Source organism: Mus musculus, chromosome 9 (assembly GCF_000001635.26).
Source record: "Mus musculus strain C57BL/6J chromosome 9, GRCm38.p6 C57BL/6J".
NCBI classification, from domain to species: domain Eukaryota; kingdom Metazoa; phylum Chordata; class Mammalia; order Rodentia; family Muridae; genus Mus; species Mus musculus.
Window position 1 is genome coordinate 8,064,422 of NC_000075.6, and position 141,432 is coordinate 8,205,853.

At 39.5% G+C, this 141,432-nt stretch overlaps 1 protein-coding gene and 2 pseudogenes across 9 annotated transcripts; 1 reads left to right on the forward strand and 2 right to left on the reverse strand.

The window, feature by feature from the left end:
- Nucleotides 1-12,038: 12,038 nt before the first annotated feature.
- Cep126 (centrosomal protein 126) lies at nt 12,039-70,058 on the reverse strand. 9 transcript variants are annotated; one of them, XM_030244275.1, is made up of 12 exons: nt 69,677-70,058; nt 65,775-65,894; nt 56,221-56,366; nt 47,659-47,770; nt 40,232-41,367; nt 38,897-39,095; nt 35,311-37,420; nt 30,793-30,905; nt 27,823-27,895; nt 22,807-23,004; nt 15,074-15,138; nt 12,039-13,613 (listed from the first exon to the last, which is right to left on the reverse strand). In XM_030244275.1, the coding sequence occupies exons 6-12, from the start codon at nt 39,002-39,004 to the stop codon at nt 13,491-13,493; spliced, it is 2,790 nt and encodes a 929-aa protein (XP_030100135.1). In that variant the 5' UTR covers nt 39,005-39,095; nt 40,232-41,367; nt 47,659-47,770; nt 56,221-56,366; nt 65,775-65,894; nt 69,677-70,058; the 3' UTR covers nt 12,039-13,490. The 9 variants fall into 9 exon arrangements, with proteins under 9 accessions (XP_030100135.1, XP_030100136.1, XP_006509925.1 ...); XM_030244276.1 differs by adding an exon at nt 59,060-59,443 and having other exon boundaries at nt 40,232-47,770; XM_030244278.1 differs by lacking the exon at nt 40,232-41,367 and adding an exon at nt 59,060-59,443 and having other exon boundaries at nt 12,046-12,525.
- On the forward strand, nt 78,120-116,691 carry Gm19324 (predicted gene, 19324; annotated as a pseudogene).
- On the reverse strand, nt 89,278-89,765 carry Gm7495 (annotated as a pseudogene).

Genomic DNA, 141,432 nt, shown 5'->3' on the forward strand with positions numbered 1-141,432 from the left:
GGCTAGAAGTCATGTAGGCTTTGGCCCAAGATTCTGGCCTTCAGACTAAACTCCTCCCCAGTTACCTAGCAACAGTGAAGACCATAAAAAGGGCTGTTCAGCCCCACCTCACTCTCTTTTGCTCTTACTTCTCACTCTCTTACTTGTCTCCCTCTTACCCCCAACTCTCACCCTCTCTCTCCTCTGTCTTCTCTCCTCTTTTCCTCTTACTCTTTCTCTTTAGCGCTCTCTCTCTCTCTCTCTCTCTCTCTCCCTCTCCTACCTTCTCTCTTTCCCCCTGCCTTTCTTTAATAAAGCTCTAAAACCATAGAGAGTCTCTGCTCATCAAGATCCACTGCACTCACTCAGGTCAGTGTTGGGAACCTCTTCCCTCATCCCTCTCTCCTATAACCCTGGTGGCTTTAGCAAAGTAGCTCCAAGGTTTCCAGGTAGGGCTGCCCCTTGGCCACCCCCTGAAGAGTGGGCCAGAGGCTTGAATGCCCACCCAGGGATGAGTGGAAAGTATATGGCAGCTCTCCCATGCCTGACAGACCAGAGAATAGGTGAAACTCTCACGGTGTGTGGGTCTTTCCTCGCCTCACTTCCCCAGGGCCCCCCTTTTAGTTCCCAACTTGTGAAGCAATCTACTAATTGAATGTATCTGATAGTTTATGCCAAGTTGACATAAGCGAGTCATCAGAGAGGAGGGAGCCTCAATAGAGAAAATACCTACATAAGATCAAGGTGTACCGGGGCCTAGCAAATACAGAAGTGGATGATCACAGTCAGCTATTGGATGGGTCACACAGCCCCCAATGCAGGAGCTAGAGATATTACCCAAGGAGCTAAAGGGAACTGCAACCCTATAGGTGGAACAACAATATGAACTAACCAGTACCCCGGAGCTCTTGTCTCTAGCTGCATATGCATCAAAAGATGGCCTAGTCGGCCATCACTGCAAAGAGAGGCCCATTGGACTTGCCAACTTTAGATGCCCCAGTACAGGGGAACGCCAGGGCCAAAAAGGGAGAGTGGGTGGGTAGGGGATTGGGGGGGTGGATATGGGGGACCTTTGGGATAGCATTGAAAATGTAAACGAGGAAAATACCTAATTAAAAAAATTAAAAACAAAAAACAAAAAACCAGAAACACTGAAAATTATAGAGGAGAAAGTGGGGAAAAGCCTTGAAGATATGGGCACAGGGGGAAAATTCCTGAATAGAACAGCAATGGCTTGTGCTGTAAGATCCAGAATTGACAAATGGGACCTCATAAAATTGCAAAGCTTCTGTAAGGCAAAAGACACTGTCAATAAGACAAAAAGGCCACCAACAGATTGGGAAAAGATCTTTACCTACCCTAAATCAGATAGGGGACTAATATCCAAAATATATAAAGAACTCAAGAAGGTGGACTCCAGAAAATCAAATAACCCCATTAAAAAATGGGGCTCAGAGCTAAACAAAGAATTCTCACCTGAGGAATACCGAATGGCTGAGAAGCACCTGAAAAAATGCTCAGCATCCTTAATCATCAGAGAAATGCAAATAAAAACAACCCTGAGATTCCATCTCACACCAGTCAGAATGGCTAAGATCAAAAATTCAGGTGACAGCAGATGCTGGCAAGGATGTGGAGAAAGAGGAACACTCCTCCATTGTTGGTGGGATTGCAGGCTTGTACAACCACTCTGGAAATCAGTCTGGCGGTTCCTCAGAAAATTGAACATAGTACTAGCGGAGGATCCCGCAATACCTCTCCTGGGCATATATCCAGAAGATGTCCCAACAGGTAAGAAGGACACATGCTTCACTATGTTCATAGCAGCCTTATTTATAATAGCCAGAAGATGGAAAGAACCCAGATGCCCCTCACCAGAGGAATGGATATAAAAAATGTGGTACATTTACACAATGGAGTACTACTCAGCTATTAAAAAGAATGAATTTATGAAATTCCTAGGCAAATGGATGGACCTGGAGGGCATCATCCTGAGTGAGGTAACACAATCACAAAAGAACTCAAATGATATGTACTCACTGATAAGTGGATATTAGCCCAGAAACTTAGTATACCCGAGATATAAGATACAATTTGCAAAACACATGAAACTGAAGAAGAACGAAGACAAAAGTGTGGACACTTTGCCCCTTCTTAGAATTGGAAACAATCACCCATGGAAGGAGTTACAGAGACAAAGTTTGGAGCTGAGACAAAAGGATGGACCACCTAGAGACTGCCATATCCAGGGATCCATCCCATAATTAGCCTCCAAACGATGACACCATTGCATACACTAGCAAGCGTTGGCTGAAAGGACCCTGATATAGCTGTCTCTTGTGAGACTATGCCGGGGCCTAGCAAACACAGAAGTGGATGCTCACAGTCAGCTATTGGATGGATCACAGGGCCCCCAATGGAGGAGCTAGAGAAAGTATCCAAGAGCTAAAGAGATCTGCAACCCTGTAGGTGCAACAACATTATGAACTAACCAGTACCCCGTAGCTCTTGACTCTAGCTGCATATGTATCAAAAGATGGCCTAGTCGGCCATCACTGGAAAGAGAGGCCCATTGACTTGCAAACTTTATATGCCCCAGTACAGGGGAATGCCAGGGCCAAAAAAATGGGAATGGGTGGGTAGGGAAGTTGGGGGGAGGGTATGGGGGACTTTTGGGATAGCATTCTAAATGTAATTGAGGAAAATACGTAATAATAAAAAATATTAAAAAAAAAAGATCAAGGTGTAGACAAGCTTGTGGGGGTATTTCCTTAGTGATTCATTAGGGGGTGCCCAGACCATTTTGGATGGGATCATTTCTGGGCTGATAGTCCTCAGTTTTATATATATAAACAAAACAGGCTGAGCAAGCCATGAACAGCAAGCCAGTAAGCAGCACCCTTCCATGGCTTCTATATCAGGTCCTGCCTCAGGTCCCTGCTCTGTTTGGATTCCTGTCTTGACTTCATTTGCTGATGAACAACTATATGGAAGTATAAGCCAAATAAACCCTTTCCTCCCTGAGTTGTTTGATCGTGGTGTTTCATCATAGTGATAGTAACCCTAATAAGACACTGAGCCATCTCCCCTGCTCTCCCAGAGGACTTGTTATTTAAGCTCTATCCCATTCAACATTTTCATCAATGACTTGTATGAAGTTGAAGAAGGTATACTTATGGAACCAAATAGAAAGCAGTTTGCTCTTGTTTGGATATAGAATGTTCCTCAGGGGTCTATATGCTAAAGGTTTATTCACTAGGCTGGTTGCTAACAGTACATGGTGGGAGTCCTTCCAATTACTGAGGGCATATTCTCAAAGGAAACAGTGGGATCCCAGCTCCCCTCTTCCTCCCCTTCACACTCTGGCCATCAGGTGTACTGCTTTGTTGTATAATGTTCCTGCTGTGCTCTGCTGTGCTGCTAACCTGCCACCAGAGGCCTAATACAATGTGTGTCTGCAGTCATGGCCTGACACCTCAAAACTGTGAGCCATGATAAGCTTCAAACTAACACATACCTTAGTATCCTCAAATACAAGGAAATGGTGAACCCCAAGAAGTTCAGGAATAAGTACTTTGAAAAATTATTTTTAGAAAGGATCTCATGTTGCATAAGTTGGCTTCAAACTCATTATGTAGCTAAAGGTGATCTTGAACTTATGATCCTCCTGCCTCCTCCTCAGTCCTGGGATTCTAGGCACGTGCCATCATATCCAATTTTGTTTGGTGCTGGGGATTGAGCATAAGACCTTGTGCTTACTAGGCAAGCATTTCACTAACCAAGACCCAGGCCAGGAATATACAACTTTGAATGATGAATGAGGTGGCTGGAGAGCGGTTTCTGTGATTGTCTACTTGCTGCTCTTGCAGAGGACCCAGATTCAGTTCCCGGCAGCCACATGGTGGCTCACAATTAACTGCTTGCCACTCCAGTTCTAGTGGACCCAACACCCTTTTGGGGGGGATTTTGGGGGTAGTAGGTTATTGTTAGAATTTCCAAACCCAATAAGCCCATATAAAATATATAATCCAGTTATTATAAACTATAAGCCTAGATTGGGCAGATATAACACTATACCAACTTATTCCCCAGCTATAAGAACCCCTGCTGCTTGCAGTTTCTCCTGGCCATGTGGTTTTGGTCCATCATGGTTTCCTCTTCCTCTATCCTCTCTCCTTCCCCTCTTGTCCTCTTCTCTTTCTCTACCTGCTCCCACTCTCAAACCTCCAGTTCCACCTTTCCCCTCCACTGCCTAATCATGGGCTCTAGCCTTTACTGACCAATTAAAATGGAGAGAAGGTTCACATGAGATCATTCTGAATTCACAATGGACTGCTTGGCAGAGCCAACCCCTCTTGAGGAAACAAAATTAACATCAAAATACAAACAATGTCAAAACAACCCACAACAGTAGGCATCCATGTGATATATATGTATGTATACACACACACACACACACACACACACACACACACACACACACACATACACACACACATATACATTGCCCTCAGGCAAAACACTCATACATGTTTAAAAAATTTGTATATTGATTGTTTTCCACAGTAATTCATTCTGGTGAGTCCTAGAGTGCCTAAGTAGACTCTTGAAGGAGTCAACACATTGAAGATTTCATTTTCCTTATAACTCAACAGAAAAATTAAATAAAAGTGCTTCAATTTAAACATCTAACCTCCCAAGCTAACTCACCTCTCTCCTTGTGGTTTGCTCCTCAGGCACCAGCTCCCTGCCCACCACCTCCAGTTACTGAAGGGTCGGTTTTCTAATCAGACCACAGGAACACCAAAGTCAAAAGAGCAGGACCTGATTTTCAGGAAGCCAGTGTGAACGCCAAATGAAAGGGTCCAGAAACAGATATTATCATTATCACTAGAAAGTGCAACTAGTGCAAAAAACCAGAAACTTTTCTGCTTTCCAAGCCTCCCTTCCCTTTCCAGGTCTTTTGCTCTGTGTTCCTGCTGTATGCACATGGTTTCTTACCTCTAACACCTTTCTTCAACTGATGACTCTGCTGATTTTTTCTGAGGATGGTATCAATGTGGGATGTCACTTCAGGATTTCTTCTGAGGATCACTGACTCACCATGACTCTGCTTCACTCACATGACAAGCTCCAGAGATATAGAGACCATTGGCAAATGGCTGTTTTATGCTCTGGATCATTGCTATCAGTTGTCTTATTGTCTTTAAATAGACCCTTCTCTGAGGTATTGTGTGTACTGCCTCTCCATCATTTTCAAGTAGTTAAGACCTAAGAGGAGCTAGGGTGAGCTCTGAGAGGGGGTATGAGAGGCTAGACTCCCTGGAAGACAAACATAAGTGGCCATAGTTAGTTAATAAAGATGAAGAATTTTCAAACAAATAACAAAAAACCAAAACCCAGAGAGACAAAGGAAATGATCTCTGATGACAAAGACCTGTTGGAATCTGGATTTATCTTATATTTTGCTTGAATAAAATGCCTGATCACTGGTTAAGAGCACTGGCTGTTCTTCCAGAGAGCCAGAGTTCAATTCCCAGTAACCACACAACCTTCTATAATGGAGATGGAGTCTGATGTCCTCTTCTGTCATCTAGACATATAGGAAGACAGAATATTCATACACATAAATAAATAAATAAACCTTTAAAAAGTACATAGTTGAACAGACACTATTCTTTCTAGAGACAAGAAAAATCAGTCTTTTCCTGGTTTATCCAATGGGAAATTATAAGTTCCAGGCAGTTCTTTTTTTTTTTTTTTTGGTTTTTCAAGACAGGGTTTCTCTGTGTAGCCCTGGCTGTCCTGGAACTCACTTTGTAGACCAGGCTAGCCTCGAACTCAGAAATCCAACTGTCTCTGCCTCCCAAGTGCTGGGATTAAAGGCGTGTGCCACCAGCACCCAGCCAGGCAGTTCTTGAAGGGATTGGATACACATGATTGCTTTCAAGTCCAGGTACCTTTCCAAATTCATTAAGTACTTGAACTGATGTTGGTATCCCAGAGAAGCTAGTGTTTCTCTGCTTGGCATTCCATTATTCATCTGAGATAAACAAAGCTAGACATGAATGTGGGGTTTAAGGTATATTTTCAGCTCCCCAAAATGAACTAAAGAGAACAGCATGGGTGAGACAGAGCAGTTTATAGTGGGAACATCCTAGAGCAAGGGATTTCCACAGAGGCAACCCTCTTGACCCAAAGAGATGGCTCAGCAGGTGAAATGTTTGCACACACACACACACACACACACACACACACACACACACACACACACACGAGAGAGAGAGAGAGAGAGAGAGAGAGAGGGGGGGGGGAGGGGGAGACAGAGAAAAGCTCAGTATCTGGTTGATACTTCCTTTGCAGCTGTTGTATTTTTCATGTAGGATGCAAGATGAATGCTGTCTCCCAGAACAGTACCTTAGGCTTTGTATCTACAAAAGTATTTTTTAGAGAATTGAATGAAAAAGCTCGAGAAATGTTTAGAGTACTAAACTAGTTTATGCTTAAAAACGCGAACTATTATTATACTGCCATCATTGTCATTAGTGTTGCCTGGCTCCATCATTCCGTCATTCTTTGTGTGCAAGCAGTACCTCTTCCATGGCAGGTCCAGGCCAGCGACTGGGGTGGAGGCATGGTGACAGCATGGCCTGTGTAACGGGAGTGTTTCTGTCCAGGTCCGGGATAAAAACAATGCTAGCTCTACAGAGGACATGAACATCCTCTTTAGTTTTTTAAATCAAAGATTAAAAAAACATCATTTATGTGAATCTGTGTGTATAAATGCTTGGGTGTATATCTGTGGAGGTCAGGAGAGGGCACAGATCTCCTGGAGCTGGAGGTACAGGCAGTTGTGAGCTACGCTGCATGGGGTTGAGACCTAGCCAGAAACTCAACTGTGCTCCATCCCTGGAGCATGCACTATGGACGGAGAGAACTGACTCCCGTGAGTTGTTCTCTGTCAGCGTATGTGCTGTGGAAAGCTCTGTCTTTTTCTCCCTCCTTCCTTCCTGCCCCCTACCATAAAAGTGAAAATATGTAATAAGTTTCATTTCAAACTACCTCATGTTTCATCTTCTAATTGCCCTTTCTAGACAAATAAATTAAATTAAATAAGATTAAGAAAGAGTTAACATGCTTCCCTTAGGCCTGTACTTCAAGAGGCCTTTCTGTTGGATCACAATATATACGAGCAAATAATGACCTCGGGTGTTCATTTAACTCCTGTGCCAGTAATAGTGCACAAAGAGAACCGTCGAGTGTCTGAGAAAATCTCTACAAGCCTAGAACTATATAAGGATGAAGAAATTGGCTTATGAATATGGATAGAGACCTTGGGCTTCAGCTCTGTTTCCAAATGACCAATTTGCAGCACCTCTTTCCTCTCCTAGAAAGACTAAGAAAGCAATGCATGTTAAACAAGTTTGTCTAGGATTCAAGGCCAAAGTTCTATCTGCAGGGAATGTAGATAATGCTGTTAGCAGAATTCAGTGGTAGAAGGGTCATTGAGAAGGCTCTATGGGTAAAGCACCTGAAAGCAAAGGCCTGACAACCTGAGTTTAATTCCTGCATGCAGGTGTGAATCCAGATGCAGTAGGTGTGTGCATCTGTGATCTCAGACTTCCTATAGGGAGTTTCTTAGTTAGAGTTTCCATTGCAGGGAAAGAGATACCATGACCAAGGACAACATTTAATTGGAACTGGCTTACAGGTTCAGAGGTTCAGGCATCAAGGCAGGAAGCATGGCGGTGTCTAGGGAGTCATGATGTGAGAGGAGCCAAGAGTTCTACATTTTGATTGGAAGGCAGCCAGGAGAAGAAGGGCTCCCATGTGGCTAGGAGGAGGGTTTCTAAGTCCACCCCCACAGTGACACACTTCCTCTAAGGTCACACCTACTCCAACAAGGCCATACCTCCTAATAGTACCACTCCCTGGGCTCAAACCATCACAGGGAGACAGATGGGACAACCAGTGGAAGCCTGTGTGCAAGTTAGTCTGTTGGGAAGTAGGAGAGGCAACAGGACAGATTCTGTCTCAATAGGCAGGAGGTGAAGACCAGCTCTTGAACTGATCCTTTGACTTTGATGTGAACATCATCAGCTTTGCATAATTGCATTCTCTCTCTCCCTTCCACTCTCATCTCTGCCTCTCACACAGAGAAATAAGAATTTTAAAAATCTACTGGGAAAAAAAGAATTTCTTAGTAAAAAGAAATATAGGGTACAGGAGCAAGTAGTCAGGGGAATACACGAACTTCCTCCCTTTCTTCCCTCTCTCCCTCTTTCTTTTTATTGATTCTCTGTGAATTTCACATCATGAAGCCCAATCCTATGCATCTCCCATTTCCTCATATCTGCCCTCTGCCCCAAAATAACAAAAACAACAAAAGCCATCTCGTCATGGAAGCTGCAGTGTGCCACAAGTGCGTCCCACAGTACACACTTTGCCCAAACAGCTTTACTGACAAATGTTCGTTGCAATGAGTCTTTGGTTTGAAGCCTCTGGGTTCTGCTACACTATCAATACTTCATTCTCACTGAGCTCTTTTGTCTCTATCCGAGTCCATAAGTCAATTTCTTCATCCCATTTTTCCCGTGTCATGGGGATCCTGCAGCTTTGGATTTGCAGGACCAGCCCCTTCACCTGCTTCAGTAGTTCATAGTTGGGGTGGTACACCTCAGAGCCCTGGATCTGGGCCTGGGTGGAAGCTGAGTTGGTCTGCTTGCCAAGTCTCTCACTTTGCCCAGGCAAGGGCAAAGTGGGTGTGTGCATCTCAGGAGAGGCCAGCTGTCCTGAGTATGGTGGCCATCAATGGGCAGGGCCACCTCAGCACAGGGCTCAGGCAGCATCCCAGACCAGGGACATCCACATGGCCTCTGGTGGTAACATGGGTCTTGGATATCACCACAGACCCTGTTTGTGATAGAGCTATGGACATGGCCCTCAGTGGCAGCCCAGGCCAGGATGTTATCATGGCTTCAGGAGGCAGTACAGGCTACCCAGACCAGTCTGTGTTATCGTGTGTCCCCACTCCATCCCTGTAGAGTCAGCATGGCCTCCAGGGAGCAACCTGGTCTCTGGCAGCAGCCCAGACCACTGATATCCAGATGGCCTTTGATGGCAACCTGGGCCACAGACATCAGCACAGACCCCAGCTGTAGTATGGCCATGGACCCAGACATGGCCCTTCGTGGCTGCCCAGCCTGGACATCTCCACAGCCTCAGGTGGTTGCGTTCCATTAGCCACATCACCATGAGACAGCTAATAGGAAAATCAAAATGTCAGATCTGTTTTTGCTTTTTTAATCCCTACCTTCTGGCTCTCACATACTCCATCTCAGGACTTCAACCATTCACACAGCTAACCTGACCACAGACACCCATGGATCATCCTTCATTTCTTCTCTCCATCCTATATCTTATGACCAATTGATTAGAAAAGAATTAAAAAATATCTTCATTACTGCTGGCTTATTACCACTGTTTTTATTAATTACATTCTAACCCTGGACTCACTGATTCTAGAGAGCTTTTATTGGGCCCTGCTTAGACTCATACTCCTTTCTCTCTTCTGTAACACATGGGGGGGGGGGCAGCTCTGAAAGGCCCCAGCTTGCTCCTGTGTCTGGTCCTTCCATGTCACCTCCTCTATTCTCTCACCACCACTAAGCTGGCTGGCTATCTTTCATTCAGATCTCTGTTCAATCTGTATGTCTACCCCTCTAGACTAAAAAAAAAAAGAATGTTCTGTGTTTTTATTTGACCCAAATCTATAACTTTTACTAGGTCTCAAAGGCATTAGTCTACTATGTTGTCTTAGAGACACCTGTTAATTACTTTTTCTAAAATATAGATTTCAGTACAATGGGACTACTACTGTACATTCTTCTGAAAACTTAAATTCACATAAGCTTCAGGGAATCAAAAAGTTGTAGGATTTGGATCCACCTGCCACAAATCAAATGGATTCCAGGTAAATATATCTGCCTGTTCTTAAAAATGGGATTTTTTTCCCCCCCTTGGTCTTGGGATGCCTTACTTTCCTCAATTGCTAGACAATTTTAACTTCTGTTCCTAGTCTATATTTGACTTAGCAGATTTTCACCTGGCTGACAGACTCCATCTAGGGATCACCTTTGGAACTGCTGAAATGCTCCATTGCCCAGCATTTTCAGCCTGTCTGGTCCCCTATGACAATATCCTAATACTGTCTGCCTAACAGGCTGAAATGCTAAGTCAAAAAGGAAACCTAGACCCATGCTGAAAAGGAATCTATTTTGTGATCTTGACAACCCCAATGGCTATGAAAGTAGATGGGATCCAATCCTGGATTCATCACTCTCATCTGAAGCACCCCCACAAGCCCCAAACATCAGGATCTGGACCATCAACGGGTCATCACACAACATCTGCAGGACCAGAGGCTGGAGACTAGTTTTCTCTTTTGTGTTGCCCCAGGCTGCTGAGGAACATGCTCCAGTACAACACATATGAACTTTGATTAGAACTACAGATGGGAGCCTAATTATCAGTGTTTCTGCCTATGGTCCCCCCACTCTCACCTTTGGCTTATGTAAATTGTTTGGGCCAATATGGAATAGGCACCCAAAGACTGTAAACATGTATGTTCCCTCATTCTCTAGGTCTTTTGAATATGGGATCCAGAGTATGGAAAACAGTTTGGTTGCCCTTCAGGTATATGCTTGTCACTCAGATGAAGACTGAGTATGGAAAACAGTGTGGCAACCCTTCCTTGTCCCTCAGATGAAGACCCCAACTGTAGGGGACAAGATGTGCACTTTTGTGCTTCACAGGGCTGTGAAACTTTAGCTCCCTGGGCCACTGATAAGGATAATCATATTCAGTTACAGAGGATGGAGAGTCAGTCTAAAAAAAAAAAAACCCTAAATAACCCAACCCCATTCAAACTAAGATAAAAAATGGTGTAACTAATGTACATGAAAGACTTGGAGACTCTGTCTTTGTGCATCTGGTAGTGTGATCCTGGGATGATGGTCCAGGCCACCAATAACAGAGCCTTAGACATCACTGGTTCCAACAAAGTGTGAAACCATCTCTCTGACTCAGGAAAGACAGCCCCTAGGCAAGAGCAAACCACCCGGCAATCTTTCTGCTATTGCCTGGCCAATAGGCCTCTCTCCAACCTTGGCCACTTTTCCCTCTACCCCATGAGTTCTCCCTTTCCCCTTAGGAACAGAGGAAACTGGGGTACCTAGACTCTTTAGGTCATTATTGTACTTGTACATCTCTCTAAGTATGCTATTATTACGGTGAGGGTGGCTGGGAACACCTAGGACTTCTACACTGATACCACATGACCAGGGCAGCTCCAGTACTAGTTTCTTCCCTAATACACACGGGCACAGCAGGGTCTTCCAATATGGGAGCAGCAGCATTTATTAAGGAAGATCAAATTTTTAAATACTTAAGTTTACAAATTGATCAAGACTCCTGGACCCTGACAGACAAGGTCTTACTATGTAGCTTTCATTGCCTAGAACTTCCTATGTAGACCAGGCTAGCCTCAAATTCACAAAGACACACACCTGCCTCTGCCTCCAAAGTGCTGGATTAAAGCACCTGGTCCTGTCATACATAATTTTATAAACCCTTCTGAAAGAATATGTAAGTTTTGCCTTTGCTTCAACTATCTATCTATCTATCTATCTATCTATCTATCTATCTATCTATCCATCCATCTATCTATCTAACTATCTATGGGTTATCTATGAGTTTTTTCTTTTTTTTGGTTTTTCGAGGCAGGGTTTCTCTGTGTAGCCCTGGCTGTCCTGGAACTCACTTTGTAGACCAGGCTGGCCTCGAACTCAGAGATCCACCTGCCTCTGCCTCCCAAATGCTGGGATTAAAGGTGTGTGTCACCACGCCCAGCTTCAGCAAGAACTCTTAAATGTCAAAAGGCATCTCTCTAGCCCTTACTTTGAATTTTTATGTCAGTTTTTTTGGGAGACTAATAACCCTTGAATAAAATGAATATGCAATCTAGTAAGATTATGGTAACATAAAAAGCAGAGATCCTGTAAAATCTTAAACAAATAGCTTTATTATTTATGGGGATGTTATTAATAATAAGTTTCTTATATACTTGTACAAAATTTATTGGAACTTCAGAAAACAAAGATTCACTATCATCCCTAATACATAATTTGAATAATAAAATAGTCTCTTATTTTTAAATAGAGAAAATTTATATCCAGTAGCATGCTTATTGAAAACAATGAAATATTTCATTCATTAAAAATGTATCAAGAAAATACATAATAAAGTATAATTTGTAGCATAAATATAAGCTAGTAAATTCATTTTCATTAAGTACATTATGATTTACTTTTATAAACATAAAAGTCTAGTATTTTAAATCATTAATAAATGCAGAATTACAGAACTTATTTACAGGAATTCTCAAAAATAATGATTCCACTAAGTAGTGACTATCACAGCTCATCAGTATTTTCTTTGCACTGTGGATCCAACATCAGGAGACAGACTTGCCCTTGGCTGGCTGCTCTGTAAGAGAGTTCAGAGGGTTCTCTTAACTGTCACATCTGCAGATGTTCACAGGTCATTCTCTTTTCAGATCATGACTTTTAAGAAGACTAAAACTCAAATCAAAATAGTACATGCATCAATTTCAACGATGCTGTATCCTGCTCTTTGTAGGGCATCCTATGGACAGTAATAATTCACACTTTTCATATTTTACTATTGGTAATATGTGCTTTGGAGGAATTTCCTTTGACTGTGTGAGTGCTGTGGTTCTGAGTGGGCAGATGTGCTCGTCTGCATGTGCACGTGCAGGCTCCAACTTAATTATTATTCTTCTTTTGAGACAGGGTCTTTTCACTGAAACCGAAGATCACCATTTTGGCTGACTGGCCAGTGGAGCCCTGAGGTCTGACTGTTTCTGAGCCTAAGGGATGATCCAGAGACCTTTTTTATGTGGGTGCGAGGGATCTGAACTCAGGTCCTCATGCTGCACAGCAGGACTTCACCACTGAGCCACCTCTCCAGATCCTTAGGAGTAGCTTTCTGAAGCCAGGTGTGCTGTGCACCCTATAATCTCAGCTCTTGCGAAGTGAGAGGCAGGAGGACCAAGTGTTCATGACTAGCGATATGATGTCCTGTCTCAAAAAACACAATACAATGCAGAGGAATGCTTTTGTCATCTGTTCTTTCCTTCCTTGTTTGTTTATTTACAGAAACACTCGAAAGTCATATAAGATTCTGGGGTTGTTTAACATATATTTTAGGCCGAAGAAATAACTTGCTTCTTAAAAATTCATTAAATTAATTTTATTTTAAAACTAAATAAGATACTCTAAAATGAAAATTCTAAGATTTGTAGGGTTGTTTTACTTTGATAATTTACACCTGCGCAACTGTAGGGCCTTGGTGGTCTCCTGGCGACTCCGTTATATTGCACGGTTCACCTGCTGCCTCAGGAGCTCCCTTCTTTTTCTAGCTCTGCCCTATCAGAGTGCCAGATGCACAGACGAGCCAGAGTTGGGAAGACTGTAGAGGGGCCAACATGGAGAAAGCTTGGGCTGAAATAGCCCTCCCAGATGGAAGCTTGCAGTCATGTCCTGAAGAATAACCTGGAAAAAGGCAGGTAAGGTGGCAAGAGCAATGGAGACCCCAAAGAGTGCCAGGTTAGAGGACAAGTTCCCAGGGAGCAACAGGGTGAAGCTGCAGGGACCAGAATGCCTCTTTCCAGCGTTAAAGCAAAGTTACAACTTTGCCTGCTCTTGGGATGCTTCCTCTTATTAGGCTGCCTTGCCCAGCACTGGTGTGAGGGCCTTTGCCTTGTCCTACTGTATCTTCTGTCCTGTTTGGTTGTTGTCTCTTGGAAGCCTCATCTTTTCTGAAGGGAGACGGTTGGGGAATGGATCTGAGGGAGAGAGGAGGTGGGAGGGGAGGAGCTGGGAGAAGTGGAGGGAGGGAAACTGTGGTCAGGATGTATGGTAGGAGAAAATCATCTATTCTAAATAAAAAACTATCACATTAGTCACGTGGTGGTTGCTCATGCCTTTAGTCCCAGCATTTTTGATTCAGAGGCAGGTAGATCTCTGAGTTCGAGGCCACCCTGGTCTACAGATCAAGTTTTAGGACAACCAGGGCTACACAGTGTAACCCTGTCTTGAAAAACAAAACAAAAAGACACTAAAACAACATTTGGACCTAATGTAGCCAGAGGGTTACCCATTGTTAGTGGATTGGACCCATCTTGATAGGACTATTGTTCACAGATCACTGCAGTTAAGCATGGGTAAATGCTAAAAACGTAAGCATTTGTGTTACAGATTTGATCATTAGGTCATTAACAGACATTTCTCTATGGAGCCAGATCCTTTGAGAAAAAAAAATGTATTTAAAATGTGACATATACAAAGTCTCATAATGAAGGAGCCAAAGTAAAGATACTTAGAATTTTAAAATTTTGGATCCATTAAATTTTTATTAGGAAGGAAAAAATATCACTGGAAATATCAAATTAGGCAATTAAAAAAACTTAGGGAAAACACAAGCAAGTAGGGAACAATCGAATGTCAACAAGGCTGTTCCAGAGCTGTGCCTAGGTGGTGGTGGTGGTGGGGCAGCGGCAGCTTCCTCTCCTCACTGCTGCTCACTGTAGGCCTGGCTCAGAACGAGCACAGGCGCATTTTACACAAGAGGCAGTATTGAGAAATGTAGACTTTGTACAACTTTATTCCTTTCTATCAAGATTTCAGAACCGAGGGCACTCAATGTTATCTTTCAATGGTTCTTACATGTGAAAAAGATTTATTTTTTGTATTCTATGTGACTGAGTGTTTTGCCTGCACACATGTATGTGCACTCATGTTCCTGTGAGGTCAGAAGAGGGCATCTGATCCCCAGGAACTAGAGTTACTGATGATTGTGAACCATCATGTAGGTGCTAGGAGTCAAACTTTGGTCCTTTGCAAAAAGAAGTGTCCCTGACTGCTGAGCTATGTTTCCAGCCTGACTCTGAAGGTTCTTATTTCTATTAATATTCACATAAACCAACCAAAGAAAGAATTTAGGAAATACTTACCAGAAGTGGTATTAATTGTAAAGTATTTTTGATGGAAGGGTTTTTGCGAATTGCTTCTTGTACATCTGAAAAAATCATACCATGACACAAAAAACAATTATGCACAGAGAATCACTGATGAATTAGTAATGAAATTCTGATGAGTCAAAATATTGAAAATTGAATATAGGACTCTTTCCCTATTGAACCCAGAAATAGTCCTTTACGTATACTAGGTCCAAAATTAAGAGCAATTTGATTGGGAACAATTATATAAAACTGAAGGTGAGTTCAATTCCCAGAAACCACATGGTGGATATCACAACCATGTAATGAGATCTGGAGCCCTCTTTTTGTATATCTGAAGACAGCAACACTGTACGCATATACATAAAATAAATAATTCTTAAAAAACCACAAATAATTTGTTCATATATTTCTTTTTCTTTCTCCCCCACCTCTCTCTCCTCTCTCTCCCTCTCTCTTTCTCTCTCTCTCTTTCTCTCTCTCCTCCCCCTAGAGATAGGGTTTCTTGGTGTACCCCTGGTTGTCCTGGAACTAACTCTGTTACCCTTGAATTCAGAGATCCACACCTGTCTCTGCTTCCTGGAATTAAAGGCTTCTACCACCATGTCTGGGTTATATTCATATACTTCTCAAATACAGTAAAGTACAGAAATTGGTATCATAAATGATATGGTGATCTTGTATCTCCAGTCTCTCAGAGACCAGTCCACACAGGAGAGTGCACTGGCCATAGAAGCAACAGAGCCTCTTGGACAGGGTCCCTTCCAGCTTTCATCTTCAGCCAGGAGGCAGAGCTGAGACCCAGTCCTCTGTGCACCTTCCCCGCCAGAGGAGAAACAGCCTCCAAAGAGAGCTCTGACCCCGGGAATCAGGCAAGATTGCCATCTTGTATCCTGGGTCTGTCAGAGACTAGTCCATGCAGGAGAGCATGCGGGCTGCAGAAGCAACAGAGCTTCTTGTACAGGGTCCCTTCGGGCCTTTATCTTCAGCCAGGAGTCAGATCTGAGCTCCAGACATCTGCCCACCTTTCCCGCCAGAAGAGAGCTTGCCTGAAAGCACTGGGACACTAGTGACCACTGGGACACTAGAGAGAGTTGGACTCCCAGGAGTGCTGACAGAGGGTAACAGAATCACAGGAGGAAAAAGCTCCAGTCAGAGACAGCTAGAACATCTAACACCAGAGATTACCAGATGGGGAAAGGCATCTGTTTCTGTTAGTAAGAATCTTACCAAGAGAAACCAAGACTACTCGGCATCATCAGAACCCAGCACTCCCACCACAGCGAGTCCTGGATACCCCAACACACCCAAAAAGCAAGATTTAGATTTAAAATATCTCATGATGCTGGTAGAGGATTTTAAGAAGGGCATTAATAACTCACTTAGAGAAATATAGGAGAACACTGCTAAACAGGTAGAAGCCCTTAATGAGGAAGCACAAAAATCCCTTAAAGAATTACAGGAAAATACTGCTAAACAGGTAGAAATCCTTAAAGAGGAACACAAAAATCCCTTAAAGAATTACAGGAAAACACTGCTAAATAGGTAGAAGTCCTTAAAGAGGAACACAAAGAATTACAGAATTAAAGAATTACAGGAAAACATAACCAAACAGGTGATAGAATTGAATAAAATCATCCAAGACCTAAAAATAGGAAGTGGAAACAATAAAGAAAACCCAAGGGAGACAACCCTGGAGATAGAAACCCTAGGAAAGAAATCAGGAACCATAGATGCGAGCATCAGCAACAGAATACAAGAGATGGAAGAGAGAATTCTTTTTTTTTTCTATCTTTTATTAGGTATTTAGCTCATTTACATTTCCAATGCTATACCAAAAGTCCCCATACCCCCCCCCCCACTCCCCTACCCACCCACTCCCCCTTTTTGACCCTGGCATTCCCCTGTACTGGGGCATATAAAGTTTGCAAGTCCAATGGGCCTCTCTTTGCAGTGATGGCTGACTAGGCCATCTTTTGATACATATGCAGCTAGAGACAAGAGCTCCGGGGTACTGCTTAGTTCATATTGTTGTTCCACCTATAGGGTTGCAGTTCCCTTTAGTTCCTTGGGTGCTTTCTCTAGTTCCTCCATTGGGAGCCCTGTGATCCATTCAATAGCTGACTGTGAGCATCCACTTCTGTGTTTGCTAGGCCCTGGCATAGTCTCACAAGAGACAGCTATATCTGGGTCCTTTCAGCAAAATCTTGCTAGTGTATGCAATGGTGTCAGCGTTTGGGAGCTGATCATGGGATGGATCTCTGGATATGGCAATCACTAGATGGTCCATCCTTTCGTCACACTTCCAAATTTTGTCTCTGTAACTCGGAAGAGAGAATTCTAAGTTGCAGAAGATTCCATAGAGAACATGGACACAACATTAAAAAAAATGCAAAATGGAAAGATCCTAACTCAAAACATCCAGGAAATCCAGGAAATCCAGGACACAATGAGAAGGCCAAACCTAAGGATACCTAATAGGTATAGATGAGAATGAAGATTTTCAAATTAAAGGGCCAGTAAATATCTTCAACAAAATCATAGAAGAAAACTTGCCTAACCTAAAGAAAGAAATGCTCAAGAAGCCTACAGAACTCCAAATAGACTGGACTAGAAAAGAAATTCCTCCCGACACATAATAATCAGAACAACAAATGCACTAAATAAAGATAGAATATTAAAAGCAGTAAGGGAAAGAGGCCAAGTAACATGAATCCAGCCCTTCAAATCATAATAAAGGGAAAACTCTATCACAGGCAGGGAAATGACACCATAGAAAAAGCAAGAAGGTAATTCTTCAACAAACCTAAAAGAAGATAGCCGCAAGAACAGAATCGCAACTCTAACAACAAAAATAACAGGAAGCAACAATTACTTTTCCTTAATATCTCTTAATATCAATGGGCTCAATTCCCCAATAAAAAGACATAGACTAACAGACTGGCTACATAAATAGGACCCAACATTTTGCTGTATACAGATAACCCACCTCAGGGACAAAGACAGACACTACCTCAGAGTGAAAGGCTGGAAAAAAATTTTCCAAGCAAATGGTCTGAAGAAACAAGCTGGAGTAGCCATTCTAATATGGAATAAAATTGACTTTAAACCCAAAGTTATCAAAACAGACAAGAAGGGGCAGTTCATACCCATCAAAGGTAAAAATTTCCAAGATGAACTCTCAATTCTGAATATCTATGCTACAAATGCCAGGGCATCCACATTCATTAAAGAAACTATAGTAAAGCTCAAAGCATACACTGTACCTCACATAATAATAGTGGGAGACTTCAACATCTCACTCTCATTAATGGACAGATCCTGGAAACAGAAACTAAACAGAGACACAGTGAAACTAACAGAAGTTATGAAACAAATGGATTTAACAGATATCTACAGATATCTCTTTATCCTAAAACAAAAGGATATACTTTCTTCTCAGCACCTCATGGTACTTTCTCCAAAATTGACCAAATATTTGGTCACAAAACAGGCCTCTACAGGTACAAATATATTGAAATTATCCCATGCATCCTATCAGATCACCATGGACTAAGGCTGATCTTCAATAACAACATAAATAATAGAAAGCCAAGCCGGGTGTGGTGGCGCACGCTTTTAATCCCAGAGGCAGGTAGATTTCTGAGTTGGAGGCTAGCCTGGTCTACAAAGTGAATTCCAGGACAGCCAGGGCTATATAGAGAAACCCTGTCTGAAAAAACAAAAAAACAAAAAACAAAAACCAAAAAACAACAACAAAAAAAGAAAGCCAATATTCACATGGAAGCTGAATAACACTCAATGATAACTTGGTCAAGGAAGAAATAAAGAAATTAAAGACTTTTTAGAGTTTAGTGAAAATGAAGCCACAACATACCCAAACTTATGGGACACAATGAAAGCAATCCTAAGAGGAAAACTCATAGGCCTGAGTGCCTCCAAAAGAACCTGGAGAGAGCATACACTAGCAGTTTGACAGCACACATAAAAGCTCTAGAACAAAAGGAAGCAAATTCACCTAAGAGGAGTGGATAGCAGGAAGTAATCAAACTCAGGGCTGAAATCAACCAAGTGGAAACAAAAAGAACTATACAAAGAATCAACCAAACCAGGAGCTGGTTCTTTGAGAAAATCAACAGGATAGATAAACCCTTAGCCAGACTAACTAGAGGGCACAGGGACAGTATCCTAATTAACAAAATAAGAAATGAAAAAGGAAACAACAACAGAACCTGAGGAAATCCAAAACATCATGAGATACTACTACAAAAGGCTATAGTTAACAAAACTGGAAAACCTTGATGAAATGGACAATTTTCTAGACAGATACCAGGTACAAAAGTTAAATCAGGATCAGATTAATGATCTAAACAGTCCCATAACTCCTAAAGAGATAGAAGCAGTCATTAATAGTCTCCCAACCAAAAAAAGCCCAGTACCAGATAGGTTTAGTCCAGAGTTCTATCAGACCTTCAAAGAAGACCTAATTCCAATTCTCCTCAAACTATTCCACAAAACAGAAACAGAAGGTACTCTACCCAATTCATTCTATGAAGCCACAATTACTCTGATACCTAAACCTCATAAAGACCCAACAAAGAAAGAGAATGTCAGACCAATTTCCCTTATGAATATCGATGCAAAAATACTCAACATTCTTGCAAACCGAATCCAAGAACATATTAAAAAAAAATCACCCATCATGATCAAGTAGGCTTCATCCCAGGGATGCAGGGATGGTTTAGTATACAGAAATCCATCAACATAATCTACTACATAAACAAACTCAAAGACAAAAACCACATGATCATGTCATTAGATGATGAGAAAGCATTTGACAAAATCCAACACCCATTCATGATAAAAGTCTTGGAAAGATCAGGAATTCAAAGCCCATCCTTAAACATAATAAAACCAATATACAGCAAACCAGTATCCAACATCAAACTAAATGGAGAGAAACTTGAAGTAATCCACTAAAATCAGGGACTAGACAAGGCTGCCCACTTTCTCCCTACCTCTTCAATATAGTACTTGAAGTCCTAGCCAGAGCAATTAGACAACAAAAGGGGATACAAATTGGAAAGGAAGAAGTCAAAATATCACTACTATTTGCAGATGATATGATAGTATATATATGTGATCCTAAAAATTCCACCAGAGAACTCCTAAACCTGATAAACAGCTTCAGTGAAGTAGCTGGATATAAAATTAACTCAAACAAATCAGAGGCCTTTGTCTACACAAAGGATAAATAGGCTGAGAAAGAAATTAGGGAAACAACACCCTTCACAATAGTCACAAATAATATAAAATACCTTGGTGTGACTCTAACTAAGGAAGTGAAAGAGCTGTATGACAAGAACTCCAAGTCTCTGAAGAAAGAAATTGAAGAAGACTTCTGAAGATGGAAAGATCTGCTATGCTCATGGATTAGCAGGATTAATATAGTAAAAATGGCTATCTTGCCGAAAGCAATCTACAGATTCAATGTAATAACCATCAACACTCTAACTCAATTCTTCACAGAGTTAGAAAGGGCAATTTGCAAATTCATCTGGAATAAAAAATGCAGAATACCAAAACTATTCTCAACAATAAAAGAACCTTTGGTGGAATCACCAATGCCTGGTCTCAAGCTGTACTACAGATAATTGTGATAGAGACTGCATGGTGCTGGTACAGTGACAGACAGGTAGATCAATAGAATTGAAGACCAGAAATGAACCCACACACCTATGATCATTTGATCTTTGACAAAGGAGCTAAAGCCATCCAGTGAGAAAAAGACAGCATTTTCAACAAATGGTGCTGGTTCAACTGGCGGTTATAATGTAGAAGAATGTGAACTGATCCATTCTTATGTCCTTGTACAAAGCTGAAGTCTAAGTGGATCAAGGAAGTACAAATAAAACCAGAGACACTGAAACTTATAAAGGAGAAAGTGGGAAAAAGACTCGAAGATAAGGGTACAGGGGAAAAATTCTGAATAGAATAGCAATGGCTTGTGCTGTTAGATCGAGAATCTTCAAATGGGACCTCATAAAATTGCAAAGATTTTGTAAGGCAAAAGACAGTGTCAATAAGACAAAAAAGGCCACCAACAGATTAGGAAAGGATCTTACTAATCCTAAATCTGATAGGGGGATAATATCCAATATATACAAAGAACTCAAGAAGCTGGAGTCCAGAAAATCAAATAATCCTATTAAAAAATGGGGTACAGAGATAAACAAAGAATTCTCAACTGAGGAATACCAAAGGGCTGAGAAGCACCTGAAAAAATATTCAACATCCTTAATCATCAGGGAAATGGAAATCAAAACAACCCTATAACACCTCACACCAGTTAGAATGGCTAAGATCAAAAATTCAGGCTACAGTAGATGCTGGCGAGGATGTTGAGAAAGAGGAACACTCCTCTAGTGCTGGTGGAATTGCAATCTGATACAACCAATCTGGAAATCAGTCTGGCGGCTCCTTAGAAAATTGGGACATAGTACTATCACAAGATCCAGCAATTCCTCTCTTGGGCATTTACCCAGAAGATGCTCCAACTTGTAACAAGGACTCATGCTCCACTATGTTCACAGCAACCTTATTTATAATAGCCAGAAGCTGGAAAGAACCCAGATGTCCCTCAACAGAGGAATGGATACAGAAAATGTGGTACATTTACACAATGGAGTACTACTCAGCAATTAAATACAATGAATTTATGAAATTCTTAGGCAATGTATGGATGTGGAGGATATCAAGGCTATCATCCTGAGTGAAGTAACCCAATCACAAAAGCACACACATGATATGCACTCAATGATAAGTGGATATTAGCCCAGAAACTGAGAATACCCCAGATACAATTTGCAAAACACATGAAACTCAAGAAGAAGGAAGACCAAAGTGTGGATACTTCTTTCCTTAGAATGGGGAAGAAAAATACTCATGGAAGGAGTTGCAGAGACAAAGTTTAGAGATGAGACAGAAGGAAGGACCATCCAGAGACTGCCCCACCTGGGGATTGATTCCATAAACAACCACCAAACCCAGACACCATTGCATATACCAGCAAGATTTTACTGACAGGACCCTGATATAGTTGTCTCTTGTGAGGCTATGCCAGTGCCTGGCAAACACAGAAGTGGATGCTCACAGTCAGCTATTGGATGGAACACAGGGTCCCCAATGAAGGAGTAGAGAAAGTACCCAAGGAGCTGAAGGGGTCTGCAACCCTATAAGAGGAACAACAATATGATCTAACCAGTACCCCCCAGAGCTCGTGTCTCTAGTTGCATATGTAACAGAGGATGTCCTAGTCAGCCATCAATGGGAGGACAGGCCCTTGTTCTTGGGAAGATTATATGCCCCAGTACAGGGGAATGCAAGGGCCTGGAAGTAGGAGTAGGTGAGTTGGGGAGCAGGGCGGGCTGAGGATATAGGGTACTTTCAGAGAGGAAACTAGGAAAGGGGATAGCATTTGAAATGTAAATGAAGAAAATATCTAATAAAAAAATAAATGATATGGTGTATCTGCAATCATCTGAAATATTAGCAATACTCTCACTTTTAGATGATTTATTAAGGTGGTAATTTAGATACATTTGTATTTTTACTTCAAGGTTTTAAAGACTTAATAGTAAAATATTATAAATAGAAATATAATAATAATAGATATATGCTAAGAATGAAGTACTATTTTCTTATAGGAGCTGCCCTTCTACACTTACAGTATAGCCTTTCATCGAGGTGATGGAGTGACTTCAGGATCTTCTGCTCTTCAGCTGACAGGGCACAGACATTGGTTGGTTGGGACAGATTTGGTTTCTGTAGATGCTTGCTGTTTATGGCAGTCAGAATTTCATCTTCAGGCACTGAAGAATTCATGAGGTTTTCTGCCACCAAAAACTCAGAAGTACTATCTGAAACTATAGAAAGCAGTGGTTATTCTTCGACTGCTGTTTATCTTTGGGACCAGTCCTAATACTGACTTACTGGAATTACATCTATATGTATAATGCCACAAACAGAAGCCAGCAAATATTCTGTTACTGCTATTTAAGTATTTATTACCTTTTTTCTAGGATTTATACTTATTTTACTTTTTTAAATTACTTTTTTCTTTTCTTTCTTTTTTTGTTAAGATTTATTTTATGTATATGAGTACACTGAAGCTGTCTTCAGACACACCAGAAGAGGGCATAAGATATCTCATTACAGATGGTTGTGAGCCACCATGTGTTTGCTGGAAATTGAACTGAGGTCCTCTGGAAGAGCAGTCAGTGCTCTTAGCCACTGAGCAATCTCTCCAGCCCTTATTTTACTTTTAAATTAAAATAAAATTATATCATTTTCCTCCTTCACTTTCTTTCCTCCAATCCCTCCCATGTAGTGCCCCTATTTATGGCCTCTCTCTCTCTCTCTCTCTCTCTCTCTCTCTCTCTCTCTCACACACACACACACACACACACACACACATTAATATAACCCTGTGAATCCACTTAAGTGTTGCTTTTCAGGGCTGACCACTTGGTATTGTAAAATCAATTATGGACTCATGTTGAGGAAGACAAAACTTTCCCTCTCAGCATTTATTTGCTCCTTCTTTGTTTAGGGGTAGGGTGCTGTGAGATTTTCAGCCTTCCATGTTATCCTGTGTTTATTGGTGGTGCCCCTGTCCAAGTCTTAGGCAGCCATACTGTTGGCATAATATTTATTTTTTATGTATGTGATGGTTTGTATATTCTCGGACCAGGGAGTGGCACCATCTGGGGGTGTGGCCTGGTTGGAATAGGTGTGTCACTGTGGGCGTGGGCTTAAGACTCTCATCCTAAGGTGCTTGGAAGTCAGTTTTCTACTAGCAGCTTTTGGATGAAGATGTAGAAATCTCCTCAGCTTTGCCTGCACCAATCCTGCCTGGATACTGCCATGCTTCCACCTTGACGATAATGGACTGAACCTCTGAACCTGTAAGCCAGCCCCAATTAAATGTTGTTTTTATAAGACTTTCCTTGGTCATGGTGTCTATTCACAGCAGTAAAACCCTAACTAAGACAATGTGTATGAGCATTTTGCCTGTATGTATATCTGTATACCACATTCATGCAGTGCTTGATGAGGCCAGAAGAGGGTGTTACATCCGACAGTGAGTGTCCATTTAGGTGAGAGAATTGAACCTGGATCCTCTGAAAGGGCAGCCAGAATTTCTAATCACTGAGCCATTTCTCTGGCCCAGTGCACATTTTAATTTTCAGGATTCTCTATATTTGGAATTTTCCACTCCAAGTGAAGAAAATATTGGCACATACTTTCAATTCCAGCACTTGGGAGGCAGAGGTAGGCAGATCTCTATGAGTTTGAGGCCTTCTTGGTCTACATTTTAAGTTCCAGATGTCACTGCCACTGCTGCCACCACCACCACACCACCACTACCAAAATAACAGGAGTCAACAAACACTGCTATCTCTCAACATTAATGGTCTCAATTCTCCAATAAAAAGACACAGACTAACAAAGTGGGTCCAAAAGCAGGATCCATCCATAGCATCCAAGAAACACACCTTAACATCAAAGACAAACATCAACTCAGGATAATGGATTGGAAAAAGATATAACAAGCAAATGGGCCTAAGAAACAAGCTGTGTAGCCATTTTAACATCTAACAAAATAAGACTTCAAACCAAAACTAATCAGAAGAGATACAGAAAGATAGAACATACTTATCAATGGAAAACTCCAAGAGGACACTGAAACTCTTAACATTTATGCCCCAAATAAAAGGGTACCCAAGTTCATAAAAGAAAGACCATTATAGCTTATAGCACATATTGACCCCCATACACTGATAGTGGAAGACTTCAATACCCAACTATTGCCAATGGACAGGTCATCCAGACAAAAACCAAATAGAGAAATGATAGCGCTAACAGATGTTATAAGCCAAGTATGCCTAATATATTTATAGAACATTTCACTCAAAGACAAGAGAATATACCTTCTTAGTAGTAGAATACCATAGAACTTTTTCTAAAGTTGACCATATACTTGGACACAAAGCAAGTCTCAACAAATACATGAAAACTGAAATAACATCCTATGTTCTACGTGACCACCATGGATTAAAACGGAATATCAAGAACAGAAACAATAGAAAGCTTATAATTCATGGCAACTGAACAACTCACTATTAAATGATCCATGGCAGAAATCAAGAAAAAAAAAAGAAAAACTCTTTAGAGTTAACATCAAAGACAAACATCAACTCAGGATAAAGGGTTGGAAAAAGATATTATAAGCAAATGGGTCTAAGAAACAAGCTGTGTTTCTTAGTCAAACTTATGAGACATAAAAAAGGTGGTTCTAAGAGGCAAGTACACAGCACTAAGTGCCGACATAAAAATTTATGCAAATCTCACATTGGTAAGTTAATAGCACACCTGAAAGCTGTAGTACAAAAAGGAGACATCATACCCAAAGGGAGTAGATTGCAAAAAGTAGTCAAACTCATGGCTGAAATCAATAAAATAGAAAAAGAAAACAAACAATGCAAAGTATCAATGGGATGAGGTAGTTCTTTGAGAAAAATCATTAAGACTGACAAACCCTTATCCAATTAACTAAAAGGTGGAGAAAGAATATTCAAGTGAACAAAACTAGAAGTGGAAAGGGGGGCTTAACAACAGAAAAAGGAGAAATGCAGAGAATCCAAAGGACAGACTTTAAAAACCTGTATTACACCAAATTGGAAAATCTAAAAGAAAGGGATGACTTGTCTTAATACTTACCACTTAGCAATGCTAAGTCACGATCAGAGAAGCAATTTTAATTGTCCTATATCATCTAACAAAATTAGAGTCAGTAATTAGCAAAAAAAGCCTAGGACCATGGTTTTTGTGCAGCATTTTGTCAGACTTTCTTTTCTTCTTTTTTTTTTCTTAAGATTTATTTATTTTATGTATATGAGTACATTGTCACTGTCTTCAGACACACCAGAAGAGGGCACCAGATCCCATTACAGATGGTTGTGAGCCTCCAAGTGGTGGCTGGGAATTGAACTCAGGACCTTTGGAAGAACAGTCAGTGTTCTTAATCTCTGAGCCACCTCTCCAGCCCCTGTCAGACTTTCAAAAGAGAGTTAATGCCAATAGTTCTCAAATTATTCTACAATATAGAAACAGAAAGAACATTGCACAATTTGTTTAACAAGGCCAGAATTACTCTGATAGCCAGCATAAAGACCCAACAAAGGAAATTACAGACTAATTTCCTTATGAACATAGATGCTAAAATTCTCAGTAAAATACATGGGAACAGAATCCAAGATCACATCAAAAAGGATCAATTCACCATGGTCAGGTAAGCCTCATCCCAGAGATGGTTCAACATATGAAAATCAGTAAATGTGATCCATTGAATAAACAGAGTGAAAGATAGAAATTACATGATCACATTAGGTGTGGGTAAGGCTTCAGATACGTCTGACCCTTTATGATACAAGTCCTGGAGAGATTCAGGATACAAAGTGCACACCGCAGGATCATGAAGACAGTTTAGAGCAAGCCCACAGCCAACACACATAAAATATCTTGCAGTAACTCTAGCTAAGTAAGTGAGAGTTGTGTGATAAAAATTTTATGATATTGAAGAAAAAAATTAAAGAAGACATCAGAAGATGGATTGGTAAGATTAAAATAGCCATTCTGTATGTATGTATGTATGTATGTATGTATGTATGTATGTATGTATGTATGTATGTGTCTTAGTCAGGGTTTCTATTCCTGCACAAAATATCATGACCAAGAAGCAAGTTGGGGAGAAAAAGGTTTATTCAGCTTACACTTCCACATTGCTGTTTTTCACCAAAGGAAGTCAGGACTGGAACTTCAAGCAGGTCAGGAAGCAGGAGCTGATGCAGAGGCCATGGAGGGATGTTCTTTACTGGCTTGCTTTCCCTGGCTTGCTCAGCTTGCTTTCTTATAGAACCCAAGACTACCAGCTCAGGGATGGCTCCACCCACAATAGGCCCTCCCACCCTTGATCCCTAATTGAGAAAATGCCTTACAGCTGGATCTCACGGAGGCATTTCCTCAAAGGAAGTTCCTTTCTCTGTGATAACTCCAGCTGTGTCAAGTTGACACAAAACCAGCCAGTACAGTATGTATGTATGTATGTATGTATGTATGTATGTATGTATGTATCCACCCACCCACCCACCCACCCACCCATCTAGACCAGGCTGGCCTTGAACTCATAGATCTGCCTGCCATTGTCTCCCAAGTGCTGGGATTAATGTCGCCACCTCCTGGCAGACTTTTCCTTTTTCAAAAAATTTATCATATTGCTTATATTTTATTTATATATTTTGTTTTCTTTTTAACCTATAGGTCATTGAGTATATATTTTGGTTTCTAGTGTTTTTTTGATTCTTGAGTTTATACATGAGAGGGTCTCTGTTCCTTGCACCTTTTCTTAGGCTTTTCTTTGTTTGTTTTGTCCTATTCCAATGTGTTAGTTTTTGTTTTATCTTATTATTTTGTATTTTGTTACATTGTATTTTATTATTATCCCTTTGAAGTCTGTTTGTTTCCTAATGTGACACAGAAAGGGGGTAGGTTCAGATGGGAGAGTAAGTTGAGAGGAACTGGGTGAAGTAGAGAGAGGGGACTGTAATCAGAAAATATTATGCGAGACAAAAATCTATAATAAAAGGTGTGGGGGGGAAGGAAATACATACAGTAAAACATACCTTCTTCAGTCTTGACACCTCTTGGAGCTTGTATTTGTTCAGTTGTACTTGGTGGGACATTTTGTCCAAAATGCTATAAAAATAGTTTAAATAAAAATATAATTCCACATTTAAAATTCATTATATGTTCATGGTCTTTAAAGACTTTTAATTGTTGGTATTTTTAGTTATCACTGTTCATATAAGTTGGAACAGAAATCAAGACCTACTGGGTTATAGCCTTTTCATGGTGAGTAAATATTTTCAAATGTCTTATGTCAATATAAGATTTCAGCTTGTACTGCTCTCTTGGATAGCAATAAGAGTAAAGCGCGCTGGGTAGCAATCAAGTGTCTGAAATAACGAACTGTTAAGAATCACACTGTATTGTACAGCTGAGCCAGTGCTGTAAGTGCCAACCTTTCTGAGTGTGGCTGATGCTGACGACAGTAGAGTCTCTATAGCCTGGAAGCAGAAGCAGTAGCTTTTAATGCTGCAGAGAATCTGAGCCTACCATCAAAAAGTACACCATCCCACACAACCTGAAAAGAACCTACCTGCCTCCTGAAAGCAGTCTGCTGAAAGCAGTCTGTATTGGAGTCTACCTGTGACTGTGACTTACACTTAGCTTTTGTCTGAAGACTACGTGACACAGATGCCTGCAACAGGCTCTCTGCCTGAGCTCCATTTTAAGCTTGAGTCAACTAGGACTGAAAAACCTACAGTAAATGGCAACTGTGATGTTTCAGTTTCATCTTTTTTTACATTCTTTGCACACAGAGTTAGGCAAAGATTGGATGCTAAAACACATTTCCGAAGACATGGTGACAAGGACCACTGCTATAGCAATTGGATATTTCATCAGTCTCTAGAGTAAAGAACAAAACCAAACAAAATAATAACAATTTTCAATTTTAAACCAATTTTGATCCAGAACACTCATGTAGTGGAAGGGTGGCTAGACCATGTGAGGCATCTAAGGCAAGGTGTAGTGACAGGCATGTGAAAGGGGAAATGACGCTTTGTGGATGGAGGAGAAAATAAACTTGCAAGACAGTAAGGTAGGATGTAAAAGGAAAGAAGGAATATAATAGCACCCAGAACAGTAAAAAATAATCCAGAGGGCACTAACTTTAGGCATTTAAAATTTGTTCATTGCTTTGTAATTTTAACAACTATACATTATTTTTAAATTTGAGATTTTTTTTTCCTTTTGAGACAGCATCTCACTATGTAGCTCTAGCTGGACTGGAACTCACAGAAATCCACCTCCCTCTGCCTCCCGTGTACTAGGATTATAGGTGCGTGATACACCTAGCAAATCTGATATAGCTTAATAACAATTTAAAAAAGGATAATGTATTACCTTTATATATTTTGATATGATTAGTGGAAATAATATGGAAGTTCAAAGAGAAAAGATTTACTAGTTGTTACATTTGTAATCTAGAAGGTATATTCATATTTATTACTAAGCAATAAGAATATATTGATAAGGACCATAATTTACATAATGTAAACTAAATGGCTTGCTTTGCTGGTAAGACTAGATCATAGTTATTATCTATATTAATCACCTTATGCTTATGAAAATTAATACCTCTTAGGTTGTGGGTGTGGCTGTGTTTGCCTTGCATGTCAGAAGCTCTGAGCTTGATCCCCAGCATTGGGAAGAAGTGTGTAAAATACTCCCTAAATGAATGGTAAGACCAGCAACTTCTGCCTCAAAATGTACATTCTTCAACAGGGCACCTATTTCAGTTCTATAAAATGGTCAAGAAGCCTGGCAGTAGTTTACAGCTTTTTAAATTTTAGCACTAAGGAGGCAGAGGGAATCTCTGAGTTTAAGGACAGCCTGGTCTACAGAGTGAGTTCCTAAACAGCCAAGGCCACATAGAGAAGCCCTATCTCAAGAAAAACAACAAAAAACCCAACCCCCCCAGAAAGAAGTGATATAGTAGAAGCTCCAAGTAAAATGCTTTTTACTTACTTGTTTCACATTTCTCAATATTCTAAAATCAATCCTTAATAAACCCCTAAAGTGTCATTTTAGACTATACTTATTCAACCCTAATTTAATTTCCATATCATATTCAAATTTTTATTATGCCTTTGGCTTTTACTTAAGATCTCTGTTCCAAAAGCCGTATTAGGTTTTGTTGAACTGTTCTTTGAGACAAAACATATGTAATTAAACATCTCTTATAAAAGATACCTAGATGAAAAATGTCTTTTTAAAAAATATTATATTACACATAATATTACCATCCTATTTAATGCATATTTAAATAACTTTAAGGAATTTTGTTTCAAATGGCCTTTCTATAGAATTAAGTTAAACGATACTTTTTCTTATTTAGAAAAAAACCTGTATATTTTGTTTATCTGTGTGTGTATGTATGTATGTATGGGTATTTTGCCCAAATGTACATCTGTGTACCACTTGTGTGCCTGGTGCCCCAATAGGCCAGAAGAGGGCTTTGGATCTTCCGAGACTGGAGTTAAAGATGGTTGTAAGCCACCATGTGGGTGCTGGGAATTGAACCTGGGTCCTCTGGAAGAACAGAAAGTGCTGTTAATAGCTCTCTTGCTCCAGCAATAACCACTTAAAGATGGTTAAAAGCCTTCGTGGTAATTGATCATATGAACTCATTCAAATATAGCAAATGAGTATAACACACTTCCAAGACTGTATCATGAATGGCTTTGGCTATATTCACATTTATGTTGGGTTACAGTTTACATTAAGAACATCTATCTTTTTTTTTTTAAAGCTTTTATTTATTATTATACATAGGCACACTGTAACTGACTTCAGATCTCATTACGGGTGGTTGTGAGCCACCATGTGGTTGCTGGGATTTGAACTCAGGACCTTTGGAAGAGCAGTCAGTGCTCTTACCTGCTGAGCCATCTCTATGAGCCCAAGAACATCTATCTTTTAAGTAGTTTTCCACTACTAAAAGAGAATTTTGCTAAGACCATACTTACAGTTATTTGCTCGGTGTACTTCATTCCTATAGATCCAGAGGTTTTCCTTTTCTGTTCTAACAGCCTTTTCCATTTATTTTCAACAATTTGCTTTCTTCTTGTAACAGTAGAATCTTAAACAAAAGTTAATATAAGAAATTATGAAAACTGAGTAGGTATTATGTATCTACTCAAAATTTCAAGTTACTGTCAAACAATGCAGAAAGTTCTGTATATATATATCCTCTATGTGATCAGCTGAGTTTATTAAGCTTCTTTAAGTTCTATACATGAGACATTTGCAAGGATGCATTTAACACAGTTCCTGCTAAGGAGCAGAATATGAGGAATTCCATGAAGATACACAAGACATGTTATTGGTATATAGGAAGAGCATTGTAGGATTCCAATTTACATTTTCAAAAAATCAGAAACGAAACTTTATTCATGGCACATTATTTGTCAGCAAGGCAGAGGTACACCGTATAGTAAATTCAATTACCCTGAAAGAAGTCCCCAGGGCAAGAGGGTGTCAATGGCCCTGACCTTCATCTGTGCTCTTCCTGTTTTAGCAGTGCACTAGTGTGCCCAGGGAAGTGGATATGTGCACCTCAAGTAGTACCTGATCAGGTTTTCATTTGTTATGTCTTAGCATTTGGTGAGATATGGGTACATGGGTGCTCCACACATCGTATTTATGGTGAGGTGTTGGGGACATGGGACATCGTTTTCCTGTGCTTTTGTACGACTACTTAACCAAGACCTCATTCTTACAATGCCAATCCCCAAAGATGATGCAAATAATTTAAGGGCAGGAGAGTAAGAGTCATGCTACGTTGACACACCCCTCATTCTTGTACAGTTCCCTCACCAGTCTTGACAGTGTAATGTCATTGTGTCTACTTCAGATTTTGTGTCATAAACTTAGAAATTATAAAAAAGTAGAAGAGTGAATCTACCTTAAAGTATACCTTGCTATGAGATATGAGGTGATGATATTTTACTAACATTCTCATAAATGGTAAGACAATGGAAAACTGTGCATTGAAACATGATTAATGAGAACAAAAGCATGTTATAGTTCAAAATAAAATAATATTTACAATTATCTAAAATATATTGTGACGTAACTTATATATACACATACACAATTTGTTGGTCTAGAATTGTTGGATCATAGGATCTACATATGCCCAATTTTTGTAGATATGAGAATTTTTAGTTCATATAAAACTGTACCAGCCATTGGTAATGTGCCTAATTTTAGCTACTCAGATGTATGCATCGTTATCTTAAAGTCTAAGTGTACATTTGCATGTTTATTGTCCACTTGATGGCTTTTATTTATGAAAAGTTAATTCTAGTGTTTTGCTTTGTGCTTTTGTGTGCATGTGTGTGTAGGTCAGAGGACAACTTCATAAGGGAAAGCACATTATATCATACTTCTTGCATTAAACTTTTTAGAATTAGGTATGTTCATTTTATTTTCTGGTGTTTTGCCTACATGTAAGTACCACCTGTGTACTTGGTGTCCATGGAGGTCAGAAAAGGATACTGGATCCTCAGGAACTTGAGGTTCAGGTGTTTGTGAACCACCATGTGGGTGCTGGGAATTAAACCCAGGTCCAATGCATTTCTAAAAATTTTTTTTTAGATTTATTTATTTATTTTATGTACACTGTAGCTGTCTTCAGATACACCAGAAGAGGGAACCAAATCCAAATACAGATGGTTGTGAGCCACCATGTGGTTGCTGAGAATTGAACTCAGGACCTCTGGAAGAGCAGTCAGTGCTCTTAACCACTGAACCATCTCTCCAGCCCATACAACCAGTGCTTTTGATTGACAAGCCATCTCTCCAACCTTAATTTTTTATTAACATGGGTTCTAGGAAATGAAGTCAGGTCCTCAGGTTTGCAAGTCAAGTTCCTTACTGTATTCGTTATCTTCCTAGTCCAGTGATGATCTTTTTGATGAGCTATCTGTAGTCTGCACTTGTTTAAGTAAAGACCACTATCAATATTGCTGTGACAGTATTTTGTACATGAAGTTTCTTTAAGGCAGACAATCTAGATAATTATGGTGGGCTTTGATTCACTGTGGATACTGGTCCTAGCTGCTGTGCAGTCATTTAGTTTGTTCTTATAACTTGTCCTACAAATGTTAGATTTGCCTAGCTGAGCTCCATATTAATTTAAATCAATGCTTTGAAACAGACATCTTCATACCTTTTTCCTTGGTAAAGATTCTCTAGCTTAGACCTGGATGATATTTTACATTTATTTTATATATTTTGCCTATGAGTCTTGATTAGTTCAGTGCATCACAAATATCTTTTCCTATTTGGTGTTGTGTCATTTCCACCTGCTGATTTTTTTTTGAAGAAAATCTCCAATTTTAATGTACAAGTTTCATTCTTAATAGTTTATAGTTTTTGCACAGAGTAAAAAAAAAACCCCTCAAATTATTCTAAAATATCATGTCAGCCGGGCGTGGTGGCGCACGCCTTTAATCCCAGCACTCGGGAGGCAGAGGCAGGCGGATTTCTGAGTTCGAGGCCAGCCTGGTCTACATAGTGAGTTCCAGGACAGCCAGGGCTACACGGAAAAACCCTGTCTCGAAAAAACCAAAAAAAAAAAAAAAAAAAAACCAAAAAAACTAAAATATCATGTCTAGAGCTTTTTTATTTTTCAAATTTAAGCCTACAATTTACATAGAATTTATTTTTTATATGAATGAATGGTCACTTTTACTGACTGTATATAGTAACCCAACTGAATGACAAAATGAACCCCCTTTCCCTGGTATGCATTGCCAACTTTGTTAAAAATGAAGCAATTAATTCTGTGAGCCCGTATTCTATTAATGATACTAACATCCTCTGCAGTAGCCACACTGTGCTAATTATTGTAGTTTTAGGTACAGAATCTAGTAATCAAAGTTTTAAACTTTGTTCTTGAGATTGTCTCAGCTATTTTTGGCATGTGCATTTAATAATGTAAATATTAGAGTATGGCAATTTTCACAGAGCCTGTTGGAACTACATGGCCTCAATATGTATGCATTTTCTTCTCCACTCAGATCTTTTTTCATTTTTCTTTATGGTATTTTTAGTCTTCTCTATAGGAGTCATTAAAGTCTTTACAGTCAATTATTCTCATAGGCTTATATTTTAAATGTTACTTAAGAGATACCATTATTAAAATCTCTAGGTCTACCCTCTGAAATCCTAAAACATTTTGATTATTATTCTAATTTTGTTTAAATTGCTATTTCCACCCAGCTTTGTATTTAGTATGGGACCCTGTCCTGTCTGTGGAATAAAGCATGTTTATTTATCAGTAGCAGGCAACACTGTGTTCTCTGCCACTGTCTCTTCCCATTACGTTTCTTTTGGTTGACATCCTTTGCCCCTGAGGTTTAATTTTACCTTTATCTAAGTAGGCTTATTCATTATAAATTTTTGTTCATGTTCAGATGAGGATAGATATAATTATTTCACTGTAAGGAATTAGTCTGCGCTTTGGAATATGATCCCATGTAATGTATCTCAGTATATGTTGCTCTTCTTGGCTTTATAACTTCCACAATCATTTTATTAATCTTTATTAGTGCTTTTCATTTCTCAGTCTCTTTTCATTATTCACAGCCTTCAGTCTTGCTTCCATACTCATTCTCCTAACAGTCAATTGACAAAACAGAAGCCATGGCAGCCCTCCCAATTCCTTCCTAACCCACTTCCAAATCAATCTCTCTCTTTCCTCCCCCTCCTCTCAAAAGAAAGAAGTGTGAACAACGTGCTGTTCACACTATCCATTTAGGCCCATGTGCAGAGGACATAAATGATCTCAGCAGAATATAAGCAAATGAATAAATTCCCATAGAACAAAGATAGTCCCTTTAATGTATAAGCCATTTGAACAACTCTTACTTTTCTTGATTACTGTAGAGTCTGATTTATCATGTTTTCTTAACAACCGTTTACCATAGGGTTTTAGTTAAAAAAAGAAATACAGGATTTAGAGCTACTGAGATCTGAATTAAAATATCAATGATGGTTAAAGAGAATGTGAAAAAGAAATCCATCATTATTTATTTTATATTATCTAATTTGATACATTCAGTTTTTAGAGATATTGCAAAATTAATGTTAAACCAGAGAAACTTTCAGTGAAAGAAATTTAAAACCTAGATTTTTTTTTAGAGAAGTACTTAAGAGATTTAGGTCACATTCTTTCATTTGATTTTCTATCTACTGATATAGTTTGTATCCATCTAGTTAATGAAAAGCCTTGGGGCTAGAGAGATGGTTCATTAGTGTGGAGCCCTTGTCTTTGTTATAGAAGACTGGAGTTTGCTGGCATTTGCGGTAGGTGGCTAACAAGAATCTGTAACTCAAGGTGCATGGGGATCTGACCCTCGCTTCTGTTCCAGGACAGCCAGAGATACACAGAGAAACCCTGTTTCAGAACTGCCTCCCCTGCCAAAAAAAAAAAAAAAAAAAAAAAAAAAGGTATAGATTTAGAATTTTATCCTTACCAGTGGTTCTCTCATTTTGGTGTCCATTGATTCTTCTTCTCCATGGGAGAATGGATTCTTCTTCAGTATTCCTATGAGTGAAAGACTGGTAGCTTTCTTCACAAACAGGACTTCGATGGGTACAATATACTGCTCCGTCTTTCAGGAAAGCTGTGCCATTTGAATTGGCTTTTGCTAAGGTTTGGCACTCAGAAGAGTAAGGAGTTGGTAGAGCTGGACTCACAGCAGGGAGGTTAGAACAGGTGTCTGAGAACGGGAGACTACTTTCTTGAGTCCCCTGGTTCAAATGGTACTCTGTTGGAAGCACAGATGCTGGACTTAAACAGCTCTGTGTCATGACATTTTGAGAATGTTCAGGTATGGCTGATTGACCTGGAGACACTTGCATATTTTTACCACTTTTAATGTTTGTTGGCGGTTTAGGTGGAGGATGAGTTATAATTAGTTTACCCTGAGTTTGGGCCACTGTGTTGGCTTTGCTTGAAGTTTGTGGCTGGCTGACAGTGGGTTTTCTGTTCTGCACAAGTCCTTTCTGGACCTTTGAAGACCCTGTTCTTCTAGTGAATTTTACTCCTCTCTGAGGCTTAGTCTTTTGAGTCTTAGAGTCACTAGCATGTACAGGGGCTTTGCTCTCTCCTCTTCTGCAGGCCGACCAGGCTTGTTTGGCAAAGCTAAAGCCTAAAGATACAGAAGAGTTCAAAGGCACACTGTCTATTTCATATCTTCCTAAATCAGTAGCATTTTCTGGGACAGAATCAGCCTTGGCTTTCTTTCCAGCAGCAGAATGTACAGGACACTCAGGAATACTTGTCAGGTTGTAGGTGCCACTGTTGGTGTGACAGCGCTGTAACCACCGTGGAGCCATTCCTGCTCTGTTCCTCACTGGGTGGCAATCATCTACAGCATTTTCTAAGTTAGCACTTTCATCAAACCACCGCAGTTTTTTACTAGTCTTTGATATTTCTGCACCTTTCCCTTTCTGTTTTGTTAATTCAATACTATCTCTAACAGTTTCTGCCTTTTGGTGTCTAAACTTAAAACCTTGTTTCATAACTAATGCTCTCAAATAATTATGTTCATATCTGGATTCTTTCTTTAATATACTCTTAAGCAGCCGCACCCCATTTTGTTCATGGACACTGTGTTTTATGCTGTGCTGCTCTGGCAAGTCACAGTCAGGAGGGTTGTTACACAGTGCTGCTGATGGGCCACTCTCTTTTTGTTTTCTATCATTTGAATTAGAATTTTGAAGTGCACAGGTGGTCTGAAAATTGGGTGAAAATAAATATTTTTCTTTATTACAGTTAAGATGGTTTATCCTTTCATGTTCCATATTTTTCAATTCATCTAACTTATCAGAGCACTGCACAGGGTCAATTTCTTTTATCTGTGTGTTGTTCTCTGCTAAAGGCCCACCTGCCTGTAAATTAGGTGATAAAACCGTTACAGATGAAGCAGGAATCGAAGCAGTTCTGCTTTCCCAAGTTAACTCAGAAGGCCTCTCTTGGACGGAAAATGAAGCTGTTTCCTGGGTTAGAGATTCTGCAGTAGTCCAGGCTCGACTGACTTTAAACGTTGGGCTCTCCATTTGTGCCGGCCTCTCCCTTTGGACTGCTCCTTCAGTGGGATCACTTGCTCTCACAACATTGCTTTCAGCAGTGTTTTCTCCTTTTTTATCTAGTGCAACTACGGATGGACTGCACACAAAGACCATTGAGTCACTAGTAGTTCTTGTGGTTCTTCCCACAGTTCTGCTCAAAGCAGGTGGATTTTGTTCTTTACTATTTAAACATTCCCACGAGGGCAGAACATTAGATTTAATTAAAATATCTGAAAAAGATGCAACAGGCTGACTATTTTGAGCATCTAAGTTTGTAAGCCAATTGTTTATATGCTGAGTTTTAGAGAATGACAGTTTATCTTCATCAAAGCAGTCTAAATGAGCTGCTTGTAGATTTGCTGACTGAAGGGGAACAGAGTTCTGCTGGGTTGACGTGGAAGGCTTCATACTAAGTGTGATGTATATTTCTTCACGCTCTCCAGCCTCAAGACTGTCTATACTTGAGAGAGTTTCAGAATTGGTTATCTGATTGACTTCATCACAAAATTTCTGAGGGGGAAAAAAAAACCAACACTGTTTTGTGTTGTAGACTCACACCATTATTACTGAGTTTAATCCTCCTTGACACAGCAAATAATGTGAGTAAATAGTATAGGTATAATATAAGCTTCACCTTTGTAGCACACCCCATGGCAGAAAGTAAGAAAGTAACAAGTAACACCGCCTTTCATTTCAGCTCCCAAACTAACTGCTCAACTGTTCTGGCCACCAAGATAGCTTAGAAATAACTGTTATTCCATTTAGGGTATGAAGTTTCTTCATACTAAATTAATTCTGAAAAATACTTGTTTATAAATTATATATTCTTCCTGAAACCTTCATTAGACTTAAAGAGACTCTTAAAAGTTCTTTGACACAGCAGCCATTAATTACCAGCAGCTCTTAGGCTAGAATGTGTCTTCATGAATCCTTCCCTCTTCCATGCTGAGATTGTGGAGAGACTACCCATAGTCCAGCTGGTCATTCTACACAGATGCCCACATAGGTCTCACTAAGTGCAATCAGTGGGTTTAAACATCAAAGCACGCCAGGTTGGGAGAGAAAAGTGGTGGTTGTTAGGAATAGGGGAGGAATTACAAGGTCAGGATTATGAACACTTATTAAAGTCTCAAACAACAAAGAAGAATTAAAAAAAGAAAGAAAGAAAGAAAGGAGAGAAAGAAAGAAAGAAAGAAAGAAGGAAAGAAAGAAAGAAAAGAAAGGAAGAAAGAAAGGAAAGAAAGGAAGAAAGGAAGAAAATGAACTTCTGTGACCCTACTGTGAACTTTCTGTTGGGAGGAAATATATACTGTTTATAAAGGTTTGGAGTAAAGTTTTCAACTCTGCTTTATGTAGTAGACAAAGATCTTCATAAAAATAAATATGCTAGGGAAGTTCAGAAGTTTAAGGATAGACTTGGTTAAATAGTGAGTTTGAGGCCAGTCTGGGCTAAACTACATCCCGTGTCAAAAGAAAATACGGACAAAATCTATGCCAGGGCCTTGATGGTTCAATTCCCAAATGAGGTCCATGGAGTGGTCTTAAACTTATTTTACATATTCTTATCGACGTATGTGAATTTATGCTAAAAAAACTTTGATTTTAGGGGCTGGAGAGATGGCTTAGTAGTAAAGAGCACTTGCTGCTCTTTTAATTAATAATCTAATATCTATATGTGTTATAATTTTAGGTCAATTTTGTAATATAATCTCAAATAATAATACTTATATTACACTATACCTTCAAACACTTCTTATGTTTGTCAGAAAATAACATCCACAAAGCATATATATAATTTAAATGCATGGAAAAAGAAGCAGCAGAAAGAAAAATGGGAAAAGGACAGGAAAAATAACCCGTCTTCTTTTGGCATCTGTGATGAAGTTGTGCTGACTCATCTGCAGTATTTTTTTTTGCCTCCTTTTGGCGAGCACTGAGAAGTAGGGCAGAATGATTACTCCAGATTAAAAGAGTTATAGTTCATACTTGCAAATCACTTAAATGTTGATCCTCTAGGAGTTTCTGTGTCTCCTCCAGTTTAAGCTGGAACACATTTTTGTTAGTAGCTAGGTTTGCTATGTTGTTTTCCTTCATTTCTTTATTACGGTTAATTCTGCGTACGAGATGTTTTTGATGCTTGTGATCATTTTTTGACAATGTTGAAGGCAAGGCAGAATCTATAGCTCTGTGAACAAGATATGAAAAGGTTTAGTACATTTAATTGAAATTAACTTATTTCTTTAAGGATATAAATGATACAATTGTGTACTATGTACATGTGTCCAGATAATTACATATAAGGATATTGGAGAAATATATAGATATATTATAATGGGACTTAAAGGCAATGAGACCAGAGAGCTAGTAAAGAACCACCTCCCATAAGGACACTCATTCATTCATGACTTTGATTACTATATTCCATTTGTTTTTTATCACTTGGGCTGGGGTAGAAATCCTGAGAATTTGTAGCCAGTTTTCCTTTCTCTAGATATATATTTAAATATTACTAGCTTTTGTTCTTGGTGTCGTGGCCAGTGGGCATTACTATATCCCTGAAAGTGTTGGCTGAGATTCAAGTACACAGAAACTATGAACGCTGCTTTGTCAGGGTAGGTATGAATGTTCTCCCTATATGGGAGTGTGGCACTTCCTCAACCATGAACATAAACCACTGTTTTCAGTTTGTTTCAGGAATATAATCAGAAATATAAATATATTTTTTATGTTATAGAAGGAGTGTCTTCAATGACATTTACTTTTAGTGTGTCCAATCAGGACTCTACCTTCTTAAACAATGTTATACTGCCTAGAAACTCAGGGCACCTCTCCTATTAGGTTCCTTTGTGCTTCCTGGAAACTCAGTTTGTTATATTTTAGTATTTACATCAAGTGAAAAATCTAAGTCTTCCAAGGATAAGATGGTGACGAATGATAGAGAGAGTGACTCCTGTACTAGGGGCAGTTGTATGAATCCCAAGGACATTTATTACCAACTCAGTTATTTCCAAATAAATCAGGATAAACATTTTGAAGGTGGATATTGCCACATGTGATGTATAACTATCTCCAATACCATATATATCTTTATTTAGACAGAGCAGAATTGTTGAGGTCAATGACTACTACATTCCTGGTTACTCCTTTGTTATCAGCAGCAGCTCAGGGCTATGAGAAGGTATTTAGTACACATTCTTGAAGAGTGATGGCATGTTTGACTTTTTTTTTTTTTAATCTTTTTCTACTTTTACATCATCTTTCCCCTTTAGTCACCCTTCCCAAACAAAATAACGAAAGGTCTAATAAACTGAATTTATTTACCTTTAAAGTTGTCGTCTCTCAACTTTTTCTTCTCTATTCCTTTCTTCTCTACTCCACTTTCTTCTCTCCTCTTCTCTACTTTCTTCCCCCAGTGAGGAGGATTGAAGGGATGGATAGGAATCAAAGGAGATGGGGAAGTAGAGATCGAGATAGAGTGAAGCATGGGAGGAAAGGAAGAAGAAATCATAAAAGAGGAGGAAGAAGGCACTGGAGAGGGAAAAGCCAGATAAGCTGGAGGCAAACAGGGAGAGGGATATGAATGCAAGGGAGAGGGCAAAAGAGGGATAGATGAAACAGGTAAGGGAGGGGAGGTGGAAGGAGAAGGTGAAGAAGAAGAAGAAGGTATGGATGAAGAGGAAGAGACTGCTCCCAAGGATGGAGAGGATGTGAAAGTAGAAGGTGACGACGGCAAAGAAGAGGATGGAGAATGACAGGGAGGTGGGTGGGAGAGAATCAAGGCAGGCAGGTGGTCTACAAAGGCCTGGCACTGATTTGACAATGTGGCTTGTGGAACAGATTTCTGAACTGACTGACAAGCATCAAACCTGGAAGAATGTTCAGGCAAAGGAGTGATACAAGAGAGGGGTGGGGCTGGTTGACTTGGATGCCTGGATAAACTGGAAGGTTTCAAAACAGGGAGAGTTTCCAAAGGGGTTGGGGAAACAACCAGTCGAGCTGGAAGGGAACGGCGTATAAGTGCGGGCATTAGAGTTGTTTGGGTAGAATGCTGTGCTGCAAGCAACTGTTTGGGTCTGAAAGTTTTATAAAATAACCTGTTCTGTGAGTCAGGATCAGGAATGTTGGAAGAACTTTGGGATGGAGGACGTCGAAGGACAGGTGGCCCAGAAGGAATAGGGTCTGGTAGATTAGGGAAATTGCTAGAAAAGCTAGAAGTAACTGGGGTTGGAGGGTGAGGGAGATATCTGATAGGATAAGATAGTAATGGGGCTTGTAAAAAGGTCTTTGGAAGAGTAGAGGGGACAGATGGAAGGACACAGGTCTTGGGGGTGGGAAAAACAACTGGGTAGCTAGGAAGACTTTGGGGATGATGGGATAGCAATGGGGCCCGTGAGGCAGACCGCTGGCCAGAGAAGTAGGAATCAGGATTGGAGATAGCTGGACAAGCAGGAATGGATCTGCATAGGTGGGAAAGTATTTGGACAGGCAAGTAGAAAGAACCTCATTAAGATTTTAAGAACTATTACTGGGCTGCCTGTAGGGTTTTGATTGATTTTATCCTTTGGGGTTCATGCTTGACCTTCCACTGGTCAGTCACATTCCTCACACTGACTAACTGAAACATGTATACAGATGATTCAAGTTCACCCGTCCTCTCCTTTTCAAGTCTTGATGCACAGATATGAGCTGAAACATCTAGTTTAACCCACTAGTGTGAGGAGCAAAGGCAGACTTCTCAGATGTACTGGTGGTTCAGAAAGACTATCTTATCACAAATACATGGATATTGGAGATAGATATCTAACAAAATTGTTTTGTTAGTTTATCCACCAGAAATGCCAAACAGATTAGCTTTGTGATAAGAAATTGATTGTGATGGAAGGTTGATTATTTCTGATATTTTAAGTTAGTACCTTGTAAATATTTTTATATCTCATTATTACCTGAAGTAGTTCCTACAACTGAGTCTCATATTTAAATTGAGGATTAAGCATTAGTCTCCACTTTTCCAAACAAATTTCTGTTTTAGATGACAACATTATCATCTTAAAATATTTTAATTTGCAACTAGCATTTTCTATACTAGAACCACCTCTTGGGCTGAGACTATGACTAAGTGGCAGAGCTTGTGCAAAGGCCTACTCAGTACCCAGTACCATGACCACTGCTCTGCTACACTTCTATCACTTTATTTCTGAACCCATTTTAGGTTTATATTCCATTGAAATGTATTTCTAACATGAAAATAGCTTAAAAATCTTTGTATAAACATTTGCAATAAATTTATTTACAAAAAGCCAACTAGTAATCATTAATAGTCTAAAATTTCATACTTATACATGGCATTTATAGTTTTTAAAATACTTAATATATTTAATACTGGCAGTTATTTGGGGAGGACAATCCAACTTTTTATTAGTTAACCATAGTATTTTCTCTCATAGATTATATATTTATTTGCTTTTCAAATGAAGACATGCTATATATATATATACACATACACACAGGTAATCATAAAGTCACAGTCAAAGTATATTATAAAAACGCGAAAACTAGCTATTTTGATACAAAATAAAGATTATTTCTCAGAAAGATAACACTTATTTATACTTATTTAGTACGTAACTATTTAGGACATAATAGTTATTTTAGTAAAGATTTGCTAAAATAATAACATAATGCTTCAGAAAAATTGAAATTATTTTGACAGTTTAACCCTTCTAAGATTGTAAACAACTGCACATTGCTGAGCAAAAAAACCAACCATGCTTTCATTCATGGTACAGAAGAGGTGTTTTTAAGATGGAAAATACCTGATCAGCACAGAATACTAATTGAACACAGAGACAAACAAGCAAACAAACTGGAAAGTGAAGTGTCTCTGTATATAAATACTAGAAGTATTTAGAAGTCAAATTCCCTGTGAACCCAACTACCTTGGCTGATAGATGTCATCTTTTGTCCAGACAAACTTTCCCATAATATTCTAAAGTCATACTGCCTTTATGTTTCCAACTTTGGTTCTTAACATATTTCTAGCTTGCTTCACTTCAATGTGTTGCTTTGCTTACAATGAGCAACTTAGCCCAATTACTGTAAAAGAGAAATGTGACCATTTTATTTAATGACTTTTATTTTCTAGCTATCATCTTTTTATAGTTCTCTGGTTGTCCCTTTTCAGGCTCACTCTTTTTTTTTTTATTAGATATTTTCTTTACATTTCAAATGTTATCCCCTTTCCTGGTTTCCTCTCTGAAAACCCCCTATCCCTTCTCTCCTTCCCCTGCTCACCAACCCACCCATCCCACTTTCAGGTTCACTCTTGTGGCCAGCCTTTTTGAAGTTTTGAATTTGGAGACCTTCTTCCTACCCTACCAGAACTCCTCTTGGAATCTTGTGTAAACTGATTGTGATAGTCTCTCTATTTGTATATGCCTGCAAAGGGTTAACATTATCCTTTTATCCTTCTTAATGGGCTAAATCAGTAGTGGGAGTACCTTTCTAAGTTGTTTCTTTGGGAAATGGTTCACCCACTGTAACTGCATTGCTCTACAGTGATGCTGTCATTTGTAGGAGGTATAGACTTAGCAAAGACTAGCTTTCAAATGCTTTGTAGCCTTCCCAAAGGATGTTCCTATCCAAGGACTCTGTCATGTTACCACATGGCATTCTGATTGATTGCTTAACTCAAGATCACCACTGATAAGATACTGACTAGTTTTATTTTTATCTGTGATGACTGTCACATCTGTATTCATGACCTAGACTTCCTGAATACCCCACATTTAAAACTTATAGCATACCCTCCTGTGGTGGTTTGAATATTTTTGGTCCAGGGAGTAGCACTATTTGAAGGTGTGGACTTGTTGGAGAAGGAAGTGTGTCACTGTGGGCATGTACTTTAAGAGCCTGCCATGTTCTTGCCTTGATGATAATGAACTGAACCTCTGAACTTGTAAGCCAAACCCGTGTACATGTTGTCCTTAAAAGAGTTGCCTTGGTCATGGTGTCTGTGCACAGCAGTGAAACCCTAAGTAAGACACCTATCTTCCTTTCAACTACTCTCTACCTAAACCTGTTGATTCTTCCTTCACAGCTACACTCTTCTTTTTGTGACAAAATGCTTTACTTGAGATCTACTACCTTATCTTCATCCCTAAGTTTTAATAAATGGTTTTATCATCTCACTCTATTCACTGATGAAACCCTGTCTCTGGAACCATCCTTGAGTCTTCTCCATCTTCTATTTCCTTCCTTGGCAGCTCTGAAGAAGTAATTTTGATTAACTAGATTATCTGATTTTCCACTATTAGTCTGCCCCTATTAATTTGGCAAAACTTCTAAACATATTGGAACCTTGCTCCAATTCTTTCACTACTTATTTCTAGAACATATTACTTATCAAAGCCTTTCCTGGTTTAACACTTGGCTTCCTTTCCTACCGATGTACCTCACTGTATGTATGTATATACCTCACTGTACATACATATACAACAAATTAATTATACTGTAAGAACTGCTTGTTTTTGATGACTATCTTACTCATTTGTATAGCTTCAGGCCAAGTTCTGCCCTCAGAGAGTTTACTTTTATCTCTGATATTTCCCCCTTATTTCTGGGATTCTTCTAATATGTACAGCACTATAGTTCAATATACTGAACAAAACGATAATCTGGTTTGGGGAATAAAACTACTCGAAAAAGTTAAGTAACAATAAAATCACAACCTTCAGGTTATCTCTTCCTAGTCCTCTTTGTCTCAATTTTGGTTAAAAAAATTAACATTTATAATTGGACTCCTATCTTCTGATTAAAAAAGGTTTAAGTAAAAAAATTTAAAATATTAACATATTCTCCTTTTCAGTGAAGTTCTTTGTAAAAACCTTGCAAATAAACATTACACGTCAAAATTAATCAAACAAAGTCTATACAACTTAATGAACTTATATCCAGTTAGAATTGCTATTTGAAATAGAAATTGTGAAGCTTCACATTAAAATTTATATTTTTAGTGTTGAATATTTTACACACATATCCACCACAAAGCCAGAACTTTAATGATGAAATTAGCACTAGAAAACAATTAGTTTTATGATATCCTTTCCATAACTCACATCCATCCCTGCATTTACTCCTTTCTAATCACCGTATTATATTTAGCTGTTTTCTTTTCTTGTTATACTGTACCCACGGTATATTTGTTTACATATATGTATTATTGGCTAGAGAGACATATGAGAGAGGACATGTGGTTTATTTCTTTTTTTTCCCTTTTTTTTAATTAGGTATTTTCTTCATTTATATTTCCAATGCTATCCCAAAAGTCCCCCACACGCTCTCCTACCCACCCACTCCCACTTCTTGGCCCTGGCATTCCCCTGTACTGAGGCACATAAAGTTTGCACGACCAATGGGCCTTTCTTTCCGACTAGGCCATCTTCTAATACATATGCAGCTAGAGACACAAGCTCTGGGGGATACTGGTTAGTTCATATTGTTGTGGTTTATTTCTTTCTGAGAATGTGTGACCTCACTTGATAATGTACATGTCCATCCATTTTCCTGTACATTTTTAACTTCACTTTTCTTTAGAATTGAGTATTCGTGTATGTGTGTGTATGTGTGTGTGTGTATTTTCCCGACTCATTTGTTGGACAACCACTTTGATTCAATTCTTTGCTTTAATGAATAAAGGAGCAATAAACAAGGGCTACACATATCTCTATGGTGGCATACGGTGTTGTCTGGGTATATACCAAGGAGTGCAATAGCTGGTTTACATGGTAGTTCATTTTGTACTTTTTTTTGAGAAGTCTCCAAACTTCTACTCAGCATATTCTCACCTTTACCTTGGCTATTTTTATTTTCTTTATGCTATCACACCAAACTTATAATGTATTTTTTCATGAAATATTGTTTTCTTTCCTCCTTTCCTTCCTCTCTCCTTTATCCATTCTCTCCTTATTATGCACAATAATCTATAATGATTATAAAAGTATGTTTAAAATGATTTTGTTTATTTGCTTAAAATTCTCTTAAAACTTCAGGAATAAGTGCATATTTTATTCCTTTTAAAATCACAAATATTTTTTTGTGTGTGTATACACACATACTAGAGAATGCATGTGGAAATCAGATTACACTTTACCCTGAATATATATATCATTGCTGTTACATGTGATCACCATTCTGTCTACAAGTGCCATTCACCATTTGTCCTGATTAACTCATATTTTCTTCAAAGCTTGGCTGAAGCATTCCTTTTTAAATGAGATTCTTTAAAATAAAGAGTAGTTCTTTTCTAATAGATACTGAAAGGATTAAATTATGTTTTTGCTCTAATCAAGAGAATTTCTGACCAGAGAAATTCTAAAAATGAAATAATATTTTGTATAGGTAAAATATTAACAAAATTTACAGCCTGAAATATTAACAACTTCCTAAGTATTCTGATTATTACTACTATTTTGATATAAATCTATGTATTTTGTGTGGTGCTGGTGATCCATCCTGCCTTACACAGGTGAGGCAAATGCTCTCTACTGAGCTATACCCACAGGCTCAGAGCTTTCTACAATGCCATTTTACTTCTTTTTACGGTTATATACTATGGATTATATACGTATTTTAATTAAAAATGAGGTCTTTTTTAAAAATTTCATATGCATTGGTGTTTTGCCTGCATATATATCTGTAAGAGGGCATCAGATCCCCTGGAACTGAAGTTACAGAGAGTTGTGAGCTCATATAGTGCTGGGAATTGAACCTAGGTTCTCTGAAAGAATAGCTAGTGCTATTAACCATGAAGACATCTCTCTGGCTCCAAGGAATTGCATGTTTTACAGTGTATTCCATACTGCTTTTCAATGCTTTATCTAGTTCTCTGCATATAACATAAAAAATATTTGGAAAAAATGAAAAATACATTTATTGGAGGAAGCCTAGTGATTGGCTAGTCCGTGTTGTTCCTTTTATAGTCTTTGCTTAGGAAATGCTGGAGAGAACCAGAAATAAAAAGTGTAGTTTTTATTGAGACAATAACAACAAAATTCTAAGTGAAGAAAAAAGTACCACTACAACTGCAAAATCTTTTTTAAACTAAATTTGTATCAAAATAATCTAAACAATTGTATCTCATTAGTATAGACAATAAACATCAACATATTAAAACAGTGTTGATATTTTTCATAGAAAATGATTCATTATTGGCAGTATTTATACTACTAGAGTATTACACCAAATTACAATTCTGATTTAATACTTAATTTGTGAAACAAAACAAAACAAATTCTAAGACAAAGATAAGATGCAACCAATGAAAAAGATGACAAATTCATCAAGTATAAAGCCATATGGTTAAAAGAGCTAACAGCCTAACCACTTTTTTTTTTGTTTCTAACTTTTTTATTGAACATATTCTTTTTCATACAATATATTTTGATCACAGTTTCCCCTCTTGCATCTCGTCCCAAACCCTCCTCACCATTCCAATCCTATGTCTTCTTTCTCTCTCTCCCTCTCCCCCCCCCTCTCTCACAAAATAAACAATAATGAAACAAACAAGAACAATTAAGAGCAAAAGACATTCATACCCATGCAGAGACACACATATACAACAAAACCCAAAAAGCCCACAAAATTGTAAAATGTAATACACAAGCAAAAGAATACTAAGGTTAAAGAAAAAAATGTCATGTCTGGTAGTGGTCAGCCTAACCACTTTAACATAGTTATAATAAGTTACTCACCGCCAATTTGTTGCTGGCCTGTGGAAAAGAGGAATGTTTACTTCTGACTTTAAGTTGGACTCTTGAATTTGTTTTAGGGCCTCTTCTAATGGAGGAACTGGATTTTGAAAAACTAACAGAATAGTAAAAAACAAAGAAAAAAACCAATTAAGAATCATTCTATCAACAATGGTTTCTTGCTATATAATTTTATTGGCCAATAAAATATTTCAAGGCTCTTGTATAATATACTTACAATAGGATAAATATTTTAAATTTGACATGTTAAGTTGTAAAAAAGAATCTGTTACTTGAGATTTTCATCATCAATTCTATAACAATATTTATTTAAAAATATGAAACTTTGAAAAATCTGTAGGTACACATACATATATAAAAACTCGGTATTTGCTTTCATGGTCTCAAAATTTTATGACAAATGCTAAAAAATTTTAAAAATCAAGTAATATTTGAGCAGTTATAGAGCTTATTTTAAGGATGTTTTCAGTATTCTCATCCTGCCTAACACAGGTGCTGTTTTAAATTTTACAGTTGAGAAGCTAACGTAGGAAGAAGGCAAGTGATGCCCTCTGAATCATCTGCTATATAGACACTACCCCACACTGCTTTGTATACCTTTCAACTATCTTGTTTTCTGTATAAATCCACTTTCAAAGCCTTCAAGTATGCACTTTGGTACTCAACATATTCTCTTTTCCTTACTTTTAATGTTCCCTTCACTGTCTCTAAAGAATGCTGCCTCTCTTGAGTCCTTTGCCTATGGTGACATTATGTTGCACTTATCAAATGCTATACATAGTTCTTCAAGCCTACAGGTAGAACAGATGATTTTCTAGCTCTAACTCTTCATGGAAACCTAACACTTAAAAAAAAAAAAAACTTTTTACTTTAAAACATTCATGTTAACTACTTCCTCACTATTCTATTGTCTGTAATTTTTTCCAAAATGATTAAACAGAGCCAGTATGCTATTACACAGGAGTTAATTCAAACTTGAACTCTAGACACAAAAGAAGGTAATGGGGTGAATATGATAATATATTATATACATGTCTGTAAATATCAAAATAAATTATTGATATATAATGAAAATATGCTAGTATACTACTCCATATCTAGCAGTATATTGCTATTTATTAATGCATATTATGTGTGATGCTCTCTGTCAAGTTTCCAAGGCACTGTTTTCCTTGTATCTTTTCTTCTCCTACATTTAATAATTCTATCAATTGTGATATCTGAATAGATTACCTCTTATGTCTATATACAGTTACTGCTCAACTGAGAAATTTAACACCTTTTCCCAACATTAAGTCTCCTCCTAGCCTTTTAGCTTCAGTATGTTTCTGCTTCCACCCACATTCCATGTTGTCACTATAGTTACCCTTCTTATAAGCATATCTCAATGTGAGAGGCCCCTCTATTTTATATATCTGTTAGGAGTAGAAACATACCCAACACTGAGAAAGTTCTAACTTTCCTTACAAATAGAGTCAAACAGATAAAAACACATGAATGAGGCCTCTATTAAGGGGGATTCATTGGCATAACTTTATATTTTCCTCTTTTTTTCTGTCTAGAATATCAATCTTGTGATTGTGATTGTGTACTAGCAGCTACCATTTCCACAAGAGTAAAGATAGAAACCATGTAGAAATTGGTAGCTGAACGAAAGTAGACTCTTTGTTCTGAAACTTTACAACCGTGGAACCAGCTCTTGACCCTGACTTTAGGACTCATTCTAGAAGAGAAAAAAGTCCCTAGCATGTTTTGGTTTCTTTTGATTATGTCAGTGTTCTTTGCAGTTCCTGTTTATACTAGGATTCCTTACTGACACAGAAATGACTTACTTTCCAGTTAGAAAATGGCATTTTGTCTAGAGATGAGCTTTTTAGTATGGCATACAGATTTCTTCAGGAGTTGGCTCCAACTTACTTTTTTTAGTTTCAAGTTAATATTTTTCTCTTCTTACCACCCATCTGAAACAACTTCAACTTATGTTTCAGATACACTGAAAGACATTTCATTTGTATGAGCTGTTCCTTCTGTCTGGACTACTCTTTATTGTTCTCTTTGCCTGGTAAGATAGTGATTCAAGAATCATGTATGTTATTTTTCTAGAAACAATGACTTTGCATCTTGACATAGGTTTAGCACTCTTTCCTATGTTTCACAGTAGTTATACATTCTGTTATTGTACCAATAATACTGTTTAAGTTCTTATCCAAAATAGGTCGTGGTTTTAAGTGTTAAGAGTACAATTACATATTTCTGTAGTTCAGTATAGCTGGAGACAGATTATAACACAGTACAGCATATGATAGTTGGGTATACAATGGTACTGTCAGCTCTCTTTGTTTAGTGAGCTTTGATATATTGTTAGTTCTGCCTTGCTATTTAAGGTCTAAAAACGTGGATGTGATATAAATAATAAATATTTAATATTAATAAGTGAAACATTAAGTTTAATATGCATGTAATGAAAGAAAGAAATTGAATTTAAGGCCCATGATTCATACGGCTCATGATGACTAGTCAGAAGGTTGTACAGGCCTAAGACAGAGACCAGACAGGCTGGCACAAAGGCTGTTAAGTCATTCCAGGGACTGACTGGCCATAAAAGATAAGAGAGGCATGCAAGGGCAATCTTTGGACAAGCCCAGCTTGAGTTTAACCAGATGCTCTGCCCACAAAGATAAGCACCCTCCCTCTAGAGTTGCTGTGGTCCCGACCCACACATACCGCTTGCTGATGTTTAAACTGTTCAATTGTGTGTAACCGCGCCAATTTCCCCATCCCCTGACTTTTTTCCTATATAGACCCCTAACTTTTGAGCCTCAGGGTTGACTCCTCTGTCTCCTGCGTGAGATACGTGTTGGCCTGGAGCTCCGTCATTAAACTGCCTCGTGTGTTTTCATCAAGCCGGTCTCTCGTGATTCCTTGGTTACGTGCACTGTCTCGGGACTTGAGTGGGGGTCTTCCCACTGGGGTCTTTCATTTGGAGGTTCTACCAAGATCTGCATGACATCCAGGAACCCTGAAGACCCCTTGGAGGTACGTCTGTGTGAGTCTTATATGTCGCCTGAGTGTCTGAGTGTGGCGCCTCTGAGTTTGTGTTTGGTTTCAGTTTTCTGGCAGCTGCTGCTGTGGGCCATATAAGGACCCAGTGGCCGCGGTAGGAGATGCCCTAGGGCCGCAGGCTGCAACCCTAGAAGACGTTCCGAGGGTAGAAGGGAGTGGATGTAAAATCCCACCCTGTCAGGAAGGGAGTGAATGTGGAATCCCACCCCGTCAGGAAAGTCAGGAGAGCCTGGCTGTTATCTTTCGGAATGAAGGAGATGGAGTGCTCCTTCTACTGGTAAGGGAGTGGAAGCAAAATCCCACCCTGTCAGAGGTTGTGTTTGGCTGGCTGTTTAAGTCCAGACGCGGGCGAGTGTGTTTGGATGTGCTAGTGTCTTTTGTTTTTGTTTTGTTCTTGTTTTTTCTGATTTTTGTCATGGGACAGACCGTGTCAACCCCTTTGTCTTTGACTGAGGACCACTGGATGGATGTTACGGCAAGAGGACGGAATTTATCAGTGACAGTAAAAAAGAATCCTTGGCAGACTTTCTGTACCTCAGAATGGCCTGCCTTTGGGGTAGGCTGGCCACTGGAGGGACTTTCCATTTACCCACCATCAGGGCCATGAGGGCCATTGTTTTTCAGGAAGGACCAGGAGCACACCCAGACCAACAGCTATACATCACGGTGTGGGAGGATTTGGCAATGATCCCCACCCCAATGGGTCTGACCATGCCTCCCACCCACCCCGTTGTCCCAGCTCCAGGATCCCAGCTGTTCAAGAGAGTGATGTGAACGAGAAGCCGAAGCCGCAGCCGCAGCCTCAGCCTAAAGAAGATGGCAAGTGCAGCGCTCCACTGGCGCCTGCCCCTAAGATCTACCCCGAAATAGAAGAACCTGCTGAGTGGCCTACTCCCATGTCTCCACCCTACCCCTGAGCTCCCCAACCGGTACCTCAACCCTCGGCTCCTCCGGCCTCTCTTCCAGGGGAGGAGGTCCCTCTACAGGGCCAAAGAGCCAGTAGGGAGCTGCCCCTGAAGGACCGGCTAACTCCACTGTAGCGCTTCCTCTTAGGGCTGTTGGGCCATTCTCAGCCGATCAGAATGACTTACAACATTTACAGTATTGGCCCTTTTCTTCCTCTGATCTTTATAACTGGAAGATTAATCACCCTCCCTTTTCAGAAAACCCTGCAGGGCTTACAGGCTTGATAGAGTTCCTGATGTACTCTCATCAGCCTACTTGGGATGACTGTCAACAGCTTTTACAGACCTTGTTCACCACTGAGGAGAGAGAGAGAATTCTCCTCAAAGCTTGAAAGAATGTCCGGGATGATGCCGGACACCCTGTCCAGTCCCCGGCTGAGATAGATGAAGGATCCCCCTTGACCCGCCCTCAATGGGATTATAACACAGCACGAGGTAGGGAACGTCTGTCCAATTATTGGCGGGCTCTAGTGACAGGTCTCAGAGGTACCACACGAAGGCCCACAAATTTGGCTAAGGTAAGAGAGATTATGCAGGGGACGACTGAGCCCCCCTCAGTCTTTTTAGAGAGACTGATGGAGGCTTACAGGAGGTACACCCCTTTTGATCCTATGTCTGAAAGGCAGCGAGCCTCTGTGATTATGGCTTTTATCAGACAGTCAGCCCCCAACATCAGGAAGAAATTGCAACGGATCGAGGGATTACAAGATTATACTATAAGGGATGTGGTTAAAGAGGCTGAGAAAGTGTATCATAAGAGAGATGGAGGATGAGAAACAAGAAAGACAAAAGAGAGAGAAAAGAGAAGATGAGGACAGGAGAGACAGGAAACAGGAACAAACTCTGACTCGAATACTGGCCACAGTGGTAGGAAGAGATAGAAGAGGTAGGACTAGGCAGTCAGGGGACCTAAGAGATGAGAAATGGCAGGGGCCAAGGAGACCCAGAAGAGATAGACCGCCCCTGGAAAAGGATCAATGTGCATACTGCAAAGATAAAGGTCACTGGGCCCGGGAGTGCCCCAAAAAGAAGCAGGAAGCAAAAGTGCTGTCCCTTGATGATGATGAAGTCTAGGGGAGACAGGGCTCAGCCCCCTCCCCGAGCCTAGGGTAACCTTAAGAGTGGAGGGGACCCTTATAAGTTTTTTGGTGGATACTGGTGCAGAATAGTCAGCGCTTAAAACACCTATGGGTGAGATTAAAAACAGGAAGATGCTAGAGATTGGGGCCACAGGGCAGAAACCATATCCATGGACCACTTCCCGGACAGTGGACCTAGGGAAGAGTCAAGTAACTCATTCATTTTTAGTCATTCCAGAATGCCCTATGCCCTTACTGGGAAGAGACTTATTAACCAAATTAAAGGCATAAATAACATTTGCCCCCTCTGCACCAGAATTGTCCTGGGGGACTGAGACACCTCAGACCTTAGTGTTGTCTTTACAATTAAGAGAAGAGTATCAGATTTATCAAAATAGAATGAAACCCCCTGAGGGACTATAGGACTGGCTTACTCAATTTCCTCAGGCATGGGCCAAAACAGGGAGAATGGAAATGGTGAGACTAGTTCCCCTGGTGGTGATTGAGCTTAAGTCTGGGGCCATTCCCATTGGGGTCCGACAGTATCCCATGGGCAGAGAAGCACAGGAGGGCATACACCGCCGTATCACCAGACTGCTCCAACAGGGGATCCTAGTCCCATGTACGTCTCCTTAGAATACCCCCCTACTCCTGGTAAAGAAACTGGGGACAAATGACTATCGCCCCATACAGGACCTTAAGAGAGGTCAATAAGAGTTCAAGATATCCACCCCACAGTGCCCAATCCTTACAACCTGCTCAGCACGCTGCCACCCGGACAAACCTGGTATATGGTCTTAGATCTTAAAGATGCTTTCTTTTGCCTGAGACTACACCCTAACAGCCAGCCCTTGTTTGCCTTTGAATGGCGAGACCCAGAGAACAGAAGAACCAGGCAGCTCACGTGGACGAGACTGCCTCAGGGATTTAAGAATTCACCCACCTTGTTTGATGGAGCTCTACATTGAGATCTTGCCTCCTTTCAGGCCAACAATCCCCAGGTGACTCTTTCGCAATATGTAAATGACCTTTTGCTGGCCACAAGAACACGCGAAGAGTGTGAACTGGAGACTCAGAAAAGCTGGCCAAGTTAGGTGAGTTGGGGTACCGGGCTTTGGCTAAGAAGGCACAGTTATGTCGGACTGAGGTGACCTACCTGGGATATACCCTGAAAAAATGGACAACCATGGCTCACTGAAGCTAGGAATCAGATAGTGACACAGATCCCGACCCCAACCACCCCTCACCAGGTAAGAAAATTCCTGGGGACTGCGGGATTCTGTAGACTCTGGATCCCAGGGTTTGCTACTTTGGCAGCCCCATTATACCCCCTAAGAAAAGAAAAAGGAAAGTTCATTTAGACAGCGTGGCTTTTGAGACTCTCAAAAAAGCACTGCTACAGGCCCTTGTTCTAGCACTGCTTGATTTAAACAAGCCTTTCACCCTATACATCGATGAGAGAAATGGAGTAGCCAGAGGGGTCCTCACTCAGACCCTAGGAACCTAGAAGCGCCCAGTAGCCTATCTGTCAAAGAAACTGGACTCCGTGGCTAGCGGATGGATGGTGCTCCTGTCTGCAGGCAATAGCAGCCATGGTCTTGTTGGTAAAAGATGCTGATAAATTGACTATAGGCCAAAATGTGACAGTGGTAGCCCCACATGCCCTTGAGAGCATTATTCACAGCCACCAGACCGCTACATGACTAATGCCCGTATGACCCACTACCAGAGCGTGTTAACTGAACGGGTAACTTTCACTTCACTTGCCATTCTCAACCCCACCACCTTACTGCCTGAAGCTAACGAAAACCCGGTACACCAATGTGACGAGATACTGGCAGAAGAAACTGGGACTCGGCCAGACTTAACTGACCAACCATGGCCTGGGGCGGTGACCTGGTTCACCGATGGAAGCAGCTTCATGGTAGAAGGTAAGCGCAGAGCCAGGGCAGCGGTAGTGGATGAAAAGTCTGTTATCTGGGCCAGCAGTCTGCCTGAAGGAACATCAGCCCAAAGAGTGGAGCTTATTGCCCTAACTCAGGCTTTAAGGCTAGCAGACGGAAAGGCTATCAATATCTATACTGACAGCCAATATGCCTTTGCAACGGCTCATGTTCATGGGCAATCTACAGACAGCGTGGACTGTTGACATCTGCTGGAAAAGACATCAAAAGTAAGAAAGAAATTCTTAGCTTGTTAGAAGCTGTTCACTTGCCCCGTAAAGTGGCGATCATCCATTGCCTAGGACATCAAAAGGGAACCGTACCAATAAAAAAAAGAAATCGGATGGCAGACCAGGTAGCTAAAGAGGCAGCACAGGGGCCGATGGCTTTGATAATTAAGACCACACCCCAGCTGGTTGAGGAGATCACAGAAAAAGGGATCCTCACAGAAGAAGAGGGGCTAAAATATTTGGCTAATGTACACCGTCTCACTCACCTGGGACCCAAAAAGATAACAGAACTAGTCAATAGATCCCCTTACCATATCCCTAGATTACAAAAGGCAGTAGAAGACCTAGTGAAGAACTGTTGAGCATGTGCCCTCACCAATGCCGGGTCTAGTAGGTGCCATGGCAGAAGACGCTTACGAGGAGATAGACCTGGGACTTACTTCCTTGGGTGCGTGCGCCTTCTCGGGACTTGAGTGGGGGTCTCTCCACTGGGGTCTTTCATGTATATGCATGCTCACGTGTGTAGATATAGGTGTGCGTGGGTGCAAGTGTGTAGGTACAGGTGTGTGTGTGTGCTAGAGTGTCGGTGTAGAGGCTGGAGGTTGATGGTGAGTGTCCACGTTGTTTATTCAGGAAGGGTCTTTGAATTGAATCCAGAGCTACCCAAGACTAGCTAGTAGCTTGCTCTGGGGAACCTATAGGCTGCTCCCACGGCTGCCTGACTTTGACTTTTAAGTGGTTCTAGGTATGCAGACTCATGCCTCACAAATGCTTTCTTTATCTAGTCAGCCATCTCCTCGGTCCAATTATATTTAAATTCTTAATTGGTTGTGGATCTTAGACTATTGAATTGTATTACTTTGTAGACGTTTTGTTTGCCAATCTTTCAAATAAAAATTTGAAGCAGACTATGAGTAAAATGCCAGAATGACTATGCCACTCAATTCCTGAACCCAATTGCTAAATTTTCTGTTAAGTACTTACAAAGTCGATTTTAAAAAGACAAAACATTTTGAACTAGTGTGAAGTTGAAAGAAACTTGTGAGTGAATAGAGAACTTACCAATGGAGCCAACACAATATTTGCCAAATTCAATTTAAATCAAATTCCTGTTTTTCATTTGGTTAAAATGCTTGTTACTGAAACAGCACACCAGGCTGTTCCTACTTTTTAAAAAAAATTGTAAAATGTCATTGTTTACTTGATCTAAATATGATTACAACTTCCATTTTTATTCTTAGAATTATTCCAGAAATGAAGGTACCTGCTCTCCTTCTCTGAGAAACAGGAACGTGGGCACGCTGGAATTTTTCAGTAACTTCTTCAAACTTTTGCTTCCTCTGCTGCAGGATCCGTTCTCTAATTTGATATTCTCTTTCTTCTTGTTTTTGGCGTTTCTCTTCGAAAGCTCTAGATTTAACATATAAAGGACATGGAAGTGATAGACAGGCAGCTGAACAAAGCAGAACGGATGTCTGAAAACGCCACCACTAATGGAGTATCAACATTTTCATTTGACTTAGACACAGCCAATTTCAGACTTTTTAACAGGCCATTGGCTGAATTTCCATGTACTTATAAAATGGAGTTTCAGACCATCATTCAGACTTCTTGTAACTAAGAGAAGGCCTTGTAGGGTGGCCTCTTTCTGACTTCAGTCAGGCCTGCCAATGTCCCCACCTGCTGTGGTAAAAAGGCTTTCCTAAGAGCCACACTGTTTCTGGTATTCACTAGTGAGAGAAGCAGCCTTGCAAATTATGGGGAAGGCAAGGAAATGACTTCTTCCCACTTTACATCAAAGTTTAAAATTGGCTGTCATGTAAGTCTTACCTGTGCTAAAAATACAGTTTTTATTAAAAAGTTGGGTTTGGCTTCTTTTTTTAAATATGTAACCCAGAACTTTTCAGCAGACAAAGTTACAAACATCTGTGCTATAAATATCCAGTTTTAAAAATTATTATTATTGTGTGTGTATGTAGGGGTGTGGAGGTCAGAGGCCATCTTTGTGGCACTGGGTTTTTCATTCATTCCACTGGGTTCTAGGAGGTCAAACTCAGGTTTTAGAGTTGTGAGACAAGCATCTTTCTACTGAGCTAGCCTGTCTGCCTCAGGCCCTCACTTTTCTTAACTTTCCCCTTTATTTATAGTTTCTTCTAGGCTCTTTATTATATTTTCTCTATTTTAGTTGTATTACTTTAAACAGTTAAATTTTGTTCTTGAAAAATGTGTTTGCATTATTCACTAAGTATTTGATAAGAAGCAGGACTGCAATGCCAGCCTGGCACAGGTAGGAAAGTGTTCAAAGGCACTACTTTGTTGTGTAGGAACTTGGGGGACAGCTGGTTGAACTCTTTTAATGTTCTTTCTGTTCCAGGTTACCACTGGCCACTGTTAAAGGTCTATCTTGTCTATGCAACTGGTTATCTAGAGAACTACAGGATTGGGGGATAGCGCCTTAGGTTTCCAAGGGATGGTTTACAACTATTTACAATGGGATCTGATATCCTCTTCTGTCATGCAGGCATACATGCAAATAAAGCACTTATATAAATAAATAAATAAATAAATAAATAAATAAATAAATAAAATCTTTAAAAATAGGTAAGCATCTTTAAAAAAATACATTTCTATGCACATCATTATATAGTGAACAGCCCCCCCAAAAAATCACACACACACACACACACACACACACACACACACACACACACACACACACACATATTTTAAGGATAAACTCAACCAAAGAGGCAAAAATGACTTATATATCAAGAACTACAAAATACAGATGAAAAAATTCCAAAGGAAGCTAATCTACATTCATGGATTAGAAGATCTTATATCACTGAGATGTCAGTACTGCTATTTACAGATTCATAGCTGACAGACTGCTATGAGAGTGATTCTGTGTGACTTCTCAGGCTATATTTGAAATTTTATAGCATTTAACCTGCTGCTTGAGAACACTCACTTTAGGAAATACCAGGATGTAAACATTATTTTTGATGATCTTAAGATCACCATGTTGAGATGCAGCCCAGGCTAGCTAAAGAGAGACATAGCTAAAGGCAGAGAACTGCCTGATTAGCTTCCAGCAATATTGGCTAATCAAGCCCTAGTACAAAAGTCTGAAGAAGCATGATGAATTTCAAGTTCAACAGAACCTTTAGATCACCACAGATAAACTTCAGAATCACAGATAAAATCTGAGTGCAACAGCATTCTCAAAGGGACAATCAACAGCTACATAGTCAACACAGATCATCAGAATACACTGTTTATGTTAGCAAGTTTTAGAGGGAGTTATACAGCAGCAAATGAGCCATGGAGTAAGTCCAAGCTGATCGTTTTAAAGCCATTTAGCTGATATTTATTTGATCAGGGGATAAAGATTATAATGTAAATTACTTACTACTTTTGTTTCATTTGTTTTTGCTTTTGGAGAGATCTCACTATGTATCTGGCTGGACTGGAACTTGCTATGTGACCTGTCTGGATTAGAACTCAGAGGGATCTACTTACTGTACTTGGTCCTATTTACTTCTTTGTACATTGAAAAATGAAAACTCACACTCATTAGTTCTATATGGCATTCTGATTAAAACAAACAACACTAATTAGAAAGTCATATTTCATTTCTCCCTGGAGACATGACATTTAAGCTAGACAGGAGACAGCCATGAAAATTATGGAGGAAGGAAGCAATCTAGCAAAAGTAACAACAGGCAAATGCTCAGCTAGGAAGAGACAAAAACAGACGTCCTGCACGAGAAAGCTGAGAAAACACAGCCAACTTAGTAGTGAGGAACGGTAGGTTCTTAAGGTAAGAGGTGGTATGCTCCTTGCTGAAATATAAAGTTATTCTAATAGCAAAGATACCATTTCTACTATTTTATATCATTCCACAGTGGTCCTGTTCTCTGTATTAAAATGTGCCCAGAAGAGAATTTCACATCCAAGACTATAGAATATATAGTCTGAACTAAATGTGTTAAATGAAAGCACTGACAGAATATATCTGACCAGTAAGCCAATGCTTCAGCTCTTGACCTCTGTGGTAGGCGGATGACAAAGTCTCAATAAGTAAGTGCAGCAATGCTTACACTACAGTTCTCTCCTTATTCCATCAGGAGTTGCAGAGTTTCATTTACGTGGTGATGTGTCAGGAACTCAGGTAAATGCAGTGGGAATGAAGGAACAGATGGTGAGAGCACGAAAGAAGACTTCGCTAGCTCTGTAGGACTCAGACTGAGAAGATTGTGTCGTCATTACCCACTGTCTCTGGCTGAGCGTTCTCAGAAGACACAGAGTCTGCCTTGGAGTCTTGCGTAGTGTCTGCTCAGCATGTGCAGCTCTGTCTCATGGAGTGTGTACAGCATCTTAGCTCAAAGTGAGCTACCTCACTACAGCCAGATGCCAAGCTGTTTGTTTTGCTTTCCCACGAGTCTTCCACTGTGCAGGATCATTTACTCCTGCTGGAAGTATTCCTAGGAACAAATAACGTGCCATGGTAACAGTTTTCTGTAGCAACATAATAAGCAGTAGCAGTAAAAGTACCTGAGGCCCCAAGAGATAGTATGTGGAACTGGAGAGGTTGCCTTGTAATACTTTTCTTTTTCAGACGGGGATAATTATACCATTTAAACATGATACTTTAAAACTCTGCCATATTTTGAGGAGTTAGAAATGAAAAACTAGGGGTGAAAATGAAATTGGAAAAAGTAATTTTTCTAGGATAAAATATATCAAATGCTGGTATTAACAGCCGGTGAGGAAGAAAGTCAAGAAGCTATCCTGAGTTTCCCACGTGTGGAGAGGCATATGCTTCATATTACTAGTCCTGTTCTTGGTAAGATTGAAAATTATTTGAATTCCCAAATCTGTACTGAAATTCCTATTTTTTCAATGGGTCTTCGTCCACTTGGCTAAAAATACAAACAAAAAAAGATATTGGTGGAGAAAACATTCAAATATAGAACACTCATATTCTGATTTATCAGAAAGAATAATGCATACAATACAAAGAAAATGATTACTGCATTTTTCTAAAAGTTGTGATGTCAGCCAAAAATAAGAGTGTAACTATCAGTTAACTAAATAAAGCTCATAGCTATTAACCCTAAGATTAAGATCCTTAAGTCCTAGTTACATTTATTCTTAGGCTCAATTCTAGCAAATATTTCCTGTGCATTACACCGTAGTGTATTAAAAAAGGGCAATGGCACTTCCATAGGAGACATACTAACATTAGAGAGATGCTACTCTGGGCAGATAAGGCTTAGTTAAGCACTGATGTGAAGACACCCAATGAAACACTTCTGAGAACATGCTTCTATTGTTGAGTGGTGCTCTACCTACCTTCCTTCCTACCTACCCACCCACCTACCCACCTATCCATCCATCCATCTATCCATCCACCCATCCATTTATCCATCCATCCATCCATCCATCCATCCATCCATCCATCCATCCATCCATCCATCCATGTATTTATTTTACAAGAAGAGTCTGAAAGATGAAGAAGAGGAAGTTGATTGGCTAGAACTTTGAGACCTGAAGAACAACATGGTGATATGTTCTAGAATATATAAAGAGCTTAAAAACTTATCAAAGCCCAAGTAACTCAGTAAAAAACTTCAGAGAATGATCTGACTATACACTTCACAAAATGTGGAGATAAATATCCAATAAATACATGAGAAAATGCTCAATATTACTAGCCATCAGGGGAATAGAGGTCAAAGCTTCAAAGAAATGCCATCTTACCCCAGTAGAAGAATAAATTATAACATGAACTGGTAATAAGACCAGGGTCTGTGATGTGAATGAGGGGAGATGATGGAGGATCAGGGGAAGAGTAGAACTGTGACTGGTGTAGAAGATGGGGTACAAAGGGGGATGGGCATGACCATTGCAAGCTGCATATGTGTGTGTGAAGAAACAAAACCCAATGTGACTAAATCAATGTGCAAATAGATAATGGTTAAAAGAATTAGAGAAAAAACCATGAAAAGAACAGACACATGCAAACAAGTACCCAAAGTATACTCTACACCACTAGCCAGCCACTAGGCAGCTATCAACTTAAACCATGCTATACAGAATGCTAACACAGAAACAGCAAGAGCAGCAAACACGGCTACATACAAAGTCTGGAAGCCACACTGCTGTGGGCGCAGTGAACCACTTGGGAAAAAGGCTATAAGTATGAGGAGGCCATACAGACGAGTCAGTGATGTACTCCTTGCCATATATTCCAGAGAAATAAAAGATTTTGTTTATATGAAAATTATACATGAATTTACAGTTTATCTACACCACCCCTAACCAGAAATGACTCAGATGTCTATCAATGTGGAAACAGTTTTAAAAACCCTAGTTGTAGGGCTGGGAATGTGGCTCAGTGGAAGACTCAGTAGTAGAAGTTTTGTAATAAACAAACAAAACTATCACACACACACACACAAACTAAAACAACCAACCATCATCACTACCACCACCACCAGTAATAACAACCTCTTAACAATCTGAACCCATCATGTTTCTGGTATGAAATGTTACCCAGCAATACCAGTGAATAGCACAGAACTGTTCTGAGAGGGAAAAATATAACTTCCCAAGGTTGCGGATTACAATTTTATTTGTTTAACAGTGTAAAAAATGAACAAAACTAAAGAAAACTGCAAATGAAGACCAATAGATAAGGAGGTAGGAAGGGTTGTAGCTATGAAAGGGACACATGAATGGCCTTTGTGAATTGGCCATGTGAATGTCACTTTTCTGTTTTTGCTATCATACTATAATTTTGTAAAATGCTGTCATTGGAGGAAACTGGGTTAAAGACATATGGAAAACCCACAATTGCTAAAAAATCTGCAACTACTTCATAAGAAAGTATTGAGTACAAATTTAAGTATCTTACATAGTTGTTATTGGCAAAGACAGATTGCATTTGGTATTTTAATTTTCCATTTCAGCATTTTTAATTACTGAAGCTAAAATTGTATTATTTCAGTTTAAAAAAAAGAGTTGAATTTCTAAAAAGTTATTATAGTGAACAGTGGAGAAATTAGAAAATCTTCAATAGAAGAATTCGCCAATGTGACCTGTCAGAGGCCACTTATTGTACACTGCTTATGTGAATGAGAAAAAAAAGGAATACATCAGTGTTGAAAAGTTGATAATTAAAAGAGGACAGTGAAGCAGAATAGCTCAAGTACAATCAATACAGTAATATAGCAGCATAGGAGATGTCAAGCTATACCAGTGAGTCTAAGGTACAAGATCAAACTCTCTTTATTGATGTGTACAATGTGTATAAAAGCTTAAAGTGTGACATTATTCTAGAAAGATTTACATTAAAATATTAAAGAGTTTTCCTAATCTGTAAGAACTCTGACCACTCTCTTTGTAAGTGTCCCTGAATTCCGCCCCTCTCTGCTCAGCTCCAAGCCCTCATCCATGCTCATATGCCCACTCACTTGCCTAGAAAGTCTAATAGTTTTTCACCTTTTTTTTTGGTCTGTTTTGTTTTCATCTGCTGTTTCTATGGTATAATGAACTAAGATATAAATTTGATCATTGAGCATCTCTAATTTTGCTTTGTTGTTACAACCTAAAGATAATGTCTTTATAATCTAGCATGGGCAAATTTTCTTTACTTTCTTTAGATTGTTATACATACTATCTCCTAGTTTATGAAATAAACTATCTCCTATCATCTGATACTCATCCACATTTTCCTACATAACACCTACATACATCTTCTGTCACACTTTTTAATATTAGACTTTCCTTCTATTCTGCTTACATAAAGCACGGTTCCTCACCAGTCAGAATGACTAGGATCAAAAATTCATGTGACAGCAGATGCTGGCGAGGATGAGGAGAAAGAGGAACACTCCTCCATTGCTGGTGGAATTGCAAGCTTGTACAGCCACTCTGGAAGTCAGTCTGGCGGTTCCTCAGAAAACTGGACATGGTACTACTGGTAGATCCAGCAATACCTCTCCTGGGCATATACCCAGATGATGTTCCAACTGGTAATAAGGCCACATGCTCCACTATGTTCATAGCAGCCTTATTTATAAGAGCCAGAAGCTGGAAAGAACCCAGATGTCCCTCAACAGAGGAATGGATACAGAAAATGTGGTACATTTACACAATGGAGTACTACTCAGCTAAAAAACAATGAATTTATAAAATTCTTGGGCAAATGGATGTATCTGGAGGATATCATCCTGAGTGAGGTAACCCAATCACAAAAGAACATACATGATATGTACTCACTGATAAGTGGATTTCATCCCAGAAACTTAGAATACCCAAGATACAACTTCCAAAACACAAGAAAATCAAGAAGGAAGACCAACGTGTGGATACTTCATTCCTCCCTAGAATAGGGAATAAAATACCCCTGGAAGGAGTTGCAGAGACAGGGTTTGGAGCTAAGATGAAAGGATGGACCATCCAAAGACTGCCCCACCTGGGGGTCCATCCCATAATCAGCCACCAAACACAGACACTACTGCATATGCCAGCAAGATTTTGCTGAAAGGACCCTGATATAGCTGTCTCTTGTGAGGCTATGTCAGTGCCTGGCAAATTCAGAAGTGGATGCTCATAGTCATCTATAGGATGGAACACAGGGCCTCTAGTGGAGGAGCTAGAGAAAGTATCCAAGAAGCTAAAGAGATCTGCAACCCTGTAGGTGCAACAACATTATGAACTAACCAGTACCCCCCCCCCCCCCCCCCCCCCGGCTCGTGTCTCTAGCTGCATATGTAGCAGAAGATGGCCTAGCCGGCCATCATTGGGAAGAAAGGCCCCTTGTTCTAGCAAACTTTATATGCCCCAGTACAGGGGAAAGCCAGGGCCAAGAAGTGGGAGTGAGTGGGTAGGGGAGCAGGGCGGGGGGAGGGTATAGGCGACACTTTTGGGATAGCATTTGAGATGTAAATGAAGAAAATATCTAAGTTGAAAAAAAAAAAAAAAGCACGGTTCCTTTCATGTTCCTTGGCTAACATGTGGCTAACTATTCTTCCAAGAACCCTTTCTTGTCCGATAGTCCATGAGATGTGCTTCTGTCTACTTCATAGGAGATTCAACCCAGTATCACTGCTATCTTTAATTATTATATTATTAATGACTTGATAGTAAGAATCTTGCTTTTTCTTTCTTTCTCTCTTTCTTTTTAAAAAATTACTTGGCTATTTTATTTATTTACATTTCAAATGTTGTCCCTCTTCCTGGTCTCCCCTCTTCAAACTCCCTATCCCATCTCCCCTCCCCTTTGTCTCTAAGAGGGTGCTCTCCCACCCACCCACCCATTCCCGTATCACCCTTCTAGCATCCCCCTATATGTCTTTTATTATTAATCTTCTAGAACAAGAGTTTTTAGAGATTCCCTAATCTATGACATGTTAAACAGTTAAAGATAACTTCCCAGTTTGATGCCCCAGTGTAGGGGAATGCCAGGACAGGGAAGAGGGAGTGGGTGGGTTAGGGGGTTTTTCAGAGGGGAAATGAGGAAAGGGGATAAAATTTGCAATGTAAATAAAGAAAACATCTAATTAAAAAAAAAAGAAAATCTATGTGGAAATGTATAGCCATTTGGAAATTTAAAGAAATTGTTAGCAATAATATTAAATAAGTTTTTTTTTTTAAAGATAACTTCCCAAGATAACTGAAAAAAATGGTGGGTACTTAGCCTCTGTCCAAAGGAAAAAATGCTAACTACTAAAATCCTTTGATATCACCTTGAGCAGAACTAGATAAAAATCTATAATCATCTTTACTAACTCTTGTCATGTGCCTTATAATGTCTTCAGGAGTCAGAAAGTAACAGAAAAACAGAAATATATGAACGAAACCAAAATAAACTTCATTAAATAATTTTAACATTGTTAGAGAAAGAAAGGATTAAGCTCAAGAGAAATACAATGTAAGAAAAAAAAATTACAGGTAAACAATTTTGTATTCCCCAAACGGGACTTGCAGCATATGCCCAATGATGAAGTTAGTAAACTCCAGGGATCTTCTACTATCATAGATTACAAGAATATGGATAAGGCTATAATAAAAAAATTAAATAATGGGTAGCCACTGTGACTAAAAAAGTTGAATAACAAAATGTTATTAGATGCTAGATATGGCACAGTGGTCAAGACTAGGAGGCTAGGAACTGAGGCTAGGAGCCAGTGTGGCTCACAACAGTGTGGTAACTGCAGTTTCAGGGACTCTGACAGCTCCTGGACTTTGTGAGTGCATGCATGCATGTAGTGCTCTTACATACATTCAGGCAAGCACTCATACCCACTAAATACAAAGGACAACAAAACCACTATCTTTAAAATTTTAATAACTAAAGTCCTAAAAATGATTAAGAAGTGGTTGGATAGTTTTCATTTTACTTCATTTTAGTTTATAGTTTCTACAGACAGCCTTTTTTTGATAATGATTTATAAAATTTGATTTATATCAGTACTCATCTCTCCCCTCTTTTTATAATTGAATGGAGGAGGGTAGCAGATAAAAATTACATAAGTTGAATAGTAAATTAAAGCCAAGTTATAGTCTATTTGTAGTTAAATTTCTTGTTCTGTATCAAGAAAAAACTGTGATGATCACAATCCATAAACTAGAATATAGACTTGGTCCTTTAGGCAGAAAAATAAAATTTACAAAATTATGAGACTTCATCTATCATTTGTTTTATAAATAAATCGTGGTCATGACTCAAGTACCTCAAACTAGAGAAACTATTATGTTAGGATGAATTTGCATTTTTATACTTCTGAACAAAATACAACTACTTACTTTCTTCTCCGGTTTGACTCCATGAAATATTTACGTGCTCGATTCCGACATAGTTTTTGTTGCTGTAGTAGCATCTGGCGTTCTTCTTCTAAATTTTTCTCAAGATGGATTTTCATATCTCTAGTGATGCCATTTAGTTAAGAACAACAGTTTACATATTTAGTGCATGTCAAGACTGTCTGATATAACTAGAGCCTCATGGTAATAACATCATAAGGCTCTTGTGGGACAGCTAATCCGTGTACATGTTAGTGTTAGTATATGTCCAGAAAATGTGAGATTAATCTCTTTATATACAAACACATACACACACACAACTTGGCATATGAATTTTAAGGTATCCTTCACTTTCCATGAGGGGAAAATAAACTAATTTTAGAAATCACAAACTTATATAATAAAGATCCATATTTTTGTTCATTATACAGATATTTGGATAGTTACTAGTAAAGTATCTTCCTTAGGTTTATATGTAAGGAAATGAAAGATTTTAGTAACATGGAGTAGATGAATTAAATGCTTCAATAAATCCTTTAGTCTACAGTGTGAAATTTATATGCAAATATCAACAATAATGTTGTGAATTATCTCCAAAGATTCCTGTTGATGGCTTATGGAAAGACACAAGGAAAGATATGTGTCATTATGTGCTTATAAAGCTTTTCTGGAGGAAACTGTGTATTTTGGTGATCCTAGTAATTTGAAGTTTACATATAACTAGCCATTCCTTAAATTGCACTGACTAGATTGGCTTTCCCAATTTATTTGGGTTTTGTTATCAAATTTATCACAATATTTTTGTATTTTTCATGACTTTGAAATTTAATAAATGACCAATTTAATGGTTCTTAACTTTCATAGTGCTGCAACTCTTTAATATAGTTCCTTATGTGGTGGTGACCCCGATGATAAAATTATTTTTGTTCTACTCCATAACTGTAATTTTGTTAGTTATGAATTGTAATGTAAATATCTGATTTGCAGGATATCTGATTTGCAACCTCTGTGAAAGGGTCATCTGACCTCCAAAGGGAGCATGACTCTCAGGCTGAAAACCACTGACTTAACTGTCTAGCACCCCACATAAGACCTAGAAATGAGTGAGATTACAGCAAAGTTCCAGATTGTAGAGCATGAATACTTGCCTATTTTATAGAAAACAGCTGGTTAAAGTTTCCCCAAAGGCTGAGGGCCAAAGTTGGTTTGTAAATGTAGACTTACAAGAAATACATACAATAATGTCAGGGTATATATGATTTGTTAATTCAAAATGTGTTAATTTCAATAGTATTTTTCATCAATATTATAAAGAAACTATTATCTATTTCAGAATAATCAAATGTATATGAACTCCTGTCTGAGACTTTACCAATAATCAAATGTATATAAACTCCTGTCTGAGACTTTACCAATAATCAAATGTATATGAACTCCTGTCTGAGACTTTACCAACCTGTCTGAGTTTGTTTGTAACAGTTTTGTCATTTGTAAACATTTTGCCTTCATTTCAACTAAAATCTGGTACCACATCAATACAAACTCAAAGACACACATGTAATATTTTTAAAGGTGCCTTCTGAAGGTTTTATAAACATGATATAAAAGGGAAGGAAATATGGGTTTTAACTTTATTAGGATCAGACTTCAAGAAGATGATTAGCTTTTAAAAGTCACAAGCCATCAGTAGAGGTAAATACAACTTTCTCCTTTCAAGAAAACATTGTAGGAAGGACAAGCTTAACTTACTTTGTGTCAGTTGACAAGGGCAGGGGAGACTGCATCAGATGGGAACTATTTTCTTCAATATGTTTAAAATCTTATCCCAAGAACATACAGAAAAATTACAAGTGTAATAATGTCCTGACACCAATATATTTCCAAATTTATCCAGATAATCCTACTACATATAAAATCTAGTTCCTATATTAGCATATATACTATATGGCATATATAGTAGAACAGTATGATCTTGCTTACTACACTATAATGTTTCTGTCTTTCTATCATCTAAAAAAATGGTATAGAAGTTTTTAGATAGATGCTTAATTTTTTTTTGCATTATCAAAACAATTTACCCTAACATCTACTCCAAAGAATGTAGTTTTTATATAGTTAATATTACAAAATAAAGAATATTATGGGCATCCACTTCCTCATTTAGTCTTTCTCCAATTAGGTTATCAACCCAAGTAGCTATCATACAATGCATTCTCCTTGTCAGATCTAGTCAAACATCTTCCTACTGCCTCCACTTAAAACTCTTTCACCGTCTCTTAGAACTTTGACTACAGCCATTCTTTTAAATTTTGTCTCCTTACTCCTACTTGCTCTGCTTAATGTTCTTATCACATAAATTAAAAAAATGGTATGTCATTAACGAAAATAACAGGGGAGAGGGATGCTTTGTCACGAGCCATTTCCTTACATCCTGATTTAGAGACAAATTAGAATAATGTAGTAAGAGTTCAGTGTATAAAAAGTTACAATGCCAGACAAGTGGAGCCTTTAATCCCAGCACTCTGGAGGTAGAGTTCAAGGCCAGCCTGGTCTACAGATCGAGTTCTGAGACAGCCAGGGCCACCAGCGTCAACCCCCCCCACCCAAAAAAAAAAAAAACACAATGTCAAAGGTGAAGAGCTGAATTCATAAGGCAGAGTACTTCAGAGTACACTTTAAGAAGACAGTTTGTGGGGCTGGTGAGATGGCTCAGTGGGTAAGAGCACCCGACTGCTCTTCTGAAGGTCCGGAGTTCAAATCCCAGCAACCACATGGTGGCTCACAACCATCTGTAACAAGATCTGACTCCCTCTTCTGGAGTGTCTGAAGACAGCTACAGTGTACTTACATATAATAAATAAATAAATCTTTAAAAAAAAAAAAAAAAGAAGACAGTTTGTGGAAGCAGCAAGAGGAATGACAAGAAGACAAAAGCTAGCAGCTGCTACTGCCTAGGCTACTGTTCAGAACTCAGAATGACCCAGGGATGGAAGACAAGTTCCTGAGGAGAGAGTATTTGGGCATTAACGGAGCCCTAACGTACCTGCATTCTTAGAGCCCAGAGGAGGGTCAGCCGAAGAGGAGACCCTTGATGAAAACTCATGATTTGCTGTTAAAACTGTTAAGAGCATATCCTAGCAGAAGGTGGGACCTAGGGCTGAGGAAGTGGAGGGAGGCTGGTAGTGGTGGAAGGGACTCCATTTCCTGAGAAAAACATGAGCAAACATCATCACCACCAGCCAGTCTTCTGAGACTATGAAGGGTAAATTCTAATTATCATAATGTTCTCTGGAAGAATAAACCCGCTTTATGTACTTAAAAAACAAAGCGTATTGACATTTCCACAATGTTTATGTTACCAATAGTAACATCAAATTGAAATTCAACGATTTCTCATGGAAAATCAGAAATAATCCAGATTGTCAAGATTCGTGCCCCCTGCTTTTCCTTTCGTCTGTGTGACAACAGAGTGGACAGAGATGGGATACAAAATGATCAGAACGAACTAGGGTTCTCCAGCTCTGGGAAGGGTGTGCGGCTAACAAGTAAAACGGAACAGCCCACGATTTTAGCCTCGGGCAATTTCTCTTTCTAAGGAGCAGGACTAAGACGTCTCTGTAAGTAAAGGGTGTAACGCTGTAATTCAAAAAGGCGAATCTTCGCCCGTCCAATACAGGACCGATGCATTTAAAAATCCACAAAAATCTGACAGCCAAGTCGAAGTGCGGGGGTGGGAAGGAGGGGGAAGAGGTCACAAAGTAGGAGACAAAAGTGTAACTTCAGGTCGGGGTGGGGTGGGGTGGGGTGGGGTGAGAACTGCTAAAGCAAATATCCGCACTGAAAATGACTTGCCAGTTTCCATGCCCTTGCCTGCGTGCTCCAGGGGGAGGGCGTGGAAAGGATACAGGTAAGCGCCGGGTCGCGGCCGACCGCCGCCGTCACGGGCGCCCGGCGCGTCTGGGGGTCCGGCGCCCACGCCTGCGCCTGCGCTCTGGGCTCCGGGCCTGCCCGCCAGCATCCTTCACCTCAGCGCCGTCCGCATGGCCGCTCGGCCTCCCTCGTCCTCTCCTCGGCGCTCCGGGCAGTGCGTCTCCCAGGTCTCGCGTCACGGGCGTCGCAGGCTCGGCTGCGGCAATCCTGGCTTCGCAGCGGCCCCGGCGACAGTGGCGACGGCAGCGGCGAGGGCGGCGACCTCGCAGGGCGACGGCGGAGGTGGCGGCCGCGACCCCGCCGCAGCCATCTTGACAACCAACCGACGCCGCGTCCTTCGCGACGGAAACTAGGCGGAACGCGGGGCGGGGCTGCGAGGGGGAAGCGGCCAATGAGGGGCCGGCTCGCTCAAAGGGGCGGCCGAGGCGAGCTGAGGTAAACTGCGGCGAGCCGAGGTTAAACCAAGTTAAATGGAAGCAAGCTAAGGAAAGCAAGCTAAGTACACTGAAGCACACCGAGGTGAGACAAAGTAAGCCAAGGTAAACTGAGGTAAACAGAAGTTGAAATAAACGGAGGCAAGCGGAATTAAACGGGTATGCTGAGATGAGATGAGGTAAACTGAGGCAAGCTGCGCTTAAACTTAATTAAGCAGAGGGAAGCTGAGGTAAACTGAGGTACACCGCGGTGTGATGAGATAACTTGAGGTGAGCTGAGGTTTAACTGAATTACTCAATCAAGCTTAAGCAAACTGAGATTACACCTAATTAAGCAGAGAGAAATTGACACAAGTGGAGGTACACTGAGGTAAGATGATGCAAGCTGAGGTTAAAGCGAGTTACCATTTACGAAGGTAAAATGAGGTAAGCTGAGTTATACTGACTTAACTAAAGTAAACTGAGGTGAATTGAGGTTAAACTGAGATGAAGTAAACTGAGGCAAGTTAGGGCAAGTTGAGTTGGGCAGATGACTCGCAGTTGTGAGAGAGCATAGCTGAACTGTACTTTAGAGCTTGATTCGGCTCTTCCCTTTTCTGAGTGTTTTCTTGAGAGTATTAACAGATGAAAGACAGTGAATGGAAAATTCCTAGATACGGGCAAATATTACAGACAGCCTGGAAATGATTATTTGGGGCATAATTTGTTAGGTATGGAATCCTGTGGTGAACTTTTAGATGGTGAGACCTTTCCCATTATCACTCTTTTCAAAACTACTTTCCCTTGTAGAGGTGAAAGGAAGAGGAGGAGGAAGAGGAAGAGGAGGGAGAAGAGGAGAAAAAGAAAGATAAAAAAGCTTTGCAAAGTGGAAATTTTCTTTCCTCACTTGCTCTCATCCATTTCTTGATACTTAGGTCATTTTCTCTCTGCTGTCCCACTTCAAAAGATCGTTATGGTCCTTGATTGGCTGCCAGAATCTGCAAATGGACCATCACAGCAAAAATGGCCTGAAAAGAAGTCCAGATTTAGCTTAATAATCTCCTGGGAAGGTATGCCAAAAGAGATCTGTGTATTGAAATGGCTTCTGTATAGAAAATTAAACAGTTTTGAGCCACTAGGTTAATGGCTATATAAATGAAAATCTGGACCAAAACTGGGCCTTTTTGTTGGAGCCCAGTGTAAAATCACAAAATTTGACTGGATGTTAGATTTACATTTTATTTTTGTGTATAAAAATTTCCAAATTGCTAGCAGAATGTACAAACCAAATAAAGATCACTCACCCACCATTCAACTTTGTGAACTTAAAGCAATTCAAATAATAAACTTTCCAATTGAAACTGTTTAAAACTGGCTATTTTAATAATGGAGATATAATAATTCAAGTTGGAATGTGTTCAGGGGACTGAACTTTTTATTGTGCTACAAGTCCAGTTTTGATTTTAAATGTAAAGTGCTTATCTTATTCAATATCATGCCACAAGGACAAAACAAAGCATAATCCTAATGAAGAAAGGAAATTATGCTTGGACAACTAGCTATGTTGGCATCGTTTTGAATGCCCTAGCCATAAGCATTGACCTTGATTCTATTCCCAATGCTATCATTAGAACTCGGTCTCACCAGGAGTAGTTTGAACCTTAGCAAAGTAGGGCACTGCAAAAGGCAAAGAAAACTGAGAAGGTTGTGGTTGTTATGTGCATTTTAGCTTTCCTCAAAGTTTTGCTTAGATTGTATTATTTAGTAAATGGAAAACACAAGCCACATAACTGTATTTTTGCATGATATATTAATTACTATTAAAAGCCATGGTTTCATATCAAGATGGTGTCCTTGTAATCCCAGCACTTGGGAGATAGGGACAGGAGGATCAGTAAAATTCAAGATCATCTTCATCTACATAGTGTATTTGACACTGGTCTAATACCTGGAAACCTGTCTAAAAAAACCCACAAAGAAAAAAAGAAGCATGATTTATTAATCATTTACAAATGCTTGTTCATAGAATTATTTTTCATTTAAGTTTTGCTTTACAAAGCTAACTAAAAATAAAAGAAAAAAATTAACTTAAGGTTACTATCTATTTTTAAGTTACAGGTTTGTTGACTTCTAATTCTTTATCTTCAAAATATTAAGCAGGTTTCTATATCCTATTTAACAGATTTAATCCTAGATTCTAAAAACCATGGAGTTGGGAAGCAATATCTTAAAGATGAAATACTTGGATAATTTATAATTATAGGATTTTTATATTATATTTAGGATGTTTATATTTATTTTGCCAGGAAAGGTGATTATGATTTAAGTAATAAAGAATAAAATGACCCAGTAGAGGGTTTAGATAGGAAAATGCTTGTAAACCGAGGAGTTGTACTCAGATCCTCAGCGCCCACAGAAAAAGCCAGGTGTGATATGCTATAAGTCCTGGCACTGGGGAAGTGCTGGTGTTGGGAGAGTGGTGACAGGTAGGTGCTTGGGGCTTGCTCACTAGCCAATCTAGCTGAATTTGCAAGCACTGGGTTCAATTAGAAACCCTTGTTTCAAAAACTAAGGTGGGGAGTGCTGGGAGATACCTGACATTAGCCTCTGGCTTCTGTAGACATTTCTGTGCACCTGCACTTGTGTATAAACACATACCAAACCCATACATGAAGAATAAAACTAAAACACCAGTATTTTGTCATAAAAGACATGCATTAAATATAACACTTAATTCTTTTATATTTCCTAGCACTACAAGTTACTTATTAAGGATGTGTATGTACCTATGTGTCTATCTAAGTATCTGTTTCTCACATCTCATCTTCTATATACCAAGTACTTTATAGTTAGTGGGGACTTAGCAGTGAATAAAATTTCAAAACAGGCTTTGAGAAATGTCTCAGTATGTGGAGACCACATACTGCTCTTGAAGAGGACCAGAATTTGATTCCCAGCATCCACACCTGGTGGTTTATAGCACCCTGTAACTCCAGTTCTTATTCTGTGTGGGCACCTGCACAAAATCCACATAATTAAAAAAGTAAAAAACAAACAAACAAAAAACAAAATAAAACTTGAAAATGCTATGGATCTAAAGTTTTTATTGAATTTTCACCCAAAACTACTTTGAAAAAAATGTAGTTGAGGAGATAGAGATGGAAAGATAGATAGATAGATAGATAGATAGATAGATAGATAGATAGATAGATAGATATCAACGTAAGTCAGGCTGCACAAGAATGGCCTCTAAAAGACGGGAAATTAGGTTTGAAATAAGGAAGGAGATACTCAGATATCTGGATGATGAGCATAAAGAAATATATAACCTGAATTTGGTGGGTCTAAAATAGAGCCAACTTTTATGGCAGGAAGGCCATTTGGGAGTTTTGAGTTAATATCGGCTACCTTTTTTTTTCTTTTTCTTTCAGAAAGGATTCCCGTGGTTGCTATAGTTCAGAAGACAGGACTAGAAACAAACAGGAATAGCCTGAACACAGGCTGTCTTGTGGAAGTTGACAAGGGACTTGGGTTATGATTGCAGTCATAGATGACAAGAAGGGTTTGAAAATTTGAAGTTTCTAGCAAGATTTCGCTGAAAGGACCCAGTTATAGCTCTCTCTTGTGAGACTATGCCGGGGCCTAGCAAACACAGAAGTGGATGATCACAGTCAGCTATTGGATGGGTCACACGGCCCCTAATGGAGGAGCTAGAGAAATTACCCAAGGAGCTATAGGGAACTGCAACCCTATAGGTGGAACAACAATATGAACTAACCAGTATCCGGGAGCTCTTGTCTTTAGCTGCATATGTATCAAAAGATGGCCTAGTCAGCCATCACTGGAAAGAGAGGCCCATTGGACACGCAAACTTTATATGCCCCAGTACAGGGGAACGCCAGGGCCAAAAAGGGGGAGTGGGTGGGTAGGGGATTGGGGGGGTGGGTATGGGGGACCTTTGGGATAGCATTGAAAATGTAAATGAGGAAAATACCTAATTAAAAAAAATACTTTGATAAAAAAAAAGAAAATTTGAAGTTTCAGCCAATAAGTTTTGTTGATAGATAGATGGTTATAGCAAGTGTGAGAAAAAAGTCACATATGACCTTCAGGGCATGAATGATGTCTTAGCAGGTAGTCCTTTGCTGCCACTTCCCATAACCTGAATGGAATCCACATGGTGGCAGCACAGAACCAAGTCCTCAGAGCTGTCTTTTGGCCTCCACAGAAATGCATGGCCTCCACCATGCATGTTGCATGGGTGTACACACACAGAGAGACACACACACATACAGACACACAGACACACACACACAGATAATAAAATTAAAATATGATCTTCAGATTTGGAATAATAAGCATTGTGGCTTACTATAATGGGGAAGAACTGTAGGGGTAGGGTGGGGCCTTATCAGCCCCATCTATGCTGGAATGTTGAGCCAATCAATCCTGTGTGAGCTGTCCCAGTGCTTTGAAGCGAAACTAGGGTTAAAGAAATTAAGAGGAAGCTTCAACTTCATTAACACTACCTCATAACTGTTAATAATGTTCTACTTACAAAAGGATCCAAACAGTGGAATACTGTTCTAATTAATAGGAAAACTTTAGAAAAATTAAACTTAATAGGGTTTATTGAGCAAAGAGTAACTTTTGAATCAGGCAGCCCTCAGAATCAGGAGCAGTTCAGAGAGCTTCAGGCAGCAATGTAGCCACAGGCTTTTATACACATCACACAGAAACAAAATAGAGATATCTGACTGGCACATCTAGGCATTTAAAAAACAAGTTAAAAATGAAAGATTTATTTTTGCTTGCATGTATGTGCACCATGTGTTTAGTAGTACCTTTGGAGGCCAGAAAAGAGCATTGGATCACAGTATTATGGATGGTTGTGAACCAACAGTTGGGGTTCTGGGAACCAAGCCTGGGTCCTCTATAAGAGCAACAAGTGCTTTTAACTGCTGAGTTAAAACTCCAGTACTAGCTAGGCATTTGCTATATTGCTCATGGTTTAATCTGTTGGATATCTGCTATTGGCTGAAGCTGAGTTGAGCTCAAACTAACAGAGGATAAGTTATGGTATTGTAAATAGAGGAGTTCTCAACATATGAATCAGCCTTACCAGTGACTCCTGCTTATTCTATCAGCTGTTGCCAAGTTGTAAGTCATGCCAACTTGCCTACGATGGGCAAGGTTTTGTGCTTTCACTTTGATCTTGCCTGAAAATATTTTTTCCCTGTTTTCTGCAGAAGAATTTTTTTTTCCCCACAAAGGAGAATTTCCTGAGGTTATCTCTGGGAAAGCTAGGGAAGAACAAAATATTTAAGTTCCATTTGATTTAGAGTACTAAAGATCATCTCTTCTTCATTCACTTTCATAGTAATTTAACTAGAGGCTTAAAATTAAAGGTATATACTGATATACCAATGCTGAGTCTAGTCATACTGTCAATAGTGTTGGAACTGTGTGTAGAGAGAGTAAGAATAAAAAAGTGGCACTGCCACATATTTGATTGCTTGTTGCTTCTAGCATAGAGTGGTAAGCGCAGAGATATATTTACCTAACTTAATCCACTCAATGATTCCAGTTCTACAAAAGACAAAATTGAGCTATTACAATATTGGGGAAATTCCTAACGGCTCAAGAGTAAGGGAACAGTGAAATCAAGATAACAAACCAGGCAGTCCACACTTCTAACCATCTTCGTTCCTTTGGTAGGAAACCCCTGAGAAAGTAATTCCAGTAATTAATAGATAAGAGTGTTTGGGTTTACACAGTTGGTAGTGAGGAAGTAAAACCAGAAAAGAGGTCACTAGTTTAAGATATTTCTTTGTTAAGTAAATATTTGTGTACCTATTGTACCACCACTGTCAAAGAGAGCTGCTTTGATTCTAAAAGGAGGGGGAGAAGCTAACATCTCAGATGAGAAGCCCAGGCCCACTGGAAGTTTACTTTGCCTTTTATTTGTAAAATTAGTGAAGTCTTAAGCATGTTTCAAGAATGAAAAGAAGAAGCCACTGTAAAGGGAAAAGTTAAGATGTAGACTTTTTTTAAATTTAAAAATATTTTAAATTCACCCTTTTTAAAAGAGATTTATTTTATTCATAAGTGCTTTGCCTATACATATATGTGTATACCACATGCATGCCTGGTTCTTGAGGAAGTAGTGAGCCTATAATTGGGTGCTGGGAATTGAACCCAGGTCCTTCACAAAGTATAATTGCTCTTAGTCACTGAGCCAACTGTCCAAGATCTCTTAAATTCGTTCTCTGACAATTCACATATTTATACAATATATTTTGATCAGATCAACTCCCTCTATGTTCCCCCAACATGTGGGAACCTTCACATTACCAAAAAAAACCCTTAGTTCAATTATTGCTGTCTGTATGAACATAGATTAAACTACCAGCAGCCGAATCTCTGAAGAAAAATCACTTCCCTTCCCTAGGAATCATTAATAGCCAGTAGCTGATTTTTTAGCTATTGGTGGAGTCTAATAGATTCCTTCCCTATCCCTGCTGGAATTTTGACTGGCTTGATCCTGTGTGTATAACCACAGCTGTTGTGAATTCATGACTATAATGCCATGCTTTGTCTATAAGACAATGTTTGACAGGATTCTTCCCTATCCTCTGACTCTTACCATACTTTCTGCTTCCTTTTCTGTGACATTCTTTCAGCCTTGAGAGGATTGACATAGATGTACCATTTGGCCAGTTGTGGGTCTCTCCATTGACTGCTACTGCAAAAAGAAGCTTCTCTGACCAAGTTGAGATACCAGCACTAATATATGGCTATACAAATAAATATTTTTGAACGCAGTTTGGCATGTCCACTTAGCAAAACAAAAGGAGGAGATCCCCTACCCCAGAGACTCCTCCAGATATGGAGTTTTGACCAGGTTTGACCAAGTATGAATTTTCTGTGGAGCTAGCCTCAAATCCAAAGCAGTTGGGTACCTTTGTAATGTCATGTCACTATTGTACCTGTGGATACATCTTGCCTGGCAGGTCAAGGTTGTAGCATGCAGAATACGCACACTGGGTAGGTCCACTGAAGACTTTTCTGCCCTAGAGGAGCACATAGCACCTTCTAGTACTATGAAATCTAGCCACCAAGAGAGACATTTCCAGGTCAGTACCAACTTGATTTTTCTATGCCTTGAAATCAAATGTTTTCAGCAATATGGTTTGATCATCTAGTTTTGGTAGGAAGCTAAGAACAATAGCAATAATCTATGTTGTTTTGTTAACTGGGAGTACCATGATCAATAACTCATAGGAAGTTATCCCATGCCTGGCATTGAGATTTTCATTTATTAACCTATGTCTTATGGGTGAAACTTTACCCACCCACTGATGATAGCTTTGTTCAAACTCCCATTTTTGAATGTATTTTTAAAAAATTGGCCTACAGAATAGTGGGTTTTCAAAACGTTTTAATATTTCCATAATTTTGGTTAATGCACTACTATCACCCTTCCCCTAATTCTGCCACCCCCACCCCAACTTAAGCCTTCAACTACCCTTCTCTAATTTCCCAGAAGGCTCAAGGACACTACAAGAAAACCTATAGAATCAACTAACCTGGATCCAGAGTGGCTCACAGAAACTGAACCACCAACCAAAGAACATGCATGGGACAGACATAGGATATATATATGGTTGATCTTCATGGGAGGTCTCTTCTTCTCTGAGGAGGAAGGAAGGGTGGTATTGGAGAGGGGACTTGAGAAGGAGGGACTGGGAGGAGAGGAAGGAGGGGAATCTTCGATCAAGATGTAAATAAATAAAAGATAAATAAATAAAAGAATTAGATGGCCTTATAGGATTCATGGGTTTGTGCTGTAGGTATGAAGCAATGGGAATGGTTTGTGTCAGTTAATATGTGAGCTGTCTTCTTTTTTTTACTGAGCAGTGTTGTTTTAGAGTGAGGGCTTGGAAACTAGTAAGTACTGGCATGTATTTGTGCTGTACAACTTCCAGAAATTTTTAACTGATGACTTTCCACAGAGAGCTGATATTTGAGGAAGTGTTTTTATTAATCCAAGAAAAATATGATGTATACATCCCATGCATCACTCTTGTTCTTAAATGTATGTATTTTCATTTGTGGAGAAGGTGTACAAGACAGCTGTGTTCATCATTCTATGGAAAGAATTTTAGCAATATTATTTTAGCTTAGAAAGCCATTTTAGCTTTCAAGATATAATAGAACAAATACAAATTATAAAACAAATATAATTTATGGAACAATTAAAATTTAATTTCAAAAGCTAAGGCTTCTTAAATGTTACATTTTTTCAAGATAAAAAACTAAGTTTAAGAACAACTTTTAAAGAAAGTTCTCAAAGATTGTTTAAAGACATTTTAATTAATTGCTTCCCTATTATGTTTGATAATGAAACATCAGACAGGTAATAAAAATCACTCTTTATAGAGAAAGGTAATATGTAAACTTTGACATTTCAAATGAAGCCTTGTGGGTAGTTAAACAGGATGTAAGGATAGCTTATCTAAAACCAAATCAGAGTGACAGCTTATATAGAGTATGTAATGTAAGGAATAGCAGAGGATTTGAATACCTGTAGATTTAAGTGTTGGTTTACATTTTTTAATGTCAAAAGTGTATTTACCTTCCCTTCCTTCCATCCCTCTTGCCCCTTCTGGCTGGTCCTTGCTTCTGGGGCAGACCCCTAGTTGGTCTGCTCTTGTGAAGATTCCATATCCCAATCCATCCTAGAGGACCTGCTGCACTCAAAGCAATTGAGGACCCTCTGCACTCAGAGTAGTTAGACCCACCGTACTCAGAGCAGTTGAGAAGTTGAGGACCCTCTGCACTAAGAGCAGTTGTGGATCCACTGCTCTCAGAGAAGTTGAGGATTGGCTGTAATCAGGTCAGTTGGACAACATCTTGACTGCTCCATGGAAGACCCAACAGTCTGAAGGCCTCCCAGGAGATCTACTGTAACCAGGGCAACAGATCAACAGCTTCTCTACTCCTGTGAGAGCCCCCAGTTGGAAGGTCCCATAGGTGGTCTGATACAGCCAGGGCTGTAAGCCTACCAGGAGACCTGAAGCAACTCAGAGACAAAAGAGGCAGACTTGATACAGTCACCCAGATCAACAAACACCAGGGATATCCAGATGGCAAAAGGCAAGTGTAGGACCATAAACAACAGAAGCCACAATACATGAGCATCATCAGAACCCAGTTCTCCCAATACAGCAAGCCATGAATACACTAAAAACACCTGAAAATCAGGAATCTGTCCTAAAATCTTATCTCATGAAGATAATAGTGTCCTTTAAGGAGGATATAAATAACTCACTGAAAGAAATACAGGAAAACACAGGTAAACAGGTGAAGGAATTGAATAAATCAATCCAAGATCTAAAAGTGGAAGTAGAAACAATAAAGAAAAGACAAATGGAGGCAAACCTGGAGATCGAAAACCTAGAAAAGAGGTCAAGAATTACAGATGTAAGTATTACCAACAGAATACAAGAGATAGAAGAGAGAATTTCAGGTGTAGAAGATACTGTAGAAGAGATTGACACAGCTGTCAAAGAAAATTCAAAACATAAAAAAAAAAAAAATCCTAATCCAAAGCATCCAGGAATTTCAGGACACAATGAACAGACCAAATCTAAGAATAGTCAGAATAGAGCAGGATGAAGATTCCCAAGTCAAAGGACCTGAAAATGTCTTCAACAAAATCATAGAAGAAAACTTCCCCAACCAAAGGAAAGAGATGGGCATAAAGGTATAAGAAGCTTATAGAACACCAAATAAATGGGACCAGAAAAGAAAATCTCTTGTCACATATTTATCAAAACACTAAATGCACAGAGCAAAGAAAGACTTAAAAGCTGCAAGGAAAAAAAGGCCAAGTCCCATACAAATGTAGACCTACCAGAATTACACCAGACTTCTCAACAGAGACTATGAAAGCCAGAAGAGCCTGGTCAAAGGTCATGCAGACTCTTAAGAGAACATAAATGCCAGCTCAGGCTACTATACCCAGTAAACTCTCAATCAACATAGATGGAGAAAACAAAATATTCCAGGACAAAACCAAATTCAAACAGTATCTATCTACCAACCCAGCCCTACAGAAGATCCTGGAAGGAAAACTCCAACACAAGGACGATACCTGCACCAAAGAAAGAACAAGATATTAAGTGTCTCACAACAAAGTAAAAAGCAGAGAGCCACAAGCACATAAAACCACCTGCAAAAACAAACATCAGGTACTAACAGTCATCTCTCTTTAATATCTCTCAATATTAATGGACAACTCACCTATAAAAATATATAAGCTAACAGATTGGATATGCAAACAAGATCCATCATATAAGAAACACACCTCAACAACAAAGACAGGAACTATCTCAGAGTTAAAGGATGGAAAAGGGTCTTCCAAGCAAATGGTCCCAGGTAACAAACAGGAGTTGCCATCCTAATATCCAATAAAATAGACTTTCAACCAAAAGTTATCAAGTGTGATAAAGAAGGACACTTCATATCCACCAAGGGGAAAATCCACCAAGAGAAAGTCTCAATTCTGAACATTTATGCCCCAAATGCAAGAGCTCCCAAATTCATAAAAGAAACTTTGCTAAAACTCAAAACACACATTGAACCCCACACAATAATATTTGGAAGATTTCAACACCTCACTTTCACCAAAATACAGGTCACTGAAACAGAAATTAAACAGAGACACAGTGAAACTAAGAGAGGTTATGAACCAAATGGATTTAACAGATATCTACAGAACATTTCACCCTAAACCAAAAGAATACACCTTCTTCTCAGCAGCTCATGGTACCTTTTCCAAAACTGACCATATAATTGATCACAAAACAACCCTCAGCAGATACAAGAAGATTGAAATAATACCATGCATCCTGTCAGATCAACATAGCCTAAAAACTACAGAAAGCCCACATACATGTGGAAACTGAACAACTCTTTACTCAGTAATAACTTGTTCAAGGAAGAAATAAAGAAATTAAAGACTTCCTGGAATTTAATGAAAATGTTGACACATCATGCCCAAACTTATGGGACACAATAAGAAGCAGTGCTAAGAGGAAAATTCATAGCACTAAGTACCCTGGTAAAGAAACTGGAGAGATCTTACACTAACAACTTAATAGCACACCTGAGAGCTCTAGAACAAAAAGAAGCAAACTCACCCAAGACGAGTAGAAGGTAGGAAATGCTCAAACTCAGGGTGGAAATCAACAAATAGAAACAAAGAAAACAAAACAAATAATCAGCCAAACCAAAAGCTGGTTCTTTGAAAGAATCAACAAGGTAGATAAACCCCTAGCTAAGCTATCTAAAGGGCCAAGAGGCAGAATCCAAATTAATAAAATCAGTAATGAAAAGGGAGACATAACAACAAAAACGGAGGAAATTAAAAAAATATCAGATCCTACTATAAAAGCCTATACTCAACAAAACTGGAAAATCTAGATGAAATGGATGGTCTTCTAGACAGATGCCACATACCAAAGTTAAATAAAGAGCAAGTAAATTATCTAAACAGGCCCATATCACACAAGAAAATAGAAGTCATTAAAAACCTCCCAACCAAAAAAAGCCCAGGGCCAGATGGATTTAGTGCAGAATTCTATCAGACCTTCAAAGAAGACCTGATACCAATTTTCCTCAAAGTATTCCATAAAATAGAAACAGAAGGAACATTACCTAACTCATTCTCTGAAGCCACAATTACTCTGATACCTAAACCACATAAAGAACAACCAAAAAAGAATTTAAGACCAATCTCAGTTATGAGTATTGATGCAAAAATACTCAATAAAATTCTTGCAAACCGAATTCAAGAACACATCAAAACCATCATTTATCACAATCAAGTAGGCTTCATCCCAGCCATGTAAGGTTGGTTTAAAATATGAAAATTCATTAACATAATCCACTATACAAACAAACTCAAAGAAAAAAATCACATGATCATCTCCTTAGACCCAGAAAAAGCATTTGAGAAAATACAACACCCCTTCATGTTAAAAGTATTGGAGAAATCAGGAATTCAAGGCTCGTACCTAAACATAATAAAATCAATTAACTGCAAACCAACAGCCAATATCAAATTAAACGGATACATACTTGAAGCAATCCCACTGAAATCGGGGACAAGACAAGGATGCCCCCATCTCCATATCTATTCAATATAGTACTCGAAGTGTTAGCTAGAACAATAAGATGACAAAAAGAGATCAAGGGGATACAAATTGGTAAAGAAGAAATAAAGGTATCACTATTTGCAGGTGATATGATAGTATACAAAAGTGACCCCCAAATTTCTACCAGAACTTCTCCAGCTGATAAACACTTCAGCAAGTGGCCAGATATTAACTCAAATAAATCAGTAGCCTTCCTTTATACAAAGGATATACAGGCTGAGAAAAAAAATTAAGGAAACAATTCCCTTCACAATAGCCACAAATAGTATTAAATATCTTGGGGTAACTCTAACCAAACAAGTGAAAGACCTATATGGCAGTAACTTCAAGTCTCTCAAGAGAGAAATCGAAGAAGACCTCAGAAAATGGAGAAATCTTCCGTGCTCATGGATTGGCAGAATTAACATAGTAAAAATGTTCTGCCTACCAAAGTCAATCTATAGATCAATGCAATCCCCATCAAAATCCCAACACAATTCTTCAAAGACATGGAAAGAGCAATTCTCAAATTCACCTGGAAAGACAAAAAACGGAGAATAGCGAAAACAATTCTTAACAATAAAAGAACAGCTGGGGCAAATCACCATCCCTGACCTCAAGCTTTACTACAGAGCAATAGTGATTAAAAAAACAAAACAAAACTGCATGGTATTCGTACAGAGACAGACATATTGATCAATGGAATAGAATTTAAGACCCAGAAATAAAACCATACTCTTAGTGTCACTTGATTTTTGAAAGATGCCAAAAATATACAATGGAAAAAAGAAAGCATCTTCAATAAATGGTGCTGGTCTAACTGGCTGTCTGTATGTAGAAGAATGAAAATAGACCCATATTTGTCACCTTGTATAAAGCTCAAGTCTAAGTGGATCAAGGACCTCAACATAAAGCCAGATACACTGAATCTAATAGAAGAGAAAGTGGGAAAGAGCCTTGCACTTATTGGGACTGGGGGAAATTTCCTAAGCACAACTCCAGCGGCCCATGCTCTAAGATCAAGAATTGATAAATGGGACCTCATGAAACCAGAAATTTTCTGTAAGGCAAAGGACAGTAAGACAAATCAGCAACCTACAGATTGAAAAAAAAAAAAAACTTCACTAACTCCACATCCAATAGAGGAGTAATATCCAAAATATATAAAGAACTCAAGAAGTTAATCACCAAAAAACCAAACAACCCAATCAAAAAAATGGGGTATAGAACTAAACAGAATTCACAACTGAGGAATCTCGAATGGCTGAGAAGCTCCTAAAGAAATGTTCAAATGTTAGTGATCAGAGAAATGCAAATCAAATTGACCCTGAGATTCCACCTTACACTAATCAGAATGGCTAAGATCACAACCTCAGTTGATAACACATGTTGGAGAAGATGTGGAGAAAAAGGAACACTCCTCCATTTCTGGTGATATTGCAAACTGGTACAACCACTCTGGAAATCAATCTGGAGGTTCCTCAGAAAACTGGAGATAGATCTACCTGAAGACCCAGCTATACCACTCTTGGGAATATACCCAAAAGATGCTCCACCATGCCAAAGGGGCACCTTTTCCACTGCGTTCATAGTGGCCTTATTTGTGATAGCCAGAAGCTGGAAACAACCTAGATGTCCCACGACAGAAGAATGGATAAAGAAAATATGGTTCATTTACACAATGGGATACTACTCAGCTATTAAGAACAAGGACATCCTAAGTTTTGCAGACAAATGGATGGAACTAGAACATATCATCCTGAGTGAGGTAACTCAGACCCAAAAGGACATGCATGGTATATACTCACTAATAAGTGGATATTAGCCAAAAAAAAAAATAATACAGAATACACAAGATACAGTCCACAGAATTCAAAAAGTTCAACAAGCTGAAGTGTCTAAGTGAGGATGTCTAAGTCCCACTTGGGAGAGAGAAAAAAGCTATCGCAAGTGGGGCGGGAGGGAGGGACCTAGAAGGGAAAGTGGATGGGGAGTGGGGGGGGGGAGTTGGGGGGGGAGAGGGAAATCTGATCTAGTATTAGGTGAGGGAAAAGGACTGAAGCCCTGAGGGCCAGCAGAAAGAATGTAAATAGGCAACCTCAGGAAATAGAAGGTTGGGGGGCCCTCCAGAATGCACCAGAGACCTGCGAGGCAAGAGACTCCCAGGACTCAAAGGGAGGGACCATAGATGAAGTGCCCAATAGTAGGGAGAGGGAACTTCTAGAGCCCACCTCCAGTAGGAAGACAGGACATCAAGTGAGGAATGGGGTTCCATGCTACCATCACACCTCTGACTCATAATTGTTCCTGTCTGAAAGAATTACAGGGATGGAAATGGAGAGTAGCCCGAGGAAAAGAAGATCCAGTGACAGGCCCAAAGTGGGATCCAGCTCAAGGGGAGGTCCCAAGGCCTGACACTATTACTGAGGCTATAGAGTGCTCACAAAAAGGGATCTATCGGTCAGTGTTCCACTAGCAGCCTTTAGATGAAGACGTAGAACTCTCAGCTCAGCTCTGCCTGCACCATGCTTGCCTGGTTACTGCCATACTCCCACCTTGATGATAATGGACTGAACCTCTCTGAACCTATAAGCCAGCCCCAATTAAATGTTGTTGTTGTTGTTGTTGTTTTTTTTTTTTAAATAAGACTTGCCTTGGTCATGGTGTCTGTTCACAGCAGTAAAACCCTAACTAAGACAGAAATTGGTACTGGGAGTGGGATATTCATGTGATAGACATGACCATGCTTTTATTTGAAAGAATGTGGATTTTGGGACTTTGGATTTGGAAGGCAGTGGAATGCTTTAAATGGGGCTTAGTGGGTCAGCCTAGTAGGAATATGGAAGACTTTGTTGATAGGAGTGATTTGAACTGTGTTGATCTGTTCCAAGAGATTTCAAAGGAGAAGAATTTCAGAATGTGGCATAAAGACTGATTTTGTGATATTTTGATGAAGAATGTGGTTACTTTTTGCCCTTGTCTGAAAAGTCTGCCCGAGGCTAAGGTGAAGAGACTCAGATTAATTGCATTGACAAAGGAAGTTTCAAAAAAGTCCAGCAGAGACTTTGTTCTCTGGTTAAGTCTTATGAAGACAAGTTTGAACAAGCCTAGCAAGCTTAGAAAGGAAAAATATAAAACATATGGTTCGAGTATTGAAGGGGTACCAGGAAGTGAAATGGAGCAAAATCCTGTGTTGTAGAAGATAACAGAATAAGGGTGTGGGACCTTGGGGCAAAATCCTACCCAACTAAATTTAGATCCAGGCATGGTGGTATATATCTTTAATTCCAGGAGACAGGCATGCTGATCTCTGTGTTCAAGGTCAATCTACAGAGCAAGATCCAGAACAGTCAATCTTAGGTAGTGAAGGAGTTGGAGAACAGAAGGTTGTCGATAATGTAATAGAACAAGGGGGATATGTTCCAGCTCCTGCAAGCAGCAGAACTCTGCACTTTCAGCCATGTGGCTCTGGCTTTAAAGTGACTAATAGAAAGGGCTACTTGGACAATCAATGCTGGCTAGCTGGAGCTAAGAAATTGGCGGTGATTAAGAAGAGACCAGCGTCACTGAGGTGAAATCTTCTGGGAATTGTTTTCTGCAAGCACATAGAAGCTGTGTTCCAGAGATAGCCAAGGTTGTACCTTGTGCTGCAGCTGGACTTGGTAATGTGTAAGAGACACCCAAGTGGTACTGGTTTTTAAGGCATAAAGGTGTCATGAAGAACAGCTGAAGCTTGGCACTGTGAGAGGTCATGGAAGGCCATTGGAGAAGGCATAGCCTCAGCTGTAGTTGATGGATCAGGACTGAAGGGGTCATGCAAAGGATTTGAGGCTTGGCACCAAGAAGAGAGCCTATGAGAGGCTATTGCTGAAGCCTAGTTGGAATGGAACACCCCAGTGTATTGAAGATGTCAGTACCATGGGATGATCACCAAGAACAGCAGCCGTAGTGGAGTGGATCAACCTGAGCTTAGAGTGCTACAGAGCACAGAGCTGGAGAAGTGATGCCAGCCCTTAGGAGGAGTTCAAAAGATCAAGTGGATTCCCAGACACTGAAACAAGAAGCTGTAACATTTAAATTGCTTTGGAACCACAAAGAGGTTAAAGATGCTAGAGCCATGGGATACATGCTGAGGAAAGCTGCTAACAGGGAGTGGAACCAGCCCAGGAGAAAGCAGTTTGTTGCAGTCAACAAAGATGAAAAAGGAGTGGAGATCTGAAGACTGCTTTGACATCAGCCATGGAGATGCAGAGTTACTGGTTACTGCCTGGTTACTGCCATGCTCCCACCTTGACGATAATGGACTGAACCTCGGAACCTGTAAGCCATCCCCAATTAAATGTTGTTTTTTATATATATAAAAAAAAAGGGGGGGGGGAATCTATCATGACTGTTCTCCAAAAGACACAACAAGCAACTGAAAGAGTCAGATGCAAATGTTTGCACCCAACCAATGGACAAAGCAGCTGACCCCTGTTGTTGAATTAGGGAAAGCTAAAAGAAGCTAAGGAGAAGGGCAACCCTGTAGGAGGGCCAGCAGTCTTAATTAATCTGGACCCCTGAAATCTTTCAAACACTGCACCATCAAACAGACAGCATACACCATCTCATATTAGGCTCCCAACACACATACAGTAGAGGACTTCTGGGTCTGTGTTCATTCAGTGATGATGCATCTAACCCTCAAGAGACTGAAGGGCCCAGGGGTTTTAGAGGTCAGGTGGGGTGGGGGTTGGGGGTGTCCACCTGGAGACGGGGTAGGGTGGGCTGGGGAGGAGTTGTGGAACATAGAGCAGTTGGAGGGTGGATGCGGGGGACTGGGAATGGAATATGGAGTGTAAAAAATAAATTAAAAATAAAACAAAGTAAAAAAATTAAAACAATTAGCTCAGCTTATATTTTAAGTGATCATCTTCATTGTATATTCCAAATTTTAATATTTTTTCTACAGTCTTCATACTGTGTAGAAGGTCTGACGGCATAGTTTATGCCATTATTCATGCATTTTTCTTGTTTCTGTTTTATAACCTGAAGGATTCTCTAGTAGGTAACAATGTGGAAGATAAAACTAAACTCAAAGAGAAAAGTCAATGATACTGTGTACAAGGAAGATTGTAGAGAGTCATGTGATGCTAAGACCAAAACAACTCAAGAAGAAAAACATTTTATGTGAAGTAAGTATTAAAAATTAACTCAGGTATAAAGAGATCAAACTTTGACAGAGAAAAATATGCTTTAGTTTTTTTTTTTTGTTTGTTTTTTGTTTTTTTTAGGTTACAAATGCTTCCTTTATTATATAAGGCCAGCATTGCTACTAAGTTCAACTGAGTGTGCATCTCTACAGTGTTCAGTGCCATGCCTGTGATATTATCATTTCCAAGAGTTGTTGGGCAGTCCTGTATCATCCATGGTACCTGCTTTAGTTTCACACACAGCTGATAAACTGCTCTAGGGATTTGCATCCTACTAGGCCCCAGAGGAAACATAATCAACACCTTCCACAGTCTACTGTACCAGATGCAGCAGTTTTGAAGAAGAAATTACAGATTAAAAGCATCTTGGCTTATTAGTACACTGCTTTGTCATTTTTCATTAATAAAGTAGATTACAATGAAGCCCTAATAATTTGCAATATAATTAGTTGTTACAAGACACTCAACATTCTCCTGAGGATATACCATGATTTCTAAGACAAAAAGTCACACTAAGCCATGTCCCAGCCCAGGGAGCCTCTTGCTGCAGGTACAGGATGCTTCCTGCATTCCAGCACCATGCTCTGGTGCTTTGCAAGATCATCGTGAATTTTAAGCAGACAGGAGTCTGAAACAGTCTCATGACACATCTGGTAGAAATTTTTTAAGACTGCCTGGCTTAGTCTTACTGCTGCTAGTATATATTAGGTGTTGTATACATTATAAAGAAAATTATATCATTATTTTGTTTAAGTAAAGGAAAAATAGAGAATTTGGGTCAAAATTATATACAGATTACAAACACTTTTCTAAACAAAAGAGACAAAGTAATTGCTGAGGTTAGCAAAGATTAGTAGTTCTCGTCACATTGCCTTGTACTGTTTTGTGAACTGTGTTATTAAAAATCCTGAGCTTAACAAAATCGTTACAAGTCACCTCATGAAAATAGGCATTTGGCACCCATGCAAGGAGTTACAGAGACAAAGTTCAGAGCTGAGAAGGAAGAAAGGACCATCCAGAGACTGCCCCACCTGGAGATCCATCCCAGAAACAACCACTAAACCCAGACACTATTGCATATGCCAGCAAGATTTTCCTGACAGGACCCTGATATAGCTGTCTCCTGTGAGGCTATGCCAGTGCCTGGCAAATTCAGAAGTGGATGCTCACAGTCATCTATTGGATGGAACACAGGACCCCCAATGAAGGAGCTAAAGAAAGTACCCAAGGAGCTGAAGGGGTCTGCAACCCTGTAGGAGGAATAACAATATGAACTAATCAGTACCCCCAGAGCTTATGTCTCTAGTTGCATATATAGCAGAGAATGGACTAGTAGGCCATCAATGGGAGGAGAGGCCCTTGGTCTTGTAAAGATTATATGCCCCAGTACAGGGGAATGCTAGGGCCACGAAGTGAGAGTACGTGGGTTGGGGAACAGGGGGTGGGGTGGGGAGGGCATAGGGGATTTTTTTTCAGAGAGGAAACTAGGAAAGGGGATAGCACTTGAAATGTAAATGAAGAAAATATCTAATAAAAAAAAAGAAAGAAAATAGGCATTTGGCCAATAAGAATTTAATTCCACACCAATGAAACTTTAGAGGCTAGATTTATGTAGGGTAGTGTTTGCAGACACTATATAATTTTTAGTTTAGTCTAAAAGATGACAAATTCCTCAGTGGAATCCTGGCCTAATATATTTGCTTTACTTATACAGTGAAAGGATAGTGTTAACTGTGGAAGCTTTCAATTCGTGGCACTGACTCATGATCTACACAGGAGATCCTTCAAAAGCTACAATTAAGGAGCCATACTTTTCAGCAATACTAGTCTGAGGGCTTCTGGCCCATTTGCTTGATACTCATGCTTTATACCTGGAAATTTCTTTTCGATGGCATTCTTCAAGCTTGCATAGATCATTTTACTTTTTAGAGGTGTTAGTTCTGGTGCCCACAAGAAGAGAACATCAGCTCTTCTTTCTTGGACTCCTTGGTTTCAAAGCTGGCGTCATACAAAGCGTAGCGACAATCTTTTTCAGGAAGCATTCCAACAAAATGCTAGAAAGGATCAGTTATGGTGACACTAACATCTCCCACCAAGATCTCTTTACCTTCTTCAATGACTGTGCACTTTTTGTCTGCACTGAGACAGAAAATGACAGCCTTCTTTCTTGATTTCTTCTGGTGTGGAGCACTTCCGAACTTTCACGTTGTAGAAAATGCAACATACTTTGTCTGCAACTTGATCTCCTGAGGCCATGTTCTCAGGGGTGGACTTTGGGAGGAGAGCTAGGAGCCTGACGGCAAAGTCTGTGCACCTTCCTCCTCTGGGTAGCAAAAGCAGGAAAGCAAGTGCCATGCCTTAGTTTTATAAGGGTTATTTTATATTCTTGTCACCTAAGGCCAGATGCTTTATGTAATAATTACATACTTAATAAATATTTGGTAAGTCAGTGGAATCTTCCTTCCAGGGAGTCTACAGTATCTATACAGTGCAGAAAGAAGGGCAAACCAGAGGGCTCTGATAAGAGGGATATATTAATTTACTAGGGGCTGTTTTACTTCCTACATCTGATCCCTGGAAATTTCACTTTAGTTTTTTTTTTTCTAATTTATCCACCCCACTGAGGCTGTTTCTAAAAACAAACATATTATTACTGAAAACTACAATAACTAATGCAATAAACATAGTATAAATGTAGTCATTTGAAGTAGAAAAGTGTCACAATTAGGGTTTTAGTCAATGTAATTGTGCTGTAGTCACGGTGCAGGAATTCCTATCATTTGTTACATACATGGGGTACAGGGAGGAAAGACAACTGGTGTAGGGGAGCTGATGGTTGATGCAGTTCCTATAGACAGTTAAATGCAAGTCAGGGAGTGCAAAAGCTGACCAAATGGGTTAGTTTCTGTGTAACATAAGTGTCCCAAGCTCTAACCATGAATTCACTTTGTTCCCATAAGACAGATGTGGAAATTCAGGGGAGAACTAAGAGAAAGCAAGAGACTAGAAATATGAATGAGAGATGCAGCTGGATGAAATAGACTCAACACTGTTAGAAATTATTAATGCCATTCTAGTGCTAGGCTAAATAAGCATAGAAATACTTACCTTTTCAAAAGAAATCTGTGAAATATGGGCCCTTTTGGTAAAGAGGACACCATTACTGTTGTTGTCACAGATGAGAATCTCTCAGTCTGGGAAACAGTCATAGTTGATGTTTATTTCCTGGGTCATCGTAGTTTTATTGTTGTTGATATTTAAAATATTTTATTTTTATGTGTGTGTGTTTTGTCTACATGAGTGTATGTATGTGTACCACATACATGAAGTGCCTGAGGAGGCCAGAAGCTGTTAGATCCCTTGGAATCTGAGTTAAAGCTGGCTACAAACCACTGAGTCCTCTAGAAAAGAAGTCAGTGCTTTTAACTACTGAGTCATCTCTCAGGGATGTTTTTTGGTGTTAAAAATATTAGACACCTATAGGGTTGCAGATCCCTTTAGCTCCTTGGGTACTTTCTCTAGCTCCTCCATTGGGGGCCCTGTGTTCCATCCAATAGCTGACTGTGAGCATCCACTTCTGTGTTTGCTAGGCCCAAGAATAGCCTCACAAGAGACAGCTATATCAGGGTCCTTTCAGCAAAATCTTGCTAGTGTATGCAATGGTGAGAGGCCCATTGGTCTTGCAAACTTTATATGCCTAAGTACAGGGGAACTCCAGGGCCAAGAAGTGGGAGTTGGGGGGGGGGAGGAGAGTGGGGAGGAGGGCATGGGGGATTTTTGGGATAGCATTGGAAATGTAAATGAAGAAAATACGTAATTAAAAAAAGGATAAATTAAAAAATATTAGACACAATGACAGGATGGCAACATGATCTCAGATGCCTGAAGAGAAAGTATTTGTAGTGTTTGTGCAGCCTTTTTAAAAATAAGGAATAATGAATATTTTCAATCAAAGGAATCAGTCAATCAGAGGGAAATGTATTATGCAAGTTCAGACAGAAACTAACCAGAATCTTGTTTTTACATTTATTTACTTATTACTTTATATTTAGTGTGTGTGTGCACCCACATACTGGGACACACATGTGGGGGTCAGAGTACAATTTTCAGGTGCCAGTTTTTCCCTTCTACCATGTGGGTCCTAGGAATTGAATTCAGGGTTTCAAATTTGTGCCAGGCACTTCACCCACTGAGCTATATTTCTGGTCTCTTAACCAAATATATATTAACTAAAATATATAGTTATACATTTAGATAAATTGAGATACTATTCTCTATTTATCCCAAATCAATGAAATTCATTATTTTCCCTGTAACATTTTATATAACATTATAAAACATTATATTACATTCTTCTATATAACAATGTAAAAGTCATTTTTTCTCATAAAGAAAATCTGCAGAATTCTATTGTTTTTTATTCAAGAAGTACTAAAAACCTATTAAATGTAATGGGTGAGCAACAAACATCTTTGGATTAATTATCTCCCCAGGTATGGAATTCTCTTGGCATTTCATTGCATCGTGTGTACACACTGACATAGCTGGCTGGAAGTACAGTCATTTTATTTTATGCATTAATGTTCAGCAGCTATGAGCTGAGAAGCAGTGTAACATATTGCAATGAAGCAGCGGCCTTCATTCAAGGGGTGGTGAGAAAACAAATATGGAAAAGTAGAGATAATCTGAATTCTGTCAGAATGATATGGGAAGCCTCTCACAAGAGAGAGCCTGTGAGCTCAGTAGTGAGAGATGAATAAATGAATAAAGGTTGGGTAAGGAGGGGACAGCATTCCTTTCACAGGGTACTGATGAGTTGGTACAGGGGTGGAAGGGCTACTGAGGTTGGGAATGTGTAAAGAATTCTGACTGAAAGAATAAGGAACTAAATCTTACTACACCATGGGACATTGAGTGTAAGAGCAAGGAAACATCATTCCATTAACAGCTGGTGTAGAGGATGAGTCCGGAAGACAAAAAGGAGGCAGTAAGAAACCCAGCAATTTTTCAGGCACAGTAAGAACAGAGCAACAGGGGCAGGAACACTACTGAGTGAACAATTGCTATTTATGTTTTTGTGGTGTTAAAACACTAAGAATCCAATTTAGAAGAAGGCATCCCTTTGCAGGCTTAGAAACAACATTTATATAATTTAGTTAAGTATAACCTTGCTTTGTGTGTCTGTGTTTAGATTAATGAGCTCATGAATCAAGTTCTCTTTTTGACTACAGAAATTTTTAGAAAACAGCTGGATCCTTTTCCTCCTGGGGCTGTTCAGTCACATGGTAAAAGTACTCATATTTCAGCTTTCACATTTCTGTTTTAATACTCAACAATTTTTGGACAGCTTGGTGCATTGAAAAGCTTTTGAACACACCGCTGACACTGTTTCTTAACAGCCTGGAGGACTGGTATCTGCCGTTAACCCAGTTATACCATGTGGCCTTGCCTAGGCTGAGAGACTTTTCCACTGTCTGAAGCCATAGCTATAGAGTAAGATTCTGCATCTGTTGACGTTCGAGTAACTGTAGATGCTTTGTCCTGAGTGCTCCACCCTGGCCTTTTATTAATAAGTACTTTTCACTCAGAAGAGAAGTTTCAGAGCTCCTCACCCCTGTGAAAAATGTTTTGTTTTGTTTTTTTTTTTCCTCACATATTTCAAACTGGGATATAAGAACTAAAAGGAAAGAGACATTTAATACAGAAATAAATATAAAGTTAACTTTAAAATGGAACTTATACAAGTCCCTGTTGGTCGGTGCCAGACCCAGGTCACCTTGGGCATGAACTTGGCGGATGGTCTCACAGTGCCCCGAAGACTCTCCATATGATCTTAGGATCACTGGTTAGTGAACCACAACATCTGTTCCAAACTAGTTGTGATGGGCCTGTGACAGCAGGAGCAAGGACACGGGAGCCCTGCCTGACCAGAGGCTCGGGTTCCTTCTGATCAGTACTGGTGTACCTTGGTTTTGAACACACCAGACAGCTCCATGGTCCTCAGAGGATACACCACTTCCAGGCACTGTAACATGCCCAGGATCTTAGGATTCCAGGATCCCAGGATAACATAACAGGAGCTTGGTCACACCATCAGGGTCTCAGAGGAAGCTTGACTGTCAAGAATTCTGACACACCCAGAATCTCAGGTTCACAGGAGCCTGGAATCACAGGATTACAGAGAAAGCTGGACTCTGAGAAGTCCTGAATCAACCGGGATTATAGGAAGGACTGGCTCCAATCAGATATATTGAGGGCAGCAAGCACTTGAGATAATCAGATGGCAGGAGGCAAGTGTAAGAAGAGAAGCAACAGAAACCAAGGTTATTTGGCATAATCAGAACCAAACTCTCCCACCATAGCAAGTCCTGGATACACCGTGAAACCAGAATACCAAGACATGGATCTAAAGTCACTTCTCATGATGATGATGGAGGATATAAAGAAGGAAATACAGGAAAACACAGGCAAACAGCTAGAAGCCCTTAAAAGAGGAAACACAAAAGTCCCTTAAAGAGTTACAGGAAAACACTACCAAACAGGTGATGGAATTGAACAAACCCATCCACGATCTAAAAATGGAAGTAGAAACAATGAAGAAATCACAAAGGGAGACAACTCCGGAGATAGAAATCCTAGGAAAGAAATCAGGAACCATAGATGCAGGCATCAGCAACAGAACACAAGAGATGGAAGAGAGAATCTCAGGTACAGAAGATACCATGGAAAACATGGACACAACAATCAAAGAAAATGAAAAATGCAAAAAGATCCTAACTCAAAACATCCAGGAAATCCAGGACACAATGATATATTGAGGGCAGCAAGAATTTGAGATACTCAGGTGGCAGGAGGAAAGCATAAGAAGAGAAGCAACAGAAACCAAGTTTAAATGGCATCATCAGAACCAAACTTTCTCACCATAGCAAGTCCTAGATACACCATCACACCAGAAAAGCAAGATATGGATCTAAAGTCACTTATCATGATGATGGTGGAGGACTTTAAGAAGGAAAGAAATAACTACCTTAATGAAATACAGGAGCATACATTTTGCTGCTTACAGGAAACCCACCTCAGAGACAAAGACAGACACTACCTCACAGTGAAAGGCTGTAAAACAATTTTCCAAGCAAATGGTCCAAAGAAAAAAGCTGGAGGAGCCATTCTAATATCGAATAAAATTGACTTCCAATGCAAAGTTATCAAAAAAGACAAGGAGGGGCACGTCATACTCATCAAAGGTAAAATCTTCCAAGATGAACTTTCAATTCTGAATATCTATGCTCCAAATGCAAGGGCAGCCACATTCATTAAGGAAACTTTAGTAAAGCTCAAAGCAAACATTGCACCTCACACAATAATAGTGGGAGACTTCAACACACCACTTTCATCAATTGTCATATCCTGGAAACAGAAACTAAACAGAGACACAGTGAAACTAACAGAAGTTATGAAACAAATGGATTTAACAGATATCTACAGGACATTTTATCCTAAAACAAAAAGATATGCCTTCTTCTCAGCACCTCATGGTACCTTCTCCAAATTGACCATATAATAGCTCACAAAACAGGTCTCAACAGATACAAAAATATTGAAATTATCTCATGCAACCTATCAGATCACCACGGACTAAGGCTAATCTACAATAAACAACATAAATAATAGGAAGCCAACATTCACTTGGAAGCTGAACAACACTCTAGTCAATGATTCCTTGGTCAAGGATGAAATAAAGAAAGAAATTAAAGACATTTTAGAGTTTATTGAAAATGAAGCCACAACATACCCAAACTTATGGGACACAATGAAAGCATTCCTAAAAGGAAAAATCATAGCTCTGACTGCCTCTAAAAAGAAATTAGAGAGAGCATACACTAGCAGGTTGACAGCACACCTAAAAGCTCTAGAACAAAAGGAAGCAAATTCATTCAAGAGGAGTAGAGGGTAGGAAATAATCAAACACAGGGCTGAAATCAACCAAGTGGAAACAAAAAACTATTCAAAGATTCAACCAAACCAGGAGCTGTATTTTTTTGAGAAAATCATCAAGATAGGTAAACCCTTAGCCAGACTAAATACAGGGCACAGGGACAGTATCCTCATTAACAAAATTAGAAAGGAAAAGGGAGACATAACAACAGAACATGAGGAAATCCAAAACACCATCAGATCCTACTAGAAAGGGCTATACTCAACAAAACTGGAAAACCTGGATGAAATGGACAAATTCCTAGACACATACCAGGTACCAAAATTAAATCAGGATCAGATTAATGATCTAAACAGTCCCATATCCCCTAAAGAAATAGAAGTAGTCATTAATAGTCTCCCAACCAAAAATAAAGCCCAGGACCAGATGAGTTTAGTGAAGAGTTCTATCAGACCTTCAAAGAAGATCTAATTCCAATTCTCCTCAAACTATTCCACAAAATAGAAACAGAAGATACTTTACCCAATTCATTGAATGAAGGCACATTTACTCTGATACCTAAACCACACAAAGATCAAACAAAGAAAAAGTACTTCAGTCCAATTTCCCTTATGAATATCAATGCAAAAATACTCAATAAAATTATCACATACGGAATCCAAGAACACATCAAAATGATCATGATTATTCATCATGATCAAGTAGGCTTAATCCCAGGGATGCAGGGATGGTTTAATATATGGAAATCCATCAACCTAATCCATTATATAAACAAACTCAAAGACAAAAACCACATGATCATCTCCTTAGATGCTGAGAAAGCATTTGACAAAATCTTGATAAAATTCATGATAAAAGTCTTGGAAAGATCAGAAATTCAAGGCCCATCCCTAAACATAATACAAGCAATATACTGCAAACCAGTTGCCAACATCAAAGTAAATGGAGAGAAACTTGAAGCAATCCCACTAAAATCATGCACTAGACAATGCTGCCCACTTTCTCCCTACCTATTCAATATAGTACTTGAAGTCCTAGCCAGAGCAATTCGACAACAAAAGGAGATCAAGGGGATACAAATTGGAAAGGAAGAAGTCAAAATATCACTATTTGCAGATGATATGATAGTATATGTAAGTGATCCTAAAAATTCCACCAGGGAACTCCTAAACCTGATAAACAACTTCAGTGAAGTAGCAGGATATAAAATTAACTCAAACAAATCAGTGGCCTTTCTTTACACAAAGGATAAACATGATAAGAAAGAAATTAGGGAAACAACACCCTTCACAATAGTCACAAATAATATAAAATACCTTGGTGTGACTCTAAGTAAGGAAGTGAAAGATCTGTATGATAAGAACTTCAAGTCTCTGAAGAAAGCAATTGAAGAAGATCTCAGAAGATGGAAAGATCTTCCATGGTCATGGAGTGGCAGGATTAATATAGTCAAAATGGCTCTCTTGCTGAATGCACTGAATGGATTCAATGCAATCCCCTTCAAAATTCCAACTCAATTCTTCACTGAGTGAGAAAGGGCAATTTGCAAATTTATCCTGAAAAACAAACAAACAAAAAACCTAGGATAGCAAAAACAATTCTCAACAATAAAAGAACCTCTGGGAGAATCACCAAGCCTGACCTCAAGCTGTACTACAGAGCAATTGTGATTAAAAACTGTGTCGTAGTGGTATAGCGACATACAGGTAGATCAATGGAATAGAATTGAAGATCCAAAAATGAACCCACTTACGTATGGTAACTTGATTTTTGACAAAGGATCTAAAACAATTCAGTGGAAAAAAGGCAGCATCTTCAAGGACCATCCAGAGACTGCCCCACCCGGGGATCCATCCCATATAACCACCAAACCCAGACACTATTGTATATGCCAGAAAGATTTTGCTGACAGGACCCTGATATAGCTGTCTCTTGTGATGCTATGCCAGTGCCTGGCAAATACAGAAGTGGATGCCCACAGTCATCTATTGGATGGAACACAGGGCCCCTAAATAAGGAGCTAGAGAAAGTACCCAAGGAGCTAAAGGTGTGGGCAACCCTATCGGAGGATTAACAGTATGAACTAACCAGTACCCCCACAGAACTGTGTCTCTAGTTGCATATGTAGTAGAGGATGGCTTAGTCGCCCATCAATGGAGAAAGAGGCCCTTGGTCTTGTGAAGATCATATGCCCCAGTACAGGGGAATGCCAGGGCCAGGAAGTGGGAGTGCGTGGGTTGGGGTGCAGGACAGCTGGGTGGGGGGTATAGGGGGCTTTGGGGATAGCATTTGAAATGTAAATGAAGAATATATCCAAGAAAAAATGCAAAAATAATGTAACTTATTTATTTCTACATGCTTTGCTTCTAAAATGTTTGGTGAGTCTTACAATGATGAATTCATATAAAAATTCCAAGCAAATAACTGTTTCTGAGCCTCATCTATGTGTTCCTAGGTTTTTTTATTAGAAGGGCGAGGGAACAGGCAGGGATTGAGCCTCTCCTTGCTCTTGTTATGAGCAAAAGCACTGTTACATGTTTCTTTACAATGACTTACTCTACCACCTCTTCTCAGTGGTTGCAAAGTGTAGCAGAGCATGAACTCCCATGTCAGACTGGCCCTGAGTCTACATGATGCTATGTCATTGCTATTAGTTTCCTCATCAGTAAGTTGAAAGTCCTTGTCTTCCTCATTGCAGTCAGCAATACCAGACAGAAAGCAACTCAAAGAAGAGAAGGTTTATAATAGGGCTCACAGTTGGAAATCCACTATACAGTGGTGAGGAGCCTTGGCAGCTGGAGTGTTAGGCAGCTGACCACACTGCATCTGCATTCAGGAAGCAGAGAGGAGTGCAGGGGCTCAGCTTGCCTCCTCCTTTTTTGTCAGTCTGGGATTCCAATTCATGAACATGGTGTCACCCAAGTGCAAGTTGCATCTTTCTTCTTCATAACCTTCTGGAGACTACCTCATGTACACATCCCTAAGTTTTGAATTAAGGTACCTCTAAAGCCAGACAAGTTACCATGAATGCTAGTTAACTTTTGCAGTTTTACAGAGTGGCTGTGAGGGGTGAATGAGTAAGTCACAAAAAGTTCAGAAAATTTGTGTGATGCACAGCAAGAACAACATAGAGACTTGACTCATACCATCAGCATCAGGTGGAGAACATGACATACAAACACACAATCCCAAGTAGGCTGGTCACACTTATGGAGTGATGAGAAAGCACATGCTTTGCTGTAGGTCCATCACTCACTGTAGGCTTCTCCCACCCCTCTGAGCATTTATAAGAATGTCTCTTCACAGTTCATAATGCAAGCAACAAAACCAGGTCTCCCAGAAACAAAGGGAAGGGGAACAACATTTTATACCTAGATTTTTGTTGAGATGTTTTCTACAGGTTAATGTGTGGTAAGCTGCTTTTTAAACCTCCAGAAAATGCTATGAAGCAGTTAGCACTGTTATTCCTATATTAGGTAAATATTCTAAGGTTTCCAGTGGTTAGCCAGTGGTTCCTGGCTAGGAAGTAGTTGACCTCAAACTCAAAGCAGTCACCCAAATAAGTGATGCTCCGAAAATGGTTTTGTGAGGAGGTGGTACTTATGACTGAACCCAGAGTTCTATGTGTGGTAGGCAAGTGACATATCAGTTAAGTTATTCCCCAGCCCTCTTTTTACTTATTGTTTTGAGACAGGGTCTTATTAGATTGCTCAACGGCTTTGAACTATGTAATCAAGGAAAACCTTCCTCCCTCAGTTTCCCAAGTATTTGAGGTCAAGGAGTTGGAGTTATAAAATATACGCTAGGATATCTTCAAATAGCAAGCAATACTCCTCAGCACATTGGTATCACATACATATATTTATAATCCTTTGTTGAAATGAATGCTTTGGGCATAGGGGGGCACTACAGCTTTAATTTTTTTATTAGATATTTTCTTCATTTACATTTCAAATACTATCACCTTTCCTAGTTTCCTGTCCAAAAATCCCCTTTATGCCCCCCACCCACCCCCCAGCTCTCCAACCCTCTCACTCCTGCTTCCTGGCCCTGGCACTATATACTGGGGTATATAATCTTCCCAAGACCAAGGGCTTTTCCTCCCATTGATGGCCGAATAGGCCATCCTCTGCCACATATGCAGCTAGAGACAAGAGCCCTGGGGGTACTTGTTAGTTCATATTGTTGTTCCTCCTATAGGGCTGCAGACTCCTTCAGCTCATTGGGTACTTTCTCTAGCTCCTTCATTGGGGGCCCTGTGTTCCATCCAATAGATGACTGTGAGCATCCACTTCTGAATTTGCCAGGCACTGTCATAACCTCACAGGAGACAGCTATATCAAGGTCCTGTCAGCAAAATCTTTCTGGCATATGCAATAGTGTCTGGGTTTGGTGGCTGATTATGGGATGGATCCCTGGGTGGGGCAGTCTCTGGATGGTCCTTCCTTCCTTCTCAGCTCTGAACTTTGGCTCTGTAACTCCTTCCATGGGTATTTTGTTCCCCATTCTAAGAAGGAATGAAGTATCCACACTGTGTTCTTCCTTCTTCTTAAGTTTCATGTGTTTTGCAAATTGTATCTTGGATCATCTAAGTTTTTGGGCTAATATCCGCTTATCAATGAGTGCATACCATGTGTGTTCTTATGTGATTGGGTTACCTCACTCATGTGATTGTGTTACCTCACTCATTGTTGAATAACTACTTTCTTGTTTTTTCTAGGGCATAGTTTCCCTCCTTGTGTTGGAGTTTTCCCTTTATTATCCTTTTAAGGGCTGGATTTGTGGAAAGATATTGTATGAGTTTGGTTTTGTTGTGGAATACCTTGGTTTTTCCATCTATGGTAATTGACAGTTTTGTTGGGTATAGTAGCCTGGGCTGGCATTTGTGTTTTCTTAGGGTCTGTATAACATCTGTCCTGGCTTTCATAGTCTCTGGGGAGAAGTCAGGTGTGTTTCTGATAGGTCTGCCTTTATATGTTACTTGACCTTTTTCCCTTACTGCTTTTAATATTCTATCTTTATTTAGTGCATTTGTTTTTCTGATTATTATGTGTCGGGAGGAATTTCTTTTCTGGTCCAGACTATTTGGTGTTCTGTAGGCTTCTTGTATGTTCATGGGCATCTCTTTCTTTAGGTTTGGGAAGTTTTCTTTTATAATTTTGTGGAAGATATTTACTGGCCCTTTAAGTTAAAAATCTTCATTCTCATCCATACCTATTATCCTTAGGTTTGGTCTTCTCTTTGTGTCCTGGATGTCCTGCATGTTTTTTGTTAAAATGTTTTTTTTTTTTTAATTTTTTATTTTGCATTTTCCTTGTTTGTTGTGTCCATGTTTTCCATGATATCTTCTGCACCTGAGATTCTCTCTTCCATTTCTTGCAGTCTGTTGGTGATGCTCGTATCTATAGTTCCTGATTTCTATCTCCAGAGTTGTCTTTCTTTGGGTTTTCTTTATTGTTTCTACTTTCATTTTTAGATCCTGGATGGTTTTGTTCAATGCCTTCACCTGTTTGGTAGTGTTTTCCTGTAATTTTTAAAGGGATTTTTGTGTTTCCTCTTTAAGGAATTTTACCTGTTTGGCTTTGTTCTTCTGTATTTCTTTTTTTAAAATTAGATATTTTCTTCATTTACATTTCAAATGCTATCCCAAAAGTCCCCCCATACCCTCCCCCCCCACTTCCCTCCCCTTCACGCCCACTTCTTGGCCCTGGCGTTCCCCTGTACTGAGGCATATAAAGTTTTCAAGACCAAGGGATCTCTCTTCCCAATGATGGCCAACTAGGCCATCTTCTGCTACATATGCAGCTAGAGACACGAGCTCTGGGGGTACTGGTTAGTTCATAATGTTGTTCCACCTATAGGGTTGCAGACCGCTTTAGCTCCTTGGGTACTTTCTCTTGCTCCTCCATTGGGGGTCCCGTGTTCCATCCAATAGCTGACTGTGAGCATCCACTTCTGTGTTTGCCAGGCACCGGCATAGCCTCACAAGAGACAGCTATATCAGGGTGCTGTAAGATCGAGAACCAACAAATGGGACCTCATAAAGTCTTCTGTATTTCTTTAAGGGAGTTAATAATGTCCTCCTTAAAATCTTCTACCAGCATCATGAGATCTGATTTTAAATCCGAATCTTGCTTTTCCGGTGTGCTGAGTTATCCAGAACTCGCTGTGGTGGGAGTACTCGGCTCTGATGATGATGAGTGGTCTTGGTTTCTGTTAGTAATATTCTTATGTTTGACATCTGGTAATCTCTGGTGTTAGATGTTCTAGATGTCTCTGGCTGGAGCTTGTTCCTCCTGTGAGTCTGTTAGTCTCTGTCAGCACTCATGGGAGACTAGCTGTCTCCTGAGTCCTGGGGGTCAGAGCACTCCTTGGAGGCCAACTCTTCCCTTGCAGGAAAGGTGCACAGAGGACCGAGGAGCAGCTCAGCCTCCTGGCTGAGGATGAAGGTCGATGGGACCCTGACCAAGAAGCTCTGTTGCTTCTGTGGCCCATGTGCTCTCCTGCGCTGACCTACCTCAGACTGACCCTGGTTAGAAAATGGTGATCACACCTGAGTCCTGGGGATCTGAGTGCTCCCTGTAAGCACACTCTTTTCTCCAACTTTAACTTTTGTAGACAGAGTATACACTGGACTTGCTTTATTTCTCTTTTGGTGAAGAAACTGACTTCTTCCATCTTTTTGTTGTTGATATTGGTGGTCAAGGATGTATTAATTATAGTTAACCTCAAAGTTTCCCCTCCTTACTCATCCTTAATATATTAAAGATAAACTTGAGCTAACTTAGATTTATTGGAAAAGAGAACACATAATTATACAATAAGTAAGTGTTGATCTCAAATGAGACTTTTAAAGATTTTATTTTTATTTATATGTATATGTGTGTGCCAGTGTGAGTTTTGTATATCACATGTGTGTAGGGAACCAGAATGTTGGCTCCTCTGGCACTGAAGTTACAGACAGTTGCGAGCCACCATTTGGGGGCTAGGAACATATCCTAGATCTCTGTAAGAGCACTTGGAGCGCTTAACTGTTAAGCTCTTTCTCCACCCCCAGAATATGAGACTTTTAAACACTAATCACTAAAAGTGATGCGATTTGTGAGAATTTTTGTAGCCTAAATTCTTTAATTCCTGTTTTTTCATATATTTTTTCTCTTGAATTCTAAAACTGTGGTCATTTTTCATGACATCACTCACAGTAGAAGTTGTAGTGAAAGAACCTAGTGGGGAAACCCCCACTCAATTCCCGAATCGGCACGCACCCAAGGAATCATGAGAGACCATCTTTAATGACGGAGCTCCGAGTCAACACATATCTCACACAGGAGACAGAGGTTGTTGACCACGAGGCTGGAAAGCTAGGGGTTTTTATAGAAAAGGGTCTGGGGCTGGGGGAGGAATTGGCGCGGTTTCACACTATTGGTTCATTTAAACATCAGCGGAATGATTACACACCAGAAAAAGAGTATGTGCAGGTCAGGGCGTCAGGAATTCCGAGGGACGGGTGCTTATCTAAGTCAGCAGAGCATTTGGTTAATATTTAACCAACCCAGGTCAGAAGGGTGGGAGATAGGGAGGTGCTGGGCCAGTCTGGACATTCTTGTATGTCTTCTCTGTCTTTATGGCTAGTTGGTTCCTGGGATGATTTTACAGCCTTTGTTCTTTGCTCTAGGCCCAAAAAGCCCTCCTAACTAGCAAGCTGCGTGAGTCATGGACCTTGAATTTTAATTTTCTTTTAGTAGCAACAATTTCAGCAAGCATTGTCAATTTTCTGCTATTAAATGATTCTCGGGTAAAATTGAATGTGTACTACCTTTTATTTTTTATTTTATTTTATTTTTCTTTACCTGCATTTCTTTTTTTTTTAAATTTTTATTGGGTATTTTCCTCATTTACATTTCCAATGCTATCCCAAAAGTCCCCCATACCCTCCCCACCCCCGACTCCCCTACCCACCCACTCCCACTTCTTGGCCCTGGCGTTCCCCTGAACTGAGGCATATAAAGTTTGCACGACCAATGGGCCTCTCTTTCCACTGATGGCCGGCTAGGTTATGATACATATGCAGCTAGAGATATGAGCTCCAGGGGGTACTGGTTAGTTCATATGGGTTGCAGATCCCTTTAGCTCCTTGGATACTTTCTCTAGCTCCATCATTGGGGGCCCTGTGATCCATCCAATAGCTGACTGTGAGCATCTACTTCTGTGTTTGCTAGGCCCTGGCGTAGTCTCACAAGAGACAGCTATATCAGGGTCCTTTCAGCAAAATCTTGCTAGTGTATGCAATGGTGTCTGCGTTTGGCTGCTGATTATGGGATGGATCCCTGGATATGGTAGTCTCTAGATGGTCTGTCCTTTTGTCTCAGCTCCAAACTTTGTCTCTGTAACTCCTTCCATGGGTGTTTTATTCCCAATTCTAAGAAGGAGCAAAGTGTCCACACTTTGGTCTTCATTCTTCTTGAGTTTCATGTGCTTTGTATCTTGTATCTTGGGTATTCTAACTTTCTGGGCTAATATCCATTTATCAGTGAGTACATATAATGTGAGTTGTTTTGTGATTGGGTTACCTCAATCAGGATGATGCCCTCCAGGTCCATCCATTTGCCTAAAAATTTCATAAATTCATTCTTTTTAATAGCTGAGTAGTACTCCATTGTGTAAATGTACCACATTTTCTGTATCCATTCCCCTGTTGAGGGGCATCTGGGTTCTTTCCAGCTTCTGGCTATTATAAATAAGGATGCTATGAACATAGTGGAGCATGTGTCTTTCTTACCATTTGGAACATCTTCTGGATATATGCCCAGGAGAGGTATTGCGGGATCCTCCTGTAGTACTATGTCCAATTTTCTGAGGAGCCACCAGACTGATTTCCAGAGTGGTTGTCCAAGCTTACAATCCCACCAGAAATGGAGGAGTGTTCCTCTTTCTACACATCCTTGCCAGCATCTGCTATCACCTGAATTTTTGATCTTAGCCATACTGACTGGTGTGAGATGGAATCCCCGGGCTGTTTTGATTTGCATTTCCCTGATGATTAAGGATGTTGAACATTTTTTTCAGGTGCTTCTCAGCCATTCGGTATTCCTCAGGTGAGAATTCTTTATTTAGCTCTGAGCCCCATTTTTTAATGGGGTTATCTGATTTTCTGGAGTCCACCTTCTTCAGTTTTTTATAGATATTAGATATTAGTTCCCTATCTGATTTAGGATAGGTAAAGATCCTTTCCAGTCTGTTGGTGACCTTTTTGTCTTAGTGATGGTGTCCTTTGCCTTACAGAAGCTTTGCAATTTTATGAGGTCCCATTTGTGGATTCTCGATCTTACAGCACAAGCCATTGCTGTTCTATTCAGGAATTTTTCCCCTGTGCCCATATCTTCGAGGCTTTCCCCCACTTTCTCCTCTATAAGTTTCAGTGTCTCTGGTTTTATGTGAAGTTCCTTGATCCACTTAGATTTGAGCTTAGTACAAGGAGATAAGAGTGGATCAATTCGCATTCTTCTACATGATAACTGCCAGTTGTGCCAGCACCATTTGTTGAAAATGCTGTCTTTGTTCTACTGGATGCTTTTAGTTTCCTTGTCAAAGATCAAGTGAGCATAGGTGTGTGGGTTTATTTCTGGGTCTTCAATTCTATTCCACTGGTCTACTTGTCTGTTGCTATACCAGTACCATGCAGTTTTTTATCATTGCTCTGTAGTACAGCTTGAGGTCAGGCATGGTGATTCCACCAGAGGTTCTTTTATCCTTGAGAATTGTTTTTGCTATCCTAGGTTTTTTGTTATTCCAGATGAATTTGCAGATTGCTCTTTCTAATTCGTTGAAGAATTGAGTTAGAATTTTGATGGGGATTGCATTGAATCTGTATGTGGGAAGCCACATGTGCAGTTGCAGAGTGGCACTGACTACTGCTGGCCACCACGCATAAATTTGGACAAACAACCAATGGGTACATATGCAGTAAAGTTTTTTGCAAAGACACTGCCTGGCCCGGGCATGATAATGAGGCTTTGGGAGTATAACCAATCAGATGTGAGACATGCAAATGAGGTATGATAATGAGGCTCTGTGAGGTACAGAGAGAGAGAGAGTAGCCAATCAGATGAGGAACATGCAAATGAGGCGTAGTGCATAACCAATCCGGGTGTGAGACATGCCTCTCCTAGGCCTATATAAGCAGCATCAGTTCTGGGCTCGGGGTCTCTTCGCCTCTGCAATCAAGCTCTCCCAATAAATGTGTGCAGAAGGATCCTGTTGCAGCGTCATTACTGCTGGCCAGTCCGGCACACGCAAGAAGTGGTGCCGAAAACCCGGTACAAGAAACATCTTCAGGCACAAGCGAAGACCCCCTGCTACAGGGAGGATTCAGAACTGCATCACGGGGAAGGAGCAGTTAATAAAGGTTCCCGTAAAACAGACTGCTGAGAAGGATCTGGCATGGATTCAGAACTCTTCAGCTGGGGAACGGTGATAATGAAGTGTTCTTGCAAAACAGACTGCTGAGAAGGATCCGACTGCATGGATTCAGAACTCTTCAGCTGAGGAACGGTGGTACTGGTAAGTCTCCCAAATTGATCCCCAAGTTAAAGGGGGATATGTTTGTTAAGAAAAAGAAAAGGGAGGAAAAATAAAAGGAATCAGTGATAAAGAAAAGGAAATAGTGAAGGAAAGGAAAAGGGAAAGAAAAAAAAAAGGAAAGAGAAAAGGGAAAGAGAGAAGAGAAGGAAAGAAAGGATTGAGATGATAAGGTTCCCGGCTTTGGGACAAGTTAAGGTTCATGAGTTATGCTTTTTTTCTCCCATTGACCCTTTGTGGGTAGGTCTGATAGTTTTGGTCTTGTTTGTTCTGATATATGGACTTTGTTACTGTTTGAAACTGTGTGTAGAGGCAGTCAAGACAGGTCAGAAAATCCTTACAGAGCAACAAGAAAGTATGTTGGAAGAGGAGAAGGGCTTAAAAAGAAAAAGGAAAAAGAAAGGAGACACAGTGTTATCAGGTGGACCAGAAGAAGAAAGTATACAGCAAGCTTATGGCTTGCTTAATGAAACTTTAAAAAATAATGGCTTGATTATTGCACCAGAAAAAGTACAGCAGTCTAATGTTAGTCATTTTTTAGGAGCCACTATTACTTTACGATGTGTCACCCCACAAAAGATTAGTATAAGAAAAGATCATCTAAAGACATTAAATGATTTTTAAAATTATTAGGAGATATAAATTGGATTAGACCTTATTTAAGGATCCCTACTTCAGAATTAAAACCTTTATTTCAAATTTTAGAAGGAGGATCACATATTACCTCATTGAGACAATTAACACCTGAGGCTTCTGAAGTTCTTAGGAAGGTAGAAAAAGCGATCCAAGCAGCATAGTTAAATCATATAAATGAGCAAGAACCTTTGTGCCTATGCATATTATGCACCATCAATTTGCCAACTGCTGTGTTATGGCAAGATGGTCCTTTAGTATGGATACATCCACATATATCCCCTAATAAGACTATAGAGCATTATCCCACCATAGTAGCAAACATGGCACACAAAGGGATAAAAACCTCAATTACTCACTTTGGAAAAATGCCTGATAGCATAATTGTCCCTTATACTGTCGCACAAATGCAAATATTGTGTGCTACTATAGATGAATGGGCCATTCTTAGATGCAGTTATTCTGGTTTAATTGATAATCATTATCCTAAACATCCGTTATTACATTTTATGTTATTACATCCAGTAATATTTCCAAAGGTAACGGCTAATACCCCTATAAAGGGAGCCACTGATATTTATACAGATGGATCAAAAACAGGAATTGGAAGTTATGTAATCAATGAAAAGGCTGTAAGGTTGCAATTTACACCAGGAGCCCCTCAATTGGTAGAATGTTTGGTGGTTTTAGAAGTTTTTAAAAGATTTCCTATGCCAATAAATATTATCTCTGATTCTTTTTATGTAGTTAATGTGGTGCTAGCATTAGAGACTGCCGGAAATTTTAAGCAGTCTAGTCCAGTATCTGAAATTTTGATGAAAATACAAGATTATATTTTGATGTGTGAGCATCCCTTTTATATTCAGCATATTAGAGCACATACATCATTACCTGGACCTATGGTTAAGGGAAATGCAATTGCTAATTCAGCCACCAGAGACATGGTTTTCCTATCACAAAGTTCTATAGAAAGTGCTAAGAATTTTCATCAGCTTTATCATGTCCCTGCTTCTACATTACGACAAAAGTTTAAGCTCACACGAATAGAAGCCCGAAATATTGTCCTACAGTGTGGTAAATGTGTAGAATTTATTAATGCACCTTCCGTGGGTGTTAATCCTCGTGGATTGCGACCTCTAATGTTTGGCAAATGGACGTCACACATATCCCATCTTTTGGGAAATTACAATATGTACATGTATCCATCGATACCAGTTCTGGTGTCCTACATGCCTCTCCCTTGACAGGGGAAAAAGCAGTTCATGTCATATCTCACTGCTTAGAGGCTTGGGCTGCATGGGGCAAGCCCCTAGTGTTAAAGACAGATAATGGTCCTGCATATACTTCTTCTAAATTTAGCCAATTTTGCAAACAAAAGCAAGTGAAACATATTACTGGATTGCCCTATAATCCACAGGTCCAAGGCATCATTGAGAGAGCCCACCGCACTCTGAAACAATATCTGCAAAAACAGAAAGGAGGAATAGAGGCTATGACGCCAAAGATGGCTCTATCCCTTACAATATTTACTCTTAATTTTTTAAAATTGGATGATGCTGGAAAATCACCAGCTGAAAGGCATGGACAATGGCCTCAATCGCCCAATGAAATGGTCAAATGGAAAAATGTCCTCGATAATAAATGGTATGGCCCGGATCCTATCTTAATCAGATCCCGGGGAGCTATTTGTGTTTTTCCACAGGGTGAAGAAAATCCACTTTGGGTCCCGACGCGACTGACAAGGACCGTGAAAGAGCAAGATGAACCCCAAGATGTTCCTCCTGCTCCTGATAATTGAGACCGGGATAAGTATACCTTTGTGGGCCATAGTAAGATCATGGCCAGTACCTTTACCGGTACATTCCAATTCTTCTACCTAGCCTTTGTTTTTTGCAAAGGAATGTTTTTTGGATGTGCCTTATGCACGACAAACTCCTCAAGAGCCATGGGTGTATAAGAATACTAGTTTTCATTTAAATTATACATAATGCTTTGTGCATAATGTAGATGAACCTTTTACACCCTGTATATTTTTTAAGAAAAAGATTATCTCTAATTGGGCAGATCAAATTAATACTGCTGACACTATAAGTCAGATAGCAGAAAAAACGTCTGAGGCATTGCTTACCCTGCAAAGGGTGGATTCTCATATCACCTCAGGGTTGATGTTAGTGAATCAGAGTGGATATTTTACAACATGACATGGAACAGATGATGGATGTCATACAAATGAGTTGTGTGACATCCACTTTGCATGTGTGCATCACTCCCAATAGGTACATTAATAATTCTTTTATTAAAAGTACAGACCTATCGAATTACCTGAAGGGGAACTGGTCTCAGGAGCTGGAAAGGTTGCAGATGAGGCTGCAGATACAGATCCTGAACCTTAATGGGACCAGAGTGGAACCAGTGACCCTCGGAGACTTTACTTCTTGGCTTACCTCTGCTTTTTCTTACGTTAAGGAATGGGTGGGAGTGATTTTGTTTGGTGCTGCCATATGCTGTGGACTGGTGTTCATGCTCTGGTTGGTATGCAAATTCAGAACCCAACAAAAACGTGACAAGGTGATTATAACTCAGGCACGTTTAGCTATTGAAAACGGCTCCTCCCCTGAAATTTGGTTATCTATGCTCAAGAATTAGTCAGCATCTGAGTTCTCTGCTCTTGCACTCCACAGCACTGAGATGAGAGAGACTCAACGATCATTGATCAGCCCTTGCACATCACTGAGGTTTCCTCATTGCAAGCAATAGGGTGATCATGATTTCCCCACTAACTCATTTTTTGGCTGGCCTCTTTTGCAGAGTTTGCCCTAGGTCATTTAGCAGTTACTGTCACACAGCACTGCGGTATCCAGAGACGGGCAACTTTCCTCGTGCACAGTCCAACCTAAGACACAGGGCCCAGTGGCGATAGGGTTACCCTATGACGGGTAAGGATGTGACATTAGAGGAACGACCTAAAACAGGAGCCATGGCGGATGGACATAATTGCACAGGCCTAGTCCAGCCTCATTTTATTAAAACAAAAAGGGGGATATGTGGGAAGCCACATGTGCAGTTGCAGAGTGGCACTGACTACTGCTGGCCACCACGCATAAATTTGGACAAACAACCAATGTGTACATATGCAGTAAAGTTTTTTGCAAAGACACTGCCTTGCCCGGGCATGATAATGAGGCTTTGGGAGTATAACCAATCAGATGTGAGACATGCAAATGAGGTATGATAATGAGGCTCTGTGAGGTACAGAGAGAGAGTAGTCAATCAGATGAGGAACATGCAAATGAGGCGTAGTGCATAACCAATCCGGGTGTGAGACACGCCTCTCCTAGGCCTATATAAGCAGCACCAGTTCTGGGCTCGGGGTCTCTTCGCCTCTGCAATCAAGCTCTCCCAATAAACGTGTGCAGAAGGATCCTGTTGCAGCGTCGTTACTGCTGGCCAGTCCAGCGCGCGCAAGAGGTGGGGATTGCATTGAATCTGTAGATTGCTTTTGGCAAGATAGTCATTTTTACAATGTTGATTCTGCCAATCCATGAGCATGGGAGATCTTTCCATCTTCTGAGTTCTTCTTTAATTTCTTTCTTCAGAGACTTGAAGTTCTTATCATACAGTACTTTCATTTCCTTATTTAGAATCACGCCAAGGTATTTTATATTATTTGTGACTATTGAGAAGGGTGTTGTTTCTCTAATTTCTTTCTCAGCCTGTTTATTCTTTGTGTAGAGAAAGGCCATTGACTTGTTTGAGTTAATTTTATATCCAGCCACTTCACCGAAGCTGTTTATCAGGTTTAGGAGTTCTCTGGTGGAATTTTTAGGGTCACTTATATATACTATCATATCATCTGCAAAACGTAATATTTTGACTTCTTCCTTTCCAATTTGTATCCCCTTGATCTCCTTTTGTTGTCTAATTGCTCTGGCTAGGACTTCAAGTACAATGTTGAATAGGTAGGGAGAAAGTGGGCAGCCTTGTCTAGTACCTGATTTTAGTGGGATTGCTTCCAGCTTCTCACCAATTACTTTGATGTTGGCTACTGGTTTGCTGTAGATTGCTTTTATCATGTTTAGGTATGGGCCTTGAATTCCTAATCTTTCCAAGACTTATATTATGAATGGGTGTTGGATTTTGTCAAATGCTTTTTATGCATCTAAGGAGATGATTATGTGGTTTTTGTCTTGGAGTTTGTTTATATAATGGAGTAAATTGATGGGTTTCTGTATATTAAACAATCCCTGCATCCCTGGAATAAAACCTACTTATTCAGGATGGATGATAGTTTTAATGTGTTCTTGGATTTGGTTAGTGAGAATTTTGTTCTCATCTAAACCTATTAGATATCCTTAGGTTTGGTTTTCTCATTGTGTTCTGGATTTCCTGGATTTTTTGAATTAGGATCTTTTTGCATTTTGCATTTTTTTGATTGTTGTGCCCATGTTCTCTATGGAATCTTCTGCACCTGAGATTCTCTCTTCCATCTCTTGTATTTTGTTGCTGATGCTTGCGTCTATGGTTCCAGATTTCTTTTCTAGGGTTTCTATCTCTAGCGTTTCCTCATTTTGGGTTTTCTTTATTGTTTCTACTTTGCTTTTTAGGTCTAGTATGGTTTTGTTCATTTCCATCACCTGTTTGGATGTCCTTTCCTGTTTTCCTTTAATGACTTCTACCTGTTTTGTTGTGTTTTTGTGTTTTTTTACGGACTTGTAACTCTTTAGCAGTGTTCTCCTGTATTTCTTTAAGTGAGTTATTAAAGTCCTTCTTGATGTCCTCTACCATCATCATGAGATATGCTTTTAAATCCAGGTCTAGCTTTCAGGTGTGTTGGCGTACTCAGGACTGGGGTGAGGTGGGAGTGCTGCGTTCTGATGATGGTGAGTGGTCTTTGCTTCTGTTAGTAAGATTCTTACGTTTGCCTCTCACCATCTGGTAATCTCTGGAGTCAGTTTTTATAGTTGTCTCTGGTTAGAGCTTGTTCCTCTTGTGAGTCTGTTACCCTCTATCAGCAGACCTGGGAGACTAGCTCTCTCCTGAGTTTCAGTGGTCAGAGAACTCTCTGCAGGCAAGCTCTCCTCTTGCAGGGAAGGTTCCCAGATATCTGGCATTCGAACCTGCCTCCTGGCAGAAGTTGTGTTCCACTCACCAGAGGTCCTAAGATCCCGTGGGTGAGTGCTCTGGGGACCTTGGGGCTGTCTGCAGACTCCGCACCCAAGGTGACCCGGTGTTGGGGCTGACTGGAAGGGACTTGTCCCTTTAATTTTTTTATGTTTGGATTGCACTGATATTAAAAATTCAATTGGCTGTCCTTAAAACCCCCAGTGGTTTATATACAATCTTTCCAGAAGGATCTAGCTACCTATTTGACTTAAAGTGTTCCCTTATTATACAGAATAAAGTAAATATCAATATAACCTAATTAATATTAAATTTATAATTATCTTAATATTTATTATTTATTTGTCTTGAAATTTTAAGTAAGCTAGTAATATTTACAGTTTCAAAGTTTGGTTTCCTTTACATTTTCTGCACAGACCATGAACTTCAGTTTCCTATCTAAGTTTCCATAATTACACTATTTATAGTAAATGTATTTGTTGCAAGGTTTTATGTTACCCTTATGGAGGCAGAACTCTATAGTATAAATTCTTGCTTTAATTTACTATGGAGACTAGACAATAAAGATGTGCTGTGATTTGGGGCTTTCTGAAATACTTTTACTTTTCTTTCTACTGGTGGCTATATTTTCTTTTGACGATACATAATTTAAGAAAAATATTTTACTGGAGCATAAGGAATGTTGACAAACTGATCCATGCTTAATTTGGATAATATGAATTATATTTTGTTCATTTTTAGTACTTGTTTGCTTGTATTCTAGTAGAAACCTATTGCACAAGGATGGAAGAGATATATGTGTGTGTATACATCATTTTTTCTGGGTACTTTCTCAGTGTATAAAAGAATATGATCCTTGGAGTTTGTCAATAGTCTATATTGTACAACAACAACCTTTTTTTTTCTAAATAGATATACCAATTTCTTTTCTCTTGAAAATTCTATTAACAAGATATCAGAAAAATTGGGAATTAAGTGGGAAGTCTTTTTAAAATCCTCTAAGTCACTCTGCCTACACGCCCATGGCTGTATGTGAACAGTGGGAGGAGGATTGCTTCTCAGTCTGCGGCAGCTGTGCAATCACCTCTCCTAGGAATATGTTAGTGCCAGCCTCCCTCACGGTGCTTTCTTTTTTCTGCCTCTGAGTGGGAAGTTTCTGATAGAGGGAATTAGGTTGATTTCTCCCCCTGTCATTCCTAAGTAACCTAGCAGGTACATTTTCACACAGTTTTAACTGAGGCACCTATGAGCACCTGCTGACTGGGCTCAGATCAGGCCTTTCTGTCTTGAAATGTCAATCTGAACACCAGACTGAGAAACACTAGAGTGTTCTGAAATGAGAAACAAGAGGCAAGCAGGCAACCATATTTAACATGTTAAAAGTCAGCACTATAGCCGAAAGAACAACGTCTTTTGCAAAGTGAGCCATCTCTCTGCCATATCACAGCAGCGCTATTATTCCTGAATGTATTGAGGAATAAATAAATACTACAAATAGTTACTATGAGCAGTTATATCTTTTTTTTTTAATTTTTAATATTTTTTTATTACGTATTTTCCTCAATTACATCTCCAATGCTATCCCAAAAGCCTCCCCCCCCCCACTTCCCTACCCACCCATTCCCATTTTTTTGGCCCTGGCGTTCTTCTGTACTGGAGCATATAAAGTTTGTGTGTCCAATGGGCCTCTTTCCAGTGATGGCCAACTAGGCTATCTTTTGATACATATGCAGCTAGATTCAAGAGCTCCGGGGTACTGGTTAGTTCATAATGTTGTTCCACCTATAGGGTTGCAGATCCCTTTAGCTCCTTGGGTACTTTCTCTAGCTCCTCCATTGGGAGTCCTGTGATCCATCCACTTCTGTGTTTGCTAGGCCCCGGCATAGTCTCACATGAGACAGCTATATCTGGGTCCTTTCAGCAAAATCTTGCTAGTGTATGCAATGGTGTTAGCATTTGGAGACTGATTATGGGATGGATCCCTGGATATGACAGTCTCTAGATGGTCCATCCTTTCATCACAGCTCCAAACTTTGTCTCTGTAACTCCTTCCATGGGTGTTTTGTTCCCAGTTCTAAGAAGGGGCACAGTGTCCACACTTTGGTCTTCATTCTTCTTGAGTTTCATGCGTTTAGCAAATTGTATCTTATATCTTGGGTATCCTAAGTTTTGGGCTAATATCCACTTATTAGTGAGTACATATTGTGTGAGTTCCTTTGTGATTGTGTTACCTCACTCAGGATGATGCCCTCCAGGTCCATCCATTTGCCTAGGAATTTCAGGTATCTTAACAGGGCTGCAGTTATGTTTATTATGAGTTTAAGTAGTAATATCTTTAGAGAATTAAAAATATGAATGCATGGTATTGAAAACTTTTTTGTGCTTGTCTGTCTGTAGGTTATGAATGAGTTATATAATGTTAGATAATGAGAAAAATAGTGTGTTTTCCTGGCCCATAGTAGGTAACTTGAGACATGGATTTCAGAGGAGGAGGATGAACAGTGCTTCAGAGAAGGCTTGATGGGACACCCGACTTCCAAAGGCTGTGCTGTGATTACCTGGATGGATTTGGAGACCTTTTAGGTAAAATTTTATGTATTTCTGTTTTACCTTTTCTCCTCTTTTCTTGTGTTTTATGTTTAAATTGTACCAGCATTGGTAAATCTATATGAACATAAGAGTGGTAAATCTTTGTGAACATAAAATATGATTTAAATTCTATTTTTCTTATGTTAAGTTATTAAAAAAATTTCAGTTACAGCCTAGAAGTCTGGGCTGGAGACATGGCATAGCAATTATGAGTACTGGCTGTTCTTCCAGCACTCACAACTGTATGTTACTCCTGTTCCAGGGAATCTAAAATTCTGTTGTAGCTTTCAAGAGCATCAGGCACAGCCAGGCGTGGTGGTGCACACCTTCAATTCTAGCACTTGGGAGGCAGAAGCAGGCACACATTCATGCAAAAGACTTATAAACATACATTTTAAAAAGATATAATTTTCTTAAGAGATAAATTGAAATGTTATTTGAGTGAAAATTCTCAGTTGGATATTTGTTGTATGTACCCAGTAGTTCTGGCAGGTGCATCCCAATTGTTCATAGAATGAAAAATTTAAAAAAGGGCAGTCATAGACTTAAAATACAATAAAATAAGTAGAATCAAATCATATGACCTTGGTTTAGTAATAGTTTTATAAAATTACATTCAGTTCAAAGCAAACAAAGCATTTAAACTAAGTGTAATTTCATAAAACTATTGCTATAAAAAGTAATAGTTCCTTACTGCTCTGGGTGAATTATAAAATCATATATTGGCAGTGTGGCAACATCACTTCTGATAGCAAACAGGAATGCCAATATTTCTGAACCTGTAAGATTTTGCGTTAGTTGAAATATCTAAAGTTGTTTTTGATATTCTTTATGCTATTATAACTATAGTTTTTATTGTAATTTTAAATATCTAATGTCCCATAATGCCATCCAAAGATTTGGTAAGTTGTGGTTTTAGGCATACCAGTGATTTCAGAAGACATTTGGTCAATTGCGACATAACCACGAAGCTACAGGCAGTTAGTATTTGGTTTTTGTCAGAGTGACCTCTGGTTTTCCTTTGAGTACATCCTCTGTACTCAAAGACCATTACACATGTCACCTTACCTCTTGATTATTTCTATGGTGAGATGGTAAGAGTTTTGATTAAGAAAATCTACAGGCAGACATTTTTTTCAAACTGAGACTGTTAAATACTTAGCACAATTAAACTATATAGGGGAGTTAATAAAATGTGCTGTTAATGCTTAAACATGAGATTGGAGTGGAGATGAAAGAATCTTAAAACATATAAAGACCATGCACCTAAAATGCCCCCTGGGACCCCAGCTTACAGTGTGGCCGCTTTTCTTGTACTTACTCGTTTCAGTTCTAGTAGGGTGGAAAAGAAGTTCATATCTTAGTCATAGTGTCCTGAGCTTCAATATTGTCTGTCTCATTATGTCCTAACCCTCTGAAATTTTATATCCTGCAATTTCATAATTTAAGTAGGCTGTATTTTCCACATTTGCTATACTCCACAGTGGATATGGGGAGATAGAAAGCTAGTGGCTATAATGTACATGCAAGAAACACAATATGAATTAGGGAATTCTGTTAATATAATCCACCTTAGAGCTATAGTTGTCTTAGAAATATTGACTTAAATCTGGGGAGGTCTCAGTGAGGCCACATTTTGTTTCTACTCATAGGTAGATAGATGGCAAGCTGCTTTTGAACAAAGAAATATTTATTCATAAGTATTCTCCAAGGTAGGAAAAGCAACTTTAGCTTGATGTTTTGGGGGGGATGTTTCTTTGGAAGAAGCTGATTTGGGGTTTAAAACTCCTACATTTATAGGGTCACATCATTTGTTAGTTGTTATACGATTTCAACAACTTTTCTGCTGACATGTCCTGATGGTAAAACTTGATTTTTTTCTTTAGTCTTTAAATACACCTTTAAGTTGAATTTGGGAGATAAAAATGAATCAATCTGGTTCTGTTCAGTCTAGTGAACTGACTAGCAATAATTAGCAAAATAATTACGTTAAATACCAGCTGAGATGGGCCAATGCCTATGCCAATGTTACTGGTGAGTCTCCTCAGTTATGGAAACACTGAAGATCATTCATATGCACTAATAAGAGATTGTTCTCATCTGAGCTAAATGTATTAAAACAAAGTATTTCTTTTACAGGAGAATTTTGGTTAGGATTGAAAATTATTTTTTACATAGTAAACCAGGAAGATTCTGGTTTTATGCTTCATGTGGCCCTGGAATCTAAAGATGGCACACTTGGTTATGCTTCACAGGATAATTTTTAGCTAGAGGATGAAACAAAAATTTTAAAAATACACTTATGATGATATTCAGGAAATGTTGATAAGTTTTAATCATTTTAATTAAAAATGATAGAAAAGACCAGTATTACATAAAGATAGAAGTAGTGTAAGAAATACATGGATTACATACAGTTGATGACAATAGATTACAGAATAATATATGAGTCAGAAAGTCTGTTGTGGACACTGTTTGCTTAGTGACCTTGAAGAGTTTTATGTCCTTTGAAGAGGTTGACTGGTACTCTTGTGGCCCTGTGGATGGAGACCCTGGGGGCAGGGTGGGTAAGTAGCATTTCTAGTTCATGTTCAGGGGGTCCGAGTTCACTATCAAACTTTCCAACTTTGACAGTGAAATGTCTGGCCTGTGACCTCCAGTAGATCACACCTCTTCTACTCAACCCTAGTCCACAGCAACACTGACATGAGTTCTTTTCACTCCCTCTTGATGCATTCATGCATGTCCACAGTTTTAACTCACTAGAATGTCAGAATACTTGGTGATACAATTGTGTTTTGCTGCTGAACTTTTAAAGACACTTGGGTTCATCTTCCTGTTGCTCCTTGTTGTATACTTGTTGGTTATCTACATTAGTGCTAGAAATTCACAATGAATGCTATATATCCCTTCACTATCAACTGGTTATGGTACAGAGGAAAACATAAATGACATTGAAAACACAGAAGACTGATGGATCTTTAGATTTAAAGAGAATGCAAGAGTGATTGCAACCAGGAGATTTGATTGCAATAGGAGGAAGGGCAGGTTTCAAAATGAGGCTAACGGTAAAGCTTGAAAATGGACATTTCTTCAGAATCTCAGCCAGTTACTTCAGACCAGAAGGACAGTCTGGCATCCTGAGAACTGCAGACTTGGTATAGGAAGAAAGAATGGGCTTTTGGCAAGTGAATATTGGCAAATGGGGCAGCTTGTGTCACAGCATAGAAGAGGAGATGACAGGCAGGGGGCTGCGTGGTATGGCTGGAGTCCATGACATATTAGGGAGCTTGGCCTTGAAACATTAGGAAAAAATTAAAATTCAAGTATTGATAAATATGCAAAAGCTTAAAGGGTTAAATATAAGTTTTTGTGTGTGTTTTACCTCCAAAACCACAAAGAATTGCCTCAACATGGAGCATGCCATATCAGAAAGCTTCTGTGGAGTTTTCCAAAAGATGACTATGCTTTTGTTAGAGGATGCTTTATCTTTATTATCATGCTCTTACATTTCCCATAGTCATTAATTAGCTTTCAATTGTTGATCACATGATACAGTTAAATTAAGGATAGGAAAAGGTACAGTGTAAGGTAGATATAGGATAAAATGTGACCAGACACAAATTTGGCATTGAGCTTGGGGAAAATATAAATATGAATTTGAACATTTGAGCAAGACCATTATTTCATAAGAAGTTGGAAAGGGCTAGGGAGATTATTCGGTCATCAAGTATCCACTACACAAGAACCTAAGTTCAAATTCCTAGAGCTTATGGGGAAAATTGGGTATCACAGCACAAACCTGTAAGCCCAGCCTTGGAACATGGGGCACAGGCATGGAGACAGATAGATTCTTGTTCCAGCTGGCCTAGCCTATTGAGTCAAAAGTAAAAGTGGACAGTGATCAAGAAAAGAGACCTTAGGTACATGCATGTGTGTGTATGTGCGTGTGTGCACGTGCATGAGTGTGTGTGTACACACACAGTACAAATATTCCTGATAGTAAAGCTTGACAGAAATTTCTGTGGCTTTGTCATTGGGGTGACTAGAATTTTTAACAGCAACAACTTACAAAAGCAAAGAATTATTTTGGCTGACAGCTTCAGAGCTATGAGTCCCTCAAGGCAGGGAGGTTGTGATAGAGGAGAGCAGTTTACATCATTTTGATGGCTAAATAAAGAAGGGGAATACAAGGAGGGGCAGAGGCAAGACAGCTCCAAAGTCATGTGCCAGTGACCTACTTCCACCTGTACCTCCTCATTATCATTTCACTGTCTCTCAGTAATGTCTCTGTATGATGGCTCCACCAAAGGAACCACCCACTCATGAGGTCAGAGCCCTCAGGATGTGACTCTCCAGAAGTGCTACCCCAGGCCCACCTAGAAGTGTGCTTCATTAATCATCTACCTAAATATAATGAAGGTCAGTTGTCAGTCACAGTGTTAAGTTCTGAGAGCCACACTCATAGTAAATATGCTGGGTAAGTTCTAATGACTTTTTCCAGGAACAATGTGTGTGTGTGTGTGTGTGTGTGTGTGTATTTAAAAAGAGTGATTAAGTATAATACATTGAGAAGTCATCTGGTGTAGACTCTCCTGACGTTGATGTTGGCAATGGAGACTATTCATGGTCATAGAATTTAGCATTGCTCCCTAGTTGAATTACAGATTTAAAAAAATGCATTGTTTTACTTATTTTGTGCATGTGTATGTGTACAGACATATACTTCCCACAGTGCATGCATTTAGCTCAGAGGACAACTTGGGGACTCGTTTTTCTCCTTTCTTTATGTTTGTTCTGGAGATTGAATTCAGGTTAAAAGGCTTGGTAGCAAGTGTCTTTCTCTGTTGAGCCATTTCTCCAGCTGCTTGGGTGAACTTCCGGAAGGTATTGCACAGCATGGATGCTGAAAATTATATTGCCTTTGCAGATATGCATATTTCAGTGTGTGTTTTGTGTGCCATAATGTGCAGAGTCAGAGACTTCACTAACCAGTCGAGCTGTGTTTCAGATAGATCACACTAATGGAACTCTTTAGGCTCCCCAAAGTAATTATGTAAAGAGATCTCAAACATTCAGAAGTACATGACAAAATGCAGGACTTAGCTTCCTAGATACTTTACATAACTTCTCTTTTAGCTGATTTTTCAAGATATTAGTAAAAAATCCTCATGCAGGTAGAATATAGGTATGAGTCCACTAAGGCTCTTTTTTGAGTAAAATACAACTCCTGAGCCTGTAGTTTAGTTATTAGCTGGAATGTCTTTGCCAGGAAACTTAATCCTTGAAGGGATCTGGTGAACATCAGGCATGCTATTCATACAGTTGTCCAGTGTAAGCTCTTTGAAAATGAATAGTTGACACAGTATGTGAAGAACAACGATGAAAAGCACATAAGACAGGAACACTCTACCCCCTAAAGCAAAGTGTACCATGTTGCAAATACAGATGTAGTATTCTTAGGGGTACATGGTTTATTTTCAGCTATAATTGTCTTTCTAAATTGAAAGCCTGCTGTGGGGGGAGAACAGAAGGCTCAGTGGTTAAGAGTATTTACCACTGTTCCAGGAGACTAGGTTCAATGCTCAGAACTCACATGGGGTTTCTCAAATGTCTATTATTCTAGTTTCAGGGAATCTATCATACACTGTACCCTCTATGAGCACTCCATGTATTTGGTACACAGACAAACATGCAGGCCAAGCAACTACATACATAAAAAAAGTAAAAACATTAAAAACCTACTGTGTAACAAAAAGAAAACATATGGTGTGTAAGTTGTTTTCTTTTTTAAAAAATTATCAGTTAACATGCAGATCACTTTCAAGTATGACAGGCATATGTACCATAATCTGATTTTGTGTGTATAGCCAAACTTCCATATTGGTTGGTCTGTTTATTTAAAGATACTGAAAGATAAAGAAGTCTCAAGGTTTCAGCACATTGTGTGAGATTGAAATCTGTTTCTAGATATAGTATTTCTATATAACTATATAGTAATTGTTGCTTAAAATCATAAAAAGTTTTCTGAATTCATTATTTGAAAATAATTCATTTTATGTAGGTGATGAATTCTGGGGCTTCAGAGAAGATGATAATCAGAATTCAATGCCTTTCAGCACCTCAGATGTTGATAACAATGTGTGCCACCTTGCTTGCCTGGTCGATCGTCAGTCAGTGAAGAGCTGTAGTCACTTGCATAAAGATACTGGCTGGTGGTTCAACCAACGTGGTCTCACAAACAGAAATGGCATTCATTGCAGTCCTGGCAAACTTGGTGCAACTGGAATTCAGTGGGGCACATGGATCAAAAACAGCTCAGTTGTCCAGATTAAATCTCAATGAAAATCAGAGGAACTTACAACCCAAATTTTAAATAATTTTATTTTAAATTGTAGTGCAATTTCTGTAGTTATTTTTGAAAACATGTAAAAATTTTTACATAATTCTTTTTTAAGCTAGCGTTTAATATTTTAGCCAGAAGATGGGTATAGATGGCATGTTAGTGTTATGGTTTAATTAATAAACTTCAGTTTTGTAGCATTTTATAAAAGCAATCATGGCATATCATGGTATATTTCCTATTTGATTATACTAACATCACGTAATTGTTTGCAAGGTGCATAAGTGTTTTAAAAGGAACTTGCCTTCTCTTTTGAGCATATAAATTATAGTAAGTTGTTAGGAAAACTGAGAAGAGAATCTTAAATACTTCTATATCCCTATGCTTGTTTGTGTAATTTACAGTTAACTTCTGCTGAAGACAGTTACAAGGAGAAACTTATTAACACCACAAGGTTAAAATTTTTACCAAGTGCGGGCTCTCTGCCAGCAGGTCTAGGCTGAGAGGAGAGAACCCAGTCTCTCTGGGGCTGAAGTGGGATGGTGAGTGTTGCAACTCAGATCTCCTGCCATCCAGAGAATAACCACCCAGAGCAAAGCCCAGAGTCTGTACAAGCAGGAACTCTGTTTAATTGTATCAATCCTTTTGTTTATAAAGAGCTGAGAGAGGAGGTGTTTTGTTTTTGTTTGTTTGTTTGTTTTTCTGAGTTGAGGTGACATAGGGGGAGGGGAAGGGTATTGGGTGACTGACCCAACAAAGTTATTCTACATCAGCAGTAACTAGGCAAAGGCAGGCTCAAGCAGGTCCTGCTGAGTCACTCCAGTACTGAGACAGTTTTGGGTTTGTCCTCAAAGCCCAGACCAGGGCCAAAATGGGGTCCAACAACCAAGTGATACCACAATATTTTAAAACTAGTAAGAATTTGCTGCTAAAATAACTTATTATTCATATTTTATCATGAACAATAATTTTGCTTTTATTTGTAGTATATTTTATATACATATATCCTGATCAGTTACATTCTAAAACACTTGTATTTTAAATCCTTTTAATATAATTTTATTTTTTTAATGAATGCTTTCTGTCATTTTTAATTTTTTTAAAAAAAATTACTTAGTAGATCATCCATGCCTAGAACTACTATATGGCCCATGGTGTCTTAGAACTAACTCACCATACAGCTCAGGCTGGCCTGGAACTTGTGGGCAATCTTGCTTCAACTTCTTGAGTGCTAGGATTATAGGTATGAACGATCACATTTGGATCTTGGCTCTTTTTAAACTAAGTACATGAACTGTAAGTGAGGTACCCAGAGAACATGATGAGGTAGTGGTCTAGACATTCTTGGGGGAAGTCTCATTTCTTCATGTATTCTAAGTTAAGAGGATTTGATGGTAAAGATACTGTGAAGAAGACAGCAGGGAATATTCTGGACCAGGCATCAGTTAGTGATGAGTGAGGTATAGGAAAAGTAGAAAAGGGCAAACTATTCTTCTCATTTGATATAACACAGTTCAAGAACTTCCTTATAAAATAGGCACATGTCAAGAGTAGCAGCTAACCTAATACATCTAATCAGTAAACAGAATTGGGTCATTTGTTATTGCAAAATTTACACCTGTTTTACCTAATATTTGCACAGAAGCTGAGAAATGAGATCATCCATACTTTGTAATATATATTGATGCAACCTTGCTAAAGGAGTAGTCAGAGGAAATAGCTTATCTTGATTTTATGTATCACATCTATATAAATGGTTATGAATATCTAATCAGAGATGACATTTAGTGTGTGCTAGGTATCCAACATGACATATTCATGCAAGATTTCAGTTCTTAGAAAAGTACTATGAAATTAGGGTGATCAAGGCAGTTGAACTATGTATAGACACTGCAATATCATTTATGTTAGTGATCTGGAATTCAAGCACAGATTTCACCTCCTTGTCCTTTCCACTGAAACTCTTGTGAGGTGGGCGATGCAAATGCTCACATATGTCAAGTACTGTTCTAATCTGCTTCCCACTATGCTGAGTTATCATTCATTGAATGTTCTGTGTAAAGAATAAATTGATCCTTAAGTCCATTATGAAACAACTTTTTATAAAAACATGTTAATTTTTTTGTTAGATATTTTCTTCATTTACATTTCAAATGCTATTCCTTTTCCTAGTGTCCTCTCCAAAAGTCCCCTTATACCCTCCTCCCACCCTGCTCCCCAACCCACCCACTCCTGCTTCCCGGCCCTGGCATTTCCCTGTACTGGAACAACTTTTAAATGATGTTGTGAAGGAAGAGTTTAGAAAGGCATGTGATTGCTGCAGACAGACCTCACTTGGGTCCTTGATCCACAGGCGAAACATGGGTTCCGGTGGTTATAGGTGAGCAAAGAGTTGGCGCGGAGGGGAGTGACAAACAGATACGGACACAAGGGAGTGTGTATATCTCAATGCCATTTGTCTCAAAGCAAGCGCCAGTCTTATAAGTGACTTTTACACAAAACAGAGGAATGCACACAAAAAGCTAACAGGAACCAACTGGGATAAAAATCAATGTTAACAACTGGGATCAAAAGCAGCCCCACCTAAGGTCAGCTTAATCTTAGAAGCCATTGGCAAGGGCTTTACACCCTTGCCATAGTTCTAATTAGTCTACCTTCCCCCTAGGCCATTGTAAATTCCTGTGTATGGGAGTGGCTCAGCTATCTATAGTCTATCTAAGCATTTACTTCTTAGACCACAACCTTCCTTCTTCCTAGATCATGGTAAATTCTTGCATATGGGAGTAACTTGGCTATTCTTTTAAGTATCTGTAGGGACTCTCCATTTGTTAGAAGAACTCACCAACTTTCTTCTAATATGCAATGTAGTCTGCCATACCTGACTGTAATGAAGATTCTAAGTATACTTTGCTAAGCTTGCCCTGAGATTTCTAATTCTATGTAGTAGATAGTAATACCTGATTTCTTTCACTATCTCTCTTACTAGAGGCAATTCTGAATGTCACTGAATAGGCAGCATTCTTACTGAATTCCAAGCCCAGGGTCAGCTCAAGGATTACCCAGGGCATTGGTGAAGGCCAAGAAGCAAAGTTCAATTTTGCTTAGGTATTTGGCAAGTCATTGCTTGGAGACACCTGTAATAAAACAATACTGAGGTAAAGCACACAGATTCATTCACAAGGACATTATTGAAGAATTCATTATACAGGATGCCATGGTTCCAGGAGACTAAATTTCTGTGAACTTTTCGCCTTGGGACTATGTCCAGGTTTCTAAACCTGTCACGTGAGTCACTACTGGAGTAGATGTAGCATTTCCCCCTTTTTTATTTTTTAGACGAAGTTCCAGAATGTCCCGCCTTGTCATAGCTACAGATCTCAGGAGAACTCTAAAAATGAGTGGAAACACAACAATTACTAATAAAATAATGCCAATAATAATAGCAAGCAAGATTATATATTGAATCCAATCCAAGGGATTCAATGCAGTTAGGTTATTCTTTAAATCTCTGGCCAATTCATCAATGTTCCAAGTATCCAAATGCCTTCTGCTAATATCTGAGATTTCTGCCTTTAACTGCTCCATGTTATGAGAAATATCAGTATCTCTCCATTCTCCCTGAAAATGAGCTTTAGTTGTTTCCCAATCAATGGTTGTATTATAAGGTAATGGCGTGACACAAATATATTGAAATGAAGCATGACATTTAGTAGCTAACTTAACCTTAATATTTGCTATATCCTATCCCATTGTTAAAACTACTTCTAAATCATTAACCTTTGCCTCTAATTTCTTATTTATAATATGTAGCTCTGACAAAGCTATGGGAATATTCCTATGCATCTCATTAACAAAATAAGCAGTTTGTAGCAGCTGAACTAATGCTGTGGTAGATAATGCAAAAGAATATAAAATTGCAATTAAAGCACTAATCCCTAAAATCAGAGCTGCACCAAATCTCTTAGGTCAAATAAGCTCATTTAACTTTTCAAAGTTTGCATTCCCGAATTCTCAAACCAAGGATCATTTCCTAAGTCTACAGGCAGTAAAACATAAGCAGGTCTCTTTAACAAAATCATTAACAACAGATCCCTTATCTAAATTAGGATCTACACAATTAGTTAATTGACAAGAATTACAATGAGTGTGAAAATACTTGTAAGATTGGTGATCTTAACTCTTATCAAAATTACCCAATAGCACAGCATATGGGTAAGGAACACAAGCTTTCACCGCTATAGGGGAGTCGGCCTGAGCTTTGGGTTTCTTGGGTGCACGCCTTTAATCCCAGCATTTGGGAGGCAGAGGCAGGCAGATTTCTGAGTTCGAGACCAGCCTGGTCTACAGAGTGAGTTCCAGTACATCCAGGGCTACACAGAGAAACCCTGTCTCCAAAAAACCAACCAACCAAAACCAAAACCAAAACTAAAACCAAAACCAAAACCACCAAAACCAAAACGAAAACCAAAACGAAAACGAAAACGAAAACCAACACCAACACCAACACCAAAACACCAAAACCAAAACCAAAAAACAACCCAAAAATCAAATTAGCAGCAGCAGCAGCAGCAAAGTCTAAACAAATCTGGTTGAAGAACAGTAGTATTCTTGTTTGTTCTCTGTGTCAGTCCCTCTGCCTCATGAGTCAGCTTCTTTAGTTGTTTCTAAGTTGGCATCAGAGCATCTCTCATTATTGTAGTCTGTGGCAGAGATAGGGAGAGTCTCTTCATTATGCTTCCAAATGTCTGCTCTCCCTGTTTTTTCTTTTTGTGTGTGTGTCCAATATAGCTTGCCTGTACCATTGTCAGGGAACTCAGCAACTCACAGGTCAGCCTGTCACAGGAATCATTCTGGAAGCTAGCATGCTCCTGCAGCATGCTGTGGAAGAAACACAAACATGTCCTCTTCCCCATATTAAGTATCTGAATAGGTACCATGCCATGTGCCAGTATGTAGATCCTTTCACTTTACCTAAGCATAAGCATGCCTGGTTGTAGAATACCAAAAGGCACTCACTCAGCAAGGAGGTTTTTGGCATCTAAATTTTAGCGTCATAATAGGATATTAAAACTTTACTTGGAGATGAAGAAATATGATTCTATATTAATGTTCTCTTTGCCAAAGAATTGTTGTGTGCACATTGAGTAACAATAACTAGAATATGCAGCTAATATTTGATTACCACTGATTATAATTGATAACAATTTATCACAGAAGTTTCATCGACTTTCTGTAAAGTCTTTTGTTTCTCACCAGTGAATTTGAATTTCACTTGATAGCATCTAACACAGGCTTAAGTCCTCCTGTGGTGAGTTTAATATGAGGTCTTAGCCAATTAACATCTCCTGTAAGGTTTTGAAAATAATTTGTAATAAGCAAATCATTTTTTCTTTCTTAAATTTTCTTGTACCAAAATTTTTTAGGATAATTAAGACACGGAATATTAAAAAGATATTGTATCTGAATCTTTTTTGGAGCAACAGGTACTTCCCAGAACTTTAAAGTTCATTATGTGATTGCAAAGATTTGAAGTAAACTTCCCCTTAGAAGCATTAGCCAATAAAATACTTTTCATTTAAGAAACAATGTACACTGAAAGATTCAAACTCTTAGCTTCTTGTATTGAAGCAGAGACAATAAAATTTTTTCTTACATAATGTAAGGCTATATTAGCCATACCTAGAGGCAAAATTTTCCAGTGATTACATTTATCATGTACGGATGTTGTATTTTGTCAAATGCTTTTTCAGGACCTAAGAGGATGATCATGTGGTTTTGTCTTTGAGTTTGTTTATATAGTGGATTACGTTGATGGATTTCCTTATATTAAACCACCCCTGCATCCCTGGGGTTAAGTCTACTTGATCATGATGGGTGATTGTATTGATGTGTCCCTTGATTTGGTTTGCGATAATTTTATTGAGTATTTTTACATCAATATTAATAAGGGAAATTGGTCTGAAGTTCTCTTTCTTTGTTGGGTCTTTGTGTGATTTATGTATCAGGGTAATTGTGGCTAAGTAGAATGAATTGGGTAGAGTACCTTCTGTTTCTATTTTGTGGAATAGTTTGAGGAGTATTGGAATAAGGTTCTCTTTGAAGGTCTGATAGAATTCTGTACTAAACCCATCAGATCTTGGGCTTTTTTTTTTTTTTTTGGATGGGAGACTATTAATGACTGTTTCTATTTCTTTAGAAGATATGGGGCTGTTTAGATTGTTAATCTGATCCTGATTTAACTTTATATATATAATATATATATAATATATATTTATATATTATATATTTATTATTATATATTTTCTTTATATACATTTCAAATGCTATCCCGAAAGTTCCCTACACCCTCCCTCCGCCCTGCTCCCCTATCCACCCACTCCAGCTTCTTGGCTCTGGTGTTCCCCTGTACTGGGGCATATAAAGTTTGCAATACCAAGGGGCCTCTCTTCCCAGTGATGGCCAACTAGGTCATCTTCTGCTACAAATGCAGCTAGAGATATGAGCTCTAGGGGTACTGGTTAGCTCATATTGTTGTTCCAGCTATAAGGCTGAGACACCTTCAGCTCCTTGGGTACTTTCTCCAGCTTCTCCATTGGGGGCCCTGTGTTCCATCTTATAGATGACTGTGAGCATCCACTTCTGTATTTGCCAGGCACTGACATAACCTCATATGAGACAACTATAACAGGGTCCCTTCAGCAAAATCTTTCTGGCATATGCAATAGTGTCTGGGTTTGGTGGCTAATTATGGGATGGATCCCTGGGTGGGGTAGTCTCTGGATAGTCAATCCTTTCATCTTAGCTCCAACTTTGTCTCTGTAACTCCTTCCATGGGTATTTTGTTCTCTATTCTAAGGAGGAATGAAGTAGCCACCCATTGGTCTTCCCTCTTCTTGATTTTCTTGTGTTTTGCAAATTGTATCTTGGGTGTTCTATGTTTCTGGGCTAATATTCACTTATCAATGAGTGCATATCTAATGACTTCTTTTGTGATTGGGTTACCTCACTGTGATGGTTTGTATATCCTTGGGCCAGGGAGTGGCGCCATTTGGAGGTATGGCCTTGTAGGAATAGGTGTGTCACTGTGGGTGTGGGCTTAAGATCCTCACCCTAGTTGCCTGGAAGTCAGTCTTCCACTAGCAGCCTTTGGATGAAGATGTAGAACTCTCAGCTCTGCCTGTGCCATGCCTGAATGGATACTACCATGCTCCCACCTTGATGATAATGGACTTAACCTCTGAACCTGTAAACCAGCCCAAATTAAATGTTGTTTTTATAAGACTTGCCTTGGTCATGGTGTCTGTTCACAGCAGTAAAACCCTAACTAAGATAGAAGTTGGTACCAGGAGTGGTGATAGGCCTGACCATGCTTTTATTTGAAAGAATGTGGATCTTGGGACTTTGGATTTGGAAAGCAGTGGAATGCTTTAAATGGGACTTAATGGGTCATCCTAGTAGGAATATGGAAGACTTTGTTGATGGGAGTGATTTGAACTGTGTTGATCTATTCCAAGAGATTTCAAAGGAGAAGAATTTCAGAATGTGGCATACAAACTGTTTTTGTGGTATTTTGGTGACGAGTGTGGCTACTTTTTGCCCTTGTCTGGAAAGTCTGCCTGAGGCTAAGGGAAGAGGCTCAGATTAATTGCATTGTCAAAGGAAGTTTCAAAAAAGCCCAACAGAGACTTTGTTCTTGGGTTAAGTCTTATGAAGAGAAGTTTGAACAAGCCTAGCAAGCTTAGAAAGGAAAAATATGAAATACATGGTTTGAGTATTAAAGGAGTACCAGGAAGTGAAATGGAGGAAAATCCTGTGTTCTAGGAGATAACATATTAAGGGAGTCGGGCTTTGGGGCAAGATCCTACCCAGCTAAATTTAGATCCAGGCATGGTGGTACACACTTTTAATCCCAAATGATAGGCATGCTGATCTCTGCGTTCAAGGTCAATATCCAGAGCAAGAACCAGGATAGCCAAGCTTAGGCAATGAAGGATTTTGAAAACATAAAGCCAGTGATAATGTAATAGTAAAAGGGGTCATGTTCTAGTTCTTGCAAGCAGCAGAACTCGGCAGCTTCAGCCATGTGGCTCTGGCTCTAGAGTTAAGAATGGAAGGAACTACTGGGACAATTGGATGCTGGTTAGCTGGAGCTAAGAAATTAGCGGTGATTATGAAGAGACTAGCATATTCTAAGTTTCTGGGCTAATATCCACTTATCAATGAGTACATTTCATGTGAGTTCTTTTGTGATTGGGTTACCTCACTCAGGATGATACCCACCAGATCCATCCATTTGCCTAGGAATTTCATAAATTCATTCTTTTTAATAGCTGAGTTGTGTAAATGTACCACATTTTCTGTATCCATTCCTCTGTTGAGGGACATCTGGGTTCTTTCCAGCTTCTGGCTATTAGAAATAAGGATGCTATGAACATAGTGGAGCATGTGTCCTTATTACCAGTTGGAACATCTTCTGGATATATGCCCAGGAGAGGTATTGCGGGATCCTCCTGTAGTACTATGTCCAATTTTCTGAGGAGCGCCAGACTAATTTCCAGAGTGGTTGTACCAGCTTGCAATCCCACCAACAATGGAGGAGTGTTCCTCTTTCTACACATCCTTGCCAGCATCTGCTGTCACCTGAATTTTTGATCCTAGCCATTCTGACTGGTGTGAGATGGAATCTCAGGGTTGTTTTGATTTGCATTTCCCTGATGATTAAGGATGCTGAACATTTTTTCAGGTGCTTCTCAGCCATTCGGTATTCCTCAGGTAAGAATGAAGATCAAAGTGTGGTCACTTTGCCCCTTCTTAGAATTGGGAACAAAACACCCATGGAAGGAGTGACAGAGACAAAGTTTGGAGCTGAGATGAAAGGATGGAACATCTAGAGACTGCCGCACCCAGGGGTCCATCCCATAATCAGCCTCCAAACACTGACACCATCACATATACCAGCAATATTTTGCTGAAAGGACCCTGATATAGCTGTCTATTGTGAGGCTATGCCGGTGCTTGGCAAACACAGAAGTGGATGCTCACAGTCAAGTATTGGATGAAACACAGGGCCCCCAATGGAGGAGCTAGAAAAAGTACCCAAGGAGTTAAAGGGGTCTGCAACCCTATAGGTGGAACAGCAATATGAACTAATCAGCACCCCCAGAGCTCCTGTCTCTAGCTGCATATGTAGCAGAAGATGGCCTAGTCAGCCATCACTGGGAAGAGAGGCCTCTTGGTCTTGCAAACTTTATATGCCTCAGTAAGAGGGGAACACCAGGTCCAAGAAGTGGGAGTGGGTGGGTAGGGGAGTGTGTGTGGAGGAAGGTATGGGGGACTTTTGGGATAGCACTTGAAATGTAAATGAAAAAAATACCTAATAAAAAATATTTAAAAAAAAAGAAGAGACCAGCGTCACTGAGATGAAATCTTCTGGGAAGTGTTTTCTGCAAGCACATAGAAGCTGTGTTCCAGAGATAGCCAAGGTTGGACCTCCAACTGCAGCTGTATTTGGTATTGGGAAAGAGTCACCCAGGTGGTACTGGTTTTGAAAGCATGAGGGGTTATGAAGAGCAGCTGAGGCTTGACAATGTGAGAGGCTGTGGAAGGTCATTGGTGAAGGTGTAGCCTCAGTTGTAGTTGATGGCCCAGGACTGAGGGGGTCATTGCAAAGAATTTGAGGCTTGGCACTGTGAAGAGAGCCTATGAGAGGCTATTGGTGAAGTCTAGTTGGAGGGGAACACCCCAGTGTATTGGAGATGTCAATACCATGGAATGATCACCAAGAACAGCAGCCGTAGTGGAGTGGATCAACCTGAGCTTAGAGTGCTACAGAGCACAGAGCTGGAGAAGTGATGCCAGCCCTTAGGAGGAGTCCAAAAGATCAAGTGGATTCCCAGACACTGAAACAAGAAGCTGTAACATTTAAATTGCTTTGGAACCACAAAGAGGTTAAAGATGCTAGAGCCATGGGATACATGCTGAGGAAAGCTGCTAATAGGGAGTGGAACCAGCCCAGGAGAAAGCAGTTTGTTGCAGTCAACAAAGATGAAAAAGGAGTGGAGATCTGAAGACTGCTTTGACATCAGCCATGGAGATACAGAATTTGGGGTTTGCCCAGCTGGTTTCCTGTCTTGCTTTGGGGATTCCAGTTAAGTGATTGGATGAATCTCAGAAGAGATCTTGAACTTTGGATTTTTAACATTGTTGAGGCTGGTATAGACTATGAGGACTTTAAAAGTTAGACTAAATAAATTTTGCACTATGCTATGTTTAAGTATGGTCCCCCATAGACTCGTGTTTGAACAAGTCTATGGGGGCCAGGGCGTGGAATGTAAAGGTTTGTATATTCTTGGGCCTGGGAGTGGCACCATTTGGAGGTGTGGCCTTGTTGGAATAGGTGGTCACTGTGGGCGTGGGCCTAAGATCCTCACCCTAGTTGCCTGGAAGTCAGTCTTCCACTAGCAGCCTTTGGATGAAGATGTAGAACTCTCAGCTCTGCCTGCGCCATGCCTGAATGAATACTGCCATGCTCCCACCTTGATGATAATGGACTTAACCTCAGAACCTGTAAGCCAACCCCAATTAAATGTTGTTTTTATAAGACTTGCCTTGGTCATGGTGTCTGTTCACAGCAGTAAAACCCTAACTAAGACACTCACTAAGGATGATATCCTCCAGATACATCCATTTGTCCAAGAATTTAATAAATCCGCTGTTTTTAATAGCTGAGTATATATATCCTCCATTGTATAAATATACCACATTTTCTGTATCCATTCTTCTGTTGAGGGACATCTGGATTCTTTCCAGCTTCTGGCTATTATAAATAAGGCTGCTATGAACATAGTGGAACATGTGTTCTTATTACCAGTTGGAACTTCTTCTGGGTATATGCCCAGGAGAGGTATTGCTGGATCTACTGGTAGTACTATGTTCAGTTTTCTGAGGAAACACCAGACTGATTTCCAGAGTCGTTGTACAATCTAGCAATCTCACCAGCAATGGAGGAGTGTTCCTCTTTCTTCACATCCTTGCCAGCATCTGCTATCATCTGAATTTTTGATCCTAGCCATTCTGTCTGGTGTGAGGTGGAATCTCAGGGTTGTTTTGATTTGCATTTCCCTGATGATTAAGGATGTTGAACATTTTTTTCAGGTGCTTCTCAGCCCTTCTGTATTCCTCAGTTGAGAATTCTTTGTTTAGCTCTGTACCCCATTTTTTAATGGGGATATTTGAATTTCTGTAGTCCAGCTTCTCAAGCTCTTTGTATATGTTGGATATTAGTCCCCTATCAGATTTAGGATTGGTAAAAATCCTTTTCCAATCTGTTGGTGGCCTTTTTGTCTTATTTACAGTGTCTTTTGCCTTACAGAAGCTTTGCAATTTTACGAGGTCCCATTTGTCGATTCTTGATATTACATGACAAGCTATTGCTGTTCTGTTTAGGAATTTTTCCTGTGCCCATATCGTCGAGGCATTCCCCCACTTTCTCCTCTGTTAATTTCAGTGTCTCTGTTTTTATGCGTAGGTCTTTGATCCACTTAGACTTGTACAAGGAGGTGAGAATGGATCAATTCGTATTCTTCTACTTGACAACTGCCAGTTGTGTTAGCACCATTTGTTGAAAATGCTGTCTTTTTTCCACTGGATGGATTTAGCTCCCTTGTCAAAGATCAAGTGACTATAGGTGTGTAGGTTCATTTCTGGGTCTTCAATTCTATTTCATTGGTCTACCTGTCTGTCACTGGACCAGTAGCATGCAGTTTTTATCACAATTGCTCTGTAGTGCAGCTTAAGGTCAGGCATGTGATTCCACCAGAGGCTCTTTTATTGTTGAGAATAGTTTTTGCTATCCTATGTTTTTTGTTATTCGAGATGAATTTGCAAATTGCCCTTTTTATCTCAGTGAATGTTTGAGTTGGAATTTTGATGCCGATTGCACTGAATCTGTAGATTGCTTTAGTCAGTATAGCCATTTTTACTATATTAATCCTGCCAATCCATGAGCATGGGAAATCTTTCCATCTTCTAAGATCTTCTTTGATTTCTTTCTTCAGAGACTTGAAGTTCTTTTCATACAGATCTTTCACTTCCTTAGTGTCACACCAAGGTATTTTATATTATTTGTGACTATTGAGAAGGGTGTTGTTTCCCTAATTTCTTTCTCAGTCGATATATCCTTTGTGTAGAGAAAGGCCATTGATTTGTTTGAGTTAATTTTATATCCAGCTACTGCACTGAAGCTGTTTATCAGGTTTAGGAGTTCTCTGGTGGAATTTTTAGGGTTACTTATATATACTATCATATCATCTGCCAATAGTGATATTTTGCCTTCTTCCTTTCCAATTTGTATCCCCTTGATATCCTTTTGTTGTGGAATTGCTCTGGCTAGGACTTCAAGTACTATATTGAATAGGTAGGGAGAAAGTGGGAAGCCTTGTCTAGTACCTGATTTTAGTGGGATTGCTTGAAGTATCTCTCCATTTAGTTTTATGTTGGCTACTGGTTTGCTCTATATTGCTTTTATTATGTTTAGGTATGGGCCTTGAATTCCTGATCTTTCCAAGACTTTTATCATGAAGGGGTGATGGATTTTGTCAAATGTTTTCACAGCATCTAAGGGGATGATCATGTGGGTTTTTGCTATGCACACTCCAGTGAAGTCTGCTTGGCAGGCCAAGAGACCTGGAAGCACTCATGAGGCAAAGAGTTTAAAGGAAACTCAACCTCCTGGAACCTTGGTATTCTCATAATCTGAATACTCATACTCTATCCCTGTGTTAGTCTGGTGTATGGATCCATGTGCTCTCTTTTAGTATTATTTTATAAATACCTTTACACAATTGAATTTTGATATAGCTAACCCTTTGCCAGTGGTCCAACTTGGAATTCAGTAAGAATGTTACCTATTCAGTAACATTCGAATTTACTTCTAGTAGAGAAACTAATTAGGCATTACAAAGAACAGAGCCATAGGTCAGGGCTGGTCTGCAGAGTGTTTACTTGAGACAAGAGCCAGTCTTACCCAGACAAGGGAATTCACTATGGCCTAGTGAATAGGTGGGTTTACCATGAAAGAGTTAGGGAATCCCCCTGCGACAGGTTTCTTCACTAGGCCAAAGAAACAGTATAAATCAGGCATTTACTAAGAACCCCTGGTGGTGGGCTTAACAATAGACTAGCATTACACCTGGCTCCCTTCTTAGTGGCAGAGGCCTGGTCCCCGATTTCTTTTGATGCATACATTCCTTTTGTATTGTGTCACTGTAACTCGGTGGATGTATCTCGCCTGGTTTCTTGTCGCTCTTCTGTATATAAAGTATGATGCTCGACTTGAAAAATTACACTCAGATTCTGCACAATCCCGTGCGTTGATTCTCTCTGTCATTCATTCTATGACCACCTGCAACCAGAGACCTGTTCTATGCAGACAGGGACCAAGAGGGTCTGTGGCAGTTTTTGTCTTTGAGTTTGTTTATATAGTGGATTTTGTTGATGTATTTCTGTATATTAAACCATCCCTGCATTCCTGGGATGAAGCCTACTTGGTCATGATGGATGATTTTTTGGTGTGTTTTTGGATTCGGTTTGAGAGGATTTTATTGAGTATTTTTGCATTGATATTCATAAGGGAAATTGGTCCAAAGTCTACTTTCTTTGTTGGTTCTTTGTGTGGTTTTGGGATCAGAGTAATTGTGGCTTCATAGAATTAATTGGGTAGAGTAGCGTCTGTTTCTATTTTGTGAAATATTTTGAGGAGAATTGGAATTAGGTCTTCTTTGAAGGTCTGATAGAAGTCTGCACTAAACCCATCTGGTCCTGGGCTTTTTTTTGGACGGGAGACTATTAATGACTGCTTCCATTTCTTTAGGGGATATAGGACTGTTTAGATCATTAATCTGATCCTGATTTAACTTTTGTACCTGGTATCTGTCTAGAAAATTGTCCATTTCATCCAGGTTTTACAGCTTTGTTGACTATAACCTTTTGTAGTAGGATCTGATGATGCTTTAGATTTCCTCATATTCTGTTGTTATGTCTCCCTTTTCATTTCTGATTTTGTTAATTAGGATACTGTCCATGTGTCCTCTAGTTAGTGTGGAAAGGGTTTATCTATCTTGTTGATTTTCTCAAAAAAAAAAAAAAAGAAAGAAAAAGAAAAAGATTAAGAAAGAAAGAAACAAACAAAACCAACAGCCCCTGGTTTGGTTGCTTCTTTGAATAGTTCTTTTTGTTTCTACTTGGTTGATTTCAACCCTGAGTTTGATTATTTCCTGCCATCTACTCTTCTTGGGTGAATTTGCTTCCTTTTGTTCTAGGATTTTTAGTTTTGCTGTCTAGCTGCTAGTGTGTGCTCTCTCTACTTTCTTTTTGGAGGCACTCAGAGCTATGAATTTTTCTCTTAGGAATGCTTTCATTGTATCCCTTAAGTTTGGGTATGTTGTGGCTTCATTTTCATTAAACTCTAAAAAGTCTTTAACTTCTTTATGTCTTCTTTGACCAAAATTATCATTGAGTAGAGTGTTCTTCAGCTTCCATGTGAATGTTGGCTTTCTATTATTTATGTTGTTATTCAAGATCAGCTTTATTCCCTGGTGATCTGATAGGATGCATGTGATAATTTCAATATTTTTGTATGTGTTGAGGCCTGTTTTTTGACTGATTATTTGGTCAATTTTGGAGAACATACCATGAGGTGCTGAGAAGGTATATTCTTTGTTTTACGGTAAAATGTTCTGTAGATATCTGTTAAGTCCATTTGTTTCATAACTTTTGTTAGTTTCACTGTGTCTCTGTTTAGTTTCTGATTCCAGGATCCGTCCATTGATGAGAGTGGGGTGTTGAAGTCCCTCACTATTCTTTTGTGTGGTACAATGTGTGCTTTGAGCTGTAGAATAGTTTCTTTAATGAATGTGGATTCCCTTGCATTAGGAGAGTTCATTTTGGAAGATTTTACCTTTGATGAGTATGAAGTGCCCCTCCTTTTTTTTTTTTTTCATAACTTTGGGTTGGAAGTCCATTTTATTTGATATTAGAATGGCTACTCCAGTTTTTTTCTTTGGACCATTTACTTGGAAATTTGTTTTCCAGCATTTTACTCTGAGGTAGTGTCTGTCTTTGTCTCTGAAGTGGTTTTCCTGTATGCAGCAATATGTTGGGTCCTTTTTTGTAGTCAGTTTGTTAGTCCATGCCTTTTTATTGGGCATTGAATCCATTGATATTAAAAGATATTAAGGAAAGATAATTGGTGCCTCCTTTTATTTTTGTTGTTAGAGCTGAGATTTTGCACTTGTGGCTATTTTCTTTTAGGTTTGTTGAAGGATTACTTTCTTGTTTTTCCTCAGGACTAATTTTCTTCCTTGTGTTGAAGTTTCCCCTTTATTATCCTTTGAAGGGATGGATTCATGGAAAGATATTGTGTGAATTTGGTTTTCTTTTTGTTTTTGTTTTTTTAAATCATGGAATGCTTTGGTTTCTCCATCTATGGGAATTGAGAGTTTTGCTGGGTATAGTTGCCTGGGCTGGCATTTGTGTTCTTTTTTTTTTCTTTTTCCCTTCCTTCCTTCCTTCCTTCCTTCCTTCCTTCCTTCCTTCCTTCCTTCCTTCCTTCCTTCCTTCCTTTTCTTTGTTTTTTCGAGACAGGGTTTCTCTGTATAGCCCTGGCAGTCTTGGAACTCACTTTGTAGACCAGGTTGTCCTCGAACTCAGAAATCCACCTGCCTCTGCCTCCCAAGTGCTGGGATTAAAGGTGTGTGCCACCACCTCCTGGCATACATTTGTGTTCTTTTAGGGTCTGTATATCATCTGCCCAGGATCTTCTGGATTTCATAGTCTCTGGTGAGAAATCTGGTGTAATTCAGGTATGTCTGACTTTATATGTTACTTGACCTTTTTCCCTTACTGCTTTTAATATTCTATCCTTATTTAGTGCATTTGTTGTTCTGATTATGTGTCGGGAGGAATTTCTTTTCTGGTCCATTCTATTTGTAGCTCTGTAGGCTTCTTGTATGTTCATGGGTATCTCTTTCTTTAAGTTAGGGAAGTTTTCTTCTATAATTTTGTGGAAGATATTTACTGGCCCTTTAAGTTGAATATCTTTATTCTCATCTACTTCTATTATACATAAGTTTGGTCTTCTCATTGTGTCCTGGATTTTCTGGATGTTTTGAGTTAGGATCTTTTTGCATTTTGCATTTTCTTTGATTGATGTGTTCTTATTTTCTATGGAATCTTGTGCACCTGAGATTCTCTCTTCCATCTCTTGCATTCTGTTGTTCATGCTTGCATCTATGGTTCCTGATTTCTTTCCTATGATTTCTATCTCCAGAGTTGTCTCCTTTTGGGTTTTCTTTAGTGTTTCTACTTCCATTTTTATATCCTGGATGGTTTTTTTCAATTCTTTCACCTGTTTAGTAGCGTTTTCCTGTAACTCTTTAAGAGATTTATGGGTTTCCTCTTTAAGGACTTCTAGCTATTTACCTGTGTTTTCCTGTATTTCATTAAGGTAGTTATTTCTTTCCTTCTTAACGTCCTCCACCATCATCATGATAAGTGACTTTAGATCCATATCTTGCTTTTCTGGTGTGATGGTGTATCTAGGACTTGCTATGGTAAGAGAGTTTGGTTCTGATGATGCCATTTAACCTTGGTTTCTGTTGCTTCTGTTCTTATGCTTTCCTTCTGCTACCTGAGTATCTCAAATTCTTGCTGCCCTCAATATATCTGATTGGAGCCTGTCCTTCCTATAATCCCGGTTGATTCTGGACTTCTCAGAGTCCAGCTTTCTCTGTGATCCGGTGATTCCAGGCTCCTGTGAACCTGAGATTTTGGGTGTGTCAGAGTTCTTGGTTATCAAATTTCCTCTGAGACCCTGAGATCCTGGTGTGACCAAGTTCCTGTTATCCTGGGATCCTGGAATCCTAAGATCCTGTGCATGTTACAGCCCCTGGAAATAGTGTCTCCTTTGGGGACCATGGGGCTGTCTGGTGTGTTTGAAACCAAGGTATACCAGCACTGATCAGAAGGAACCCGAGCCTCTGGTCAGGTGTGTCCTTGCTCCTGCTGTCACAGGCCCGTCACAATTGGTTTGGAACAGACGTTGTATTCCACTCACTAGTGGTCCTAAGTTCATGTGGAGAGTCATCTGGCAACTGTGGGATTGTCCACCAATTCTTGCCTAAGGTGACCCGGAGGTGGTGCCGACTGGAAATGGCCTGTATTAGATTTCTATATTACCCCTGAAATTGTCCTTAATTTAATCTGTCTTTCAAAGTATTTTCTCCATTTTCTTTGTCTTTCTTTTTCCTCCCAACTTGATACTCCTTTGCAGTTCCCTCATTTATACATATCTATTTATTCTCTTTCTCTTTCCTATGGAGATCAATCTGTCTAGACCCCCACCTTCAGTTCCCAACTATTCCCTTACTCCCTATGTAATGTTTGTGGTTTATGAACTATACCATGATATCATTGACTTAAAATCCCGTATTCAAATATAAGTAAATATATACCTTATATGTATTCTTGGGTCTGGTTTCCTCACCCAGGATGATTTTTTCCTAGTTCTAGCCAATTAATTGCAAAATTTATTTTAATGGAATTACATAAAGTTCCTCTGTGTAATTCGTCACATTTTCTTCATCTATATATCTGATGAGGACCATCTAGGTTGTTTACATTTTCTGGGCATTGTGAACAGAGAGTAATGAACATGGTTGAAAAAGTGTCTCTTTGGATGAAGTGTCCCAGGACTGGTATAGTTGGATCTAGAGATAGATTGATTCCCATATTCCCGAGGAACCATCACACCCTTTTCCATAGTGGCTGCACACCCATCAGCAATGTATGAGTGTTCGCCTTACTTCACATCTTCACCAGCATGAGCTGCCATCTGTTTTATTGATCTTAGTAATTTTGACAGGCTTAAGATGAAACTGAGTGTAGTTTTTATTTGCACTTCCCTGATGACTAAATATGTAGGACAATTCTTTAAGTGTTTCTCATTTTCCTCTTTTGAATGTTGTCTGTTTACATATGTACTCTGTTTTTCATTGAGTTATTTATTTTCTTGATATGTAGTTTTGAGTTCTTTATATATTTTGGATATTAGTGCTCAATCATATGTGGAGTTGGTGAAATCTTTTCCATTCTGTAGGCTCCCACTTTGTCCAAATCATCATTTTTTCCACGTAGAAGTTACTCAGTTTCATGAGGCCTCACTTATTAATTGTTCATCATAGTACCTGTGCTAATAGTATCCTGTTCAGAAAGTTTTTTCCTATGCTGACACATTCAAGGTTGCTCCTCACTTTCACTTCTACCAGGTTCAGTATGTCTGCTTTTTTTCTTCTTTTAAAAACTTTACACTAATTCTTTGTGTTTCACGTCATGCACACCAGTCCAGCTGATCTACCTGTTGTCTCATACCTTCACTTTGCCCTTGCCAATTCATCCCAAATAAAAAAGTACACAAACAAAACAAACCATAGAAAAGCATCTCATTGTGGAAGCTGTACTGTGTCACAGTGTGTTCCACAGTGTATCCCTCTGTCCACACATCTTCACTTGCAAAAGTTCATTGCAATGAGTCATTGGTCTGGTTTGAGATCTTGCTTCTGTGACACCATCATTATTAGATCCTCATTGGGCCTCATCTTGATTGCTCTGTTTTTGCCCTGTGTCATAGAGATTTTGCAGCTTTGGATCAGCAGGACTGGCCCTTTCACACATCTCCACGGTTTGCAGATAATATAGATTTTGGGGTAGACCATCTCAGAGTCCTGGATCTGGGCCTGCTTGGTAGCTAAGCTGGTCATAGCATGGGCTCTCTCTTATCTGCACCACCAGGGTGGGTTCTCCAGGACTACTCAGTGCCAACATAGGCAGGACACAGGGTTTCCTCTCCTTTTCTCATGTCTGTAAGGTCAAACCCATGCCTCCAGAGGCAGCTCCACTGTGCTGCCCAGTCAAGGCAGGGTGCCTACTCTCCCAAGTGCTGCAGCCTGAGAGGGGCTGGCCCAGCTCTCACATTCTCACATCCTCGGGACTGGCTCACTCTTGCCTTTGTCATCAGGGCCAGCTTCACTGTGTTACCCAGGTGAGGAGCAGGGTTCACTCCTATAGCCAGTGAAGGGTAGGCTAGCTCTTGTGCACTCATGCTCCAGGTCTCCTGACTACCACCGGTGATGAGGGACAAGTGGGGAGGGCATCATTCCTTTATTCATGCCACCTCATGGCAGACTAGTGCTGGTGATCCATTGGAGTCAAGTTTTGTGCAGGGTGATAAGTATTAAACTCTTTGAATTCTTCTGCATGTAGATATCCAGTTTAATCAGCACCAGTTGTTGAAGATTCCCCCTCCCCAGGTGAATATTGTTTCTTTATAAAAAAAATCAGGTGTTAATAGACTTATGGATATATATCTGGGTCTTCAGTTGATTCAACATATGTGTTTTTGTTCCAACATAAAATTGTTTTTATTATAGCTCTGTAGTACAATATGGGGTCAGAGATGATGATACTTTCAGTTTTTTTTTTTTATTATTCAGGATTGTTTTAATTATCCTGGATGGATCTGTAAAGAATTGTATTGGAGTTTTGATGTGCACTGCTTTGAATTTGTAGACTGCTTTTGGTAGGATAGCCATTTTTACTATATTAATCCCACCAATCCATGATTATAGGAAACCTTTTCATGTTCTGATACCTTCTTCAATTTCTTTCTTAAATTACTTGGAATTTTTAAAAAAGTCATGTATGATTAAACTTTTAAATTTTTCATATGCTTGATTAGAGTTATATCCAGATATTTTATATCATTTGAGTCAATTTTGAAAAGAGCCCCACCCATCACCATGAAACCCAGCATAGGAAGAGGAAGATGACAGGCAGAACTGCGGATTGCTATGCAATCCACAGACCTGCCCTCTGGTACACAGTATAGGCAGGCAATAGACACTTGCTTGCCTTCATGTCAAATGGTATGGCTAGAAGATGTCACCCAGGTCCCTCCAGACAAGTGCCCAGCCTGTAACAGGAACCATCACAATATGTGAGAGTTTGTGGATAGATGGGACAGAAAGAGGGATAGAACAGCTTAAACATTATGAAGAGAGATGGAACAGGAGACTTGAGGGAAGAGAAAAGTAGCCTGCTGTGAGTGGCCAGCTCTATTCCTTGAAGCCTTGGTGTGGTCCCAACCTGAGCTGCAACCTGAGCCATGTCTGTGTTTTAAATAGGTAGTGGTAACGGTTAGTGTCAGAGTTTGTGACTCATATTACCACTAGCAAACATGGGGATATCCCTGGTCCTATGGATGTTCAGGGTCTGTGTAGAACTGGCCCTGCCCCTCATTGGCTGTGACTCACAGGCACCAGTACTAGGGAATGCCGACCTGTACCTCCCTCAGCAGCATATTGGAACTGGCCCTACTAGTAGGGAGTGGAGTAAGCCAGCCCTGATGGTGTGAATGAGGGAGAGCTGTCCCTAACACTCCTCTGCCCTGAGGTGGAGGGGGGATTGGCCCCTCCTCTCTCACCTCTTGCCTTCTGCAGCAGTCAGAAGAACTTGTCCCAGGGTCATCATAAGAGCAGGTGAACTGTCCCTGTCTTTCATAGCTGCAGCATTCTTGAGAGCAGGCCCTGCATCTTGCCTAAGCAACAGTGGAGCTGACCCTGAAGGCTAAGTCAAAATGAGCCAACCTTGAGGGTGCGTGAGAGAAAGCG

Excerpts from the sequence above, each read along its gene's own strand:
- Cep126 (XM_006509862.4), bottom strand. The coding sequence starts at position 69,789 with ATGCTGGCGGGCAGGCCCGGAGCCCAGAGCGCAGGCGCAGGCGTGGGC. Across the intron at positions 47,771-56,220 it reads TTCTCAGAGAAGGAGAGCAG|TTTTTCAAAATCCAGTTCCT; the intron begins GTACCTTCATTT and ends CTATTCTGTTAG. Across the intron at positions 39,096-47,658 it reads AGGCCAGCAACAAATTGGCG|AGCTATAGATTCTGCCTTGC; the intron begins GTGAGTAACTTA and ends TCTTGTTCACAG.